We start from the raw sequence: 144179 nt of genomic DNA on the forward strand, positions 1-144179 counted from the left end.
GCGTCCCTTTATAGCTTCCGCATCTCCGTCACATGCGATGTCACGAGTGACGTCATGACGCAACACCAATCAAGATTGGACTAGTTCTATACAGACTTCAGACGCGTCACGCTGAAGGCGTTCCCCAATGTGTCGATTCTCGACGCAGCGTCTCGTTCCCTTCTCAGGGAACAAGGGTTACAGTCGTAATCCGAGACGTTTTTTCTGATGTTCAGCTCGTAAGGCCAGACGTGAATCGCATGAACTTCGGGTGAAAAACACGGCTCAACATCGGCAGGGCATTTGAATCATGGAGAAACCTTATCTACAAACCTAGAATGTACATTTCCTGAAGAAAATGTGAAGTGGTGCTTGCAGTGGCAAAATTCGGCACGGTTGATAGGGTTCCATACTTATCATGGTACGAGCATGTATTAGTTCAACGTCAAGCTGATAAAAGTAGCCTATTATTGTAACGTTGCAGTGGGAGTTTACCTTAGTTTCCAGCATGTTGTGTGATGCTTTCTCCGGTGTGTTGCGTCTCAGTCTGAAGGTACCCACAGTGCTCGCTCATAAATTCGAACACGCGCAAGAGCACGCGCTTGTAAACTTATTGGTTGCAATCTGAAACATCACCGCTAGAGGTCGCTGAAAACTACATACAGCACCTTTAAATAATTCATTTGCATTTTATTGCATGACATAAGTATTTGATACATCAGAAAAGCAGAACTTAATATTTGGTACAGAAACCTTTGTTTGCAATTACAGAGATCATACGTTTCTTGTAGTTCTTGACCAGGTTTGCACACACTGCAGCAGGGATTTTTGCCCACTCCTCCATACAGACCATCTCCAGATTTGTCTCATCAGCATGACAGGCTGACAGGTTTTAACTGTTGAAGCCAGTGTTTCCGAAGCACGCGCGCAGAGATACGCGAATCCAAAAAAAAACAAAGATTCTGAAGACTGTTCGCTTGGAGGACGCTTTTACTTGGAAAAAAAGATCCAACTGAACTTTCCGGAGAACTCTCAAGTTCAAAACCTTGCAAAAGAGAGAGCAAAATGCCGAAACCGTCAAGAACAGAGACTAAGCAGCAAGTAGATCTGGCGACGGAGGAGGAGTACGTTAGCCTTAGTCGAGTCATTGGGCTAATGGAGCAACAAAAGGATATGTTCAAGGAACTTCTCCAGCAACAACAGGAGAACTTTAAAGGTTTCATAAAAATCATTGTGGAAACTACAAACACTCGAATGGATGCATTAACAAGGGACATTCAAGAACTTAAAACAAGTCTACAGTTTACACAAGGTGAGGTGGACAATCTGAAGGAAGAGAAGGTAAAACTGATTGAACGCAGTAACACATTGCAAACTGACGTTTATAAAGTTTGTGAAAGTTTGCTCACCATCACTGATAAAACGGAGTACTTGGAGGGGCAGAGCCGCAGAAACAACTTGGTCTTTGAGGGAGTAATGGAATCCCCGGGGGAGACCTGGGACGACGCGGAGGAAAAAGTTAAACAACTGTTGACGGAAAAGCTCCAGCTGCAGCACATGGTGGAGGTGGAAAGGGTGCACCGCATTGGGAAACCCGACGGGGGGAGGGACCGGCCGAGACCCATCATTGTCAAGCTACGGCGCTGGAAGGATAGAGAAACCATTTTGCAGCGTGCAAAACGTCTTAAAGGAACTAATATTTTCATAAACGAGGACTATACGGACACAGTTAAAAGGAAAAGAAAAGAACTGATGCCAGAGTTGAGAGCTGCAAGAGAAAGGGGCGATATTGCATTCTTACGTTATGACAAGCTAATAGTTCATCAGCGCACCAGCACAACAAACCGAAGGTAAACATCAGGATAATCGGCATAATTCTGGTATGTTGAAGTACATCCTTTTATATGGCCTCTAACATGTCCAGTATAGGAAATTCTGAGTTTGAACCTTTTTCATTAATGAAAGATATTGAAACGAACGACCTGGATTTTGCATACTCACAATATGATTTACAGAACACTGAAATTGACATTGACCCTGAAAATAATTTCTTTACGAGAACTGTTAAAGACTGTCAATATTACACAGAGGACCATTACAATTGTAAATTCAAGGATGTTAATACATTCTCTGTAATCCATTTCAATAGTAGAAGCCTTTATGCAAATTTTGACCACATTAAGAGCTACTTAAAACAGTTTACAAAACCATTCAGTGTGATTCTAATAACAGAAACATGGATTCATAATGATAGAGAAATGGATTTTAGTATTGAAGGTTATGAGTTTATAAGTCAGAATAGAAGAAATAAGCATGGTGGGGGCGTAGCTATGTTTGTAGAATTAAATTATGGTTATAAAATGAATGAAAATATGACTATGGTGTTGGATGATATACTTGAATGTCTTACTATTGAAATTGTAAGGGCAAAAAAGAAAAATATTATTGTGAGTTGTATTTATAGAACACCGGGGTCTAATATAGATGTGTTTAATAATTGGATGGAGAAGCACTTTTCAAACTCAAATCAGAAACTCATGTTTGTTGGGGGTGATTTTAATATTGATCTGATAAACCCAAATAAACATAAAAAGACTGACGAATTTATGAATACTCTATTTAGTATAGGTTTGTTTCCTCTAATAACTAAACCAAGTAGAATTACAAATTATAGTGCTACTTTAATTGATAATATTTTTTCCAATGAAATAGAAAGTAATACAGTCAGCGGACTAATGATAAATGACATCAGTGATCATCTTCCAGTTTTTGCATTACATAAAAATGAACATAATAAAAATAAAGAGGAAGACAAGTATTGGTTTAGAAGGGTAAAAACAGAGAAAACTATTGAAGCATTTAAAAAGGAACTATTAATTCAAGATTGGAGTATTATATACAGAGAGAATGATATTAACAAGTCATATGATGAGTTTGTGCGAGTATTTCAAAAAGTATATGATAAAAATTGCCCAATAAGAAAATACTGTAAAAAAAGAAAGTGCAATGAAAATCCATGGATGTCTAAGGGGCTGCTGAATGCATGCAAGAAAAAAAATTTACTTTACAAAAAATTTATAAAGGATAGAACAAAAGAAGCGGAGGATAAGTATAAGACATATAAAAATAAATTGACAGGTATTATTAGAAAATATAAAAAGGAGTATTATAATAAATTGTTAGATAATAATAAGAATAATATCAAAGGCTTGTGGAATATTTTAAATAGTTTAATTAGAAACAAACCTAGAATGATCAGTTATCCACAATACTTCAAAGATGAGGATAAAACTATAAATAATATGAATGAGGTAGTAGAAACATTTAATAAATTCTTTATAGATGTTGGCCCGAACCTCGCGGCAAAAATTGCAAATGTTGATAGCTATAACTGTGAGCTAATAGTCACAAATCCTAAGACATTGTTTCTCAATCCTGTTGACGAAAAAGAGATACTGGATATTGTTAGAGAGTGTAAAAATAAAACCTCGACAGATTATTATGATATGGATATGAAGACCTTAAAAAGTGTTATTGAAAGTATCTGTAAGCCGTTAACATACATTTGTAACTTATCGTTGCATACTGGCCAATTTCCTGAAAGTATGAAAGTAGCAAAAGTGATTCCTCTGTTTAAGGCAGGAGATAAGCATTTCTTTACTAACTACAGGCCTGTTTCCCTTTTACCGCAATTTTCAAAAATCTTAGAGAAGGTTTTCAATTCTAGACTTGACAGCTTTATTGAAAGAAATAAATTACTCTCAGATAATCAGTTTGGTTTTAGGAAAAATTGTTCAACTTCGCATGCACTCTTTGATATAATTGAGGAAATAACTAATGCTGTAGACAATAAGAAATATGCAATAGGGTTATTTATTGACCTAAGTAAAGCATTTGATACAATAAATTATGACATATTAATTAATAAGCTTAAACAGTATGGAATTAGAGGGGTAGCACTACAGTGGGTTACCAGTTATTTAAAAAATAGAAAACAATGTGTGATAATAGGTGATTATCAGTCAAGTTGTCAAGAAATTGTGTGTGGCTTACCTCAAGGGTCCATTTTGGGCCCAAAGTTGTTTAACATGTACATAAACGACATTTGTAAAACATCTCAAATACTTAGATTCATCTTGTTTGCAGATGATACAAATATCTTTGCATCAGGAGACGATTTACATCAACTGTGTCAAATTGTTACTTTGGAACTTAAACGTGTTAATATGTGGTTCAAACAAAACAAATTATCACTAAATTTGAGTAAAAGTAAAATGATGATATTTGGCAACTGTAATTCTAATGCTCAGGAAGCCATTCAGATAGAGGGTGTGGTTATGGAGCGGGTGCATGAAATCAAATTCCTTGGAGTTATTATTGATGATAGAATTACTTGGAACTCTCATATTAAATATGTAATCACTAAAATATCAAGAAGCATTTCAGTAATTTCAAAAGTAAAGCACATTTTAAATATCAAAGCTCTGCATACGTTATATTGTTCTCTGATCTTGCCCTATTTACATTATTGTTCAGTGGTATGGGGTAGTACTTATAAAAGCACATTAAAACCAATAGTAATGCTGCAAAAAAGAGCTATTCGATTAATTCATAAGGTTGGGTTTTTGGACAACACAAACTCATTATTTTTAAAATCTAAAATCATGAAGTTTTGTGACATTGTTGAGTTTCAAATAGTACAGATGCTATACAAAGTAAGGCACAAATTGTTACCAAGCCAAATACAAAGAAGGTTCCAGGAACGTACTGGTTATTATGAATTACGTGAAGAATTAAACTTTAGGATTCAGAAACATAGTACAACTTTGAAAAGTTTTAGCCCAACAGTTAATGGGGTTCAATTGTGGAATAATTTAGAGATGGAGATGAAAAGATGTCCAAACATCAATCTTTTCAAATATAAATACAAACAAAAGATTTTTGAAAAGTACAGAGAAGAAGAAATGAGTTGCCATTAGGGGTATTTCTAGCATTATCAGATACTGAAAGTGTGTATAATCCGTTTTTTTTGTTGTTGTTGTTGTTGTTGTTGTTGTTGTTTTTGTTTGTTTCTCTCTCTTTTTTGTTGTGGTTTCCTTGTTGTTGTTTTGTTGCTTTTACACTATGATTCTTTGTACTATTGTGAAATGAGTTTTTTATTGTATTAATTTGGGGTGTGGGCGCTTATAAGCTCTTTTGCTTCGGCCCACTCCTTTTGAGCAGAATGTTTACTGCTCAAATAAACTAATAAACTAAACTAAACTAAACTTATGGAGTCATGCCTTAGTTGCCCTGGCTGTGTGTTTCGGGTCGTTGTCATGCTGGAAGACCCAACCACGACCCATCTTCAATGCTCTTACTGAGGGAAGGAGGTTGTTGGCCAAGATCTCGTGATACATGGCCCCATCCATCCTCCCCTCAATACGGTGCAGTCATCCTGTCCCCTTTGCGGAAAAGCATCCCCAAAGAATGATGTTTCCACCTCCATGCTTCACGGTTGGGATGGTGTTCTTGGGGTTGTACTAATCCTTCTTCTTCCTCCAAATACGGCGAGTGGAGTTTAGACCAAAAAGCTCTATTTTTGTCTCATCAGACCACATGACCTTCTCTCATTCCTCCTCTGGATCATCCAGATGATCATTGGCAAACTTCAGACGGGCCTGGACATGCGCTGGCTTGAGCAGGGGGACCTTGCGTGCGCTGCAGGATTTTAATCCATGGCGGCGTAGTGTGTTACTAATGGTTTTCTTTGAGACTGTGGTCCCAGCTCTCTTCAGGTCATTGACCAGGTCCTGCTGTGTAGTTCTGGGCTGATCCCTCACCTTCCTCATGATCATTGATGCCCCACGAGGTGAGATCTGGCATGGTACCCCAGACCGAGGGAGATTGACCGTCATCTTGAACTTCTTCCATTTTCTAATAATTGCACCAACAGTTGTTGCCTTCTCACCAAGCTGCTTGCCTATTGTCCTGTAGCCCATCCCAGCCTTGTGCAGGTCTACAATTTTATCCCTGATGTCCTTACACAGCTCTCTGGTCTTGGCCATTGTGGAGAGGCTGGAGTCTGCTTGATTGAGTGTGTGGACAGGTGTCTTTTATACAGGTAACGAGTTCAAACAGGTGCAGTTAATACAGGTAATGAGTGGAGAACAGGAGGGCTTCTTAAAGAAAAACTAACAGGTCTGTGAGAGCTGGAATTCTTACTGGTTGGTAGGTGATCAAATACTTATGTCATGCAATAAAATGCAAATTAATTATTTAAAAATCATACAATGAGATGATTTTCTGGATTTTGGTTTTAGATTCCGTCTCTCACAGTTGAAGTGTACCTATGATAAAAATGGCAGACCTCTACGTGCTTTGTAAGTAGGAAAACCTGCAAAATCGACAGTGTATCAAATACTTGCTCTCCCCACTGTATTATATCTCCCCACTTGCTCTCCCCACATATATTATAACATACATGTGTATATTCCTCACCTTCACTCAGTGTTTGTCTGATCTCGTTTTGCGATAGGCTTTATTCTGTATTACCTTTTGGATGTGTATTAAACTCTGCATTTGAACTTTAATCCTGATCGTCATCTGTCTGTCAGCACCTTTCTAACAATAGACCGGACCAATAATTTCACATGTGCTTCATGGCCTCGTTTACACTGTCATTGAGATGTTACCCAATTCCGATTTTTAACTCATGTGACACAGATCGGATGTGTTCTATGACCGTGTAAACAGAAAAAAGAAAAAAAAAACGCATGCATTCGAATATTTCGAGATCGGTTTCAGGCCTCATTCATAATAAGTAAGATATAAATCAGATATGTGCGAATGCAACTGTCATGTAAACAGGCAGATCGGATTTTCTGAGACATTAGGCTACGTCTCCGCGGTTTAATGACGAGAGCAACCCTGTCGCGCATCTGCAAAACATTGTGTCATAGTAGGAGAGGAATGTGGACAAACACTGACACAACATATCAAAGGTTGGCTTGCTCATCATACAATTTCAGACCCACTGCTCCTCGTTAAAGCCCGCCACAATGTGTTCCCACCAATCCTGAGATCTCTCTCGCACACAATAACTGAAGCATATGCGCAGGCTGCAATGATAGTCCTTTTCCTCCGCCTCAAAATCATGGTGATGTTTGGCGAACTTCACATATATATCGCAGAGCTAGCATAAAGCATATTTCTCATTCGTCCATCTGTGCAAGAACCCCCTTTTAAGCATACACGATGTTTCAGATAGTATGGCAAGTGTAAACACATAAATCGGATATGGGTCACAATTGAAAGAACGTGTAAACGGACAGTCAAAAAAATTGGATATAGGCAACAAATCAGAATTGGGCATCAAGACCAATATACTGTATATAAATATATATTGTATAATATAATAATCAGGATTATTTATATGTAAACATGGCCCATGACGCAATCACACTGAGCGTTCCCACAGTGTCAATCGATGCAGCGCGAGTTCCCTTGAAAGGGAACAGTCTTATACAATGTCTGCCTTCAGCCTCAACCTCAACATTTCTCTCCCATGCAAACACAATGCAGAAAGGGAAGAGAGAGGAACAGAGAAATAAATCAATAAAATAAAGATTTAACAACATGAATTACAAAAAACATACCTGATAAAGATTTAAAATGTGTTAATGTTTGACTTCGCCCTCAGCATTTCTGTAAAATAAATTTCAAGTGCAATGCAATTAGCACATGCTTCAAATTCACAGATGACAAAAAATTAGTCAAACTTAAAGCGAAAACATGAAAATAATCAAACATACATGGAAAGTATTGTCATAAATATGATTTAGAAGAATAATGTAAGTATAAATGTGATTTTTAAGGCAAAGATGAAATTACATGGATAAGAGCTTATTAGAACCATATAGACTTTATGTAGCCCCACCCCTTTTCAGTGCTGCTCTCGTTGTCTTTTGACTTCCGGTCTGTATTTTCACAGCGATCTTGCGTATTTATGAATGAACGGCTCGTTTTAAAATCTTCCCGGTCTACTGACATTTGTTAAGACATCTGCTTTAAACATTACAATCCTCATGATAACATTCGTTAACTTTACATTAAGTAAATCCACTTCAAAAGCTAATTACTCCTGGACAGCAATGCTATAGAAATATACAGAGCGACTGCAAAAACGGAAGTTCAAAGACAATATTCTAAAGATGGCGGTGCCCTCGTTTCTCTGGCACATAATGTCTATACCTCTCCCATGCAAACACAGTGCAGAAAGGGAAGACGGGGTGCAAAGACAGGAAATTAAGATTAACGTAACGCTGCAGTCAGAAAATTAAAGGAGAAGATGTACATATTTACAGACAGTCACTTCAGGTATTCAAAGATTAACACAATTCAATATATTTGTTTTTTTTGGTCTGTTAAACAACAAAAAACTTTCAAAACTCTAAAAGATATTCACTCTGAGGTTTTGAAATTAATTTTACAACCCAGTATATCTCCATTCGCAATATCACTCCTGCAATAGGATATCCTCCATCAGAGACCAATGCCACGGACTGCACATATTGGTGAGATAGAGTTGAATGATTCTTTGCCAGCAGAAATTGCAATACAATCTTTCTTACCCATCATATGTTCAAGTGTGTATCACGAAAAGACCACTTTTATTGTTGGTGGGGGCGGATATGAGGAAAATGACACTGAAATTGCTTTTTTCTTTATAGTTTCCACACTGTCCTATTGCTGGATCTATTCCCACTGTGTTTTGTGATATCTTACCAACCACTGGTTTGCGAGTCAGTTCTCATTTATGTGATTATGATCATACACTGCCAGAAACAGGGCTCTCTGCCTCTATAGCCCATGAAAAACATGTCAAATACTGTATCCAACTAGAGCGAGATGTATTGGACGCAGCTAATTAGGGAGCACTGAAATATCAAAGATCCTCTGTGCTGGAGGAAACCAGCCTTCATTCAGTCAAATCAAAGTATCACGTGATATTGATTGGTAAAAGATGTTTGAGGCTAATTGTTACCTAGCAGAGACTGAAATAACATTGTTCATGCCAAGTATTAATTATAATTCAAAAGCTTAATCGGTAACACTCTACACTAAGGTTCATTAGTTAACATTAGTTAATGTATTAATTGTAAAACCAGAGTGATGGGACAACAGTGGGAATCAGACGATGAGGACTTGATGAATGGTGATGGAGACTTAGCTGGTGACTGATGACTGAAGTGGATGACTGAAGTGGATTCTCTGTGCAGGTGAAGAGTGGAGAAGATTCCTAAGGATCTGGGTCAGGATGACGGACAGAAGACGAACAGAAGACAGGAGACTTGACACGACGATCACAGGTAAGTAGGCAGGTAGGAAGTCTGACTGCAAACAGTCGTATCAACAACGTTGCAGTAACGTTCGTAGTAAGGAGACCAGACCTTCATGTGAGGGTGATGCAGGTTGATATAGTTCAGGTATAGTTCAGAGGGCCCGCGACCTTAGCAGAGGGCTCTCGCGCAGCAGCCGCGGCCTTCTTGGCAGATTGTAATGTGAAATGGTTTTATTTAGTGAAAGCAGAGTGATGGGACATCAGCGGGAACCAGACGATGGTGACTTGATGAATGGTGATTGAGACTTAGCTTGCGATGACTGAAGTGGATTCTCTGTGCAGGTGAAGAGTGGAGAAGATGACTGGAGATCTGGGTTAGGATGACGGACGGAAGACAAACAGAAGACAGGAGACTTGACACAACGATCACAGGTAAGTAGGGAGTAGGGAGGGCTCTCGCGCGGCCTTCTTGGCCGAGGGCTCTCGCGCGGCCTTCTTGGCCGAGGGCTCTCGCGCGGCCTTCTTGGCCGAGGGCTCTCGCGCGGCCTTCTTGGCCGAGGGCTCTCGCGCGGCCTTCTTGGCCGAGGGCTCTCGCGCGGCCTTCTTGGCCGAGGGCTCTCGCGCGGCCTTCTTGGCCGAGGGCTCTCGCGCGGCCTTCTTGGCCGAGGGCTCTCGCGCGGCCTTCTTGGCCGAGGGCTCTCGCGCGGCCTTCTTGGCCGAGGGCTCTCGCGCGGCCTTCTTGGCCGAGGGCTCTCGCGCGGCCTTCTTGGCCGAGGGCTCTCGCGCGGCCTTCTTGGCCGAGGGCTCTCGCGCGGCCTTCTTGGCCGAGGGCTCTCGCGCGGCCTTCTTGGCCGAGGGCTCTCGCGCGGCCTTCTTGGCCGAGGGCTCTCGCACAGATTGTAATGTGAAATGCTTTTATTTAGTAAAAGCAGAGTGATGGGACAACAGCGGGAACCAGACGATGGTGACTTGATGAATGGTGATTGAGACTTAGCTTGCGATGACTGAAGTGGATTCTCTGTGCAGGTGAAGAGTGAAGAAGATGACTGGAGATCTGTGTTAGGATGACGGACGGAAGACGAACAGAAGACAGGAGACTTGACAGGACGATCACAGGTAAGTAGGCAGGTAGGGAGTCTGACTGCAAACAGTCGTATCAACAACGTTGCAGTAATGTTCATGGTTACAAGACCAGACCCTGATGTGAGGATGATGCAGGTTGATTAGTGTGTGGTGATGAGGGAGTACAGGTGCAGCGAGTCAGTAATCAGGTGATTGGTGTTTATCTGCAGCAGGTGTGGTGATGGATGGCTGACTGATTGCAGGTGGGGACCAGGAGGGATGCTGGGAAGTGTAGTGCTGACAGATTACTGAGCTGGTGACTGGTGACTGACAGCAATGCATTTTTTACAGTATTTATTAATCTTTGTTAATGTTAGTTAATGAAAATACATCTGTTCATTGTTTGTTCATGTTAGTTCATGTACATAGTGCATTAACTAATGCTAAATAATACAACCTTTGATTTCAATAACGTATTAGTAAATGTTGAAATTAATATTAACTAAGATTAATAAATGCTGAAGAAGTATTGTTCATTCTTAGTGTCATGATTCCTGTCTTCTTCATTCTTAGTGTCATGATCTTCCCTTGTCTTCTATGGACGTTTTGTTATATCCTGTCTTGTGCCATGTTTTGTAGTTATTTGTAGTTTTTCATGTTAATTAGTCTTCCCCAGGTGTGTTTTGTTAACTTATTAAGCTTGTTTGCCCCTGTGTATTTAAACCTCTGTGTTTCCTGTGTTCTTTGTCAGGTCTTGTACTACATGGATGTATGTTTGGTGTGTCTCATTCTGTTCCCTGGTTCCCTGGTTCCCTGGTCATGGTTTTGTTTGTTTATTTTCTGATTAAATTATTTTGCATTTGGATTCAGCTCACCCTTTGTTTCTTGTGTTCACCTTGCGTTACACTTAGTTCATGTTAACTAAGGTGGTTAACTAATGTTAACTAATGAACCTTATTGTAAAGTGTTACCGCTTAAGCCATCTCTGCCGTCGCCTAGATTTCCCAAGTGGCAAAGTACATAGAGGCAGCAGTCGTACCCTGTTAACAGAACATACTTTAGGCCTGGAGCACTGAAAATCACTGTCCTGTCAGTCACACTTTAAATATCAAGGACAGGAATGGATTAGAGTATATGTGTGTATTATTCATGTAAACAGTACTTAAATCTTCCCCATAACACCTTTCCTTTATTAACTGATATATTGCATTGTTAAACAAATGCTATAGTTCTATTTCAAATAAATAATATATCCTGGAAAAAATGTATCATGGTTTCAACTTTCCACAACAATATTAAGCAGCAAAAGAATTGCCAATATGAATAAAAATAAGAAATGTTTCTTGAGCACCAAATCAGTATATTAAAATGATTTCTGAAGGATAATCTGATGCTGAAGACTGGAGTAATAACTGCTGAAAATTCAGCTTTGCCATCACAGGAATAAATTTAAATATTTAAAAATTAGAAAACATTTTTTAAATTGTAGTAATATTTCACAATATTGCTGTTTTATTGTACAGGTATTTTTGATCAAATGTATGCAGCCTTGGTAAGCATAAGATACTTACAAAAATCTTGCCGACCCTAATATATATATACAGTGCTATGCATAAGTTTAGACACCCATGCAAAAGTTGACTAAAAAGAGGAATAAAAAATCATCTTTTGGAAATTGAACTTAATGCCTTAATTAAAAAAATTAGGAAAAATCCAACCTTTAAGGACACCAATTTTCTTTGTGAATGAATAATGTATCGTAAATAAATAAATGTTCTTCCTTAAAATACAGGGTGCATAAGTTTGGACACCCCTATGTTAAATTCCCATAGAGGCAGGCAGATTTTTATTTTTAAAGGCCAGTTACTTCATGGATCCAGGATACTATGCATCCTGATAAAGTTCCCTCGGCCTTTGGAATTAAAATAGCCCCACATCATCAAATAGCCTTCACCATACCTAGAGACTGCCATGGAGTACTTTCCATAAGATCATCTCTCAATGCAAATCAAACCAGCTATTAGGCTACAGTGCTATGCATAAGTTTAGACACCCATGCTAAAGTTGACTAAAAAGTGGAATAAAAAATCATCTTTTGGAAATTGAACTTAATGCCTTAATTAAAAAAATTAGGAAAAATCCAACCTTTAAGGACACCAATTTTCTTTGTGAATGAATAATGTATCGTAAATAAATAAATGTTCTTCCTTAAAATACAGGGTGCATAAGTTTGGACACCCCTATGTTAAATTCCCATAGAGGCAGGCAGATTTTTATTTTTAAGTATTTTTTTTTCTATTTTTTTTTCAGGATACTATGCATCCTGATAAAGTTCCCTTGGCCTTTGGAATTAAAATAGCCCCACATCATCACATAGCCTTCACCATACCTAGAGATTGGCATGGGGTACTTTCCATAAGATCATCTCTCAATGCAAATCAAACTAGCTATTAGGCTAACTGAAATAAAACTATGCCAATCTCTAGGTATGGTGAAGGCTATGTGATGATGTGGGGCTATTTAAATTCCAAAGGCCAAGGGAACTTTATCAGGATGCATAGTATCCTGGATCCATGAAGTAACTGGCCTTTAAAAATAAAAATCTGCCTGCCTCTATGGGAATTTAACATAGGGGTGTCCAAACTTATGCACCCTGTATTTTAAGGAAGATTTATTTATTTACGATACATTATTCATTCACAAAGAAAATTGGTGTCCTTAAAGGTTGGATTTTTCCAATTTTTTTTTAATTAAGGCATTAAGTTCAATTTCCAAAAGATGATTTTTTATTCCTCTTTTTAGTCAACTTTAGCATGGGTGTCTAAACTTATGCATAGCACTGTATATATGGAAATAAGCAAAACACGCCATTCAAATGAGCAATCTTGAGCAAAGGGAAGACACTCAGTGGTTCGAAGTGATTCATTGATTCTTGTTGGTTAAAGCCGGATGGAGGGTCCTCTTTGCTGTGTTTGACATAGACATCATTTTGTCTGGCAGTTTGCATCAATCAGCAGCCCTCACTTGCTCCATTGGGTTTGTGGCGTCAGCGTCACACACAAATTCAGCTACAGAGGTAATGCTGGATAAGGGTGGAGGGCAATGAATATAGATTGTTGCTATAAAAGGACCAGGGAGATTGCTTCTGTAAAAGGCCATTTGTTTCGCTTTTCTTTCTTTGCTTGTAGTTTTGTCTTACATTTTGGTTTCTATGGGAATGAAGAAGATGAAGCACTATGTATTGTTTTTTTTTTTTTGTGGGGGGGGGGGGGGGGGGATGGGTGTACCTTGAAGCTTGAACGTGTGTTTTTGTCGGTTCATTATACTTTTCTGTTATCATCTGTATGTGTCTCATCTGTACACTGACTTGCCATCACAAGAAAATGTTTTATTATTGATTGACTGAGTTTAACAAGAGATAAAATTATGACTCTCTTGAGATTTCAGTGCCTTAATTAGAAGCCAATATTCTAAAGCTCAGAAATACAAGGCTTTAGACTATAGGCATATGTTAGAAAACCTGTGTAACAGAGTGGATAAGCACAAGGAGGCGGTGACATGCCGGATTAGATAAATTGTCATTCACTGGACTGATGAACATAGATCTGAATTTCCACACCAAAATGCATTTCTAATTCAGGATATACAGGAGAAGGGAAGACTGTAAGTTCACTACCACGTTAGCCAGTATGATAATATCACACTTTTATATTATAATGAATATTGTCAGGATGGGGCCCTTTTTGAAAGTCAGTTTATTTTTAGGACATTAGTTATAAGCTGTCAAACATTTTCCCCCATTATTGCCTAAAAAGAAAAAGTTCATTACACATTAATTGACACATTCACAATTGCTGTACACTTATGTACAGCACAGTGTTGTGCATGTTCATAAAAAATGCAACCTTGAAAGTCTGTTATAGGCTTTTCAGCTAAATGTAGAGTGAAACAATCATGAAACAAAAAACAATTAATGAAACAGCAAAAAGGTAAAAGGTAATATACAAAATACCAAAGCATTGTTTTGTCCAAAAGAAATTAGAAATGAAGGAATTTTATTAACTTTATCCTGAGAACACAATTCAACTTTTCAGTTAAAATCCTTTATTATATAGTTGACTCTTTTGTAATGTATACTATTTTATTGTGTTCACGTTTCTCAATTATATAGCAAACATAAGATGATACTGTAATTTTAGATTAGAGGACAGAATTTACAGAAACATTTCTAATTCAAGAAATATATTTTTGAAACCAACATGGATTTCTGACTGAGATAGTTACTGAGATATAGACTTCATCACAACCATAATTTCCCTTGTAACAATTAGTCCTGGACATACTAGAAAAAAAAAGAAGCATTTTTTAGGGAGGCATTTGAACATTATTTGAGTAAAAATTATATACTTATGATATATACTATATGCTAATTGTCTGTAATCTTTAGCACCCTCATTCTCAATGCTCTTTCTGGCTGGTTTAAGATGTTGATTTTTGGAGCAGGAAAATATCTGGCTGTGTAAATTCAAAATCAATATAAGACAGCTATTATGCCACTATTCACACAGAAAAATCAATCTTGTTTCAGCAGCTATCCAATGTTATAATGCTTAGAGGAGAAATTGGAGGAAGGATGGAAGATATATTCTGTAGTTTGAGTGTATCAAATATTATACATGGCAAATGAAGATGGGTGTAATTGTGAGAGTGTTAGCTGAATGTTGTGATTGTGCTTACTATTAATTTACAATACAAGGTCACCCAGGTTGTGTGAGTGTGCTCATGATCCCCATTCTCATTCATTTTCTTTTTCTGAGCATTTCGACGCTTTTATAACTGTATCAAATTGAATGTCCTCAAACAGTTACAAAACATTTTGTGTGAATTTAAATGACCTTCCATCAAATGGATGTTTAATTCTTTAATTCAGTTAAAGGGAAAGTTCATCCAAAAATAATAATTCTGTCATCATTTGCTCACCCTTAAGTTGTTTCTACTGAAGTTGAATTTCTTTCTTCTGTTGAACACAAAATAAGATCTTTTAAAAAAAAAAAAATACTGTAACCAGACAGTTGATTGTAGCCATTGACTTCCATAGTATTTTTTTTTCCTACTAAGGAAGTCATTGGCTACCATCAACTTCTTGGTTACCAGTATTATTCAAAATATCTTCTTTTGTTTTCAGCAGAAGAAAGAAACTCACCCAGATTTGAAACAACTTGAGTGCGAGTAAATGATGACAAAACATTTGGATGAACTATCCCTTTAAGTTTAGTTCCCTTTCGAAAGGGAACTCGTGTTGCGTCCCCTAGAGGGTGCTATGGGGAATCCCTCCTGCATGACCGGTGTCTGAAGCATGAGTCTTAACACAGCAATGAACTTAGGCAGGCGTCAGCCTATGACGTAACTACTGGTGCGACCGTGAGTATAAAAGGGCACCTGTAAAATATGTCATCCTCTTTCTTGTCTTCGGGAGACCATTTATTGTACATAAGTGAGGGGCATGTGCGTTTAACTCCTGAGGGGGCTGAATGCAAGCATTGTGAGGATTTCTCATTTAAAAGCTCTGTTCACTCCATCTCTATTCTCGAGGGATATGGGATGCACATTTGGGTGGAATGATGTCTTCTCTTTGAGCAAGCTGGATGCGCTAGGTATGATGCATTAACGAGACTGACTACAAGAGACAGGTAAGGAGCTTTTTCCTATCTGCTCTCTCCTGAGGGATAGTAGTTAACGTTAGCACAAGCGTGCTCGGTACTCGAGGGAGATGCATTCGTGTCCGTTTTCATATGATTCTTTACAGAGTGATAGAATCTGATGTTTGAACTAGTGCACTTGAGGTTAAATGCATACTTTTGCGGATGTGGTCGCAGTAATTGGTTCCACCTGGGCTTGACTCTCTCTTAAGGGATGAGAGTTGAGCGCCTGCACTCCGCGGTTCGGTCCCATGGCCACCATTACAGTGAGGTGGGATTGAGCGTGGGGGTTTTAGGCACTGAGGAGTCAAACATGAAGTTTTTCTTTTTTTAGCTCCTCTTCTTGACTCAAATAACACTATTGCTCTATGTTATGTATCTAATTTCAAAGAATTACAAACAGAAAAAGTGTAGAATTGTTATTATAATTACAAATATTAGGAGTTGTGGAGAGGTATAGCCTGCGTCAATGAAAGATTTGCTCTGGTTTGGAGGATGAGACAGATTTTGTGGAAAACAATGTCTGTCTGGACATAACTACCCCGCTTCTGTGAGCCTCCTTGGTAAGCTGTTCTGAGCAGGCTAGGTGGTAGGATAAGGGGCCCTATTTTAACGATCTGAGCACATGGTCTAAAGCGTACTGCGCAAGTTCACTTTTGCTAGTTTAACGACGGGAAAAATGGTTGGCGCGTCAGGCGCATGGTCTAAAAGGGTTGTTCCTATTCTCATAATGAGTAATGGGTGTGTTTTGGGATTTACGTGCATTAAACCAATCAGAGTCTCATCTCCCATTCCCTTTAAATGCCAGTTGTGATCGCTCCATAGAATTAAGGATAGATCCAAGATGGCGCCGCGGATGGCTGCCTCGGTGTTGAGCTCTCCAGTTGTTACACTGTTTTTGTTAGTTTGTCCTGTTTTATGTTTGTCATACGCTATCAGTTATACCAGGGACGAACTGCTGAACATTCGGCAGCGCACACCAACTGATCACCAACCAGTTTTTGATTCTTCTGGCGTTTTGCGGAACATTGTCGTCGGTTGCGCCGCTGCACTGTGGAAACAGTATAAGACGCGCAGGCGTGGGAAGCGAGCCGGCGCACTCGTTAAGCTCAGGCAGCGCGAATTCAGAACGGCGCTGCCTAGCATCCATCTGGCGAATGTCCGCTCTCTCCCTAACAAAATGGACGAACTACTTCTGCTCTCACGCAAAAACAAGGACTTTACCAACTCTGCTGCTCTGTGTTTCACGGAAACCTGGCTGAACGAAGCCATTCCGGACAGCGCGTTACATCTACCGGACTTTCAGCTGTTCAGAGCGGATCGCGATATGGAGTCAACGGGGAAAACGCGCGGTGGTGGGACATGCTTTTACATCAACAGAAGGTGGTGTACTGATGTAACTGTGTTAAGGAAGATGTGCTGTCCTGATGTGGAAGTGCTTTTCATTAACTGTAAGCCGTTCTACTCGCCGCGGGAGTTTTCCTCGCTCGTTCTCATCAGTGTTTACATTCCACCGCATGCACACGTGAGTACGGCGCTGCAACAGCTGGCTGATCTGATCACAGAAACAGAACAACAACACCCGGACTCTGTTCTTATCATTCTCGGAGACTTTAATCAGGCAAAACTCACACGTGAGCTGCCTAAATTCAAACAGCACATTACATGCCCCACCAGAGACAATAATATTTTGGACCATTGCTACACCACAACAAAGGATGCATATCGCTCCGTCGCCAGAGCAGCTCTAGGACTTTCCGATCACTGCCTGGTTCATCTTCTACCAACTTACAGGCAAAAACTTAAAACTGCTAAGCCAGTAATAAGGACTGTAAAGAGATGGACCAACGACACAGAGCAGGTCTTACAAGCCTGTTTTGAATGCACTGACTGGAGTGTTTTTGAAGCTGCTGCCAGCGATCTGGACGAGCTCACAGAGACTGTAACATCATACATCAGTTTCTGTGAGGATTTATGCATCCCTACCAGGACTTACTTATCATTCAACAATGATAAACCATGGTTCACACCAAAACTCAGACAGCTTCGTCAGGTCAAAGAAGATGCCTACAGGAGTGGGGATAGGATCTTGTTTAATCAGGCCAGGAACACATTGACAAAGGAGATTGAAGTGGCTAAGAAGAGCTATGCCAAAAAGCTGGAAAACCAGTTTTCCTCCAACGACCCTGCATCAGTGTGGAAAGGCCTGAAAGACATTACCAACTACAAGACATCATCCCCCAGCACCGACAGCAACAAGCATCTTGCGAACGAGCTGAATGTCTTTTACTGTAGATTTGAGACCCCCGATCAGACACCCCACACCCGCCCTGACCATCTCTCTACACAGCCATCAACACCTCCAGCCATCCCCCTCCCCTCCCCCCCTGCACTTCAGATCAGTGAGGATAATGTGCGTCAGATCTTCAGGAAACAGAAGAGAAGGAAAGCACCAGGCCCAGACGGTGTTTCACCAGCCTGTCTGAAAACCTGCGCTGACCAGCTGGCCTCTATCTTCTCACTGATCTTCAACAGATCACTGGAGCAGTGCAAAGTCCCTTTCTGCTTTAAACGCTCCACCATCATCCCAATCCCGAAGAAACCAAAGATCACAGGACTCAATGACTACAGACCTGTTGCCTTAACATCTGTGGCCATGAAGTAATTCGAAAGACTGGTGTTAGCATATCTGAAGGACATCACTGGACCCTTGCTGGACCCCCTGCAGTTTGCCTACAGAGCAAACCGGTCTGTGGATGATGCGGTCAGTATGGGACTGCATTACACCCTGCAACATCTGGACAAACCAGGGACCTATGCAAGGATTCTGTTCGTGGACTTTAGTTCTGCCTTCAACACCATTGTCCCATCACTGCTCCAGACCAAACTGACCCAGCTCTCTGTCCCTAGCTCCGTCTGTCAATGGATCACCAGCTTTCTGACAGACAGACAACAGCTAGTCAGAATGGGCAAAATCACGTCCGACAGCCGCATCATCAGCACCGGTGCTCCACAGGGATGTGTTCTCTCACCACTGCTCTTCTCCCTGTACACAAATGACTGCACCTCTAAAGACCCCTCTGTCAAGCTCCTGAAGTTTGCGGACGACACTACTGTTATCGGACTCATCCGGAACGGTGACGAGTCTGCGTACAGACAGGAGGTGGAGCAGCTGGCTCTTTGGTGCAGTTATTACAACCTGGAGCTGAACACGCTCAAAACAGTGGAGATGATCGTGGACTTCAGGAGAAACCCCCCTGCACTCCCTTTACTCACCATCATGGACAGCACTGTGACTGCAGTAGAGTCATTCAGGTTCCTGGGCACCACCATCTCTCAGGATCTGAAGTGGGACACTCACATAGACTCTATTGTGAAGAAAGGCCAACAGAGACTGTACTTCCTGCGTCAGCTGAGGAAATTCAACCTGCCACAGGAGCTGCTCGTACAGTTCTACTCAGCTGTCATCCAGTCCATCCTCTGCACTTCCATCACCGTCTGGTTCGGCTCTGCTACCAAAACCGACCTCCGTAGACTACAGCGGATAGTTCGGACTGCTGAGCGAATCACTGGCACTACCCTTCCCACACTCAAAGAACTGTACTCATCCAGAGTGAGTAAAAGGGCTCGCAAAATCACTCTGGACCCGTCACACCCAGCACACTTTCTGTTTGAACTGTTACCGTCTGGTCGACGCTACAGAGCACCGAGCACAAAAACAACCAGACACAGGAAAAGTTTCTTTCCCCAGGCCATCTACCTCATGAACACTTAAATGTTCCCCTACTGTGGAACAAACATGTGCAATACTTCCCTCCGACATTTCATTATAGCACCTTATAACTTTACTTTATATATATTTATAATTTATAATCTTTTATTTTAATTTTTTTATTTATACCTATGTTACTTGTCACTTGTCTTGTCACTTTATATTGTATGTGTACTGGAAGCTACTGTCACCAAGACAAATTCCTTGTATGCGCAAGCATACTTGGCAATAAAGCTCTTTCTGATTCTGATTCTGATTCTCCATGGCAGATTCACTATTTACATGATGGAATTTGATTGTGGAAAGACCGAACGCGTCTCCAGAGCGCAAACGGAACTGCTCGTGCGCAAAGTAAAAGTGCGCAATCAGACCATCTACGGGACAATCTATGCGCGTTGTGGACCCGCCTATAGGCGCACATTACTAACGCGCTCATTAAATAACAAAAAAAATATTGCGCCATTGACTTTAGAACAGGTTTCAGTTGGTCAATGGTGCAGTCTATTTCTGTTGCCTCAAAATAGCAACGTGCCAACAATGCACCAGAACAAGTTGTTAGGCTCTCTGGGACCCTCTTTGGTTACTGACCTTAGTGTGGAGTGTTGCTAGGCCTCCTCTCATTATGAGTGTAGCTGCATTGAGTCTTGCAAAGCAAAGCTTCGTGGGCCAGTTAGACTGAGTTTTAGCTCTTTCTGAGCTTTCTCTGTACTGCCCTTTGGGTTAGTGTGTTGCTAGGCCTCTTGTTTGAGGCTCCACTCTTCAGGGCTGGATGCTGGCCTTAATATGAATGTAGTTAGGCTTTCTCTCTTTAGAGTCATCCTATTGAGACCTCCGTTCTTGAGAAGCTCCGGTCTATGATGATTAAATGGAGTGAAATTAAATGGACAGCAACTAGAGACTTTTGCTTCTCAGATATTTTTGCTCTTCTTAAAAACTAGAGGAGGCCTGCAACACCCAACGCTCAGGACATCTTGCAAGGAGGCTCACAGAGAACTACCAGTCACAATGCTATCCTAGCGGAGCTCTGAAGTGCGGAGGCCACAGTAAATAACTCTCTCAGCTCAACTCTCTCAACCAAGGAGGCTCACATAAAGCCTAACAACTTGGCATGCAATGGGAGAGCTCTGAGGACGGTCTAAAAGTGCCTACTATGTCCTACACCTAGGACAGCTACCAAGGAGGGTTCACAGAAAGCCTAACTACTTGATATCGCTATCCAGGTGGATCTCTGAGGAGTGAAGGCCTCTATAACTCAACTCTCTATTGCAAGTGTAAGCCTGACAATGCTCCATCTGAAAGCAGTAACCAAAGAGGCTCATAAAGAGCCTAACTACTCAGTACTACTGCCTGGTCGAGCTCTGAGGACGGAGGCCTCAGCATAACGACTCTCCGAAGTGAGAGGAGGGCTAACTACATCCTACCCCCAGGACAGCTAGGGAGCCCCAAGGAGGCTCACAGAGAGCCTAACTACTTGACATCGCTATCCAGGCGGAGCTCTGAGGAGCGGAGGCCTCTATAAAACAACTCTCTAAGCGAGAGGAGGCCTGGCGACGCTCCATAAAAGAGGCAGTAGCCAAGGGGGATCAGAGGGTGCCTAATGACTCAGCCCTGCTGCCTGATCAAGCTCTACTTGATATCTACTACTACTTGATATCACTATCCTGGTGGAGCTCTGAGGACCAGTGGAGCTCTGAGGACCGGAGGCCTCTATAACTTGACTCTCAATAGCGAGAGGAGGCCTGGCAACGCTCCACATCCTGTGAACGGTGGATGTGTGCAAAATATGTTTTTTTACAAGACCTCCGCATCTCACTGTGAAGATCTGGGAAAAAAGAAGACTCGTACGAGCTGGTGGATTATGCTCCGAGAGAAAATGGTCATCGAGGCGGCCGCGTGAGGGTGCGCTTATCGAGTTTCCATGGCAGATCTAACCTATCCGCGACATAGCGCGACATAACGTCCAACAACTCGTCATATGCGGGGCAGGCGGGGTGAGAGCGCTCAGAAACATTGTCGTCCTCATCAGCCTCACCCTGCACAGCTTGGCCTGGGGCGAGGAATGCACTCGCTGCTGAATCAGATGCCGCGAGAGAGAGTTGGTCAGCCACCAACGAGCGAGAGACACTCAAACCCCTCTCAAGAACATCGGCGAGCTCCATCTGAAAGCCCCACGACTTCAGTTTCCTGCTGGCCTCGGCTGCAGCAGGTCCTGAACCACAGGGCACAGATGGCTGTCCCGATTCCCACAAGAAAAGGGGTAAACAAGAGTGAAGTTTCCTCAGAGGAGAGCGCCCACAATGCATGCAAAGACTGAGCGTGTATGCTCCTCACCCATACACATAACGCACATATCGTGTGTGTTATCAGGTGTCAGAAAACGCTGACACGGATGAACACACATTCTAAAATTCTCAGAGTTCTGGTCATATTATAAACTTGTTTGTTCAGATTGCACGTTCAAACACACGGCCTCCTGAAGAAAATAAGAGGATGACGTATTGCACAGGTGCACTTTTATACTCTCGATCTCACCTGTAGTTTCGTCATAGGCTGCCACCTGCCAATGTCAAGTTCATTGTCATGTTTAGATTTCCACTTCAGACACCAGTGACGCCCAAGGCATTCCCCATAGCGACTCCAAGGGGACACAGCACAAGTTCCCTTTCGAAAGGGAACTGTGCTATAAACATTAGAGCCCTATACTGTATATTTTTTTTCCATTAATACTTATAACTTCATCACTTAATGTGGATACAAATGTATTAGTAAACTATTTGTATGTTGATTTTCAAGTAAAGTCAAGTCATCTTTATTTCTGAAGTGCTTTATACAACACACGGATGTTTCAGAGAAGCTTTACAGTAATAAACAGGAAATTATCAATGATTAAAACTTCATCAAATATGAAACAAATCAAATTCTGCATTAAAGCTGCTTTACAGAAGACAATAGTGTTATTATTCAGCTCAAGTCAGTTCAGTGTTGAATCAGTTCAGTTCAATTACTGTGTAAAGTTCAGCAATTATGAAATGAGTTCAATCCAGTTATAAGCAGCTTTTCAGAAGACAATAGAAAAGTTATTCATCTCAATTCAGTTCAATGTGGATTCAATTTAGTTCAGTAGCATTGTCAATGTTGCATGATTAGTTAATAATGAAACAAAGTTGAATTAGCTATAAATCAGATAATCATTCAAGTTTTGTTCTCATTCAACAGTGTCAGTGCAGTCAAATATATAACATTGTTGAATTTTAAGTGTCTTTTAAACCCCAACTAAACAAGCCGAAGGCGACAGTGGCAATGAACCCAAACTCCATCAGGTGACAGAAATGGAGAAAAAACCTTGGGGATAAACCAGGCTCAGTTGGTGGTTTTCCTCTGGTCAGTCCTCCTTTTGCCAGCTCAAGACAGCAACACTGGCTCAATCAATGGCTTGAGTTGGACTATCTGTTTTCAAACCAATGGAAGACTTGATGGTTGTTCAGGAAAGCAGTTTGAAAACAATCATAATTGTTGTTTCATTTGGTGAAGTGAAATTCTGGCCTAGAAATTACACACTTCTGCTTAAAATAAAACATAAATCAAAAACTCTACTGAGATATGATAAAGCAACCTCTGATCAATAACATGTTCCTTTGTGTTGACATAATGCTGTTTGGTTTAATTCCGTGTGGCTTCACTTACAGTGAATTATGTCTCTCAGTTTCAGGCATCTTCCCTGGCAGCAGCTCATGGATTTCCTCACGGAGTATCCCTACAATGACACTTATTTTGACAACGGAACTGGGGCCCTCAACAGCACAAGCTGTGAGGCCAAGCATCAGTATAACTACTATGCCATGCTCCTGACTCTCCTCATCTTTGTCATTGTCTTCGGCAATGTGTTGGTGTGTATGGCAGTCTCCCGAGAGAAAGCGCTGCAGACCACCACTAATTACCTCATTGTCAGCCTGGCGGTGGCAGATCTTCTCGTGGCCACATTAGTTATGCCCTGGGTGGTGTATCTTGAGGTAAGGAACATTATTATTTTTATTTTTTTTCATATAAAAATTACCTCAGTCTGTATACCAAAAATGAGCCTCAAAATTGAGGATACAAGGCATGATTCAAAGTGTCTTGCTATTGTTTAAAGATGTGCTGTTCAATTAATTTAATTGGGTAATCGCCTAACAACACCTTCGGGACATGTCCCAGTGGCTGCAGTGAGCTGGCACCTTACAGCTTTTGGTTTACAATGCACATGGCACCGCAGGCCTTTTGTGTCAGCTGTGTGATTTCCAACTCACAGAAAGCCAATTGATCTGTCCTTGAAACATAATGCACCTAAGATAATATGTTAAAGCCCCACAAATGTTTCACAGGAACTAGAGGACTAAATGAGTTGTAGCTATGCATCAAGTAGGGTCATTTCACTTTTTCTCCTTAGTCTTTAGGTGTTACTATAAAATTACATAAAAGCATAGGTGCTATCATGAAATTGTGATGAAGATTTTTTTTTTTTTTTTTTTTAGTACTGCACAGCTGAATTGATTCACTTTGCAAAAAAAAAAAAAAAAAAAAAGAGAGAAGTTAAAAAGGTAACATGAATTCTTTGAGTCTCAGTTGCTTTCTTGATATTTTGCCACATTGAGGTTTTCTATAAAAAGACATGCATAAATCTGATATTAAAATTCTGCCCAATAATTTCTTGCTTCATATTATGGCCGATAAACGATAAATGGCAGATATTATAATGGATGTGCATGGTAACCAACTGCTTACTATTGCTCTCGAAATACAAAGGGTTGTCTTGTGGACATTTTAATGTTTATAAGTCTAAAAAACGCTAATATTGCTGGCTAAACTAGCTGCTGAAATTTCTTGGCCTCCTCTGATAGATTACTTCTGCAGGTCATATGATAATGGTATATTAACCTCCACCCATAGATTATTGCACGAAAATAGAATTACAACAAATTAATCTAATATTAATCTAATCTTAAAAAGCAGTGCATTTTTAGTATTATTGAGATACAATTATAGTTTTATCAATAATTTGAATTTGATTTATTTTCATATTTTCCATTTTAATTTTAATTTAAATAAAAAAAAATCATAAATGTGTTTTTATCTAATCATTTTATTAATTATATTTCAGTATTCTGAACTACTTCTGTTTTTATTTCAGTTAACATTCATTTTAGTTTGGCTAACCAAAAGGTTTTTTTTTATTATTTTTTTTTTATGGCTTTTGATTTAGTTGTAGTTAATAACCATGGTTGGCAGAGACTGAGTGACTGAGAAACCTTTTGATGTATGTAGCTGTTGGATTTATTCAAATTCAGTTTGTGCTTAGGGCAATATTATCTCAAAAGCCTACAATCCCATTGCTAAAGCTCAACAGGCATTCTCTGTTGAACTCTTTGCTTGCACTATTAACAAGAAAAAAAATGAGTGCTGAGAATGTAGGGAATGTGTGCATTTTTGTAGCACAGACAGAAAATTGTAATGGACATCTTTGAGGCCATTCAGTATAATTGAGATATCAATGAAACAAGTCTAACAGGCATTAGAAAAGACCACAAAACAGTTATTAATGGAGCTAAAATGTTGAATCCATAAAAAATAAATTTCTCACAATGAATAATAATAATAATCCAAGTGCCATCAAACCTTACAAACTCTCTGCATAAATGTTCATGTGGCCTTAAAATATCATCCAGATCAAGTTTCATTCTAACCTCAGATGTGCAAAAAACCTCACTGGTAGCACAGTGTTATTAAAGATACAAGAGAAGCCTTATCATGGTTAAAATGAAAGCATGCTGACATTTTCCTTCAGTGGTAACTTTGAAATTCTCTGTCTCTGCACAATTGGCTTTTCATGTACGGCAGGTCAAGAGAAAAGGAGAGACCCACTTGGCATCATTGCCATGTTGCTTACCAATGTCCATCTCACTCCGCATCAGTCTGTGAAAATGGCCTTTGGCTGAACTTTGTTGGATCAGCTCAGCTGCTCTTTCACCCTCCATAAAAAATATTGTGGCCACCGTATTGCTTACGGTGAATGATTAAGGGTTTATTGTTTTCTGGAAATATTGTTACAATTAAGCCCTAAAGTAGCTCAAAATTCAAAACAGATATATGAATGGTTATCCTCCATTCTTGGACAGTGAAAGCTTAATTTACTTTTCTTTTTTTTTTTTTTTTTAATAAAAGCTATTTTTATTGGAAAACATGAAGAGGACTATCAAGGAGTGTGACATTCTACATGTATCTACATGTTCATAGTTGATGTCTCAGTTGTCTTAAGAGGGCCAATTTAATTATACAACCATTTGAAATGCCCAGAATTTTGGCCCAACAGAATTGATTGAATTAGCAAATACCTTTTGTTTGGTAGGAATAACGTTGTCTCTTGAAGTATGAATTTGGCTGCTGCAGAAAGAGTATTTTGTAATAATTAAAACAGATAGTAATTACACAGTAACAAAAGGCACCATGGTTTTTTTTTTTTTTTACATTTTTCAGACATAATATTTCATATTCCATGGTATTACTATCTGATGCCATCACTGTACCATGATGCTGCCACAAAATGTACAGGTGCTGGTCATAAAATTAGAATATCATCAAAAAGTTGATTTATTTCAAGAATTCAACTTAACAGGTGAAACTAATATATTATATAGACTCATTCCATGCAAAGTGAGATATTTCACGCCTTTATTTGTTATAATTTTGATGATTATGGCTTACAGCTTATGAAACCCACGAAATCAAAATCCCAGAAAATTAGAATATTACATGAAATCACACAGTAATTACACAGTGATACCATGGTCATTGAACCAGGTTTTGGTTCTTTTGGCAGCGTGGGCAGGTGCAAATCCTGCTGGAAAATGAAGTCAGCATCTCCATAAAACTTGTCTGCTGAAGGAAGCATGAAGTGCTCTGAAAATGTCCTGGTAGACGGCTGCGTTGAGTGGACCAACACCAGCCGATGACATGGCTCCCCAAACCAAAACAGACTGTGGAAACTTCACACTGGACTTCAAGCATCTTGGATTGTGTGCCTCTCCATTCTTCCTCCAGACTCTGGGACCTTGGTTTCCAAATGAGATGCAACATTTGCTCTCATCAGAAAAGAGGACTTTGGTCCACTGTGCTTTATTAAATCCAGAGTCAACGCAGCCGTCTACCAGGACATTTTCAGAGCACTTCATGCTTCCTTCATTTTCCAGCAGGATTTGCACCTGCCCACACTGTCAAAAGAACCAAAACCTGGTTCAATGACCATGGTGTTACTGTGTAATTACTGTGTGATTTCATGTAATATTCTAATTTTCTGGGATTTTGATTTTGTGGGTTTCATAAGCTGTAAGAATTAATAATCATCAAAATTATAACAAATAAAGGCTTGAAATATCTCACTTTTCATGTAATGAGTCTATATAATATATTAGTTTCACCTGTTAAGTTTAATTCTTGAAAAAAATCAACTTTTTGATGATATTCTAATTTTATGACCAGCACCTGTATTTGTAACCGTTTCAGAAGAAGTCAAGACTAAAACTCCTATAAATATTTCTATTACAAATGACAAATATATTACAAATATAATTCATTAAATATGATCAATAATAACATATATTTATAAAATTAATTATATTTTGTGTAGTATACATTATTTAAATATATATTTAAAAATATATAGTAATTTTAAATAGTATAGATTCTAATGCATTCAAATATGGTATAGTGTAAGGCGGCAGGTATAAATAATAAAGGTGAAATAAATGAATCATTGTACTGGCACTCCACTCCAAGGGCCAGATTTACTAACAGCCTGCACCAGCACAAACCCCTACTGTCCGGATTTACTAAAAATATGCAGTGTAAAATTACTTGCAATTACTTACAATCAGCTATACAGTAATGTGATAACATTGACTTAGTATAAAAGGGGTCATGTTAGTAAAAATACCAGCATACAGGATTAATAAAGAACATCTATACAGTACATCAAACTTTTTAAGACAAGATAAAACCTTTTATACAGCAAAGTGCAACAAGAAGATCACAGTATGCCATCTAAAACAGTGAGTTCTATACTATATTTCTTGAAAAGTAGAACCAAAAACTAAAAAAACAAATGTTTTAAAATTGTAGGTATTGCCTTCTAAATTACATTTAAATCACATTAAAGATTCAGCAAGTTACACATCCACTGTGCTGACAACCCAGGCAAAAGATAACATCTTGGTTACTCTTGTAATCTCCATTCCCTGATGGAGGGATCAAGACATTTTGTCAATGTACTGACACTAGGGGTCGCACTTGGGAGCCCCAGACACCTTGAGAAAAGGCCAATGAGAATTGCCGAGTGGAATTTGCATGTGCCATGAACGTACGGGTATAAAAAGAAGATAGCGTGTATCCTCTCATTCAGGTTTGTGTTGAGGAGCCAAGAGCATGTCCCAGCAATTCAGAGGGTAGTTCAACGTTGTAGCAGGATGGGCACAATGTCTTGTTCCCTCCATCAGGGAAAGGAGGTTACAATATTAACCAAGATGTTCCCTACCTGTCAATCACTTCGACATTGTGTCGATATACTGACACTAGGGGTCCCTTGAGATAGCGCCACAACCAGCTGAACTGTGTTACAAGGTCTTGGCGGTGCAGATTTCAGTAAGCTACTGCACTCGCAATGTTGAAAAGGTCCTTCCTCGCTATTGCGAGGAACATGAGATCCGAGAACCAAGTCCATGTGGGGCAATATGGTGTAACCAACGTCTGTGAAATCAGGCTCACTGGGGGGAATGAATATTTGCATAGGCCCAAGGCCCAGCTGTGTGCTATTGCATCTGTGCCGAGAGGGGCCTCGGTCAGGGAAGACAACAGCGGGCATTGAGAGTATTCCTGGGAAGTTAACAGGTCTACCTGTGCTTCTCCGAATTTACTCCAGATCAGGTTGACCACCTGGGGATGGAGTCTCCACTCTCCCTGGAGCATCACTCCACTGCACAATTGTGTCCACTGTACATTTGAGTTTGCCTGGGATGTGAGCGGCCTGCAGTGACATCATGCAATATGAGTGTAAACTGCCTTGGCAGGTTGTATATGCCGACTTTGCAGTGTTTTTTGTTTTGACCAAAATGTGCTTGCCCTGGATCAATGGCCGAAACCTACGCAGGGCCAGCAATACTGTAAAGAGAACCCCTGCCCATAGAAATGCAAGGTCTGTCCAAAGGCTAAATGTGCAGCAAAAGATCGGCATGATAGCCATGCAATATCTACCACTGCACCATGCCCATCTCTGGACTCGAGTCTGAAGCAAGTGCTGAAGCGGTCTCATATGCATCAACCCGCCACCACCAAGGACGACACGTGACCCAGGAGGCCTCTGAAATTGTTTCTGTCGGACCGCTGTTTTTCCCCTGAATGACTTCAGGCAGTTCAGCACCGACTGGGCAAGCTTTTTCGCTTGTTCCTTGATTCTGAGATGCTCTGCACTGGAGAGAGCTTGCTCTTTTCCCAGTTGACCTGAAGTCCCAATAGGCTGAGATGTCTGAGCACCAGGTACCTGTGTGCACACAATAAGTCTCAAGAGTGAGCTAGAATTAGCCAGTTGTTGAGATAATTGAGGATACGGATGCCCACTTCCCTTACTGGGGAGAGGGCGGCCTCTGCGACTTTCGTGAAGATGCGAGGTGACAGGGACAGCCTGAAAGGGAGGAAGTTGTATTGACATATGTGACCTTCGAAAGCAAGCTGAAGAAACTGTCTGTTTTAAGGCAGAATCAAAACATGAAAGTACCCATCTTTCAGGTATATTGCCTGATGACAAACGCATCAAAATGTGTTTCTGCATTAACATCTTGAACAGGAGCTTGTGCAGGGCCTGATTCAAAACTTGCAGATCTAAGATTGGTCATAACCCTTCATCTTTCTTTAGCACTATGAAGTAAAGGCTGTAAAACCCTTACTTCACAGTGGCTGGAGCAAGCGTGCAGCACAAGTTCTGAAAAGCGAAGCCAAAGCATCTCGATTGCCACCAGGTGGTTGGTCCCAGTCGTAAAGGTCGTAAACCCCACCCATGTAATGTAATGGTTGTGAACTAAACAATCAAATTACACTTCAAATATTATTAATTTTTTATAATTTTAGGTCGGTTTTATCACGCTGATGTAAGTTTAAGTGTTAATTTTTTTTTTTTATATATGTTTGGTCTTAGTTATTTGATGCTATAGAAACAGGAGTGTGACGTCATGATTGACAGCCGTGATTGACAGTTTTCTGAGCGAAGTAGTCACTGAGGCACCAACAGACTTTTGGGGGGATTTTCGGGAGGAGATTGGAGCTTCAACTTTAATTTCTAATCTATCTATAAGATGTCAGCGCCATATTGGGAGATTGGTGACTTCTCTTTTCTACAGTGGAAGAGATTGAATGTGCGTCATCCATCTTTTTTTACAGTCTATGGGCTGGAGGGATAGGTTCTATTGCATCCTTCGCCAAGAAGACTGCAATCTCTGCATGCAGGACACAAATGTCTTTGCCTTCCACCGAGGTAAAAGAGGACACTGGTTAACCTGGTTAAGCGCCCGACGAAATGAATCACATTGTCAAGTCTGACTGTCCTGATAAGCCAGCGCGATGGGTTGGGAAACACTAACCATGCTTCCAAGCTCTGAATGGCACCACCGGGACAATTTGTTTTTGGAGGTTTTTGGAGGTGCAGCACAGTGTAGCAAAGTGGAGTGTTGGCCACCATTTCGGGAAGAATCACGTCCCGACCATGTGGTTGCACTTCTGGGTACACCTACCTTGCTCCTTGTACCCCAACTAGAATCTGACCTAAGACGGGTGAACATCTAAGAATCTGCACATCCTTATGACACGTCACACTGACATGAGTGGGGATTTGTGTGTGTCGAGGCTGAACATGAGGAGGTGGGACACTCAGACACCCAACATCACTCAGCATCCCTGGGTCGCCCATCTCAGGGATGCGACAAAGCTTCTGGTTATTGGCCCTTGTCTGATGGGCCATCGGTTTTATGCAGGGGGCTTGACGCTGCAGGTGGGCTGTGGGCTCGTACTGCAGCGGAGCTGGCAGAGCCCTCGGCGACGAGCAGACAGAGCACCCAACCTGGTGGAGTCACGCCGAGGCAAGATGAGTTTGATGGCCTCTGTCTGCTTCTTGACGGTCAAGAACTACTGGGCAAAGTTCTCAACAGTGTTGCCAAAGAGGCCATCTTGAGAGATGGGGCGCCAAGAAAGCAAACCTTGAGGGTGTCCATCATCTCATTAAGGTTGAGCCAGAGATGGCATTCCGGCATTCCTGGACCCTTCATGGTAGACATCGTCTGGCCGTGAGCCCACGCCGTGATCTTCAACGATCGAAGTTGGTTGCCTAGATCAGTTCCTGCATCAATCCTGGCTCAGAACTAACCTTATACAGGTCTCTTAATGCTGTGGCCTGATGGACTTTCAGGATGGCTCTGGCATGCAGGGCGGAGGTGGCCTTTCCAGTGGCACTGTAAGCTTTCGCCATCAGAGACAAATTAAACTTACAGGCCCTGGACAGTTTAGTAGAAGATTCCCTACCTGGGAAACCTCCGTATACCCCCTGGCCCCTCCACTGTTGAGGAGAGTGAGGGTGGAAGAGCTCATGAAGTGAGCCCTGGCAATAAAAGGTGCCTTCCACCACTTTGTGAGCTCTTCATGCACTTCCGGGAAGAAAGGCACTCGGGCGGGGCACAGTTATGAGACATGCTCTGAGCCCAGATACCAATCATCCAGCCCCAAATGCTCAGGACAGGTTGGAGGGTTCCACTCCAGACTGATGTTTGCAGCAGCCCAGGCAAGCATGGCTGCCAACTCTGTCCTCCGCCTCAATAGGCAATAAGCCTGCCCTCCTATGCTGCAATCGACAATTCATCCCCATTTGGAGCCTCGTTTGAGAAATTGGGCTCTTCACAAGACGAGCCTCCTAACACATCAAGGAATTCGACAAGGCACAACGAGCATGATGAGGAATGGGAGGCCTGTGGGGACTGACCCGGCAGAAATGCTCCCATTGTTGTCCCCACACAACGCCCTCAGCGCTTGCCGTCACAGCCTTGTGCATAGCAGAAGGACCTGGACAGGGACCGACTGAAGTGACTCCTCCTTTAATTTCTCTAACGCAAAGTTGCCATGGTCATTTTATCACAATGAGAACATGAACCATTCGCAAACACTTTCTCATTGTGGGTATGACTCAAACATGTGAGACAGAGATTGTGGTCCATCCAAGGATGAGAGATATCGACCGCACTCATAAACACACAAAGGCATCCTTAAAAAAGACACTCTCTGTCTGTGCTTGCTCTTTTAGGGAAAATTGCTCTTTCGCTGAAGCACTCAGGGGAGCTCACTGCCCTTATCTGTGCATTGCAGAAGAGAGAGAACCAGCTGTAATAAGCTGTAAACACCAGTTTCGAATCAAGGTTCCCTTGTGTAGAAGTGAATGGATTGAGTGCTTGCATAAACAACCACTTGACTCAGAAGAACTAATCTAAATGAGTGAATGCACGTAAATTCCATTCGTCAATTTTTTTGGGCCTTTTCTTAAAGTATCAGAGGTGTTTGGGGCTCCCAAGTGCAAACCCTAGTCTCAGTACATTGACACAACGTCAGCAGGGCACAGAACAGATGATGTTGAGGTAAAGAGAGCAACTGAGCAACATTTATTTAAATGACATCAACAAGTAAAGTAAAAACAAAGACCGACACACAGTATGGGAACAAAATAATGTCAAAACACCCCTCAAAATATTGCAAGTAACCACACAATTTCCAAAGTAATACAAATCCACATACATGTCACTGTGTAATTAATATGGTACTATACGCATGTAATGTGTTTACTAACTTTATTATGCTGTCATGAAACATGGAGGTAAACGCAACAGTTCTTTATTAACCCTCTGGGGTCGGCAAACGCGCCGGCGCATTTTGCTGGATTTTCTTCACATAGTAGCACAATATACTTAAATTACTCCATCATTTATGGTCATACAGAAAAAAGAAATATGAAAAAAGAATCTGTGAGATGTCTACTTTTGTATGTGTCCACTTACAATCAAAACAAAACATTCTGCTTTTGTAAAATAAAGAAAATAAACAGGGTATGCTTTCTGCCTCTCCGTCTTGGTGAACTTTGAGCACATCTATAAACTGAAACAAAACTCAGCAAATACTTGTCACACATTTATGAGCCATATATCTTTATAAACATTTAAGTGTGTACTTTTAAATTATCTGATTCAAAACAAAAACAAATATTCTCTGTTTAAGTAATTTGTATAAAACCAACAAGATTTGCAGTTTCTCAAACCCTTGCTCATTAGTTTTAATGTGACCACGCGCGAAAAAAAGGGATTGACAGGCAAATCGTCCACATGAAATGCGAACGCGCTCATTACCTCAAACTTCAAACTTCATCAGTCCTCTGCTTTTCGTTGAGTTTGGGAGACACGATGTGAACTTACATTGGATTTACCTCAAAAGAAGAAGAATGCGATTTGAAGACAAGAAAGATGTAAGGTAAGGAATTATATTAGTTAGTGTTATTGTTGCATAAACTTCACATTGCAGTTGAACTTTTGCTAGACTACAATGTATGAAATCGACAGAAACATGTTTAAATATGAACTATAGACAGGCAGGCTACCTTTCAATGCAAAATTTATATTCATGTAAGACACGAGGATGTTTTTATGTTCGATAATAAAACAGCATGATATAAAAGTAGGCTAGTATGAGTGTTTCTAATATGGTGAATATTATAATGTTTAGACCCATGTTTACTGTTAAATACAGTGTTTGTGGATATCTGCTCAAACGTGGATATGTATAATACGGTAAAAATAATGTTTCATAGTTTGGAGCGGCTCGATCGCTTCAGTAAATGTTTGAGTCAGTTGCGCTGTGCATTTGAAAAGCGTGAAAAGTGCGTCTTTTTTTTTTTACAGGGACCAGATGCCCCAATGATGAGTCCTGCTGACTTCAACATTCACATGAGTCTCTGTACATGACCATGGTAAAGTGAAAAATCAAACACATTGGAAATGACATGTATGTACTATGTTTCAGGGATGGCACAAAGGTGTGTGACTGGTTAAAGGGATACTCCACCGTTTTTTCATATTAAACTATGTTATTCCCTTAACTAAGACGAGTTGATACATACCTCTCTCATCTCAGTGCGTGCACTTAATCGCTCTAGCGCGCGGTTACACAGTTACACAGGCGCAGTAAAAAGTCACGCCTGATCCTCTTCCTAGTGGGTTCCTAGTGGGAAGAAGATCAGGCGTGACTTTTTACTGCGCCGAGTCGAAGTACTTCCAAAAGTGCTATTCCGCCATACATTATAGTTATCCTTTTTAACCCGCTTAGAAAAGCGCCACGTTTTATTTTGTGTCACCATACTTGGTCGTATAACTACTCGTGTAACTGTTTTTAAATAGGGAAAACGTTGATGTGTTTGGTAACTTCTAAATTCATTGCTGCTAGATACCATTGAATATACTGGGGTAAGCTAAGTGCTTTCAAAGTGTCACCGCGCGCTAGAGCGATTAAGTGCACGCACTGAGATGAGAGAGGTATGTATCAACTCGTCTTAGTTAAGGGAATAACATAGTTTAATATGAAAAAACTGTGGAGTATCCCTTTAAGTCTCTGTCTTTAGTTCAGTGTGTTAAATAATGTTTGTTTTTTGTTTTTTGTCATTTGTTTTGTATCTTTGGATTATGTTGTGTTGTAAATAAATCCAAACAATCAAAAAGCCATTCTTTTTTAAATCTCCTCATTCTTTGTGCAAGGTTGCTGTAGCAAATTAGCTGTATGAAATATTAATAATCAATAATAATTTGTTATAATTGATTATGAATATTTGGATCAGTTAATATAATTAACTTAATGTCGTAAATTAATATTACAATCAATTAACCTGTTTGTCCCATGAACACTCAGGATTAATTGTTTATTAACTCTAAGAAATGTACATTTCCGGGGCATGGGAAATGTCTTTCTTAATTTACAGTACTACTTAGAGCAGTAGCCAAAATCTATATGATTAGTGACTCCAGTTTTGAGCTTGAGACACGGACAACTTTACGTGTGACATGAACAAGATTTTATTAACTAGTCTAAACACTTAAACTACTCTAACATACACACACATACATGCATACAGTTTACCAAGGGAAAGAGAGCTGAAGCAGAATACAGGAAAGCAAGAAGTTATAGCATTGTTTGAAATTCAGCAGATCAACAGCCTTGAGCAAACCATCAGTTTAGTTCTAACACGCCCTTCCTTAAAAGGGGTAAGGATATTTAATGTATCAAATAATGAGACTAAGTTTGATACTTGCATGTCTCGCCCATTTGAATTAAACTGTCCTGATGCAATTTGTTGAGGCTCCAGTTGATCTTTGCTGATGTGGTCTTGATGAGAGAGAACCAGTGGTAGTCAGGGTGTCTTTGGTGAATGGAAAGACAAAGCCACAGCCTGGCACAAGCTTGGTGGTCCTTAGAAACTTCTGGTTCAGCATCATCTTCACGTCAGGATTCCAGAAAAGAGTAAGAGAGCTCAGAGAGAGCTAAGAGAGCTAAGAGAGCGCTGATCTTGTGATCCGTGATCTTTAAAGCGTGAAGATGCCACACCCTCTGGAGGTGTAAGAGCCAATGAGAGGATTTTCCTTTGGAGGGAAATTTGTACGACCTATTGTTCAAGCAGGCCTTTGAACATGTAGTTTGATTGGATGTTTAACACAAGAATCTTTAAGATGCTTATAATACTAATGCATCACAAAGTTAGCAAAATGTAATGTAAATTAACAAATGTGAACATATGATTTAGTTGACCATAGTATGCAAAGTCTGAAACATTAACCCAGTAGAGTTTACAAGAATACAAAAGCCAAACCACATAAAAGGAAAATCATGAGGTGGGAAAATTAGATACATGTTTACAAATTTCTCAAGTGGTTATATATAGAATATATAGGATTAACAGGGTTTATTTCTCCTTCTCAGCGAGAATTAAGTTAGAGTCATAGCTCTCTGGAAATTCCTTTGGGTCGTAAAACTCTTATCAGTCTCAGTGTGTCCTGTAACATGAAACTGGGTTCTGCCAGTGTGTTAGCTTCATTTGGGATGTTAGTTTTTGGGGGAAGTTTCACAGGCCTTTGTTGGGAGAGTGAGTTTGCTGGATTATTCATTAAATAAATGAATGATTTGTGTGTGTCTGATTGGTCCAGACACTACATTGCTGAGAAAGATAGGGCCTGCTAGCACCTGATAGAGCCATTGGGAGGGTCTTTGTCTTTCTCAGGTGTGAAAGGCATTAATATTCATGATGTGCTCACGCCTCCTTGCATAAAGCTTTCTTACACAAAACATGTCTTACACATTTTAAATCAATGTATTGTCTTATCTGAAAGAGTAGTCAGGATGATGTTCACATAGTTTTGGAGCAAATATTCTAGGCTACGTGATACAATTTTCAAAAGTCTTGTGAAGAAATAATCAGTATGGGTTTCTTTATTTCAGTGACAATTTTTTTTTTCACAAACCACGCATAAATGTCATTATCTCAAAACTACAAACTTTTACATACATGCTGCTGACATATTATTGTAGCAGGGTTTGTGCTGAATACAATGTAATCAGACTTTAGCCATGAAAATGTTACAAGTAACAGAAATAAGCACAAATGTCTGAGCATGTCAGAAAACTTCCAGGGCCCAGAAACACCTCAGACCCCAGAGGGTTAAAGGGTTGGTGGTGATCTGGAAGATCTTCAGACAGGTGAGTGATCAACCTGACAGTTGATTCAATTCAAAGGACAGTCACGACAAGCATGATGATAAAAACTGGTCGGTGTAAACGAGTCTCTGGAAGAGGACAATGAAGGTAGGCATTAAAAGGTGAGTTTTCAGGGAAGTTTCTCTCATGTAGAGACTGATGAGACCAGCCACTAGCTGTGTCCCAATTCAGGGGCTGCATCCTTTGAAGGCCACATCCTCTGAACTGCGCGGCTGACGCGGTCATCGAAGGACGCACTTGTTTAACCTTCTGGGTGACAAACGCGTCAGTGTGTTTTGCTGGATTTTCTTCACATAGCCGCACAATAGACTTAAAATATTCCACCATTTATGGTCATACAAACAAAAGAAATATGAAAAAATAAACTGTAAAAGGTCTACTTTTGTATATGTCCACTTACAATCAAAACAAAACATTGTGCTTTTGTAAAATAAAGAAAATAAAAACAGGGTGTGCTTTCTGCCTCTCTGTCTCCATGAACTTTTTTTCTGGAGCACATCTCTAAACTGAAACAATGACAAAACCGCAAATGATCTGAGGCGACCCATGCAAACATGTCAACGCCCACATCAACTTGATAAAACACATCAAGTTTAATCAGATTCATGGACTTTATGTCGTCTTGTGACGCATAACGTAATGATAATCCTGGAAAACTTCACCTCAGAAGAAGAGCTGGTTTCAGTTCCGTTTCGAGGAGCAACGGATCCAGCTGAGGATTGTGAATAGTAAGTTCTACCAGAAAGACTCGGAAGATAAAGTGATGTAACAAGTAACAAGTACTCTTGAAGCATATTTTTATTGGCAGCCCAGCAAGCATTGTAAAGTTCTTTGGCGTAGGCCCCGTCCATAGTTCGTAATCCGAGGGTAGCGGATCTGCATCTCCTGCCTGAAGACGAAGGCAGGGGCGCAGCCGACCCCCTAGAAGGTATAGACAGGACCATCCTGGTGGTGGTGGGGAGGGTGGAGGTTGATGTCGCGTCGGCATCTGCGAACTCAAACATGAGTAAGTACCATCTTTTATACAGAAAGTATAAAGACGTGATTGGATAGAGATGAAGGTAGTAATGACGTAGTGATTGAGTCTTCCTGGCAGAACTTAGCTAAAGCTTCCATTTATTTTTTCTTAAGTTCTTTATTAATTTATTTGATTTATACACGTGTTATGCGTGGCACAGATGCACACTTTTGTTTACTACCCACATTTACATTAGTAAGCATGCTATTTTTACATGAACACATCGACTAGTTTGGCTTTTCCTAAACTATATTGCTATACTGAGATGAGTGAAATCGACTGAAATATGTTGAAATAAAATGTCTTTGTATAAGCAACATATCAAAGTGCAAATTAACATGTATATGCCCTATATTAATATATCATAAAAACGATATTTTACAGATGTAATATCAGTGTTTAGACGATATTTTGTTGACCAGTTTTGGATAGATTATAAAGTGTTTACTATAAAATAGACTACTGCCACACCAATGAAGCTTTTGTTAGCCAATTTCTGCTCATATGTTAAATATATAATATGGGATGTTTTGTCAAAAATAAAGTAGGTATATTGAATTATCAACTAAGAGGTTATTATAGTGTTTGTTCCAATGTATATTCAAACTAATGAATCCCTAACTTTGAAATCATTATAATAAACGTTATGCCTTTAAGAAAGAAAGATTACTCTTGAAATATTGTTAAAATTGTAATTGTTGTTGATTTCCCTATGAAAACTTTTAATAAAATAGCAAACAATATATGTATAAGATAGATGTAAACAATATCTTATTGGGTCAATATAAGCCTTCTCTTTAAATTATGTATTATTGTGTTTCATTAGTGACAAATTTGGGGAGAGGAAAAATATTCCAAAAGTTTCTGAAAATACAGTATGAGAATTAACTGCACAATTACTAGAAATGTGTACCTTGGATTTTATGCAATATGAATGCATACACAATTTGTGGAAAAACATATATTTTTTCAAGATGTTTCATACTCTAACTTTGAACCAATTCAAAACGGCCCATATAGCCTATATTTCAGAAGACAGACCTGCACGTCATCTGGCTCGACCTTGCTAATGCATATGGATCAGTCCCACACCAACTGTTAATCTACGCCATGGAGTTCTTCCATATGCCCTGCTTCATAAAGAACATGGTTGCATCCTACTTCAGTGACCTGCAGATGTGCTTTGCCCTCCAAGATTTTTAGGAATCACCATGGGTTGTGCCATCTCTCCCATAATGTTCGTGTCAGCCTTTGAGGTAATCCTCGTCGGAGCAAGACAGATGGTTGGGGGGATCAAGCTACCATCTGGGCAGAGACTACCCCCACTGAGGACTGGCAAAGATCAATCAAAGCCAACTCCCAGGGAAGTACAAGGTCTGGTGCTACCAGTTTATGCTCTACAGGAGGGTGATGTTGTCACTGAAAATTAGTGAGATCCCCTCATCCACCGCAAGCAAGATGGATGGAAAAGCCAACGCATTCATCCGAAAGTGGTTGGGGTTGCCACGGTGCCTCTCTGAAACGGGCCACTTCGGAAGGAACACCCTGCAGCTGCCGCTTCAATCTATCAGTTTGGGCTACAAGCAGGAAAATACCAGGCTTGTTCTAGAGTTGAGAGAGTCCGCTGACCAGGCTGTAAGGAACGCAAACCCTAAGGTTCTGACAGGCCGAAAGAAGAACGCCCAAACTGAGGTCGACCAAGCCGTCAGTCGTCTGCAACATCAAGAGATTGTCGGCAGAGTCCAGGCAGGAAAAGCAGGGCTAGAGTGGGGAGAAGCGCCACGGTTCTGGTCCAAGGCCAACCACAAAGAGAGGAAGGAGATTGTGGTGGCGGAGGTGACAAGAAGATGGGGTGAGAAGAAACCTCTGGCCAAGAGAAACATCTAGGCCATTTTCCCCTGACCAGGAGAGGAACATGAGAGTCGATCTCAACAGGCAACTCCGTGTCCCGGTCGAGATTACTGCTACATCTCTCCGCCCCGACATAGGGGTGTGGTCTACCAAGGCAAAATCCGTGCTCCTCATTGAGCTCACAATACCAGCGGGGGAGAGGATGGAGGCCGCCTACGAACGCAAGAAGGCCAAGTACTCAGAGCTGGCTGCTGAGTGCCTGGAGGCACCTATCCATCTATCCAGTGGAGGTTGGATGCCGAGGCTACGTGGGGATGTCAACCACACGCCTTCTGAGGGAAGTAGTAGTGACCGGAGGGAACCTAAAGAAGGCAACCAAAGAGCTAGCGGAAGAGGCCAAGAAGGGGAGCTTTAGGCTCTGGCTGAGAAAGAAAGACAAGAGCTGGGGAAAGAACAACTAACCCCGACAACAGCCGCAGAGGGTAATACATATCAGCTGCAGGGGGTGACACGGAGACGTTCCACCACCAGGAGACGTTACAGGATTAAAGAAGTGAAACGTTGGTGAATGGTGGTTCCTGGCTGATGTCCCTGCAGCTGACCTGTGGGCACCGGAGGAGGTGTGACCGGCAGCAATGCCTAGCGGCTGTTCCACCTACCTGTGCATTTCACTTATATTGAACAGGATTTGTTTCCAGGTATGACTGTGTACTCAAAATGTGCTTTTGACTTTCAGTTATATTTGGATTGTATTGTTAACTATATTCTAAATAAACTACAAGCATTATATATATATATATATATATATATATATATATTTACATCTTTAGTTATATATATTTAGTATATCTAACACATTCTTTAGTTCCATCTCAGTGACATACCTGACTGAAAGGCTCATTATGCGGCTCATTATATGGGTCATTGTCTTCTTAGGTGTGAATCACAGCATTATTCATGATCATTCACGCCCCCACACATATTGCCTTTCTAAACAAAAAGTGTCTTACAAAATTTAAATCAATGTAATGTTTTATGTGAATGAGTAGGCAGGATGATTTTCACATAATTTTGAAGTATTTTGAAACTCTAGGCTACGACATCAAGTAGTCAAAAGTCTTGTGGACAAAAATTTAGTATGTGTTTGTTATAACTAACTATATAAAGGTTATAAATTGATTTGCATTTCAGTGAGTGAAATAAGTATTTGATCCCCAAGCAAAACATGCCTTAGTACTTGTGGAGAAACCTTTGTTGGCAAGCACAGAGGTGAGACATCTCTTGTAGTTTGTCACCAAGTTTGCACACATCTCAGGAGGGATTTTGGTCCACTCATCTTTACAGATGCTCTCTAAATGCTTAAGTTTTCTTGGCTGTCACTGTGTAACGTGGAGTTGGAGGGAAGCTAACGTTAAGCCACGAGGCTATTAGCATAGCTCTGGCATGAAATAAAGTAGCAAGGCAGGAGACGAAGTGGAGGGATTTCCACACTGCATATTTATTTCTCAGATACAGACCATACAAGCCAGGTCTCACAGCATATAAACTATTACCTTCAGCAAAAATAATAACCGGACAGAAATGTTCGTGACCTATAGCCTTCACCAGCGTCCACATTACTCGAGTCAAGGAAGTCGACGAGGAGTTAAAGGTGATACCCAGTGACAAAACAAAAAGGAGGCACCACCGTGTGGCGTCAACTGGTAATGCTCCGCTACACTCCGGCTGTTACATATTCCCCCCTGGTAATAACAAGGCTGTCCTCAGCCGTACACAAATGAAGAAGCAGCCAAGCTACGCTTAACACCTCATTATACATGAACTTGATGAAAAGTTAGCCGTTACACACAGAGAAAGACACAATGACTAGCTTACTGATATACATATCAATGAACAGAGTATACAATTAAAACAGAGAAATACCTAGTAAACATATCAGGTGAATGAGTACAGTGTAATATCCCAATTTTATAGTTTTTAGCAAAATCTTTTTTTTTTTTTTTTTAATGGTGGCCTATAAAAACCTGAACCACACAGCAAAAATGAGGAGATAAAGACTTCAGAAACACTCTGCAAGGAAATTTGAACTTTAGCAAAACCTATACCACCAAAGTAGGATACACAATGTAAACACAAGGTATGCAAAAAAAAAAAAAATAGTACCATAACTCTGAACTGTGAAAGGTGCATTGCATTTCAATCTTTAACACATGCATTGCATAACAAACCCTTGCTTATTACAGGTCAAGTCTGTCAGTATGGTAAGCGTTTGTCCATCTGCTGGCCGACCAACCAGACGTGATTCTGGGGCGACGTCTCGGTCTGAGGTCATAACGGTGAGTGTTACCAGGGTTTGAGTCAGACACACTCATAGCTGAACGGTAGCTGAACGGTCCACAGAGTCAAAGTCCATGACTGGCACTGGGCCAGAGTCAGTGTTACCATACGAGTCAAAACACATGTCTGCAGCAGGGAGGTGAGTCTGGCTGTCAATCTGGGTGATGGGCTCATCGTCATCCAGAGCCCAAGTTTCAGTTTGAAAAACTGAAAAATTAAAAAATACTTTAGGTGACTTACACTGGTAAGACCGCTTCCGGTTTGAGCGAACGCTGGCGTGTTTGGCTGCCGCTGCTCTCCGGTTTTATTATTTTATTATTTTAAAATTTTAGCCTAATTTTGAGGACATTTTATGCCCTTTGATCGAGGAGATCTCACGTGATTATTGTTGGGTATTCTTTCATCGCTTGCTATTGAATGAGTCGGAGGATCTGAATGCGTGGATCTATTGAGACTCGTTTGGTGAACTTGAACGTGGAGGAGTGAATCCAGATTGAAATGTGGTGTTATATCATTTGCACACTGGTGTGCTGGAGTTCTACTGTTTGTTCTTCAAAGTGGGGTCTGGTTTTCGTTCCCGGTGTGGATAATTCTCCAGATATGGTGCTTAAATACTCTTCGGTGGATTTACAGAGACTAAATTCGTTCTGCCGTCTCTCCGGCGGAACTTACAACCGTTGCACCGCATTGGGAATTACACGCCGCCACAGGTACATCCATTGTGGAGCTCGCCGTGACCCCTTGTGAGGACTTCGACTGTGTCTCAGGATAATTATCCCATCCCGGTCATCTGGTCGCCACATCGCCGCTCTTCCATCAGATCAAATGGTAAGAGTCAGAGTGTCAATCTTGGAAACATTAGTCTGCTCAAACACGTGCCTCTCAGCTCTCGGCAGTCTGTTTACCCTGCTACTGTAAAGATGGCCTTAGTGAATGCAAGGTCAATATTGAACAAATCTTTTATTTTAAATGACTTGTTTACATCTCACTTCTTAGACTTTTTATTTGTGACTGAGACCTGGCTAAAACAGGGTGACTTGATGCCTCTTGCCGAGATTGCTCCTCCTGACTGTGCTTTTTTCAGTTCTCCACGGGCCTCTGGACATGGTGGTGGAGTTGCAACAATTTTTAAAAACTGTTTCAAATGTAAGTCTGTGCCTACGGACACCTTTTCCAGTTTTGAAGTCCAGTTATTGAAGGTTGATTTAAATGGTCCTATGCTATGTGCTCTGATTTACAGACCCCCTAAATGCAATAAGGATTTTATTCAACAATTTTCTGATTTTCTCTCTGATCTGGTGACTCGGGCTGATAGACTATTGATTCTTGGGGATTTTAACATTCATCTCTGCTGCCCTTCTAAAACGTTGGTCAAAGAATTTGTAACTATTTTAGAGTCTTTGAACTTTGTACAATCTGTATGTGGTCCAACTCACAATCTTGGTCACACACTAGATTTGGTACTGTCTCGTGGTTTTTCGATTTCAAATCTGGAGGTTATTGATGCATGTGTGTCTGACCATTATCCTATTTTGTTTGAATCTGAGTGCTTTCTCCCGTCTTCTATTTGCCCTCAGCCTTCATGTCTCTCTCGAGCTATTCACTCAAACACTGCAAATTTGTTTTCTGAACATTTTTCTGAACATTTTTCTGAACATTTTAGTAATCATTTTCTGAACGAAACAGATACTGAATGCTTGACTGAGATATTTTATAAAGCATCCTCTATATCTATGGACGCTGTTGCTCCGCTTAAGCGTAAAAAGATGAAGGTTGCTGGCCAGCCGTGGTTAAATGATGTCACCCGCGCTCTCAGACAAGAGTGTCGAAAAGCAGAGCGAAAGTGGAAAAAAGATAGGCTACAGGTTTCATTTGAAATTTTAAAATCAAGTCTGTTCAACTATCAAACGGCAGTAAAAAAGGCAAAATCGAATTTCTTTTCTCAACTAATTTCTGACAACGCTAAGCGACCAAAAGTCCTGTTTGATACGATTGATTCTATTCTAAACCCGACTACAAATATTTTATCTGAGGCCTCTATTGAGCTTTGTGAAGATTTTTAAAAACATTTCACTCAAAAAATTGATGATATTAGAAACTCCATTGTTCCCTCTGAACCATGTCACCCTGTCCTATGAGTTGTCTGTCTAACTTTAAACCTGTCTCTTCAACTCAGCTAGCTGATATTATCTCTACTATGAAGTGTTCTGGTTCTAAGTTAGATATTATTCCGGCTCGTCTTTTCAAGGATGTTTTTTCTACCATTAGTCATATGGTAACCACTATCATAAACAGCTCTTTAGCCAAAGGTGTCGTTCCAGCTAGTTTTAAACATGCAATTGTGCAACCTATGTTGAAAAAACCTCAGCTTGATCCAGAAATGTGCAGTAACTATCGACCGATCTCTAAACTGCCTTTTATCTCTAAGCTTTTAGAGAAAGTAGTTTTCTCACAGCTCCAGTTTTATTTGAATTCTTTTGATATTTTGGACATGTTCCAATCTGGTTTTAGATCATTACATAGCACTGAGCTCTGTTGAGGGTTACAAATGATATCTTGCTAGCTCTAGATTCAGGCTCTTGTGTTGTGCTGGTTTTGTTAGACCTGAGCGCTGCATTTGATACCATTGACCACAGCATTCTTCTTGAACGGCTAGAATGTATGGTAGGTGTCAAGGGCACTGTATTAAAGTGGTTTGCTTCCTACCTCGGAAAGAGGACTTTTTCTGTAAATTTAGGAAATTGTTCCTCGTCATCTGCACCTGTTTTGTTTGGTGTGCCTCAGGGATCTATTTTGGGACCTTTATTGTTTTCCCTTTATATGCTCCCCTTGGCCCTCATTTTTCAGAAGTACAACATTTCATATCACTGTTATGCAGATGATTCTCAGCTTTACTTTCCAGTAAGGCTTGACACCACTGCTCCATTTGATGTGTTATTGGAATGTGTAGATGATATCAAGAGGTGGATGACAAATAATTTTCTGCAGCTAAATGAGGATAAAACAGAGGTTTTAATTTTAGGTTGTTCGGCAGATTCCTCTCCTGCTCTGAAAGCCCAGTTAGGTCCTCTCTCAACAAATGTATGCAAACAAATCAAAAACCTTGGAGTGATCTTTGACTCTTCACTATTTTTTGATAAACAAATTAGTGCTGTTATTAGAGGAAGCTTTTTCCATTTAAGATCTATTGCAAAGTTGAAGAACATTCTTTCAAGCAAAGATTTAGAAGTTGCAATTCATGCATTTGTAACATCACGATTAGACTATTGCAACTCTCTTTATTGTGGTCTTCCTCAATCTTCACTATCTCGTTTACAAATTGTTCAAAATGCAGCTGCAAGAATTTTGACTGGGTCTAGGAAGAGGGATCATATTTCTCCTGTTTTGGCATCCCTTCACTGGCTTCCTATTAAGTTTCGAGTTGATTTTAAGATACTTATGTTTGTTTATAAGGCATTGTCTGGCTCTGCACCAAGATATATTTGTGATCTTATTGTGCCATACTGTCCTGCTAGGGCACTTAGATCTTCAAATCACTTGCTTTTAAATGTGTCACGAAGTCGCTACAAATTAAAGGGTGATCGGGCCTTTTCTGTGGCTGGGCCCAAGCTTTGGAATGCTCTCCCTTTTCATGTGAGGTCTGCTCCTTCATTGGACATTTTTAAATCTACTCTGAAATCACATTTTTATTCTTTAGCTTTTGGAAACTTGTAATTGTTGTTATTTATAGTGTAGTCCTGTTATGCACTATGTACAGCACTTTGGATCAATTTGTATTGTGTTAAAAGTGCTTTATAAATAAAGGTTGTTGTTGTTGTTGTTGTTTGCTCTTCAGCCGCAGTACGCCTGCCGGGGGAAACAGAGTCCCAAGTGTGGAAAGGTTGCAGGTTAACTACATGAAAGACCCCGGCATCCACACCGGTGTCCAGCTTAGTCAGTCTGTAGTTGACATCTCCCAGTTTCTGACTAACACGGAGTGGGCCTGTGAACAGGGGTGCCAGTTTAGCAGTAAAGTTGGACTGTGAGTCAGATCTGGGATGTGTCTTAACCTGTTAAGCTGCAACGCCACTTTTGAAAAATCCCCAGAAATGACATACCCAAACTGAAACAGATACAGTTCATGAACCCTTTGTACTAAAAGCACAAGTATGATCTCGTTTGAAAGCTGACACCTGGCAGTTTATTGTAAATGTAGAATTAATTATTGTCGTAATGACAAAAATTGTTATAAATAGCTTCAAAGTTTTGTAAAGTTATTAGAAATTATTTTTTATGAAACATCCTCATGAAAATAAAATTGAAGTTGGCACTGGAGCAATCTAGAAATGCACTACAGCTAAAGCCACATGTCTAAACATTTTATGTTTAAAATCTGAAGATAATAAGCCCAAAACTCTGTATTTAGTTAAATGTTTTTCAAGACCATGTCATGTGACTAACAGTTAGGGCTAGCTAGCATGTTAGCTTAGCACACCATCAATACACGACAATATATGAGATTAAAACCATGTTTATGCTCAAAACGTACTTTATAACTCAAGCCGAATGTTTTAAATAATCTTCTGTGATCTAATTTAGCTTCAGATAAAAAAATCAGACAGAAAATATATTATTTGATAGTATTATGCACAATGATGAAGTCTATATAGATTAGCATTACATTATAAATATAATCTTTTATTATGAAAATACCTGGCATGGCTTGAAGAACACAGGCAAATCAGATATCATTGCAATCATGTTTATTGTCTTCAAAACATCTGTATCTGCATTTTACAGCGCGAACTCTGTAGCTTTGTGTGTGTTCGAGGCTTCCTGGAATGTCACATGATCATGGCTCTTCTTCATGTTTCATATATGGACTTCATATTACTGTGCATATAGCGCCCTCAGGCTATTGGTATGAATTGAAAACACTGTGAATTAGAATACCAAACGCTCATAAAGATTACATTGACGCATTTGGGTATAAATTCAATAAATATTATTCCTGTCTATAGAAATATGATGTAAATCTAAAAGAATCTATCAATATTTCTCCAAATCTGCACATTTTTGAGCTAAAGCCCTGAGGGACGTTGTTTTGTGTATCGCTGTCATGATGACAGCACGGGAGTTTTTTATGAATGGGAGCGGCTGACGCGCATAATTCATATTAAAGGTATCGACTCATTTTTTCATTTCATAACTCCTGACACAAATTAAGACATAACTGTCACTATGAGTTTCTCAGAATACAATAGTGGTCAAATACTGAAACTTGAGTCTTATATCTTTTTAATGATGTATAGTTTGTCAAGGTATAACATTAAATCTGATAGTAATTTTGAATTAAATAAATAAAAAACGCTTCAGTGCGCCGACGCACTGGTGAAGCTTAACAGGTTAACCCTAACAAGGTCACCAACAGCATAGGAGGCCTGACGGCGTCTCAAGTCATAATAGTGTTTTTGTCTTTTGTGACTGTGGTCAAGAGCCACTCTTGCGTGGTCATGAGCTTCCTGCAGAGAGGCCCTGAGTGTCTCTGGGTACGGCACACCAGGATCATCCACACCGTCACTGGATGGGTTTGTTATGAGGTCAAGTGGGGTGTCCAGCTCCCGACCATAAAGCATCATGGAGGGGCTGAGGCTTGTGCTGTCATGCGGGGCTGTACGCAGAGCAAAGCAGATTTGTGACAGGTATTTATCCCACGCAGTGTGCTTGTCCCCAACATAGGCACGTATGGCAGTTTTGAGAGTCCTGTTAACGCGTTCAGTCGCATTCGTTTGAGGGTGGTAGGCAGTGGTGAGCCTGTGCACAGATCCCAGAGTGGAAACAACATGTTCAAACAACTCACTGACAAAGGGTGAACCTCTGTCGGAGATCAGGTAGGTTGGGGCACCATGTCTTGCAAACACCTCACTGACAAATTTTCCTGCTGCCACCTGCGCTGTTGCTTCCTTAACTGCACACACTTCAATCCACTTAGAGAAATAGTCAACAAAAACCAGCAAGTGGGAGTTACCGGATGCCGTCCGGGGCAATGGGCCGACGAAATCCACACCTGTGTACTGCCAGGGCTTTTGGGGAGAGATGGGAACCATGAGACCAGCCGGTCTCCTCTGGCTTGGTTTAGTGAGCTGACACACTGAGCAGGACATGACATATCGCTTGACATCTGCTGCTATCTTGGGCCAAAAAAACTTAACCGCAGCCTTGCTAATGTCTTTGAAAAACCGAGATGACCTGCAGTGGGGTGGTCATGATAATAGGACAGCAAGGTGCCACGGATTGATGTAGGCGCGTAAAGCTTCAGTTCTTTCAGAGGATGCAAACCACATCTGGCTTTCGGGTCAGAGTAGAAAAGCAGACTATCATGAACAACAAACTGTGGGGGGCTGTTTATGTCTGAGTCAGTGTGCGGATTCACCTCTAGATTTCTGAGAAGCTGGCCAATGTCCGGGTCATCATTCTGTAGCTGTTTCAAATGCGAGCGATCTGCCAAGAGCACTGGGGGTAGAGCGCGGATGTCCAAACTGCCGATAACAGCGTAGTCAGGCAACAGGTCTATGGGAGCGTCGTCAGTCAGGGGCAGGGGGTTGCGTGATAGCGCATCTGGCACAGTGTTGCGAGTGCTGGGCTTGTGCACTATTGAGAAATCAAAGTCTTGGAGTCGCAGTGACCAGCGAGCCAGCCGGCCCGATGGGTTTGGGCGGGACATGAGCCACCTGAGGCTGTTGTGGTCGGTGAAAATGTTTACATGGAGACCTTCCACGTAAGGTCTGAAATGTTCAAGAGCCCAAATCACAGCCAAACACTCTTTTTCTGGGGTGGAGTATGGCCTTTCTGCTTTGTAAAGAGAGCGACTTGCATAAGCCACAGCAACCTCTCGACCGTCTGAGTCTTTCTGCATCAGTGCAGCTCCAAGCCCAAGGTCACAAGCGTCAGTGTGAATGAAAAAATATCTTGTGAAGTCGGGGAATCTTAGGACGGGTGCAGATGTGATGAACTTTTTCAAAGTTTCCATGGATTTTTGACATTTGTCATCCCAGCGGAAGACAGCATCTTTCCTCGTGAGTACATGGAGGGGCTCTGCATGGCGAGCGTAGTTCGGGACAAACCGCCGGTAGTATCCGGTCAGTCCGAGGAACTGTCTGACATTTTTCACGGTGGATGGGGCCTGGAACTTTGTCACAGCTTGTATTTTGTCCTCATCAGGTTTTATGCCAGAGGGTGTGATGCGGTAGCCGAGGAATGTGAGTTCACTCAGACAGAACTGACATTTCTTTAGCTTCAATGAGAGACCGGCGGTTTTGAGTCTTTCAAGTACCTCTTTCAGGTCCTTCAGGTGCTGCTCGAAGGTGGGGGAAGCAACGACAATATCATCTAGATACACAGCACATGTTTTGTAAGTGAGACCAGCCAGTACAGTGTTCATTAGCCTCTGAAACGTAGCTGGGGCGTTGCAGAGACCAAAAGGGAGTACACGAAATTAAAAGAGACCACAGTGTGAAATAAAGGCTGTCTTTGATCGTGACTCTTCTGCAACTGCCACCTGCCAGTATCCTCGTGCTAAGTCCAGTGTTGTGATGAACTGCCCCCTCGCCAGAAAGTCAAGCGAGTCGTCAATACGTGGTAAGGGGTATGAGTCTTTTTGTGTGACTTGGTTGACGCCTCTATAGTCCACACAGAATCTTGGGTCAGAGCCAGGCCTGTTAACAATAACGACAGGTGCAGCCCACGGGCCAGTGGAAGGCTCAATAATGCCGTCTTGTAACATCTGCTCAACCTGTTCCTCAATGATTCTTTTCTTTGTTGGAGAGGTGCGATAAGGAGGGAGGTTTATGGGCTTCGCGTCCCCAGTGTCAATTTGGTGTTCAGCCATTGAAGTGCGCCCCAGATGACCATCGAACATGTCGCCGAACTGGGTGAGGAGATTGAGCATCGCTGTTTTCTGTCCATCCTCAAGGCTTGCCTCAGCGACTTTGGACCCGAGACTGGTTTGCAAGGCGTCCAGTGACATGATGGCTCCCCCTGCAGTGAATGATTCATCGATACAGTCCTCATCCTCGTCCACCACAGGGCAAGGGATGTCATCCATTAAGACGGTTCTGGATGGGACGTGGATGGTCAGGGAGGCTCGACTCATGAAATCCATGCCTAGGATGAAAGGGGATGACAGGTTAGGGATTATGGCAAAACGTTGGTAGAAGCGTTTCCCCATGAAGCCAATAGAGAGCCAAGTCACACCGTCAGGTGTACATGAATCATTATTGGCAAGGCTCACTGTTGGACCTATCCATTGATGCGTTTTCCTTGGATAAGAGTCATTAACACAGATGAGATCTGCGCGCACCGCAGATAGTGAAGCGCCTGTGTCTAAGGTTGCTTCCACAGGCACAGCATTAAAGTTCACTTTAGTTCTCAGTGGTGTATTCCAGGGAGCCTTGGAGTCAGTGTCCTCAACGTGACATAGGACGTGCTGTTCTTGTGGGATTGAGGCAAGTGGATGAGGCTCAGTCAGCGTCTGGAGGGAGGATTGCCTCTGCGAAATGTCCTCCCTCCTCTGAAGTTTCCCGACTGCCTGTATGGAGGTGGTGTGTCAAAAGACAAGCTGTCTGTCTCGACGCGTTGCACACCGACATCTGTAGACACAGGTGCTGGGGTTGAGGAATTTGGTACAGGCTGTGACTTAGGAAGTGATGGCACCTGAGATACAGTGTTGCAGGTTGGGCAGGTGCGAGACGTGAACCCAGGGCGAGAGCATTTATAGCAATGGGGCTCAGTATTCTGGTTTCTCCTCACATGTGGGGGAGGAGACTGGTGTCCACTTGGCCCCAGGACCTCATGGAGTTCATGTGCACGCAGTAACAAGTCCATCACTGAGGGGATAGGGGCTCCATACAGTGCAACTCTATATTTTTCCAAAGAATGTTTACTTATCAGTTCAATCTGCTCTTGTTCAGGTGGTGGGCTCCTTAATTTATTAAACTCCCCCAGCATGTGAGCTACGAATGTTGGGAGGGGCTCATGTGGTGCTTGGACACGGTTGAGAATGCCTCTCAGGACACGTTCTTGGCGGTCAGATGGCAGAAAAACAGTTTTAAACAGCTGGCAGAATTTGGCCCATGTGGTGACATGTGAACTGAGAGCTTTAAACCATTTACCTGGCTCTTTTGCAAGGAAACGTGGCAGCTCGTATAGTATCTGCATGTCTGTCAAGTTTAGTGAAGCTCTGTAGGTGTTGACAGCCTGCAACCAGTCTTCAGGGGGCACTTTACCATCACCAGCAAACACAAGGGGCTCGAGCTTTGCATGATGTAATGCAGCAGCGATCACTCTAGATGTATTGCTCAGCTCGAGTGAAGGGGGCTGCAGAAAATAGCCTGAGTGATTACCTTGAGCACCAGAATCTGATGTGGGGCCCGATTTGGTAACAGCAGGTGTGAATGGGGTTGAAGTGGCCATGGGGGTTGGTTTCAGTTGCTGAGTGCCAGGACTGACAGAGTGGATTTCATCCCACCGTTTAAGTAAGCCTTGCTGTAGTTCCAGCGAGTCGTTCAGACACTCACGTAGCTTTTCAACCTCCGACTGCAGATCCTGAACTTGGTTTTCTAGGTCCGCAGTAGTGCGGTGGGGGACAGTGTACCCAGTCAAACATATAAGGTCCATGTCTGGGTCAAAGTCAGAATCACCAGCTTGTGTTTTTGGGCGAGTTGCCATTATCTGCACTTTTAAGTCAAATACCCACAATGAAATCAGCTTTAACGCTGTCAAGGAGCAAGAGTAATATAACTGCCCAACCTTAAACTTAATAACAAAAGCTCTACTAGAATACACTTAGCACTGCATATGAACAACACGTGCACCAAACGCATTAAATACCAAAAAGTATGGCAATATGAAAAAAAAATCACTGAAAATGTGATACTACAGTGGCACAATACAGGCAACTCAAAACTTCAGATACATTTAACTCAATTTCTATTATTTTTCTTTTTTTTTTTTTTTTTTTTTGATAGTCACACGGTTCTCCGAAATACTCCCCGTCCAACTCCCCGAGAGAAAATTATGTTCGCGAGTGTTTACCAGGTCGTCAGCAGACACATATCCAATGCACTCGGCAGGCAGGGAGGCAACGTGAAGTTCACACAGTTATCAGTTCTCACGGCTGCAATCACGGTAGCTTTAGCTCTAGCAGAAGGGGACACGTGCGTCGAAGAGGACGGCAAAATACACACTCACGCGGACACCCACGGTGGAGAAAAGTACAAAGCAGTCCGGTCCGGTCTAGTCCTTCTTCGCGTGCCCACGCGAGGTCCAGATAATAATGTTCGGGCGCCAGTTGTAACGTGGAGTTGGAGGGAAGCTAACGTTAAGCCACGAGGCTATTAGCATAGCTCCGGCATGAAATAAAGTAGCAAGGCAGGAGACGAAGTGGAGGGATTTCCACACTGCATATTTATTTCTCAGATACAGACCATACAAGCCAGGTCTCACGGCATATAAACTATTACCTTCAGCAAAAATAATAACCGGACAGAAATGTTCGTGACCTATAGCCTTCACCAGCGTCCACATTACTCGAGTCAAGGAAGTCGACGAGGAGTTAAAGGTGATACCCAGTGACAAAACAAAAAGGAGGCACCACCGTGTGGCGTCAACTGGTAATGCTCCGCTACACTCCGGCTGTTACAACTGGGCAACTCAAAGTTTCGGCTCCCTCCACAGATTTTCAATAGGATTAAAGGTCCCGTTCTTCGTGATCCCATGTTTCAAACTTTAGTTAGTGTGTAATGTTGTTGCTAGAGTATAAATAATATCTGTAAAATTATAAAGCTCAAAGTTCAATGCCGAGCGAGATATTTTATTTAACAGAAGACGCCTACAGCGAACGGCCGATTTGGACTACATCCCTCTACTTCCTTCTTTAATGACGTCACTAGAACAGTTTTTTGACTAACCTCCGCCCACAGAATACACAAAAAGGGGGGCGTGGTCTTGTTGCACTCCCACAGAGAAGAGGAAGAAGTGCGTTTGTAGAGTGTGTTTGTCGCCATGTCGTCGAGACGCTGTTATTTTCATCCCGAGTCAAATCACTTTTGTTTGGCCTTCCCTGAGCGCATGCATCTCCACGTTATGGTAAGAGGCGTGACCTTTCCGGGGACCTTTTCACAACACAGGAACCGCTGGCACAATCAGAACTCGTTACGTATTTTTGAAGGAGGGACTTCATAGAACAAGGAAGTCATCAGCCCGTTCAAAGGACAGTGAAAACAGCGGTATACAGATAAGTAAATTGTGTGAAAAATACTGTGTTTTTTTTACACGCGAAACATGAACACGTGTTATATTGCACACTGTAAACACAATCAAAGCTTCAAAAACACACGAAAAAAGGGACCTTTAAGGTCTGGAGACTGGCTAGGCCACTCTAAGACCTTAATGTGCTTCTTCTTGAGTCAGTCCTTTATAGACCCTTCATTTCTTTGTAAGTGGGTGAATTTACAAAATCAGCAGGGGATCAAATAATTATTTTTCTTCCACTGTATATAACTTATATAAAGTTTTATATATAAAGTCCAGTACAAATATTACTCCCGCTCGTCACAATGGCTGTCACAGTTGCTAGGTGACAAAACCAGACTGTCCCAATGAACAACTCCCGGGACACAGCTTGCAACAATTTGTTAATGTGACAATACATTTTGTTAGATTAATTTTCCAAATAACCAGTGGTGAAATGTAACAACATACATTTACTCTGGATTAAAGTATAAATTTGAAATACTTTAGATTGTTATTCAACTCATCTCAGACAGAAAGGGCTTTGGGGGCTTGAGCCCCTGCCCTTTTTGCAAAATTAATCAAAAGTGCCCCTCTCAAACAAATATCAATGATAATATTGTGGTCAATAAAACAAAATGCATTTGATTCTAATTAACATGACAATGTGTAAAAAACTAAAGTAGCCTAAATTCACGTTTATTTTTACATCAGTCTGAGGTGTCGTTGCCATAACGCGTTGCTATGGGTTGCGTGTGTCTTGCTTCGTACTTAACTGAAGGGGTCAGTCTCCGTTTTCGAGGGTCTAAAACTCTAGATAAGTTTGGACGGCAGACGTAACCGTAGCCAAAGTTATGCATTTCAAAACGTATACTAGTGTAAACGTAGGTATTCCACAGTCTGCTCGGGAACCGATGCTCTCGAGCCAAATATGGTTCTTTCAGTGAGTATATGGCTCAACGGCAGGAAAAAAATAAACCGAACAATTTTTTTTTTACTTTTTTCAATAATCAAATGTAGTGTGTCGATTCAATAAAAAAATCCACATATTACATATTTTTAAATATTACATAATTCATTGATGCCCATTTGTAAATTGTTTGAAAATTACATAGACAAATTTACATTTATGAAGCGATCTGAATCTGCGTCGTTGAAACAATGGATGTGAATTGACTACAAAGCACTGCAGAAAACCAGCACCAAAAGTAGCATTAATGGTAAGTAGTATTCAAGTCACTTGTATAGTCTATGTATATTGATACACCTTTTACCATTTGATCAAACTATCATAGTTGGTTAAATGAAGCCCAGGCGCCACCTACAGGCCTATTATGAGAAGTGTAGGCTGACAACAACACTCGAAATGGTGACGTAAAAGGACTTTATTATTTTAACATTTTTGATAATTATGCAGCAATAGTATATATATATATATATATATATATATATATATATATATATATATATATACATATATATTTATGCAGCAATAGTATATATATAATAGTATGTAGCCTACAGTAGCGGTCAAAAATTTGAACACAACAATTTTTTATGTTTTTTTTATTTTTTTTAAAGAAGTCTCTTATGCACATCAAGCCTGCATTTATTTTATAAAAAATACAGAAAAAAAAAATATTACAATTTAAAATAATGGTTTTCTATTTTAATATACTTTAAAATATAATTTATTTATGTGATGCAAAGTTGAATTTTCAGCATCAGTCTTCAGTGTCACATGATCCTACAGAAATCATTATAATATGCTGATTTATTATTAATGCTGGAAACATTTATTTATTTTTTTTTTTAAAAGAAAGAAAATTTCTGACCCCAAATTTTTGAACGGTAGTGTATATTGGTACAAAGTTTTTTTTAAACTCAGAATCCTGAAAAAGTATCAAAGGTTAAAATTGTATTAAAATAGAAAACCATTATTTTAAATTGTAGTAATATTTCACAATATTACTGTTTTTTTTTTTTTTTTTTTCTGTATGTTTGATCAAATAAATGCAACCTTGATGACCATATATATATTCCCCTTTTTTTACATTTGAGCCCCTGTCCCTGAGGAACTCTCTGCACGTCCCTGTTCTTCCCTCTTTCTGAGAACATCTCAGTAACTGGCAGCCCACGACTGAGTCAGCCCTGCAAACATGTTAGTGGACAGTGGAAGTATGCACTCATCCCAGATGATGTCCCGCCAGCAGAGGCCTTGCAGGGTCTCTATTGTGCAGCCCCTCCATGATCTCCTCCTCAGCTCAATACAATTCTACAGAAAAATGTTTTATGTATCTTTTAATTAAAATTAACTATAAAACATAACATATCTTGCATAATAACAAGTTATTAAACATAACTTATCTTGTAAATAGTTGTAAAAAGTACTGTTAGTAAAAATGTTAGAACAATTTATTTAGTATCATTTACAAATTAATTGACAAGACAAACATAAATGTACAGAATCATTTCTTTATTACATTTACAAGTTATTACTTGCATTACAAAAATAAACCCAGAAATTATTTTTTGTTTCATTTACAAATTATAACTTACATAAAAATAATGTATATGATCGTTTAATTTACAAATTTTAATTCACATAACCAAAAGTTTATTTCTCTACCAATCTGACAAGAAGTGAAAACAATCTGTCCATTTTCTCCCTGCTCTCCTGTGATCTCCTCTCCTCTGTCTCTGAAACTTCATGTCCTCCCCAAATATCTTGATCAGCTTATCCCCTCTGTCTGGTTTTCTCTTGGCTGGTGCTGCCTCTTCGTTCTATCCTTCGCGGCCCAGGAAAAAAAAAAAGACGGTAGGCAGGGTTGCCAGGTCTGTGCAACTAAAGTTGCCCAAAAAGCCCATCGTCTTTTCTCCATCGGGCAGCCAAATTCTCCACTGGATTTGTGCGTCTGAGGGATGTTTTGGGGCTGTCAAAATCGTACCTACGGAGGTGGAAATCAACCCGAGGAAAATATATTTACCCGCGGCAACAACTTCAAAGTAGCCCAATTCCGCAGGAAAACCTCGGACTTGGCAACACTGACAGTAGGCCATATTCGAAGGATCCTTTGAATTGGGACAGCCTTCGTAGCGCCGCTGTCACGCAACCAGCCTTCAAATGCGGCCTTCGGAGGATGCAGCCCCTGAATTAGGACACAGCTAATGAGTGTGAGTGTGCTGGGTGCTTATAGATGTTGCTTGATGAGGATGGGACAGGTGTGTCATGGATTCAAAACGGTAAGCTTGTAATAATGTTTTTAACCCTCTGGGATCTGAGGTGTTTTCTGTTGTGCCAACAGTGCAATTTTATTCACGCTGCTAGGCAGCCTGGACACCATGGACCAGATTTTCCCCTCAAAAAGGGAACCAATCACAGAACGGGGAGGGAGCAGCAAGACGATGACGACGTTTATGCGACACACCAAAGCAGTTTGTTTATATCTATGGGTCCAACATGGCATCAGACGTGAAGTTACCTTTCGATGCAGCCTTAGATAGTGTTCTAAGTAGTTTAGAACTCAAGTTTATTTCGTCTTCTTCCTTGTTGAATTTCTGTCGCTCTACATAAGTCATCTGGTATAATTGAAACGATTGGCTATGTGCTACGTACAGGCGCATTTGATAGACATTCGTAGCGCCCAATAAACGGCTCTGGGCATTCGTGAACCACGCCTCAAATACGAGAAAATGAACATGTGGTTCCCAGACCACGTCTCAATGAGAAGAGGTCTGACGTTAGCCAGGCTAGTAAATAGTGTCAAATTAATCTAAATTAATTCTAATTTTAAATTTTAGATACACTTTCTAATTTTAATAAACTTTTAGAAACAAATAAACTTTACATAAAATAAACATAAAATTACTTAAAAAGCATTGGACTACCTGAGAAAAAAAAAAAAAAAAAAAAAAAAAAAAATCTCAGAGTTTGAAATTCAGTTTAGCTGTGGAATCAAACCTGATATTGAGAATTTTTTGACACCATGATATTGACACCATGATATTGTTACTGTGAAGTAAAATTGAGATTTTGGTCATATCGCCCATCCATATTCTTTGCTAGATAGCAGAAAAGGTTCCCACAGTTTTACATACAGTATGAATTTTTTAATAGTGTTCACCACAAGTAATATACTACATTGTAACCAGAAATAAGTATATAAATGGCTGCTATTTTGCATACGTTTATTTGTAATTGCCAGAAAGAAAGAAAGAAAGAAAGAAAGAAAGAGATGTGGTTAGGAATGAAAAGTCAGTAGGCCTATGTAGTTTCTTCATTCACTGTGACCTATACCTGCACTGGATGGCCAATTTCACATGTATTTTGTGTATTTTCAAAATACTGTATTTGTATTTAAATAAATTTTTGTTCACACAGTATTTTGTATTTGTATTTAAATTAGAGGTGGGCATAGATTAATTTTTTTAATCTAGATTAATCTAGATTAATTTTGAAATTAATCTAGATTAATCTAGATTAAAATGGCTCATTTGAATTCTGACGAAGGCATTCAGAATATGTGTGCTACCCAAATAATGACTATAAAAGTAAGTCTTTGAGAACGGGTTTCTCAAGCCAGGTGGCGCATTAGACCAGGTGCTCATCTCCTGTTTCCAAAATGCATCACAAACTGCTTGAGAAAGCTGTTCTACTCATAGACTTTAAAAGGTTACTACTGTACTGTTACCGTCCGTAGGCAACATTAGGTAGGCCTATGTTATTATCAACTACTATAGGCTATCAATTAGGGATGGGCGATATGGCCTAAAATCCATATTGTGATATACATTGCAGCCTCTTGCGATAACGATATACAGGTGCTGGTCATAAAATTAGAATATCATCAAAAAGTTGATTTATTTCAAGAATTCAACTTAACAGGTGAAACTAATATATTATATAGACTCATTACATGCAAAGTGAGATATTTCAAGCCTTTATTTGTTGTAATTTTGATGATTATGGCTTACAGCTTATGAAACCCACAAAATCAAAATCCCAGAAAATTAGAATATTACATGAAATCACACAGTAATTACACAGTAATACCATGGTCATTGAACCAGGTTTTGGTTCTTTTGGCAGTGTGGGCAGATGCAAATCCTGCTGGAAAATGAAGTCAGCATCTCCATAAAGCTTGTCTGCTGAAGGAAGCATGAAGTGCTCTGGAAATGTCCTGGTAGACGGCTGCGTTGAGTGGACAGCACAGTGGACCAACACCAGCCGATGACATGGCTCCCCAAACCAACACAGACTGTGGAAACTTCACACTGGACTTCAAGCATCTTGGATTGTGTGCCTATCCATTCTTCCTCCAGACTCTGGGACCTTGGTTTCCAAATGAGATGCAAAATTTGCTCTCATCAGAAAAGAGGACTTTGGTCCACTGTGCTTTATTAAATCCAGAGTCAACGCAGCCGTCTACCAGGACATGTTCAGAGCACTTCATGCTTCCTTCATTCTCCAGCAGGATTTGCACCTGCCCACACTGCCAAAAGAACCAAAACCTGGTTCAATGACCATGGTATCACTGTGTAATTACTGTGTGATTTCATGTAATATTCTAATTTTTTGGGATTTTGATTTTGTGGGTTTCATAAGCTGTAAGCCATAATCATCAAAATTATAACAAATAAAGGCTTGAAATATCTCACTTTGCATGTAATGAGTCTATATAATATATTAGTTTCACCTGTTAAGTTGAATTCTTGAAATAAATCAACTTTTTGATGATATTCTAATTTTATGACCAGCACCTGTATATTATAATAAAACCATTTCAGAACAGGTTACACAGACCCTGCTAAACAACTGCTAAATGTTTTTTTGTTTTTTTTAAAGGGTGTATGTAGTTTTGAGAACATATATTGTGCAAAACTGTAAGTATACAACATAATTTTGCAGATAAATAAAATGTAAGTACACTAGCTGCAGAGACTTAAGTAGGTCTAATGTTTATTATGGCTTGGAGCTTATGAAACCCCAAATTTAAAATTAGAATATTGTCTAACTGATGTCTTTTCAGTTAAAAAGAAACACAACAACGATTCTTAAAATCGGGCGCAGACAGAGATAATGTGCTACACCACTAAGATATATTGGGAATAATACGCGCGCGCTGGTATTCAGTGATATCATGTTTCGTTTTGAATTTGAGGTGGTAGAACGGATTAGTCGTGTGTTAACTTACCGAACTGTGACCCCACACACTCTGTCTATAGTTTGATGCTGCTCGTCGGACGGCTTAAATCCGAACCAAGTCCAAATAATGGATGTTGCACGGATCTTTTTCACCAGCTTTCACTTTCAGCCGTGTTTACTTAAGATGACGATGAATATGATGCATTGCAGCCAGGTGTACCTCACGGCCGCGGGTAGATTGCGTCATCATTGCTTGTGTAGTATAGAGTAGTTCCCAACCCAACTTTGAGAATAGATTAACGGCGATATTTTTTTTATTGCACGATAAGAGTCTCGCATTAACGCAGCACGTTAACGCCGATAACGGCCCACCACTAATTTAAATAATTTTTTTTCACACAGTATTTTGTATTTGTATTTTAAATACATTTCCATGTATTTATGCCCATCTCTGTCCATCTGGATGCCATGTTGATCGATGACATATCCCAGGAAGTGGATGGAGGTGGTATGGAACTCACACTTCTCCAGCTTAAAGATGAACTGAACTGGAATTTTGAGTAAAGGTGATATAACAGATGTATTTTATTTATTCTCATTGGTACAATTTTTAAAGTGGCAGAATTTGTTAAAAAGGATAAAATGGTATGTTGAAAATGTTGTTGTTGTTACACGGGAGCCGCCATGTTGGATTTCAACATTCGGCAACGTCACTGGAATGGTAAGCTACTCCGTTGCTAACCAACACTAGCAGAGCAGCCATTGCATGCAGCCCCTGGATTTCGAGTCCGTAGTGATCATTTTTTAGCGACAGACTATTTAGAGAGTTGTACTTTCAATACAACCGGTTTACTGGTGAGGGTTAGGCTAAACCTGAGGCCATTCCGTCAATGTTAAACTTTTCAGGCTGTAATAGCCTACAGGGCAGACCGATAGAACAATGGCAAGTATTAACACCACCGATGCTATCTATGTTACCGCAGAGACAGGGTGCTGAAACGCGCACGTCAAGGCAGAGGACAGAGAAGTATGTTAACTGTTATGATAGCAAGTTATAGCAAGCTAAGCAAAGGGCTGGATGTAATGTTGTCACATACACAAAACATGTACATATTCACTTCTTACACGCACATATAACGTGTAACGTTAGGCTTTATAGCGTTCTACAAAACTGAGACACTCATTAATTGAAATTGAGTAACAAAATCAAGCTAGATACCAAACGATCCAACCTAGGAAAAGAGCTAGCAGCTAACTAAACACGTTGGAAGCACTTTTGTCAAACTCCACAAGCTAGCCACCACTCCGACCATATAAACTGTATAAATCATGACTCGTCTCGATAATAATGCGTTTACTAGCTGCTAATTAAACCACAGCAGGTCTGTAAACAGATTCCAATGTCCTACCCACCCTGACGCTAGCTGATGTCATCGTCTCAGGGCACATTGTTGATACAGAGGGAGTTCAATTTTTTTTTTTTTTACGTTTCTTCATTCGGATCCATTTGCGATCCATTCCATTCTGAATAAACAAACAACGCAGTTTACATGCTTCATCCTTGCTGCATTATGTAGCAGATATGTTTTATGCACAAACAAATGCCTTTCAACGTGCACAATTCAGAAGTAAATGAATGTGCAGCAATTTGTACAAATAGAGAGTCTGTAAGCCTACTATACGTGTTGTAGCCATTAAATAAGCTCATTCAGTTTCATTAAAATATTATTATTTTGTATTATTATTTTCATTTATGTTGAATATAAAAAAGTTAACAGCATGAGTAAGATAGGATGCGCAATATATCGAGAGATATGGAGCGGGTCAGACATGATTTTGACCACTTAATTAAGATTTGCATTGTAGAAAGCCTTTCTTTAAAGTGAATTTCGTTTTGTATAAATTGTATCTTAATTTTAATATTTTTTTCATCAACCAATTGCCTGTATTTAATAAGAAAATATAGCAGACATTATAATCATGGAGGCGTCCGCGCGGTCGCTTGCATTGCACGTGAACTGGAGCGCATCTCATCCTAACTTAACCGAAACTCAAGTGTATGCCTTACAGACATGAGAAATATAGAAAGCTTGAAATGTCTTTAAACGAAACAATTCAAAACGAAAAGAAATAGGCTACTCTCTGATTATGTAATGATGTGCATTTCTCTCTATAGGCGCGTTCACTACGGAGATGGCGATCGTCAACTTAATCTTTGCAGCTGACACTGTTTATTAATAAAAATCAATGCATGCGCGTCACCGGATTTACAAATGCACATCTTGCTTGTTGCACGCACACATATTATGTCGGCTACATATTACGAAATAACGAGATATTATGTTGAAATAATTAGGCTAATTATTAATTATCATTATTAACAATAAATCTATAAGAATATTTGATTGAATGCTGAATGTTGCTTGTTGCTTGTTCAATTGAATAAAATTAATACTTTAATTGTGATAATTAAAATAATTGATTATTAAATATATAAGTGGCCTATATGTTTGCTCATTTATTAATACTATTTGTATATAATATATCTAGCACCCCCTCAGCACCTGCGTTAAAAAATTCTCTGGCGCCGCCCCTGGTTATAACGGCCGACGTATTAAAAAAATGGTAAGGTTTAAATCGGGCTTGGGTTCATAATTACAGTTAATGTATCGGGCCGGGCGTGTGGTGGTAGTCAGATACCCATGCCATTAAAATGACAAATTTTCGTCTGTGTATAGGACCTGCAGCTGCAGCTGCCTATATAGCTTCGCAGGTTCTACCATGCCGGTGACATCATCGGAATTGCCAGCGTTCTTATACTAACAAACGCAATTTTTGTGTTGCTTAAAAAAAAAGAGCTATATTGATATTTTTAATTCAAATTTTTTGTGTAATTTACTTTTAATTGTCATAAACAACATGTTATCAACGTTGATTATTTCAGTTCAGTTCATCTTTAAGGTAGAGATGGTGATGGCGGAGTTTCTCGAGGACCTGCGTCAAGTGAAGACAATGTTCGGCCAGGTTCCGGGAATAAATGAGGATGCCCTCTATATAGACCACGACGAAACGTTGGAGGAATTCCCGGAACACCTCATTCATATAGCCCTGGAAGACAGCAGGTGAGTTGGACAGGCCATATGGCATGACCCGATATTCGTAGTGTCCTGAAGGGGTAACGAAGGCAGTCTTCCACTTTTCACCTCGGCGTATACAAATGAGGTTGTATGCGCTCCGCAAGTCCAGCTTGGAGAAGATGCAAGCTCCCCGTAACTTTTCCAGAGCTGACGGGACCAGAGGAAGTGGATAGCTGTACTTTACTGTCTGGGAGTTGAGGTGACAGTAGTCGATGCACGGCCTCAAGCCTCCGTCATTTTTAGCAACGAAGAAGAAGCTTGAAGCGGCAGGGAATGAAGATGGTCTGATGAATAGTTGTTGAAGTGCTTCCTGGATATACTCCTCTATGGCCTTCTGTTCCGGGATGGACAGTGGATATAATCTAGCCCCAGGTAGTAGGTCGATTGCACAGTCCCATGGCCAATGTGGTGGAAGTTGGGTTGCTTACTGAAGACATCCTGGAACGTCCGGTACTCTGGAGGAATCTCCACCTTGTGATCAACCTCCGGGCTCTCAACGGTGGTAGAACTGAGTGAGAGTGCTGGTTGTTCCGGAGTGGTGAATGAGAGAGACTGAGACTTTGAAGATCTTTGGACAGAGGAGAGACAGGATTGAAAACAGGTATCACTCCATTGCAATACTTCCCCGGTGACATCTACGGGCGTCCCAGGATGAGGTCTGCGGTGGATCCTTCCAACACCATGAACGTGATCTCCTCAGTATGCAGGCATCCGATGTGGAGCATCAGTGCGGGAGAGAAGTACCGGATACGACCACAACCCGGCGGCTTCCCTTGGATGGTGTGAATCCTCAAATCCTAAGAGCAGCGTTTCTTGTGACACATTTCGTTTTTGGAGAAGTTGGGTGGAGATGAAGTTCCCCGCGGAACCCGAGTCGATGAGAGCTTGTGCTGAGACACAAATGTGGGAGGTTAGGACATGTACAGTTGTATATATATGCGCAATGGGCATGTTAGTTTGTGCCCAATCGGATCTGTTGGATTTACAACACGTGAAATCATCCACTTCCCCTGAAATACATGAAAGTGGGCGGTAAACTTTATAGTGAACTTTATAGTGTACTTACACTATGTGTATCTGATATGAATAAAATTATTTGGAAAGGATTATTATTGCCACTTCCATATACATCAATGTGTACAAACTCTAAATGTATTGTTTTTTTTAGTACTTATGTGAATTTGTCACATAAGAATGTGGAAGTAAAATTTTAGCTTCTTAACATTAGCTTTGGTTGAAGTTAACTTAATGTTATATTCTTTCTGTTGCATACTTTCATTCTTTTCAAAATAGTTTGAGATCAAACCATAATCAGTGGACCCACTGTAGTACCACCATAGACCCCATGCTGAAGAACCTGGATAAGGCCCAACAAACAGTGAAAGGCAGCTATTTTAAGACTTCAACATTGATGGGTAGATAGATCATATATGTATACATATATCTTCAATCACTCTATAGTTTCCTGACAGTGTTGCAGACACACTGTATTGAGCTTTCGACGGGGATAGAGAATCTGGCCATATAAAATAAGTGTAGTTTTGTCACCATTTACCTGTAAAAAATGAATGGTTTTATAAAGATGTGCTTCGGCAGACATGGTCTCACTGTGATTTCTGCATCTAATGATGGAGAGGACTGGGAAAGGGAAGGCTGGTAAATTATGTCAGCATTGATTTATAAAACTAAGTCAAGCTAATGGGATCCATGTTGAGAAAAAACAAAGATATAGTGACAAGAGCAAAAGAACATTGAGATAATTAATACTGAGTTATGTTGACAGTTCCAGCTGACAGGATTTGATTTATTAGGATTTGAAAATAGAGTGATGATTTTGCACAAAGTGTTAATTGTTGGATGCAGGTTTTCATACAAGGGATTTGTAAGTGGCTAGGCTGAAGCAGTGAGATAACACCAAATCAATGACTACTCCCAAGTGTAAACCTTCTTTACTTCCTTGCAGAAGGGACATCCATAACAGAAGAATATTAAATGCAATGTCAGAAAAAACAGGCCAAATTTTACATCAGCTACAGTATTGGAAGATAATACTTGGACCAATACTTGGCCACTCATGGGCAAAAGTGAGTGGGGATGTTCATGTATGGACCTTAACTAGCCTATATATCCTTATTTCCATAAGCAAACTAACAGAATAAAATCAAACTAATATTCAGTCTATTTCATTGTTCTGTTCTTTGCCTTGCTTATTGAAACAGAACACAAGCACATTACAGCAAAAACTGTTAATGGACATGCTTTTTCCCTAGGGAGTACAAAGTTAAAATCCCTTAAAGGCCATGCATTATTACTTTTGTGTTTATTTGCCCTCATAATCTTTAATCAAAATAGCTTTCCCTTGCAGCAACATCTCTTCTCTTCTCTGATGATGTGTTTTCTGGTGCAAAGGCGGGACAACTTGTCATTCACATGAGATCACAATAGCAAACCACAATGATCTAACCATCCAATCAATTCCCCACGAACAAAATTAAGTCCTGCCCTACATTTCTTCTTGTTTCACTCAGATATAGATCAAAATAGGAACAATTGCAACTTCCATCTCATGCTGACATTAAATCAAGCATTAAAGCAACACAGGCAGTGTGCACAAATATACAGTACAATCAGTGGGTGCATTCTTAGTGAATTAAAAGGGTTTTGTATGAGTGATATTCATGAGTGGCATGAGTGGCGTGGTGTGGCGCAATGGATAAGACACATGCCTTTGGTGTGAGAGACCCGGGTTCGAATCCACTGTGAGACACCAATGTGTCCCTGAGCAAGACACTTAACCCCTAGTTGCTCCAGAGGCGTGCGACCTCTGACATATATAGCAATTGTAAGTCGCTTTGGATAAAAGCGTCAGCTAAATGAATAAATGTAAATGTAAATGTATATTCTTTTGATTTATTTGCATGTCTCTAATAGTACAAAAGATTGCAGACTGCGTGGACATGATGACTACAATTAAGTCAACTTTTTGGACTGTCAGTTTCAAAGATTCCTTTCATTTCTGCAATCTGCTGTTGTTGGAAATGATGGGCAGATCAGATATGACAGGTTGCATTGATAAAAGGAGGAGAATTATTCTTTATTTCTCCAGAGATAAAGAAGAAAGCAGACTGACTCTGATTGTAACTATATAGCGTTGTTTTGGAAAATCTTTCTCTTTCTATTTGTTCACTCAGTCTTCCACCCTCCTCCGTTCCCCTGGTACCAGCTACTGCTGTCTAATGTGGTGCAACATGAGTACTAATAAGCGCTCAGTTTTAAAGGGCATGCAACTCTATTAAGAAAACACTTTTTGAGGAGGATCTTTATTTAACATAAGAAAAATGGCATTTTCAGAAAAAAAACTACACAGTTGTGTTTGTTTAACCAGATTTTTGGGTGGATACAAATGTTTTATGAGGTGATACAATGGAGGCCAATGCTCCTGTCATTTACAACATTAGGCATTTGAAATGTAGCACCAGTTAATACATTTTATATTTGTAATGAATGACAACACCTAAAATGACCGATTGAACCAGACATGAGCAGAGCCGGCGCCAGCGGAACACTAAAGAGGGGAGTCTGACAAAAGGGGGAGATGATGTAATGCAAAGTATCCCTAGCTAGAAAAACATGGACCATTCATCTATGTTACGTCCCTAAGGTGGCTGAGGGTATGAGGGAATAAAACATAAAATAAATAAGTAAATTCCTGGATCTTTTAACCCTGGTTGACATTAATCAATGTGATGGTACAAAATGAACACAAGAACAGAGGGAGTGTCAGGATAATAACCAGGAGATCAGAGGTAAGTGATACAAATGAAGCTTTATTCATAGATGATCAGAGTGCAAGGTGAGTATTAATTCAAATCAAGTGCAGATTTCGTGATGAGTCGAAGTGAGGCAGATAGCAGGTAAGCTAGTTCACTTTAGATAAGCTGATGTCAAGTAGTCACTTGTTCAATAACTTTGTCTCTTCTCTTCTCTTTCAGATGCAGATAGCAGTCAGCAGATTCGGAGGACATACACTGGATTCTTGAAGGAGCATAGGATCTCTGACAGCATGGAGTCGGGCAAGGATTCTGAAGACGGAACAACAGGATACAGAGGTTAGTATGTCAGGTAAGTATACATTACATCTTGGAGTCTGGAAGTATCAGCGGCAGCAGAGACAACGGCATGTGAACTGTTCCTGTTGGAGACTTGACAAAGACTGATACCATTGTGAGGGTTTTATGGGTTGGTTGATGAGGTAATTGATGATGAACAGGTGTGTGGGATTAATATTCTGGAGAGAGTGATCTTTGAGTGGTGGACTGAAACGAGCTTGATTGATTTCTGACATTAACCCCCCCCCCCCCCCCCTCCAGCGTCCGCGCCAGCGGACCTAGGATCTCGACGTCGTGGGGGTCTACCTCGAGGTCTTGGAGCAGGTCTTTCAGGATGTTGTAAATGGAATTCAGTGAGTAGCATGGGGTCGAGGATGTCTCTACGAGGTATCCAACACCTCTCCTCTGGTCCATAGTCCTCCCAGTCGACCAGGTACTCAAACTGACCACCTCGACGTCGGGAATCCAAGATCTCCCTTACAGTGTAGATGGGTTCTTCTTCAATGGGGGGTACTGGAACATTATCATCCTGAACTAGATCTGTAGACGGAACAAGAACAGATGGATGATGGGATTTCAGAAGAGAGACGTGAAATGTAGGGTGGATGCGATACTGGGCCGGTAGACGGAGCTGGTAGGTAACTGGGTTAATTTGTCTTACGATGGGAAATGGACCAATGTACCTTGGACTCAACTTGCGACAGGGTAGTCTCAAACGAATGTCTTTGGTTGAAAGCCAAACCAGTTGTCCAGGTTGATATCCAGGAGAGTTACGACGATGAATGTTTGCATAGCGTTGTTGACGGTTCAGGGCTTGTTGGAGATGTTGATGAGCTTGATTCCATACCTGCTCACTTTCTTGGAACCAGGCGTTAACTGCAGGGACTTCTGATAGTTCACCGGACCATGGGAACAATGGCGGTTGGTAACCTAGGATACATTGGAATGGTGTTAGATTAGTGGAGGTTTGTCGAAGAGAATTTTGTGCGTATTCTGCCCACACAAGATATCGGCTCCAGAGATGTTGATTGGCATGGCAGAAGGTACGAAGGAATCGACTGACATCCTGGATCTTCCGTTCTGCTTGACCGTTTGACTGCGGGTGATACCCTGAAGTTAAGCTCACAGTTACATTCATTAAAGCAAAGAAGGCTCGCCACACCTTGGAGATAAACTGCGGTCCCCTGTCCGACACAATATCTTCCGGGATGCCGAAGTTCCGGAAGACGTGCTCCATCATAAGTTCCGCAGTTTCAAATGCAGTAGGTAAGGCTTTCAGGGGAATTAACTTGCAAGCCTTAGAAAAGCGATCGATGGCCACCAGGATACACGTATTCCCATCTGAGGGAGGAAGGTCAGTTACGAAGTCGACTCCAATGTGCGACCAGGGACGTTGGGGAACAGGTAAAGGCATCAGTTTTCCAGCTGGCAAGTGTCGGGGATTCTTGTTCATGGCACAGAGAATGCATCCTTGAATAAAGGTCTTGATATCCTGTATCATACTGGGCCACCAGTAACGATTCTGGAGAGTACAACAGGTCTTGTTAACTCCAGGATGACCGGTGCCAACAGATGAATGTGCTGAGGAAATCAGAGAGGTGCGGAACCTTTCGGGTACATAAATCTTACCAGCTGGACACTCTGGAGGATTGGGTTGATGCTGAGACCATTCAACTAGCTGTTCATTTAGATCCCACTGAATGGGGTTGACAAACATCTTTTCAGGTAAGATATTCTCAGGTTCTTCATGGGAAATTTCAGGGGCATGGAGACGAGACAAGGCATCAGCACGGACATTCTTCGAACCAGGGCGATAGGAGATCTGGAAATGGAAGCGAGCAAAAAAGAGTGCCCATCTGGCCTGGCGCGGATTAAGTCTCTTAGCTTCCTTCAAATATTGAAGATTCTTGTGATCTGTGAGAACCAAAAATGGATGTTTAGCTCCCTCTAACCAATGCCTCCACTCTTCTAAAGCAAGCTTCACCGCCAAGAGTTCCCGATTGCCAATATCGTAGTTGATCTCTGCAGGGGATAACTTGCGGGAGAAGAATGCACAAGGCATAGGTTTGGATGACGAAGCCGAATATTGTGAAAGAACAGCTCCTACTCCCGTAGTAGAAGCATCAACTTCGACAATAAACCTTTCTTCAGGATTTGGGTGTTGGAGTAATGGAGCTGTAGTGAAAGCTGTCTTTAGTGACTGAAAAGCATGCTCGGCTTCAGAGGTCCAGAGTAGCATCTTGGGTTTTCCTTTGAGGAGAGAGGTCAGAGGAGCAGTTAGCATGCTGTACTGGTGAATAAATCTCCGATAGAAATTGGCAAATCCTAGAAATCGTTGTAATTCCTTTACAGACTGTGGAGTGTTCCAGGAAGTAATGGCTCTGGTTTTACGATCATCCATTTCTACTCCTCTTTCACTGAGATGGTAACCGAGGAACTCAACTGAAGTTTGATGGAATGAACATTTCTCTGCTTTCAGGAACAAGGAGAATTCACGTAGTCGTTGGAGTACTTGAGAGACATGTCGTTGATGTTCCACTGGGTTTCTGGAGAAGATTAGGATATCGTCAATGTAGATTATTACAAAATGATTCAGGTAGTCTCGGAACACTTCATCCATGAAACTTTGGAAGACTGAAGGGGCGTTTACCAGGCCATAAGGCATAACGAGGTACTCATAGTGTCCCGCTGGTGTGATGAATGCGGTCTTCCACTCGTCGCCCTCTCGGATTCTGATGAGATTATATGCACTTCTTAAATCTAGCTTGGTGAATATCTTGGCTTCTCGGAGTTGCTCAAGAGAAGAGGGAACCAATGGGAGTGGATAACTGAACTTCACAGTTATTTTGTTCAAGGCTCTATAGTCTATACATGGCCGTAAACCACCATCCTTTTTAGGGACAAAGAAAAAGCTGGCAGCGGCAGGTGACGTGGAGGACCGTATGTAACCCTGTTTCAAAGCCTCTTCAACGTACTGCTGCATAGCTTCTTGTTCCGGAATTGACAGAGAGTAGATTCGACCCTTGGGGATGGATTCTCCGGGAACCAGATTGATGGCACAATCCCAAGGTCGATGAGGTGGTAACTTGGAAGCTTCGACAGGGTTAAATACATCGGAGTATTCAGAATAGCAGGAAGGAATGGACACAGACAGGTTTTCTATGGGACTTTCAATGGAAGTTGAATTCACTGGACAGGAGTCTGGTAAGTCAACAGCAGTCGGGTCTGATAATTCGACGTCCGTGGAAGCACACCGGCAACCCCATTTCAATACCTTGCCAGACTTCCAGTCGATGTTAGGTTGATGTCGTATAAGCCATGGACGTCCAAGGATAATATCAGTCTGGCTATTCTCAAGTATGAAAGGTTCAAACAGCTCATGGTGTGTTTCTTCTACACAGAGTAGGATAGGTTTAATCTGAGAAGTAACGTACCCCTTATTGATGGTTTCACCAGTTACTGCATGGATGGAGTAAGGCTTGATGGTGGTACATTTCTGGAGTTGGAGCTTCTGACAGAGCTGTCCGGAGATGAAATCTCCTGCCGACCCGGAATCCACAATGGCTGTGGCAGAGATATGGAAGTTAGTGGATTTTAGAATCACTGATATCGTTAACGGAGCTGATACAGAAACGGACATAAGAACTGGACTCACAAGTATCCTAGGAGGTCGTGTAGGGCATGAACGAAGGAAATGTCTTCCCATTCCACAGTACAGACATAATCTTAACTCTCTACGTCGAGAACGTTCAGTTTGAGACAGTCGATAGGTATCTACCTGCATCTTCTCTACAGTTGGGCTGGAGGAACCTTCAGTGGAATTTTGAGGAGGTGCAAAAATGGGTTGTTGAACTTCGCGATAGCAGCCTTGAGATCTTTGATGCACACGGAGGGCTTGTTGTATGAATTTCTCAAGTCCCATGTTGTCATCATAAATCGCGAGTTGGAGGCGAAGAGCAGGATTCAAACCACGTCGATAGACAGAGATGAGAGCCTTTTCGTTCCACCCATTTGCAGCCGCCAAAGTGCGAAATTCCAGTGAATAATCAGAGACTGACTTCTTGCCCTGATACAATTGTAACAGCTTATCACTGACGGATGAATCTTCCACTGGGCGTCCGAAAACTTCCTTGAAATGATTTACGAATTCTTGTACCGAAGAAGTAACAGTAGATTCTTGCAGCCATAACGTTTCAGCCCATCGTAATGAAGCTCCTGATAATTGTTGAATAATAAAAGCAACCTTCGATTTTTCAGTGGAATACAATTGGGCTTGTTGTTCCAGAGCCAGTGAACACTGCAATAGGAACCCGTCGCAATCCTCCGCCCGGCCGGAGAACGGCGCTGGACGAGAAGTGGAACTTGCGATGCAAACCAGAGAGGAAGCGGAGTTTGCGGAAGCATCGGGTACTGGCTGACTGGGATTCACAGCGGCGGCGATGGGTTGTGCAGGATTGTCAATATCGATGTCAAACTCCATCGCACTGTTACTTCTCTTTTGTTGGTCAAGTCTTCTGTCAGGATAATAACCAGGAGATCAGAGGTAAGTGATACAAATGAAGCTTTATTCATAGATATCAGAGTGCAAGGTGAGTATTAATTCAAATCAAGTGCAGATTTCGTGATGATTTGAAGTGAGGCAGATAGCAGGTAAGCTAGTTCACTTTAGATAAGCTGATGTCAAGTAGTCACTTGTTCAATAACTTTGTCTCTTCTCTTCTCTTTCAGATGCAGATAGCAGTCAGCAGATTCGGAGGACATACACTGGATTCTTGAAGGAGCATAGGATCTCTGACAGCATGGAGTCGGGCAAGGATTCTGAAGACGGAACAACAGGATACAGAGGTTAGTATGTCAGGTAAGTATACATTACATCTTGGAGTCTGGAAGTATCAGCGGCAGCAGAGACAACGGCATGTGAACTGTTCCTGTTGGAGACTTGACAAAGACTGATACCATTGTGAGGGTTTTATGGGTTGGTTGATGAGGTAATTGATGATGAACAGGTGTGTGGGATTAATATTCTGGAGAGAGTGATCTTTGAGTGGTGGACTGAAACGAGCTTGATTGATTTCTGACAGGGAGTTTCAATTGAGAAAAGGGAGACATTTATTCACAATAAAGCAAATGGTTACACTCAATTAAGAGGACGAAAAAAGAACAATTGCCAATCACAGGGAGTAAAAACCTGAGCGGGGCTAAATCAAAGAAAAAAAAAAAAAACAGAAAAAAAAAAAAAAAAAAAGCCTTCAACATTCAACACCCTACATAATCTACACTAACTGAAACCCCAAAACATACAATGATGGAACCCACTCCTTACCAAATGTGTTAACAACACACTTCTCTATGTGTTGCGAGATGGAAGTCAAATGACATGCTTTCCTGTTTACTACCTCCTGGTTGGTTGTAATACATTGAAAGAATAACAAAAAAATGAATAAAATTTTGAAGTAACATAAGAAAAACAAACCATAGAGGGAGAAAAAAAAAAAAAAACGAATTAGCTCAAGACAAAAATAATCAATAATAAAATAAAGACACGCCAACAACAAAGCATGACAGGAGAAAAATACATTTCCGGGTTTGCGTTGACCTTTTATCACAAAGACGCCCATTCAGGTATCAACCCAGTAATGATGACTGACAGCATTACCAGCCAATAGCACCGTCGTGAGAGATGATAGCGGAGCAAGTGAACGTTTTAAAAAAGAAACAGCACACCATATCCTCTGAACACAAAACAACCTACTTGTTGGACCGTAAACAAACATGTTGCCAATACAACTATGAAACTAAAAGCTACTGAGCAAATATAGGTGGCAGAGCATTGAATAATATTACTTTATAAAACATGAGAATTGCCTAGGCCATAGCAATGTGAAGCAATGTGCTCTTAGCAATGTGAACAGGGCCTCTGCCACAAGACCTACAGATATAAGAACAGACTCTCCTGCATTAATTTATCGATGAACTGATTAACATGAAATCAACATGCATCCCGGAACATTTTGTGAATGATTTACTGTCTTGTGTTGTGTATTTTAATACTATTATCTTTTGATACTATTATCTCTTTGATACTATATATTTTATAGAATCAACAGTCAAGGTAACCTCACCCATACCATGTTTGGTCTCTATAGATTGGTACTTTGAAGATCAAAATGATTGTGTACATGATATGCTGATAGCTGCACAACATATTAGAATTACAAGAATCTTTCTTAGTTTTGTCATCAGAAACCAATCCAGCTGCCATTGCAAATGAGCACGCTTAGAACAAAGATTCATAAATCAACCACAGAGGAATCTTCCCGCTTGGAAATTCCACCCTTCTCATTGGTCAAGCAAACCCAGAAAGGTGGGGCCTTTCTCAGGCTTTATTAGAGACAAATCCACAGTGACCCTCCTCTCACTTCTCTTCTGGACTCAACTGCTGATTCTTCAGGATGATTTGCTTTTCTTAGAATAAATGAATAATCAAGAGTTTGTTGGAACTGATTAATTGATTGTAATATTAATTTAGCTACCTCAAGTTAATCCAATTAACTGACCCAAATATTAATAATTAATCATGATTGATAATTATGAGTTATTATTAATATTTCTCCTTTGAGCTAACTTGTTACACTGCTTTACTATAAAACACACACTCATTGTGACCGCTTCACTAAAATGTAACACACTCATTACAACCTGTTTAACAAATGCAAATGCAACAAATTTTATGGTAAGTTAGAGCAGCCTGAGCGGTAACACTTTATTTTGGTGGTCCCTTTTAAACATTCTGTTGACTATAAGTAACTTTGCAACTACATGTAAACTAACTCTCATTACAGTATAAGTAGACTGTCTGCTTAATATCTGCTTACTGTTTATTGTGATGGTCCCCCAACAGACATTCTACTGACTGTAAGTAACTTTGCAAGTACTTGTCAACTTATTCTAACCCTAACCCCATGAGCCTACTAATACTCTACTAACACTCTAATGAGAGAAATGTAGGTGCAATGTTACTTATAGTCAACAGAATGTGTTAAATGGACCATCATAATAAAACAAAACTGCCTGAACTGCAACTGGCGACAAACAATAACAACACAGTGAAATAATCAATTACAACCATTATCTATCCCTCTAAACATAAAAAAAGCTGCATTCTTTGTGTCAAATGTGTCAATCATAATGTAACTTTGCAAAACAGTCCCTGGCTAAAATGTTGCTAGAGTAGTCTAAAATGAATCATAGAAAGCCTATGTCAAGCCAATTCAAGTCATCTTCATTTATATATCGCTTTTAACAATGTAGATTGTTCCAAAGCGGCTTTACAATGATAATAGGAAATTAAAGTAACAGAGATTGTTTTGGCTTTAGCAGCTCTAGAATAAAGTTATTGTCCAGCTAAAGTTAGTTTTGATTGATTCACATCCATTGCAACGATCATTAGTTATTAACTTAGGGGCCACGAACACGACACTGTTTTAACAGAAAACTCTTAAGTTCTTTCTGTGCAAACTTAAAAAACGCGAACCTGTGAGAACGCTGATGGCGTGAACATGCATATTACGAGTTCAGTCAATAGGTATGCGCGTTTGAATATATGTGTGCAGGCATGAAGTCCTTCCCTTCAAACCAACACTCAACAAACTATTTGTCTGGCCTTAAAATTTATAATACAGAATTGTATCGCTGCCGTGTAGCCACGCAAACCGGAATTATCCCGACAACGCTTTACCTGTAGAGAGGTAAAGGGAGGGGAGGGAGGCCTTCACAGGGGAGAGACTAGTTGACACTTCAGGACTGCGTTGTCGTCGCGTCCAGGCGCAGGTCCTTCATCAGATCTGGATACAGCCTGGATCCTGCGGACTGCGGTAAACCTCGGGATAAACAGAGAGACTAATATTAGCGTAGAAGCCATTCTTTTTTATGATGGAACGAGTACATCAGGATTTATGGGAAGTGTTCCCGGTTCCGGCTGACCTAATCTATGCAGCCTAACATTGAATTTTAGAAGTCTATAATGTGTTATGTGTATGCTAAGTCAAAGAGATGTGTTTTTAGTCTAGCTTTGAACTGACAGAGTGTGTCTGCTTCCCGGACAATGTTAGGAAGTCTGTTCCAAAGTTTTGGTGCTAAATAGGAAAAGGATTTACCGCCAGCAGTCGATTTTGATATTCTAGGTATTATCAACTGGCCGGAATTTTGAGATCGCAATAGACATGGACTATAATGTGTTAAGAGCTAGCTCAAGTACTGCAGACCTAAACCATTTAGTGGTTTGTAAGTAATCAGCAATATTTTCAAATTTATATGATGTTTAATAGGGAGCCAATGCAGTGTTGACAGAGCAGTGCTAATATGGTCATACTTCCTCGTTCTGGTAATAACTCGAGCTGCTGCGTTTTGGACCAGCTGTAATTTGTTTATTAAGCGTGCAGGGCAACCACCCATAAGAGCATTACAATAATCTAGCCTTGTTGTCATGAACGCATGAACTAATTGTTCCGCATTTGTCAATGAGAGCATATGATGTAATTTAGATATATTTTTAAGATGGAAAAATTTGGTTTTACAGATACTAGACACATGACTTTCAAATGCAAGATTGCTAACAAAGAGCACACCCAGGTTCCTAACCGACGACGAAGACTTGACAGAGCAGCCATCAAGTGTTAGATAGTATTCTAGGTTATTACGTGAGGACGTTTTTTGTCCAATAATTGGAATCTCTGTTTTTTCAGAATTAAGTAGTAGGAAATTACTAGTCATCCAAATTTTTTTTTTATTTCAACTATGCATTCCGTTAATTTTGTGAATTGATAAGTTTCGTAAGGGCTTGAAGAAATATAGAGCTGAGTATCATCAGCATAACAGTGAAAACTAATTCCATGCTTCCTAATGATATCTCCCAAGGGTAGCATGTACAAAGTGAAAAGCAACGGTCCTAGTACTGAGCCTTGTGGTCCGCCATACTGAACTTGTGTTCGATGAGACATTTCTTCATTTACTGCTACAAACTGATAACGGTCAGATAAGTATGATTTAAACCATGCTAATGCAATTCCACTAATGCCAACATCATTTTCGAGTCTATTTAAAAGAATGTTGTGGTCAGTAGTATCAAATGCAGCACTAAGAACCAGTAACACTAATAGCGAGATACAACCACGATCGGATGATAAGAGCAAATCATTTGTGACTCTGATGAGAGCTGTCTCAGTACTATGGTACGGTCTAAATCCTGACTGAAAATCCTTGCAGATATCATTTCTTTCTAAAAAGGAACATAGTTGTGAGGATACTGCCTTTTCTAGTATCTTTGACAGAAAAGGTAGATTCGAGATCGGCCTGTAATTGACTAATTCTGTACGTTCAAGTTGCGTTTTTTTAACAAGCGGTTTAATCATTGCCAGCTTAAAAGTTTTTGGTACGTATCCTAATGACAAAGATGAATTAATGATATTAAGAAGAGGATCTATGAAGCATCTCTTTCAGTAGCTTAGTCGGTATAGGGTCTAACATACATGTTGTCGATTTAGATGATTTAACAAGTTTAGAGAATTCTTCCTCTCCTATAGCAATGAATGAATCAAATTTTTCCTTAGGGAGACTACAATGCACTCCCTGATGCGATACTGTAGTAGACGGTTGCATAGTTATAATTTTCTCCCTGATAATATCAATCTTATAAGTGAAGAAGTTCATAAAGTCATTACTGCTGTGCTGCTTGGAAACTTCTGGGCTTGAAGCTTTATTTTTCGTTAGTTTAGCCACTGTTTCAAATAAATACCTAGGGTTTTGTGTATTTTCTTCTAATAGGGTTGAAAAATAATGCAGCTCTCCTTCCATGAAATGCGAAATACCTCTAGTCTTGTTTTCTTCCAGTTGTGCTCCATTTTTCTGGCTGCTCTCTTAAGGGCCTGAGTGTGCTCGTTGTACCATGGCGTTGGACTATTTTCTTTAATCTTCTTTAAGCGCAATGGAGCAACTGTGTCTAAAGTGCTGGAAAAGAGAGAGTTAAAAGTTTCTGTCGCAATATCGAGTTCTTCTAAGCTATCTAGGATGCGGAGATGATGAAACTGATCAGGAAGATTATTAATAAAGCAATCTTTAGTGGCAGAAGTGATAGTTCTAACATATTTGTAACACAAAGTCGGCTTTGCAACCTTGGCTTAATGAAGTTTACACAAGACTAGATAATGATCTGAGATGTCATCGATCTGCTGCAGAATTTCAACGGCATCAACATTTATTCCATGTGATAATATTAGATCTAGAGCATGATTACGACAATGAGTAGGTCCTGACACATGTTGTTTAACTCCAATAGAGTTAAGAATGTCTTTAAAATGCCAATCCCAATGCATCTTTTTCGTTATCTACATGTATATTAAAATCACCGACAATTAGGACTTTATCTGCAGCCAGTACTAACTCTGATAGAAAGTCAGCAAATTATTTGATAAAGTCTTTATGGTGCCCTGTATACAGTAGCCAGCACAAATCTCAAACGTGATTTATCATTTACACTATATATTGTTACATTAAGCACCAACACTTCAAAAGAATTATATTTGAAACTAGACTTCTTAGTCATTTTTAAAATATTACTATAAATTACAGCAACACCTCCCCCTTTGCCTTTCAGACAAGGTTCATGTTTATAACTGTAATCTTGTGGGGTGGACTCACTTAAAGTAATTAAATGTAATCGTTTGGTTTTAGCCAGGTTTCTGTCAAACACAGCACATCTATTTTATAGTCTGTAATCATATCATTAACAATAAGTGCTTCTGAAGTAAGGGATCGAATATTCAGCAACCCAAGCTTTATCATTTGCTCATTTGTATTATATCTGTTTTTTATTTGTTGAACATCAATGAAATTTTTACCTAGATGGGTTTGGAAGTTTTTTTTTTTTTTATGTCCTAATTTGGGGAACAGGCACAGTCTCTATATGATTATATCTAGGTGAAAGAGGCTCTATGTGATGGGATTTGTCTGACCTTGGTGACATGAGACAGCTGGTAGATGGTCGGTTTAGCCAGTCTGTCTGCTTCCTGACCTGAGCCCCAATTCATGTTTGAGACTATGTGCCATATTACTAGAGAGAAGAGCAACACCATCCCAGGAGGGATGAATACCATCTCTTTTCAACAGGTCAGGTCTGCCCCAAAAACTTTTCCAATTGTCTATGAATTCTATATTATTTTGCGGACACCACTTAGACAGCCAGGCCATTGAGTGAGGATGATCTACTAAGTATCTCATCACTCTTGCGAACAGGAAGGGGGCCAGAACAAATTACAGTGCCTGACATCGTACTTGCAAGTTCACACACCTCTTTAACGTTAATTTTGGTGATCTCCGACTGGCGGAGTCGAACATCATTAGTGCCGACGTGAATAATAATCTTAGAAAATGTACGATTAGCATTAGCCAGCACTTTTAAATTTGCTTTGATGTCAGGCGCTTTGGCTCCCGGCAAACATGTGACTATGGTGGCTGGTGTCTCTATTTTCACGTTCCGTGTAATAGCATCACCAATAACTCGGGCACATTCAACAGGATTCTCAGTGGGTGTTTCACTGAGTGGGGAGAACCTGTTTAATGTTGTTATCGTAACGGAAGAGCGGTGTTTTGTCCCGCGACTACAGTGCCTCACCGTCACCCAATTCCCCTGTTGCACGGGCTCTACTACAGCCGGAAACCAAACAATGTACAGAGTTCACTAAGCTAGTCGCATCCAATGCAGTATCTAAAGCCCTTGAACTCTTACAATTAACCTCAATTAAAGATTGGATGCGTGTCTCTAGTTCTGAAATCTTCGCCGCCAGAGAGAAGGCTATGCTATACATGTTACATGAAGTGCAAGTGACAATAAGAGGTGAAGATGACATGACTCACCGTGTTTGTTGACTGATCCTACTCACCCTAAGGTTTGATGAACTCGTAAAAGGCGCGAGCGCATGAGAGAAAAAATAAATAAAGAGCGCACAGATGGCACGCTAACAGGCTAGCAAATTACTAGCATGTTGTGCTAGCAATAACAATTTAGATTGAAGCTAGTGATGTCAGGTTAATGTGTGATGTTGAGTAAGCTATATTTAGCAGTATGAACAACAAGGAATGATAGCAAATAATGATTCAAAACAGAAAGATATACAAAGCTTACAGACACAAGCCAACTCAGCAGCAGCAGCAACAAGGCAGAGAGGAACTATGCCCAATAATTTTTTTTTGTTTTAAATAAGTCTACTCCAGGGGCCGGCAACCTTTTTGTCATGAAGTACTATTTTTGAGTTTCAAGTTAATCACTCAAAAAAAAACAAAAAAAAAATCAAACAAACAAACCAAATATGTGTGCTTTCACGAGATTTGCATGAAACAAGGTCAGAAAATTAGTATAGAAATATGTAATACACAATAGGATAGAAAAAAAATAAAAAATAAAAATAAAAATCACATAATTAGTGTATTATACTATGCTTAGCGTTTTAAATATGAATACTTCAAATACAGTTAAGTACCTCTTTACTAATTCATACTAAGAGCTTAAGAGCTCTACTAAGAGCTTGTTGAATGTACTTGAATTGAAAGGTAGACTTTAAAGCATGCATTAGGAAATAAATTGTAAAACCAAAGCTAAATAACCACAGAATGTTTTTCTCTTATTTATGAACAATTCAAAAAGAGATCAGATTATACTGTGTAAGAAACTGAATGCAATCCATTTCATAATACATTATATAAAATGTAGTACAATTGCAGGAAGTAAATTAAGCATATGCTAATGCCTTAAAATCCTGCATAATACATTAATTTGTTCAAACCAATGGGCTTATGGTTGAGAAAATAGCCTTTCATTTAACATTATTAAGGCATGAATAGATCTCCCACCTCTCAAGAGCTGTTAGCTCTGTTACATTTCTTTGAGCTATTATTTAATCTTCTGCTTTGTAAAACTGCTAACTTGAATATTTTATAGAGATGGTGGCATTTGTCGTCACACTGATTTGTGTGTGTCAATGCCTTCACAAGAGTATTGCTAAAGCGGGGTGTTAAATTCTCTCCATACACAAGGAGGCTTTAAATGAGAGGTTTTGTGGAAAAACAACTTGACATTCCTTACATAATATATATAAAAACAATATTTTTTTTATTCATGAGTAATTTTATTTGAAAAGATTTTTAGGTTCATGCACCACTATAAATCCAAAACGTCTCAGGTTACGACTGCAACCATGGTTCCCTGAGAAGAGAAACTGCATCATGAGTTGATGCAATGGGAATGCTCATCATGAGCCAGTGTCTGAGGCACGTGTGCTATACAATTGATTGGCAACTGTGGTCAGGTGACGTCACTGGCATGACTGCAGGGTATGTAAGGGCACTTAGAGAGAACATCATCGACTTCAATTTTCTGAAGGAAGACGTCCATGCATGGCAACACAACGCAGTGTCTCGTTTCCATTCTCAGGGAACCATGGTTAAAGTCTTAACCTTAGACATTCCCTTTCGAACTCTACACTGCGTCATGAATCGAAACTATGGGAACGAAATCCCCACTATGCCATACTGACAAAATGCCTTCTCACTGTGCTTGTGAATTATCTAGTGAGTTAAGCTGTAGTCAAAAGCATTGTCGTACATCACAGAGATGGCTAAAAAAAACTAACTACACAATATTTATCACAACTTAACTGTTATAGAGGTAGCAGATCGCTACCACCTCGAAACTGCTGGCACTCAGACATAATAGACAGAAAGAAGTGCGGGACACGAGCAGCTCAATTGCTCATCATTTCCTTCTTCTGCCCATAACCAAGGACTACACAAATTGCACCAAATACTGTAATAAGTCAAACAAAGAAAACAAAGAGTAAAATTTACAGACACTGTGGTGTGGCGGATAGCACTCAGGCCCCCAGACAACACCACATACAGCAAGGCGGATAAACAGTGCCTGAGTGGCACCAGAGTAATGGGACAATGGATGCAGTAAAAGTCATAAACACTTTACAATAAAATGACAAACAATGATAGAGCAACACGTGTGACAAACCAAACCTGAAAGTAGAGGTTCAAGGTGAGAAAATGCACTACTGGAACAAAACAGCCTGCCACACTACATGTGGTTGCAAAAAGAAAATAAATTGGTAATAAGCTGCAATAAATCAAAACCAAATTAATAAAAATAGAAGCACAATTTGACTAGCACTGTTAGCAAAAGAAAAAGAAAAGATGCAGCGCAAAGCACAAACAAAAAGAAAAACAAAACTATACTTGGGAGCAAATCAACAAACTAATACCAAACGTACCTGAGAGCAAACTCCGCCAGAATCTTATCACAATGCCAATGTCACCAGCTCCGTTCTAATTAAACTAAAATAGAGCATATTAGCCTCGAACTGTTCACATCATTACACCGTCAGCAGAGTCTCAACCATAGACTGTAAAAAAAGATGGACGACGCCCCTTCGCTCTCTTCCATTGATGAGAACTGAAGCCGCCAGTGTCCCGATATGGCGCTGACATATTGGAACTTGAGTTTGCGCAGTTGCGATCTCGGGACCAGACCTGCGCAGTAGTGAGCAGGAAGTAAAGCCGCGAAATCAACGCTCCACCCTCACTCTCGCAGAATGCACTCAGGGAGAGTGCATTCTGCACACTTTTTAAAAATTGATTGCAGTACGACAAGAGGCTTGTTAAAATAAGTAAATACAATCTCCTCAGTCCTCCGAAGATCCCGCAAAAAATGTCCGTTGGTGCTTCAGTGACTACTTCGCTCAGAGAACCTGTCAATCACAGCTGTCCATCATGACGTTACACCACCGCATCACGTAACTAACTAAAAACCAACTTATTTTTGAAACAGACACTTGACCTTACATCAGCGTGATAAAAACGACAGCAAATGAAAGAAACCACCTTTGGAAAAAAGATATTTGAAGTGTAATTTAATTGTTTAGTTGGTCTCACTTTGCATAACACGGGGAGACGGGGCTTAGAACCAGTCACCGGGGGGCGATCGAGACGTTTTGGCTTCACTTTTCAGGGCTTGTGCGGCACACTTGGTCTCAACATACATACCTGAATAGGAATGGGAACAGAACGGGAATGAAACGCAGAATCACCCAGGACACGTACACACTTGCCAAAATAAAGGTCCTTAAATAGTATGGCCGCTTCCACCTTTTTTTCTTTTTCTTTTTTTTTTTACTTTTTACTTTTTTTTTTTTACTTTTTTTTTTATTAATTAATTTATTTATTTTTTATTAAACATTTACTTACACAATACAAAAGTGAAAAATCATAAACCAGAGAAGAAAGCCAGAGGTTCAGGGACTGATAAATACTACATCACATTTGAATTCAGAAAAAGAAAGAAAGAAAAACTAAATAAATAAATACAAGAAAATAAATCAAATTAAATTACAAAATGAGGAAGTATCAATTAAAAATTAAATAAATAAATAAATAAATATTCTCCCCACAAAACATAAAATAATAATAATAATAAAAATTATAAAATATTTATACAAAAACGCCAAAAAATGAGCATACATTCAAAGTTTTAGTTGCCTTTTTGTTACAAGAGGTAGATAAGGATTTGATATAAATCTTAAAATCTTCTTGAAAGTGAGGAAAATTTGGGGTTACTTTCATAGTTTTACACTTGTGGATAAAAAAAGTTTGCAAGCAAAATAATTAAGTTGCAAAGAAAAAATATATTCTCATATTGCTTCTCAAAAATGAAAAACCCAAATAAAACATCCTTGAAATAAAGCTCAAAGTCTTTATATATATAGTTTACAATGAACTGGCAGATGTCTTGATAAAGTTTTCTTGTATGATCACAATGCCAAAAAAGATGTAATATAGTCTCTGGTTGTGAATCACAAAAAGTACAATTTGCATCTATACTTAATTTAAATTTTGACACCATGAACGTTTTGACAGTATAATATCGATGAATACTGAGAACTGATTTTTGAGTATTTGACAGTATAATATCGATGAATACTGAACCTCCTAACTGAGAAAAGACATATTCTGATATAATATTTCTCAAGTAATTCCTCAACCAGTTGATTTTAAAAGTATTATTTAACGTTGCAAAATCAACAAAATTGAGACCACCGTTACTGAAGCTGTTTTTTTTTTATATATATAATGCATCTTATTTTTCCATACAAAATTACATAGTAGTTGATCAATCTTTTTACATATTACTCTATTAAAGTCTAATGAGATGGCTGCATATGTCAGACGTGAGATCTCTGCCTTGGAGAGAAGAATCCTTCCTTTATCCTTCAGATAAATCCAGAAAAGGGTGGGGCTTTCCCAGGAAGTTTGTGAAATTTCATGAGAAGCCCGTTTTTTCCAATAGTATCCAGCTGCAGACCCGCAGCACCACCACTTTCAGAACCCCAGCGGAAGAACCCAAGCCACAGAACCGGAAGTGAGGGGCGGAGCTTACATTCTAAACCGAGTAGCGCCACCTTAGGTTTTGGAGCGTAATTTGCTTTTATTACACATGAAACGTCATACTTTATATGTATGTTATAATGATATATTAAGGTACAGTACAATAAGCATTTTAAAACATTGATCTTGTATAATATAATTGTATATAGTTATCCGTTTCATTGTATTATGAGAGTTACTTCCTGATCATGATGTTGAAAAATAATGCTTGAAACTTATGGGCATTTTATATGATATATACTTTATTCACAAGACTCAAAATAAAGCCAAGAACATGTGCAGCATGCATTATTCTATATGTAAACTAAAACATTTCAATAAAAATCTAAAAAAGAGAGAGAAAAAAAAAATTCATTTTAAAAGAAACAATAAAAATGTATGTACAACAAATAATTAAATTGAAATGTATCAATTGAACAATTCACTCCTAGGCCCAGTTTGTCATGACATTGCTGCATAAATTCAAATTTACAAAATTAACAATTCACTCCTAGGCCCCCATTTTATCATGACAATCCTGCATAAATTAAACTTAAAATGTATCAAATGAGGAATTCACTCTTAGGCCCATTTTGTCCTTACATTCCTGTAAAAATAATTCCATGTCATCCCTGAACACAAAATGAAATACGAAGGGCTCTCTTGAAGCTTCTGATTGTTCCAGGAGATTGTTGAGGGCCTTTTCCTTGTCTTCTTCATCCATTCTAATGAAACAAGGCTCTTCCACTGGACCCCTGAGCAGATGACTGTTGGAATGGAGCCATCTCACAGCTTTTTTCATGTATCGGATTATTGGGAGCTCCTTCATTACAGAATATTAAAGGAAAATGTGACTTTAATATTTCTTATAAATGTATTATATGTTAAGATATATAATATATATATTCAGATATGCATGTGTTTTTATTTGAGACATGCCTCACTGTTGCACTGGAATATACATATCTTGGTTAATTTAAAATTGATCAGAAGAGGGTGCAAATGTAATGGTGGGCTGGAGTAAATGTCCAGTATCTACCTTTCAGAGAAAACCCCAAAGTTCTCCAGAAGAATAAGAGCCCACCATATCTCCGTATGTTTGGAAAGTTGCACTGGAAGACAAAAATAGAAAAATCTTGATATATCCACTGCTACAACATCATAAAGGTCAATTACTTGAACTGGTAATTACCTACAGATGTAAAATCAAAGGGTAATCCCAAGACAAGATGTAGAGCATACTGGAAAACAGGAGAAGCATGAGGTTATAAAGGGTTTGACACTTTAGCAGTCCCAACTTTAGCAGACTTCTTTATAACCAACCTTGTTTTTCAGTAGCACCCATGAGCCAGGTGCAATTTTGGCTGTCATCTCACTGCAACAAAAATACACAAATAATAAAAACTGATTTGTTAATATGCAAAGTTACATTGTGCGGTACATACAGTTTGAAGCTCTGAATCCATGCAAAAACACAGCAGTCAACAGCTATTTGGGTCTTTCTTGTAAAAACTGTCACAACATGCAAAATCAGAACATCATGCAAGTAACCATTAAGCAAGTTTATTAAACTCTTGAACGACAAACTCACCGTTCTCTCCGCCATGCTTGTCTCGTTGTCAATAACTCCGCCCCTCACTTCCGGTTCTGTGGTTGGGGTTCTGGCGCTGGGGTTCTGAAACTGGTGGTGCTGTGGGTCTGCAGCTGGAAATGTCTTGTTTTTTCCCCTTCATATTTAATAAATATGCCAGGTAAAAACTCTAATATTAAATTATAAAATGTACTGAAATATCTTCTAATTAAACCAAGTAATACTAAATGTTAAAAAAAAATAAAGGATCCTTTATTTTTATATATATACAATGACAATCATATGGAAGCTTGTTTCCGCCACAAAATAAAAAAATAAAAAGATAATTGCGACTTTTTATCTCACAATTGCGAGTTTACATCTCGCAATTCTGACTTTATTTCTCAGAATTGCGAGATATAAAGTCAGAATTCTGAGATATAAAGTCAGAATTGTGTGAAATAAAGTCAGAATTCTGAGATATAAAGTCAGAATTGCGAGATATAAAGTCGCAATTGCGTGTTATAAAGTCAGAATTCTGACTTTTTTTCTCGCAATTGCGACTTTATATCACGCAATTCTGACTTTATATCACGCAATTCTGACTTTATATCTCAGAATTCTGACTTTATATCTCAGAATTCTGACTTTATATCACGCAATTGCGAGATATAAAGTCAGAATTGCATGATATAAAGTCGCAATTGCGTGTTATAAAGTCAGAATTCTGACTTTTTTTCTCGCAATTGCGACTTTATATCACGCAATTCTTACTTTATATCTCAGAATTCTGACTTTATATCTCAGAATTCTGACTTTATATCACGCAATTGCGAGATATAAAGTCAGAATTGCATGATATAAAGTCGCAATTGCGTGTTATAAAGTCAGAATTGTGAGATATAAACTATTCTAAGGTAAAAAAAAAAAAAAAGTCTGTCTTTTTTTTTCCTTAGAATTGGACTTTATATCTCACAATTCTGAGAAAAGATGTCAGAATTGCGAGATATAAAGTCAGAATTCTGAGATATAAAGTCAGAATTCTGAGATATAAAGTCAGAATTCTGAGATATAAAGTCAGAATTCTGAGATATAAAGTCAGAATTGCGTGATATAAAGTCGCAATTGCGAGAAAAAAAGTCAGAATTCTGACTTTATAACACGCAATTGCGACTTTATATCTCGCAATTCTGACTTTATATCTCAGAATTCTGACTTTATTTCACGCAATTCTGACTTTATATCTCAGAATTCTGACTTTATATCTCGCAATTCTGAGAAATAAAGTCAAGTCAAGTCAAGTCAAGTTTATTTATATAGCGCTTTTCACAACATAGGTTGTATCAAAGCAGCTTCACAGTAATAAATTAAAACAATACATCAATGTTTGTTTCTAATGGAACGTCCATGTTTGGTAATGCTGATCAATAGTATCGTTGATTGATTAGTTAAATTAAATATCCAAATATCCCCAACTGAGCAAGCCAAAGGCAACAGTGGCAAGGAACCGAAAAACTCCATCAGGTGACCTAATGGAGAAAAAAAAAAACCTTGGGAGAACCCGGGCTCAGTCGGGGGCCAGTTCTCCTCTGGCGTTTATGAACTAGAGGCCGGATTTAACTGTAAGATTAAAAGTATTATATGAATGCCTGGCTGAAGAGATGCGTCTTTAATCTAGTTTTAAACTGGGAGAGCGAGTCTGAGCAACAAACAGTATCCGGAAGACTATTCCAGAGTTTTGGAGCTAAATGTGAAAATGCTCTCCCTCCTTTGGTGGATCTGGATATCCTAGGTATGACCAAAAGCCTCGAATTTAGTGATCTTAAAGAGCGCGATGGATTATAGGGCGATAGAAGATCCGTTAAATAGACTGGAGCTAAGCCGTTTAGGGCTTTATAAGTCAGTAGCAATACCTTGTAATTAATACGGGACTTTATAGGTAACCAATGTAGTGATGATAAAATTGGTGTTATATGATCATATTTTCTTGATCTAGTTAGAACTCTAGCGGCGGCATTTTGGACTAACTGTAGCTTGTTTATTGAGGATGCAGGACAACCAGCTAATAAAGCATTACAGTAATCTAGTCTCGAGGTCATGAATGCATGAACTAACTTTTCTGCGTCAGAAACTGATAGCATATTACGTAGCTTAGCAATGTTTCTAAGGTGGAAAAAGGCTGTTTTTGTAACATATGAAATATGATTTTCAAAAGACAGGTTGCAGTCAAGTATAACACCCAGGTCTTTTACTGTAGAGGATGAAGTAACAGGACATCCTACTATGTTAAAGTTGTATTGTGAGAGGTTTTGTGGGTGGTTTTTTGAACCGATAAGTATTACCTCTGTCTTATCTGGATTTAATAAAAGAAAATTGCGCGTCATCCAATCTTTTATATCTTTAACACACTCTGTCAATTTGGATAATTTAGCGTTTTCATCTGGCCGTGATGAAATATAGATTTGAGTGTCATCAGCATAACAATGGAAACTAATTCCATGTTTCCTTATAATATTTCCAAGTGGCAGCATATATATTGAGAATAATAGAGGGCCTAACACAGATCCTTGCGGCACTCCATAGTTTACTGGAGTTATGATCGATTTTTCTCCATTTAAATAGACAAAATGGTATCGGTCAGATAAATACGATCTAAACCAGCTTAATGCTTGTCCTTGAACACCAGTATAATTTTGTAGTCGATCTAAGAGTATTGTATGATCTATAGTATCGAACGCAGCACTAAGATCAAGTAAAACTAGTATTGAGATATAGCCTTGGTCAGAAGCTAAAAGTAAATCATTTGTGATTTTAACGAGCGCAGTTTCAGTGCTATGATGCGGCCTGAACCCAGACTGAAACTTTTCATAGGTGTCATTTTCTTGCAAGAAGGAGCCCAGTTGAGCGGACACAACTTTTTCTAGTATTTTAGACATAAAAGGTAGATTTGAAATGGGTCTATAATTTGCTAGATCATGTGGATCTAATTGTGGTTTCTTAATGAGAGGTTTTATAACTGCCAGTTTAAATGTTCTTGGAACATAACCTAAAGATAAAGACGAGTTAATAATATTGAGGAGAGACTCTTCCACTACAGGTAACACTTCTTTCAATAGTTTAGTTGGTATAGGATCTAGTAAACATGTTGTTGTTTTAGAGGAAGTGATAAGTTTATTTAACTCTTTTTGTTCTATAGTTGTAAAGCACTGTAATTGTTCTTGCGGGGTGATAATCGAGGCTGAATTATAAGGCGCGATTGAGGATTGAACGTTTACAATTGTGGTTCTGATGTTTTCTATTTTCTCAGTGAAGAACTTCATGAAATCATTACTACTAAACTCTAACGGAATATTTTGTTCAGGAGACATCTGTTTATTTGTTAGTCTAGCCACGGTGTTAAATAAGAACCTAGGATTGTTATGGTTGTTTTCTATTAGTTTGCGGAGATGCTCAGCTCTGGCCTCTTTTAGGGCCTTTTTATAACGTGACATACTGTCTTTCCACGCGATTCTAAAGACCTCTAAGTTAGTTTTTTTCCATTTACGCTCTAAATTACGGGTTTCTCTCTTTAGAACATGCGTAGTATTGTTGTACCATGGTGCTTTACTTTTCTCTCTGACCTTTTTTAGTCTAATGGGTGCAACAATATCCAATTTTCCAGAGAGAATGGTGCTCATAATGCTAGTTAATTCCTCAAGTTCATCTGTTTGTTTGGGTTCAGGCAGCAGCTGAGACAGATCCGATAAGCTATTTGAAAAATTATCTATGGTGGATGGAAGGATTGTTCTACCTAATCGATAACGCGGCGCAGCATGATATATTACAGGGGTACGTAATATGCAAGTTACCATGTAATGGTCAGTGACATCGTCACTTTGTGGAATGATATCTATATCGGTTGGATCGGTTCCATGTGATATAATTAAATCGAGTGTATGATTAAAACGATGAGTTGGTCCGGTAACGTTTTGCTTGACCCCAAAGGAGTTTAATAAATCTGTAAACGCAGCCCCTAGCGCATCATTTGAATTATCTATGTGGATATTAAAATCTCCAACAATTAATGCTTTATCGAAATTAACTAATAGGTTTGAGAGAAAATCTGCAAACTCTTTTAGGAAATCAGCGTAAGGCCCAGGCGGTCTATATACGGTAGCCAAGGCTAGAGATAATAGGGATGTTTTTCTAACATCTAAGAGCGTAACATTTAGTACAAGTACTTCAAACGAAATAAACTTATAGCCCGTTTTCTGAGTAACATTGAGAATATCTCTATAGATTGTTGCAACACCGCCGCCACGACCAATCAGACGGGGCTCGTGCTTATAGGAGTATCCTGATGGAGTAGACTCATTTAGACCGAAATAATCATTTGGTTTAAGCCAGGTTTCAGTAAGGCAAAGTACATCGAAGCTATTATCTGTGACTATTTCATTTACAATAACTGCCTTAGGTGTGAGTGATCTAATGTTTAGAAGACCTAGCTTTAGAAATTGTTTTTGATTACTAATAGCAACATTCTCTGGTTTAATAACAATTAGATTTTTTCTAGATCCTGCAGTAGATTTATTATTTGATCTCACTAAACGAGGAATAGACACAGTTTCTATGCAATGTTCAACACTATTTATATCAGTTAAATTGGTGCAGCAGAGACTATGATTTGGACTTTTGGTTACTAGTCAAAAGGTATTTAACATTTTGGAGATGTTATCTGACAGAAGATCCGATCCGAATCTGCTTGGGTGTAAGCCATCAGCACGGTAAAGCCTAGGACGCTCCCAAAACAGATTCCAATTATTTACAAAGAGCAGTTTCTGCTCACTGCACCATGACATTAACCATTCATTTAGCGCGAATAATCTACTAAACTTTTCATGACCTAGTCGGTACGTGGGAAGCGGTCCTGACACAATGATCGTTATATCAGGCGATGTGCTGCGTACCGTATCGATCAGATTCCTGAAGTCTTTCTTCAGAACCTCCGTCTGGCGCAGCCTGATGTCGTTCACTCCTGCGTGCAAGACAACAGTTCCGACGCGCTCGTTCAGGATCTCGGGAACGCGAGCGGCGATTTCAGAAACACGAGCACCAGGAAAGCAGTGACTATGCACCTTATTTTTATTTAACGTAGCGTGTACGTGTCGAACGATGGAATCGCCGATGATCACAGCATCGCGTTCTGTTTCGCGAAGAGGGGAGAAGCGGTTTTGTGTGGATATCTCGAAAACCGGGAGGGTCGGAGACAGTTTTCTTGGTCTAGACCTGACTCGCGTCTTCCGCTGCGGAAATATCCAGGCTTCGTGGTGGCATGTTGGAGCCGGAGTGAACGAGACCATGGCTGATCGCGACCTCGGCGCGCGGGACCGATGCTGAGTAACGCACGGAGTAGACGAGGTCGGAGTCAGCGGGTTAGTAACGTTAATCACTGATTTGTGTGCATCGGCGCGTGACGTTTCAAGAGCCAAACGCCGGTCTATCAGCTCGGCTTGTCTCACTAAAAGGTCGTGGATCTGTTTCTCAACAGCTTCCAGCTCGGACTGCACCGCGTGCAGCTCAAATGTGTCTTCACCTGCACCAAAAGGTAGACTACTTACATCTGATATATTCGCCATTTTAACAGATGGACAGTACGTTAAGTTAGCAACGACGCTACCAGTGATGCTATCAATATTAATACTAATTTATGGCTTAAGTCTTGGATATAATCCGTCTTTTTAGTGGTACGGGTGTAGAGTAGACGCACGATAGGCGAAAAAATGTTTGTTTGTAAATGAATGCGGAGAAGACGCGTTCAGCCGTGATCCACGGACGTAACCTATAAGAGTATCCAGCGTTGGATCACTAGGCTTGAGACGCGTCTGCTCAACAGTCCGCGTTGTAACTATGAGGTGAGGAAAAGTAGAAAATGTTCGTTGTAAGTGAGTTTAAAGAGAAATCAAGAATTATAAATCAATCGATGGAGCTCCAAAGACAACAACGTGTTCAGACGCGACGCATGCGCATTCGAAACAGGAACAGTGTCAGGATTGTCAGAATTGCGAGATGTAAACTCGCAATTGTGAGATAAAAAGTCGCAATTATCTTTTTATTTTTTTATTTTGTGGCGGAAACAAGCTTCCATACAATCATCCACAGCGTCATGAGGACTCTATAAAAAATAGCTGATTAGCGACCATGGAAGTTTTCAGTGGTTAAACATTTCTAAAACAACTTTTACTATGCATACAAATGCAAATCTAAACAATTTTGAAAGAATAGGCCTATATAAATTCTTGCTGTCTCAGAGAGAGTGCAAACAGCAAAGCCGTTTCATTTCCGATAGCGCTGCATCCTTATTTCATTCATAAAGTTTACACTCATTCGTGTATCATATCGTATAAGATTTAAGACATTTAAATAGACATATATCAAATAGTAGAAAATATGTATGATGTAGTAGTTTAGTAGATATTACTCTTGTCCAAGCTCTGATTTCTGAGATATACACTGAGATGACAACAGTGAGACAGCAAATAAGCTATTTGATTTGCAATCAAGCGTTGCTCATTTCATTCATAAAGTTTACACTCTTTCATATGTTTATGCATAATATCATGTTATGCTATCCCCTAGCTCACCTGTTATTCAGTAGAAGCCATTATTCTCTTACGAATAAGGTATTCGGATATGGGCACATCCCTAATAATATTTCACAATAGTATTGTTGACTGTATTTTTTAACAAATAAATGCAGCCTTTTTTAACTTTTCATCAGTGTACCATGCAGCATGTGTACCGCTAGGCCTATACTTTTTTTTTAGAACAACATTTGTATTCAGGTTCTCCCAGTGAATTCTATATTCTTCATTATTCATTTATTTATCTGACATCTGATTATTGTTGTTGTTGTCCTCAGTAAATATTGAACTTGTCTTTTCAAAACGTATTGTCTGTATGCGCATGTGTCTGTGTTGCAGGTGGTGGGGGAGTGGCGTTTCAGTAAGATCCATTGTGACATTTTCGTCACATTGGACGTCATGATGTGCACAGCGAGCATTCTTAATCTTTGTGCTATTAGTATTGACAGGTAGGTTCTTCTATCAGTTCAGGAAAAGTATAATGATTCTTTTAAATGACAAGAATACCATAGATCAATCACATATCTTCCAGTGGGCAGTGGGATGGGGGGTTGTTGGGGTTGTTGTATGGAATTGACATGAATTGAGTAATTCATCAAATGATGACAATTTGATAAAAATGACATTATAAACAGGCACTTTTTCAATGTTGGAGCAATTATGCAAATTAAAGTATGTCAGATTACAGTAGTTTGCGGCAAAGATTAGGGAATTCTGCCATGCAAATTACACTGAGTGCTAAATTCGGAGCTAAAACAATGCAGACAGAGCTATTAAACAACATTTTCAGGGAGCATAATGCATGCTTGGTAACATTTTGTGAGAGTGGGAAGACCCCTGAAGCTTTGGAAATGATGATGAGGTTTAGGTTTATTACAGTCACAAAAGGAAGAGAGATGATGGCACAATAATGGCAGCTGGTAGCAGAGGCAGCTTGTCAGGTGTGACCAACATTGTTATTTACTCTGTTTGTCTGCTTAAATTCGAAATCACCCAATCCCACCCCCTTTTCATTTCCTTCCCTCTGGGCTTCTCGTGCAGGTACACGGCTGTTGCCATGCCGATGTTGTACAACACACGCTACAGCTCCAAGAGACGTGTCACTGTAATGATCTCGGTGGTTTGGGTGCTTTCTTTCGCTATTTCTTGCCCCCTGCTGTTTGGATTAAATAACACAGGTAAACGACAGGTTTGTATGTAATGACCAGTGCCTAATTTGTAAATTAATAATTGCCGGATCAACAACAGCAATGAAATGGCACTGTGAACTTACAATGTGGAACATACAATGACGTCACTAAACGGTGACACTTCATAGGTTTCTGCATTTCTGCTTTACTGTGCTCAAAAATATATATGCTGAGGGCCAATAGCAAAACATAACCTCCAAATACATCTGCATAAACATGCGCTCGCTTTGTCTCTCACATACACATGCAGCATTAACTTCTTTTAATGAATCTGTTTGAGATCGAATTAATGCTAGATGTTTTGCTATAAATTACAGACATGGCATCTGAGGACTATTTCTAATTTTTCTCAGTTATTTTGCTTTATGTCCAGATTCAATCATAGGCTTGTTCTTACATAGTAGAGCACGTTCGCACATGCGCACTCTTCAAAAACAGTGCTTTAAATCTCTTGGCAAACTAAAAGACATAAATTACATTTGTATGTATTCTAAATAAAATACACAGGTTGTACTGAATGTCAGCTTGCTTATTTTGCTCAAGATGAGGATTTATTAAGTCCACATGTCATGCAAACTAGAAACTATGCTTCTAAACAAAGGTCGAGAGCTATCGTTCCAAGTACACAACTTTGCAATGCTGTTTGCGAATGTTCGTTAGAACGATGGTTTCGGGAAACACTGACTCGTTGAACTATGCTGATAATGACGGAACTTGCGGACATAGTTGGCAAACAATGCTTTTGGGAAACGCACCCCAGCATGCTCAGAGCCCAAGTCCCACCCTCAAAAGTTCATAAACAAAGTTTCTAGTTCCTAGGGAAAGTCCCTGCAGTGGAAACATTAAACATTAAAAACTGTTAACATGTTGCTTAATATTTTTGAAGAAACTGTGAAACATTTTTTTTCAGGATTATTTGATTAAAAGAAAGCATTGATTTGAAATAAGAATCTTTTGTAAAATTAGAAAGTTATTTACTGTCACTTTTTAATGCATCCTATGTGTGTATACTTACATATACTAGATTCATATACTTTTGAGCTCACTCAACACTGTTGTCATATTGTTATACATTTCCCAGTATGTTTCTAATCTAATTATAATCTGGAGCTAATTTGCACTTGTTATGGGACATTTTCTCATACAGGCATTTGCCAGTGCCTCACTGAACTAATTAGTTTTGCAACCATAATTAATTGTGTAACCATATTTTACTCACTCTCTCTCTCTTAGCTACACGGGATGGTGCCATTTGTGAAATCGCCAACCCCGCTTTTGTTGTCTACTCCTCCATTATGTCATTCTACGTGCCCTTCATCATCACCCTCCTCGTCTACGTGCAAATCTACGTGGTTCTTCGCAAGCGCCGGAAACGGGTCAACACTAAACGGAGCTGCCAGAAGACAGATGCTGATGCTCAGCCCTCTCTCAAGGTGATGTGCACTATGTGAGACAGTAGCCTCAGGGAAAATACCCAGCACTCCCCACAGGACAAGACATGGTGTCAGTGTCATTTTACAAAAGGACTTGGCCTTTTTCTAGAAAATATGGGGAGCATCTGTCAGTGTTAATTAGAATCTCTGGGGTAATAACAGGACCTGCAGGACACTACTGGAGATACAGTAACCCCAAAACCTTTACTCGCTCCTGGAATCAGTGTTATGTTACAGTATTCTGTTCAGTTTTAGGTTTAATTTAATGCTTGATTTTGACTAATGGCAGATATATATATATCTTAATAGGGATGCAAATGAAAATTAACAGTTTTATCTTTAGGCTACATCTACATAAATCCGGATACATTCGGAAATGGTGTTTTTTATTTCAAAATGAAAATTTCAATTCAAAATCTCTGTCCACACTTGCATTTTCAAGCATTTGCCATACGTTTCTCATCCACACTGAAATGTCAGAAACTTTAAATCATTGTGTATGCGTAAAACTTTATAAAAACTGACTGAGATGATACAAATTTCTCACGCTATTCTTTCTGGAACAATCATTTTATTAGCTAAATATCCCACCACTTACTGGTACGTCCAGGGCACACTCAATTGCCATTCCATGTGTGGTCTAAAACACAATTACCATCATATTTGTTGTAGGACAGCAATTGTCTGTAATCTTTCCAGGAATGTAATATGAAAGTTCGGTAACACTTTATAATAACGTTCAGTTGTAAGTCATTTATAAGTGGTTAGTTAATGATGAACTAATCATTTACAAAACATTCATAAATGATTAGCATGTGATATACTAACATTTTATGTATGTTTTGTAAATTCCATTACAAATCATCTACAAGTGATTAGTAAATGATTAACTAATTATTTACGAAACCTCACTATGCGTTCATAAATGATTAATAAGTGATATGTTCATTATTTTATGTATGTTTTGTAGATTCAGTTACAAGTCATTTACAATTGATTAGTTAATGATTAACTAATAATTTACAAAACATGAATATGAGTTTCATAAATGTTTAATAAATTATGTTATTTTTGTTGTATGTATGTAGCAATTAGAGGGTGCAGAAAGTGTTGTAAATGCCTTGTATACACATACAGATCATTTGTAACAGGTAAGTAACAGTTTTCAACACGATGATGTGTAAACGCATGAATAAATCATTTACAACACTTTCTGCATCCCCTAATCTAAAGTGTAAACTATTCATCACTTGTAAATGTGTTACACATCATTCGTAGATAACATTCGTAGATCTTATGCCTTATTGATTCTTGAAGTGGTAATCTACAAATGATGTGTAACACATTTACAAGTGATGAATAGTTTACACTTTAGATTAGGGGATGCAGAAAGTGTTGTAAATGATTTATTAATGCGTTTACATGTACACATCTATAACAGGTGTTGAACACTGTAGTGTGTACTGCAGTGTAAGTGCTGACTGGTGAGGGTATAGACAGCTGTCTTCTCTGAAACACATGGAGTCTTTAACCACTGTGCACCTGATGTGAGCAAAACATACAAAAAAAAATTTATTTATTAAACATTTATGAAACGCATAGTCATGTTTTGTAAATGATTAGTTAATCATTAACAAATCAATTGCAAATGACTTATAACTAAATCTACAAAACATTGTAACGAGTTACAGTTTAAAATATATATTTGTAATTAATTTTAAACGGATTATAATTAATTATGAATATTTTAGTTATTTTAAAATTGACTGTAGCAGAATTAATAGTACAATTATTTAATCAGCTCATCCAATGAACAGAAAGCATAATCAATTATTAATTCTAGGAAATATATTATCTTCCTGGCCAAGAAAGAATAACCATTTCCAACTAAAGTAAATACAATTCTAGCATGGTAATAGCATAGGTATCGCTAGATAAATATGTTTAAGTGACTTCGATATGTGGCAAACACAGAGACAATAAAGCGTCGATATAAGGGTTTAATAAATGAAACTAGGGTAGGCTACACACACAACTAAACTAAGCAAAGATTGTATACAAAATCAAGAAAGTAAAGAAAAATGAAGAAAGAGAGAGAGAAGGAAAGAGAATGGCAAGATTACAATCAGTTAACCACAACCTACGAGGAACATCAGTATTGTGACACCTTAAAGCGGCACTATGACTTAGAAACGCAGCTAAATGCTGCAAACAGGTACTTGCATTGACTTTGGTTGCTGAACAAGTCCAGATGCAGGAGATTCTTGATGATTTTGCCAGGAGTCCGCTGAAGCGTTCGTTTGGGTTCTTAGGGTGGTCCACGTTGAATCCAAAGAAGTTAACTTGATGAAATTGCCGGAAGAAGACAGGAGGATGTTGTCTCAAAGAAATTGAGCAAAGATCTGACCTAATCAGATACTCTTAAAGGTCCTATAAGTTCACACCCATTTGTTGAGGTCACCAATCTAAGATGACCTGGAGAAAGTCTTTGTTCCATCTTATCTCCATTTGCATGTTCATGCTGGCATCGAGAATTTGTGCAGTCTTTACACAAAAGTATGGTACAAATATTTATGATGCAATTTATCAAAACATGTTGTACACCATTGATTATAAAATCAAAAGGGGATTATTTTGATACTAAGAAAGAGGGGATTTGAAGACATTAAAGCAGTGATACATCATCTTTGGATATCAACATTGGAAGTTAATCTAACATAACTAAAGAATCATAACTAGGCTAATAAAACATAGGAACATGCATAACACACAGGAGAAGTACTTTGGGAAAGTTTGTGGATATGAATGGAGTAAATGTCCTTTGTGTATTGGAATTTGTCTCTATAGTCTTTAGCCAAATGGCTAGTGTCTCCTGTGCTGTCTTTGAGGCTTGTAGACACAGTCTCTTGCTGAGATCGTTCAGTGGAGCCGAAGTGATAACAGCCTTTGAAGAGAATTGGTTTTAGGGCCGATGACAACAGGGGAGAGGGGGAAGGTTTTATGATGTTTAGGTCATTTTGATTAAGGCCATTTGTTACAACATACATAAAAATAATGAACATATTACTTATTAATCATTTATGAATTCATAGTCATGTTTCATAAATGATTAGTTAATAATTTACTAATCACTTGTAAATGATTTGTAACGGAATTTACAAAACATACATAAAGTGTTAGCATATCACTTGCTAATCATTTATGAATGTTTTGTAAATGATTAGTTCATCATTAACTAACCACTTATAAATGACTTACAACTGAACGTTATTATAAAGTGTTACCCATAAGGGTATAAACAGATATCAATTGGTATAATATGGGCCACATGACTAAATCTGTCATCATTTTCGAATTCCTCCATTTTCAGACTACAAAGTGAAAATGCGTTTACAAATGTATGTGTCTTCAAAAAGCTCAGTTTTCACAGGACAAAAACGGAAGGCCAAAACGTAGAGAAAATACTGCTTAATCAAATGTGTCCATATAAGTCCAGATAAGATCCAGTCCAGATAGACTCATTTCAGTATCTCCACTGTGTATTTAGTTATGGGGGCATTGCCTTAGCCTGATGTTGAATATGCATTACCCACTGGACGCTGTGAGAGTAAAGCCATTAAAGCAAATGAAACCATCACCATGCCAACAATTAGAAGACATTTGTTCCTGAGCTGTAAGGTTTTTAAACAATTCCCCATGCAATCTGTGTCAGAGCAGATTGCGTATATTATAGGCTATACTGGCTTCATTCATATTTTATTTTTATCACAATACTGAATTATTTCAATTATTTCTTTCTTCTGACCTTTGGGCTCTTTCATCATCGATTTCCTGCACCTTCTGTTTTTTTATTGGCCACTTTGGATCAATGGGTTCAAGCCATCTAGTTTAAAAGAGTCCCAATGACTTTCTTTGGTACTTACAAATTACTGAAGCAATCACTTTTTCATTCCACTTTTAGCGCAAGAAAGGCTCTTTTGTGTTCAGTGGATATATTTGCATTGTGTGTCATCAAGAGGCACCAAATATATCTGTGAATGATTTTCAAGGCTCCATGCTGTCTTTGAAATTTAATGTCGACCACATGCTGAATTAAATTCTTATTACCTCTGCCACAGGAAAAGTGCACTCATCCTGAAGATGTGAAACTGTGCACAGTTATCATTAAGACCAACGGGGGTTTACCTGCCAAAAACAAGAAAGCAGTAAGTGTATTTTACTTATAAATCAACTCAAAATGTTATGTAAAATATTTGTAGATTAATGTATGCAGCTGCCTATACATTAACACAATTACATGCAAGTGCTATTTGCCCCATTATGGGAAAGAGTGCAGTTATAAAAAAAAAATCTGTACTGAAAAATTAGCTGGTTTTGGAAGTCTAAGTACTACATAGTTTTGTAGTTTTGGTGGTATTAATTAAAATATTTAGGTTGATTCAGCTATATTGCATAATATTTTTTACTTGAATAAAATCAGTTAATTGAGATGTTACCATTTTTAGGTTACCATTTTTTTTCCAGTGTGAAATGTCAAATACCTGGGTCTACTAACCACCCGCAATGCAGCGCGTGCAGTGCATTTTCAGTGTCTTCAATATTTAAATTAGTATTGTCATTCTTTTTCTCGTAAACACTTCTAATTACACTGAAAACAAACTGGTGTAGGGTTTTCTTGGTAAATGTAATAATTTAATTTAATTGCTAGTAAATTTGACTAATAATTACAAGAAAATTGTAACACACTGAATTACACATGAAATTTTTAAGTAGAAAGACTGAAAAGGTATTTTATTATAAAACATACTCTTATAATCTTTGTGTCTGGACACACCTCTTAATTGTTGAATTCAAGCGTAACTATAGACCCGATATAGTCCAGCTATATAATCTTGAATTTGGTTACAAGTAATTTTTGCTTAAATAACTTATGAGATTCCATCATGTAGGCAAAGTCAACAATGATTACAAAGGTGTTTGGTTTCATTTCTTTGACATGTTCTATGCATAGCCTGTGCGTTTATTCTTGAGCTATGTTTAGACGTCTATTAAATTTTCACTGAAAGCCCAAATTTTGCCTTGTTTTAACCTAGACGTCAGGGCTGTTTTTGGATGGCTTTTAGATGGTTATTAGACGTCTTTTAAATGCTAAGTTGCTTGCTGGGATCAAGCACCTAGCCAGCAGCTTGCATTTACAAATGTGTGTAAAAATGGGTCGTTCTGAAAAGCTCTGTGATTCAAGAGTGGTACTGTGATAGGATGCCACCTTTGCAATAAGTCAGTTCATGAAATTTCATCCATGGTAGGTATTCCACGGTCAACTGTAAGTGGTATTATTGGAAAATTGATGTACCTCTTGATGGAAATAAATGTTGTGATGTTATTTCCATCAAGAGGTGCATACATTTTTGGTCATGATATTGCATTGACAATGCAAGAGTCAAGCACTCTGTAAAGTCTTTCCCAGCACATCCCAAAGACTTTCAATGAATTTAAGGTCTGGACTGGAGGTGCCAATTCATGTGTGAAAATGATTATTCATGCTCCCTCCCAACCATTATTTCATAATTTGAGCCTGATGAATCTTGACATTGTCATCCTGGAATATGGACATGATGTGTCTTTCTACATGATTGTTTAAGAAATGAAAAAGCTCACCCCATCAATTAGGGTTAGAAGAACTGTTGCCAAACTGTTACATGCGATTTTTAAAAATTGGAAATATTGTGACAGACAGCAAACACATGCATACAAATTAGTAAATGAGTGAAACACACACCACAATATAAACAATGTACTTATTTTACACTTGCTAATGATTTATTAGTTTCAGTCTTACAAAAGGTGCAAATTATTTGCTTTTGTTAGTCTCCTCTGTATTTCATTACATTAAAATGCACTTTATTTCTTCCTCATTTTTTCAGAAACGAGTTTTCGGAAGTATTTGATAAATTGTACATTAATAAATGTATATTGTGTAATGCGAGACCGTCAAACCGCCAAATCATTTCATTGCGTTTTACATCAGGAGCAGTTGTGCAGTACATTGAGATTTGAAGCACGCAGAGACAATAGGCAGAGAAATGTTACTGAAGGTTTTATTCCATCTGCACGCACTGAAACACAAGCAGTTCTGCACGTTCACGTATTCCACCAACGAACAGAACTGTCCGTGTTTTAGTGCATGCAAAAGAATAAAACTAATGTTATGCCGGTTTATGCAATTGCTTCCTGCAGCGTTAATGACAGATCATGTCAGGTAAAAGGGAAGCAAAACATTCTGCAGATGTCTGCTGGCTTTATTTCTTCAACAGCTTCAAGTTTAACGCACTTTCATGTTCTATCCAGTTTTGCGTTTATTTTCATGCACCGCTAACTGTAGGGCTGCCCCTTAATAGTCGACTAATCGTTAGTCCACTAGAAGAGGCTTAGTCAACCAAACATTTTATTAGCGGTTAGTCGAAGAAGAAAAAAACTTGTGCCGAAGTCACGCAGTCCGTGAGGGACAGATCGCTAATGGCGGATCCTTGTGGTAATTATGGTATGTGCAGGAAAACATCTACCTCAATAAGGCTTATCATTTGAAACATGTAAGTATTAGCAACCTACATGGCTTCTGGCTTTAATGTTAACCTATATAAATGTGAGCTATTATTAGGCATATATTCAAGTGTTTGTGCGGAGTGTGGATAGCACGCTTACTGCATAGCATGACATAGGCACAGGTGCAATCACTTGCATTTAACTTAAAATACTCCGTCATTTTTGGTCTTAAATCAAAAGTAGCCTAATACGTCATTCAAAACTGACAAATTTTAGTTGTGTGCACTCACAATAACTAAAAGTTGTGTTTTTGTAAAATAAAGAAAACAATCAGGAAGCGCTTTCTACCGCTTCGGTCTCTGTGAACTTGAGCACGTCAAAAAATAAACTGGAACTCAGCGTGAACTTTCCTCACAGACATGAGAAATTCATCTATTGAAAGCTTGAAATTTTTAAATGAACTGATTCAAATGGAGAACAAATATTCTCAGATTATGTTATGAAACATGCAAATAGGTGCATGCACTACAGCAGAGATGATGAGTCAGTATCATCAACTTCATCACTGCAGCCGAAAACACTAGTTTATCTATAAATTATTAAAATGTTCAGGCAGTCTCCTTGCTGTTTTTTCACGACACATTCATAATCATTACATTTGCCGGTGCACTGTGGCAAGCTTTATACGTGCGCTTCTGATTAGCCTATGTATAGGCAATTAAAGCTCATTATTATGATTTGGCTCAATAATATACACGTGTGATTAGTCGACTAATCACTTAAATGAACGACTAATAGTTGACTAGAATGATTTTTGGTCGAGGGCAGCCCTAGCTTACTGCGCCTATTTTAAGGCTTTTCTCTGCGATTCGCAGTCTTTAAATCCATATAATCTGTGCTGTCATTGATGGAAAAATCTGTTTGCTTATAGTAGTACTTGTAACAGTATAGAAAGAACTCAAAGTAACCCCAGGTTTGCGTGGTGCATATCTGTGTGGTGACGTAACTGGTAAACCGAGTGCACTTGTGTGGCAGCGACCCGGGCTCAAATCCAGTCTGTAGTGGTTCCTACATTCAATGTACATACTGTTCTCAATGTCTCACTGATGTTCTCCAGATAAGCGAGTTAATGATATACTGGGCACCCCCAGTATAATGTCAGTAAAAGGTAAATTCTTAAGCTGTGCCATTATTTATAAATATTATTTTATTGTAGCCTATTTGAAGCACATGATAATGATGCCATTAGCACACTTCAAGTTTACTTGAAATGTCATTGCAATGTGTTTTAAAATCACTAAAAGTTTAGTTTAGTTTAGTTAGTTTGGTAAGTTTTGCGTGTGATCTACTGCTGACGCGCAAATTAAAGAACACAGACGCAGTCAAATCATTTACATAATGACCAACGCAATCTACCAAAATCAGCGCAAATCTGCATTGGGTCGCAAATTAGCAGAGCTGATGCTCACCAGGTGGCGCAACATGTTACATGTAATCTAACGTCTTCCTCTGGCATTCCAAAGAAATTAATACAAGTGGAAAATATTTTCTCCCTTCTACCACGCGCTGTCTGTTCTCTGCGGTGTCTCCTCCTAGCAGCAACAATTGCAGCCATGTCAGAAAATGTGTTAAGACATGCTTTTTTGGGGCGTTAAATAATGGTGCAAATACCAGTAAATTGACTAGTGCAAACATTAGTAAATCGTGTTGTATTATTCATTTAAATACTCTCCTCCCATCAATTTTCCGTCTGAAAGGGAAACTTAAATGCATATGCAATAAGGTCAGCCACAAAAACAACTCAGTCTGTGCCTTTTCAGCCTAATTTTGCACTGCGTCCTAATCCCGACAGTAGTTTTTTTAACGCCAAAAGAGGGTTTGCGCTGGCGCAAGCTGTTAGTATCTGGCTCTAACAGTGTAACTGAATTGCAATTGTAATGTCACCAAAATACATTTGAAGTTTATGCTGAGTGAATTCTGCATTTCAAAACTTAAATGCAAGAGTATATTTAAAGTGTACTTAATAGTATACTTGGAATAGTTTCACTTTAGCACAAACAAGTATATTTAATACAACTTTAGTTGCACTTCAGCACTGCTTTTGGACAACTAAAATGCATTTAATACAAAATTAGTTCTTCCAATTTAACATACTTTAAGCATACCAATTTATTGTGTGCCACAAATACATTTAGATATACTAAAGTACATGAATAAATTGTGCTTAAGTATACTATTTCTTCACTAGGGAGGTAAACTCCATCTGTAAATTGTTCTCTTTCATGAAATGTTTGTTACATTTGGGTTACTGTGAGTCATACATCACATCAGATGGATTATACTTGGATTACTGTGAGTCATACATCCATGTTGACAACCTGCCTGTGTTAAATAAGCATTGATTTAAATGTGAATAGTTAATGAGAGGCCATAAGGTCACCAATTACCACTGTCAGAAACTGTCAGGTTAGGGCAAATAAGCTTGAATGTCCTTTTTATTTTCACACGTAACATCATTTTCAGTTATTTATCTTGTTTACTTGTTTCCTACGTTTGTCTACTAGTACATGACATACTGTACAGATTCAAAGTGTCATTATACAATTAATGATAAACCTATCTTCAACAGAAACTGATAAAGGAGGTCCTGCACCAGGGTTGTGATGTGGGGGTGGATATTGTGGCCGGCACCAGCCCTCTAGAGAAAAAGAAACAGGCATCCACTCTGGTCGTTGACCTATTGGCCAACCCAAGCCCCATCCATGCCTCTCCCTCCCACGATGAATGTCAGTCAAATGGAGATGAGAAAAATGGCCATGCCAAGGAGGTACAGACCCCTAAAGAAGCCAAACCTGTTGAAACTCAGGCACTGCCCAATGGCAAAACGCGAACTACAGTGACCAAAACCATGAGCAAGAGGAAGATTTCTCAGCATAAAGAGAAGAAGGCTACTCAGATGCTGGCCATTGTTCTAGGTGAGATCACAATGCTGTCATTTTATAGAAGTATTGCTTAGCCATAAGTCCTAGATTGAGGTCTTGTCCTCAGAATACCACAGCTTATTTTCTCTGTTGCAGGTGTTTTCATTATTTGCTGGCTGCCCTTTTTTATTACTCACATTTTGAAAACTCACTGCACGAGCTGCGTGGTGCCACTGGAAATGTACAATGCCTTCACTTGGCTGGGATATGTGAACAGTGCCGTCAACCCCATCATATATACCACTTTCAATGTGGAGTTCAGAAAGGCTTTCATAAAGATATTGCACTGCTGAGGACATTATTCATTGCACACGAAGAGGAGGAGAGATGTAAGATTTCACAAGAGGTTAGTGCCATCTTTCACTGCCATGTGAAATGACGGATTTACAAAGCCATGCTTTTAAGGCAGAATGGAAAAACTCATTACAGAAAATGGAGGTTCAAATGAATGTAAAAGTAGAGTTTTATTTGTGTCTCCATTATTTATGGCAGTAGACTGAATGTGCAAACACATGTTTATTCTCTTTGGAGTTGGAGTGTGAATGTGATTAAATATCGAGAAGAAAAAAAAAGCGAATTTGAGATTGGAAATTGGATCTTGCCACAGAGACTTTTATGCAAGCAGGGACCTGAATGTCAAAATCACCATATTATATCAATTTTGAGGTGAGCAACTGGTTACAAAATGCTTACAGCTCTGTATATTCAAGTATTTATTTAGTCAATAATATTTATTTGTTTTGAGAAATTGTTAATAAAGGGATAGCTATTGTAAAGTATAAATAAGGTGGAAATACCACCAGTGGCTTTATAAAGCCAGAACACAAAGATATTAAAGGTGCTCTCTGTAATGTTTTGTTTATGTTGCACTGGTCATCTTGGACATATACTGACACCTAGGGGCCTGGAGAATAGAATTATACAATTTAAGCTAAAGGCTTCAGTTGTAGAAATGTGCTGTTCGCAGTCAGATGTAATTTATTTATTTCTTGAACGAAAGTGTCTGATAACAGCCAAGATAAAGTAGTATCTGTCTCGTCATATGATCTCAACATGTCTGCCCAACATGTCCATGAGGCAACCCACACTATGTAAAATAAAACAGCTTTTAGCAGAGCATCAATACTTTTTCAATAATTACTTCATGTGTAAAACTTTAAGAAATTATATAACCTTTTTTATTATTATTACTGAGTGTACCTTTAAGCAAACAGAAATTAATGCCTTTGACTTACCGACTATGAAGGACAATGTAAATAAGAATTAAATTGTTTTATTGAAGCCCATGACAAAAACAATGCATGTTACATTGGTACTTCACATTAAATTGCAGCCAATGTATGTCCCTTGTATTTTTGTGTACATCACAAGTACACAAAAATGTATCTGAGCTATATGAAGTTGTGTCTTTTTTTCTGTCTGATACTAGTATGTTCACTGAAATAGGTGTTTGATTTGATGTGACTTTTTTTTTTTTTTTTTGTGGTTGGAAAAAAATTAAGCACAAATCATTTACGAAAAAAGGACATCTCCAATGATAAAAGCTTTGTTCCATTTTAAACATGTCCAGAAAATATCCACTGCTGGATCTACACATTATCTAAAATGTTAATGTTTTGAGGGAGCCTTCATGAAAACACGTCTCAGGTTACGCATGTAACCATGATTTCCTGAGAAGGGGAACGAGACACTGCGTCCTCTAGACGACACTATGGGAAATGCTTCCAGCATGACTGGTGTCTGGCCAGAGACAGCCAAGTCATTACTGGTGTGACCATGAGTATAAAAAGGGCACCTGAGGAACACATCACCCACTTCTTTGTCTGAAGGAGACGTTGCGGGCATCAAAGAAGCATGGCAACGAGACACTGTGTCTCGTTTCCCTTCTCAGGGAACCATGATTACATGCGTAACCTGAGACATTCCCTTTCAAATGGGACCTCGTACTGTGTCCACTAAAGGACACTATTGGGAACAAATAACCTCTCCACTATGCTGAGGGGAGTGTATGCCTTGTAACATAAGCCTCAACATTGGCCAACCTGTGGGAAAATTCCACAACTTAAACTACATACTCTAAATGAGGAAGATACAGTACCTTGCTCTATTCCTCGAAGGGTCAAATAAGTTTGGCCTAAGGGTAAAGTTGAAAAGGTTTGGAATCATACTTAAAATGAGATTCCTTAAAGGGAATCTGGCCAGGGCAAAAGTACATTAACCCCAGCCTGTCACCTCAAGGGGACAACAATGTCACCGCTAAAACCACCAGGGAGGCTGGTTCCACTGTCTTAGCAGAAAAAGCCTATGACTCTAGATTAGCACTCTCACAGAGGCCCCCAATGAGAAGGGATTGCATTCCTAAAGATAATACCACGAGGGGAGTACTAGCCAGACTCTACCTTGAGAACAGCTCATCAAGGAGGCTTACAAAGCTGATCAACTTGATATGACCATCAATCAGAGCTCTAGAGATCGAAGTACTCTGCTTAACAACCCTCAAGAGCGAGGGGAGTACTACTGCACTCAATCATATGCAGTAAACAGAGCCCAAAGAGTGGAAGCCTTAGCAAAATGACTCTCTAACCGAGAGGAGCCCTAACTACACTATAACTCAGAAGTTTATCAAAGAGGTTCATCTTTATTTACATTACTACTTGTGCAAAGCCCTGGGGTGGAGGCCTCAGCAGGATGACTCAAAAATTAAAGGAGGCCTAATAACCCACACCCTAAGGCAGTAACTGAGGAGGCTTCACAAATTCTACATCTCTATTGTTACTGTCTGCGCAAAGCTCTAGGAGCGGGGGCCTCAGCAAAATGACTCTATAAATGAGAGGAGGCCTCACAACACTCTGCACTTGAGACAGTCTCAAAAAAAGCCAACATAATGACACTGTTTTCTCTGCAGAGCGAAGGCCTCAGCAGAACGACTTTCTGTAATAAGAGGAGGCCTAACGATACTCAACCTTAAAGACAGTATCCTAGGAGGCTACAAAAGGGCCTACAATTTCTAGTACAACAGCCTGTATGGTTTTCTGAATATGGCTCTGAGAATGCAGGCCTCAGTATAATGACTCTCTACAGCGAGTGGAGGCCTTACTACGTTCTACGAGACAGTTTCCAAGGAGGTACAAGCCTAACAACTTGGAATAGTTTTTAGGCAGAGCACTGGGGAGCGGAGGCCTCAAAAGGATCGCTCTCTATAGCGAGAGGAGGCCTAGCAATGCTTTAAATCAAAACGGTAGCATCATTGAATGTTCACAGAGAGCCTAACAACTTAGCACTACTGCTTAGTAGAGCTCTAAGGACAGAAGCCTCAACATAACTACTATCTAAAGCGAGAGGAGGCCTAACTATGCCCTGTGCAAAGAATAACTATCAAGGAGGCACACATATTGTCTAACAACTTGCTACTGCTGCCCACGTGGAGTTCCGAGGAGCGGAGGCCTCAACAAGATAACTCTCTAAAATGAGAGGAGGCCTAACTACCTCTATGCCGGGGACAGTCTCATCAAAGAGGCTCCCAAAGAGCCATATTTGTTGAAAAGACTGTCTGTACGGAGCTCTGGAGAGCAGAGGCCTCAACAGAACGACTCTCTGAGTGAAAGGAGGCCTTACTACACTCAACCCTAAAGACAGTAACTGAAGAGGGTCCCAAAGAGCCTAACACTCCAATACCACTGCTTATACAAAGCTCTTAGAGCGGAGGCCTCAGCACAAAGACGTCTAAATGAGAGGAGGCCTGACTACACTCTGAGCCAGAAACAGTCCCATCAAAGGGGCCCAAAGAACCACTCAATTGATAATACTGCCTGTGCGGAGCTCTATCGAGCGGAGGCCTCAGCAGAATGGCTTTCTGAACAAGAGAGGGCCTAATAACTCTCAGCTTACTGTCTATACGGAGCTCTGAGAGTGGAGGCCTAAACAAGACGACTCTCCAAACAAAAACCTAACTCCACCCTATGCCAACAATAATCTCATCAAAAAGGCCCCAAAGAGCTAAATGATAATATTGTCTGTGTGGATACTATTGTCTCAGCAGAACGATTCTCTAAATGAGAGAAGGCAAAACGACACTTGGCCCTAATAGACAGTTACAGCTTCAGTACTACTGTTTATACAGAGCTTTAAGAGTGGAGGCTTCAACAAAACTACTCTCTAAACAAGAGAAAGCCTAACCACACCCATAACCAGAACAGTACATGAATAGATCCAAAAAGGCCATTACATAAATAAGACTGTCTGCTGAGCTCTGGCGAGCGGAGACCTCAAAGAACAACTCTCTATTATGAGAGTAGACCCTAACAACTCTCAACCTAAAAAACAGTATTCTGACCTAAGAGGCTCTAAGAGCCTATATTAAAACACTACTCTCACAGAACTCTAAGACCAGCAGCCTAACTCTCTCTATCAAGACAATTTCACAAAGAAGGCACCCAGAGCCATATTTACTGATAATACTGTTTGTGTGGGGCTCTGGCAAGTGGAGGCCTCGGCAAGAGGGAGGGCAAAAGTTTATAACCATCAAACAGGGAAGGAGGGTAGATGTTATTTACCTATTCAAGCTCCGGAGCACTGACCACTGGATCACTTCCCTGAGGTCTTACTTTTTCTTCCTCAACTCACTCGGAGGAGGAGGAGCATGGGAGTCACATTTGCTTTCTGGCCTTGGCCCTGTCAGAAAACTGAGACAGGCCAGGTCCCCCCACTGGTTTGGGTGTGGACTCGGACCGGCTCGGAATGAAAGTCTTGTAAGTCGCTGAGCACATCTTCACCTCCTTGAATTTGCCGAACAACTCCAGAGGCGAAACCTATGCATCGAGGAGAAAGCCCTTCTCTTTTTCCCTGATGTCAGCCAGGTTCACCCACAGATGTCTCTCTCCATGGCCACCATCGATCTACTGACTGTGGCAGCAGTTTGTTTTGTGACCCGGAGAGCGAGATCTGTGGTTCGGCACAACTCAGCTACCACCTCAGGAGACAGACCTTGACCCAGGTCCAATTCCTTCAACAAGTCAGCATGGTACTCTTGAAGCACCGCCATTGTGTACAAAGTGGCTCCAGCCTGATCTGCTGCCGCATATGCCCTACCAATCATGCGTGATACTGTATTAATGGGCTTGGATTGCAGGGCTGGAGCCTTCAGTGTCGATGGCTCCCCTGCCATGAGATAGCTCGCAAACGTCTCTTCAAGAGGGGGCATCGACACGTATCCATGCTCACGCATCCCTTCGATGTTAGCATAGTTGTAAAGCGCTTCTCACTAGACATTTTCTTTTATGTTATTATCTAGTTCTTTCGTCGCTTACTGTGTCACAACAAACGGTCCATGAAAACAAAGAAGAGGATGACGTGTTCCTCAGGTGCCCTTTTATATTCACTGTTGCACCGGTAATGGCGTCATAGGCTGTCACTGGCCAATGCAATTGTCATGTTTAGATACGTGCTGGAAGTATTTCCCATAGAGTCCTCTAGAGGACACAGTGCGAGTTCCCATTCAAAAGTTGTTGTTTTTTTTGCATTCATATTTCACAAGTGTTAGTACATAGTGTTGTAATATTCAGGATAATGAAGTGCAGGTAAAAGGGTTATTATTGCACTATAGTTAAGTTTCCTTTTTTTTCTTTCTGCTGAGAAAGATAAGCCATTACTGGTGTCATTTATAATATTTTATCCAGTGTAACCCCATTTGAGAAGTAGTCAGCAGAAAGAAAAGGATTCTATAGTTTAAAAAAATACCCATAGATGTAAATCATTTTAATGATGAAGTGTGTAATTTTTTTTCGATGGCAAAATTACAATATTTTTACAATATCCTATCACAGCTTATTATGCAGAGACAACAATAAGCAATCTATATTTATAAATGCTGTGGTGCTATCAAAAAATCAACAACCAGCTGGGCACAGCAACACTGGCTATACCAATAGCATGAGTTTAGCGTAATATGCTTGTTTGACCACAGGAAGATGGGGGAAGTATCTGAGGAAACAATCGTTTTCTTGCAATTCCATTTTGTGACTCACATGGCACAAAAATTACACACTTCAGCTCTATGCCCTCATTTGCTTATTATTGCAATGTGAATATCTGTAAACATGCAGATCCTGTAGATGACTAAGACATTTCAATTAGTGCCTGCAGTTAGGTGTTTTATGTAACTAATGTCTGACTCTGAAATAGATGCAATTTGGCACTTTTCTTTGAGTGCTAAAGCTATTCAATTCATTTACTTCATGCATGGGTTGGCAACTCTTGTCATGAAGTGCCATTTTTATTTTTTCTATTTAACCCCCCCAAAAAATTATTATATCATTATAAATATATGTTTTTAAAAGTTTATTTATATTTAATGGACAAATTAACACATTTTATATTTGAAGCCTGATGATACATGTTGCCCATCATAACATGATTAATCACAAACTTATTTGATGAGTATCATATAAATAGTGCAGAATCTTAAATATTTCTGAAGCAATTTTTTCATAAAAATGGGTTTTAAAGTTTTTTGTGTTTGTTTTTTTATGGAATGCAATGGATTCTGTATACTGAGTGTAGATGTGCACAAAACAGAGTAGTCGTTTGATAACTTTTATGATGAACTCACTTTAATGTCATCCTCCATGAAGACTCTCAACAACTAACTAAACTCCGCCCCCTGACCCTGTCATCATAATATCCTGCTCCCGTACATCTATGAATAGGTGTGACACCCACATATTCTATACTGAGTTTAAGTACTTTATTCAATCTACAATAGGTGACAAAAAGCACGGAAGAAGCTTTTAGCCAAAATGTCTGTGACCTTTTATTAACACTGTTTTTAAATTGAATAAAGTAACTTGAGAGTGCAGAACATATATATATTTTTTAATCTTGGCATTGACATCATACAGCTGGGAGAATGTGGTGATTATTTGAATTTTGAAAGAAAATGATACATCTTGTTTGTGTGCAGAGGTATGCGAATGGTGTTGTCAGAGCTGTGCACTTTTGTTGAATAGCACAGGTTAAAATCTTACACTTTAATAGCATTTATAGCTCCTAACTTGGTTGCTGACCCCTGATTTACGCCATAGGTTGCTGACTCCTGATTAAATAATTTGCTGTTGATAAAGTGACCAACAATCCCCATTTCTTTCATGATGTGCAATTCCTACCCAATAATGCTATTTTAAGGCTAGAAAAAAGAATGACCCCCTGTTTTCGATCAGGAATTAATCAATACTTTTATCAGTGTGTGCTCATGCAAATATAATGTAATGTAAATGCTGTACAGTTTTTTATCCCAATATCTTCTGTTGTATGTGTTTTTCCTTGTACTCAGACTTGTACAAGTCTTAGCGGGGGTTGTGGGGTTGTGGGGTTGGGGGGGGGGGGGGGGGGGGGGCTGGGATTGGGGTTGGGGGTGTACGTTTATGGTATGTCAGATATTTTGTAATAGGTATGTAAATATTGAATGAATAAAAATACATGTCAGGTATTGCCAGAAGTGATCTTTTTGTATAAAAAGGCCTGCTACACATTTGCTACTTTGATATTTAAGTCAAAGAAAATAAGTGTTGGGTAGGTATTAATAGGCTTCTAATAATGCTTAAAGGGGCAATCTGCCATACATTGATCATATCTGCTGGCATGTAAATGGTGTGACATTGCTTTAAAATAAGGCTAATGCAAGAAAAGGTCAATGTTTGACAGAGAGTGGAGATGAAAAGCAACTGGCATTATGGGTAATCTGAACACACAGTGGCAGAAAGCATTTTATTAACCCAGCACATTCGGTGCATATTTGGGAAATACAGATTTGATCATGTAGGCTACTTGAAGCATCTTATTCTCAGTAACCAGGTTGTTTTTAATGACAGTTTCGCAATTTTCAACAATAATTACAATCAGAACCTTATTGATTAAAAGCGTTTTTAAGGATTAGGGGTTATAAGTATAAATTAATGTGCTGTATAAATGTGAGTGGTCAGAGAGTCTAGTAGGAGGCTTAGCTATGATTAGATTGTGAGATTCAGCAAGTCACAGAGACAGCTTGTAATTATGGCCCACCATCTAAAAGTACACACCCACTTCAGTGATGGATTGAAGCTAATTATAGTGGAGGCCTTGAAACTAAAATTGCTTTCAGTCACTAATTATTCTCACTGATTATTGACAGCTTTAGGACATTGGGATCAACAATGTGTATTTGAAAATCTTTGATAAATGCAGTAATTGAAAGTCAAAGCTATGACAGAAGGGTATCAATTTTCTAATCAATAATTTTTTGAAGTTCTTTATAAGGAGGAAGGGTCTCTTTTTATTATATTTTGTTGTTTATTAGTAGTGTTTGCTAAGGTAAGTATCACATTATTAATATTATTATTATCATTATTATTGGGAACTAAACCCACTAATCTTACATATTAAAGGAATTGTTAGGAAAAAATATTTTTTGGAAGAGTATTTCAGTGTTTTTTGTCCATACATTAGACAAAGTCAGTGGGGTCCAAAAAGTGTTTTTGTGGGGTCAAATGGGGTCCAATTCTCCTGAAGCCATATGACCAGACCTACATTTACACACTGAAAAAGTGAAACGACTTAAAGTCCATTTAATATTGGTTTAAACAAAATTCATGATTTGTTTTTTTAACAGAAAATGATGCATATTTTTAAAAAATCCATCACAATAAACATTTGCAAAGGTAACATTTTTCATTTTAAGTTGAAGTTTAAGTACTGAAATAACTAATAAACTAAAACTAAATAAAAACGTACTCGGTTACTAACGTAACCTCGGTTCTCTCTAGTAGAGGGAACGAGTACTGCGTAAGATATCTTACGCTCGGGGGAAAATCCTTTTTCCGCGAGATATTGAAGCCAAAAATTATCCTTAATTTAGAGATTAGAGAGATTCCTTTATTTGTCATTTTCATGGTGTACATAAAAACGAAATTGTGTTTCACACATCCACTACTCAGTAATTCAGTGCAATAGTAACTAATCAATAGAGCATATAAATATAAATATACTAAAATACACTAAAAAGAATAAAAGAATAAAATAAAATAAATAGTTCAAATCACGATCTCTGGTTAAGCAGTCTAATAGCTGTGGGGAAAAAGCTGTTTAGCAGCCTACTAGTTCTTGTCCTGATACTTCTGTATCTTTTACCAGACTGAAGGAGTATGAACATGTCACGTGAAAAATGAGTAAAGTCCTTAATAATGCTATTTGCTCTATGCACACAGCGCTCTGTGTAGATGTCCTGAATACGTGGCAGTGAGGCACCAATGATTTTTTCAGCAGTTCTCACAATCCTGTTCAGTTTATGTCTCTCCTCTGCCGTACTGTTTCCAAACCAGCAAGAGATGCAATATGTGAGAATGCTCTCAATGGTGCCTCTATAGAACATGGTCAATGCTGGAATAGGGAGATCCACCTTCTTCAGTCTACGAAGAGAATGAAGACGCTGTTGGGCCCTCTTGATTATAGCTGTTGTGTTGTCACTTGAGGTTAGCTCATTGGTCAGATGGACCCCCAGAAACTTGACACTGTGTACTATATCCACCTCAGATAATAATTTTTCAATAATGCAAAACGCGTTGCGGCAGCATACAGACATAGGCGAGGCAGCTCGCGCGCCTATTGGCTGCTCTGCGGCAACTGCAGCAAGCCTATCGAGCGAGGCCTGGCGTGACGTCAGACCCAATGAGGGCGCTTCGCGCACGCTGTGTCACATCCCGCCGAAATGGGCGTGGCCTAGGCCTATAAATACCGCTCGCAGGCAGCTATTATCTAGTTTTTCATCATCGAAGCAACCAGAGCGTGTGCATGCACGGCAAGATACACAGTACTCGTTCCCTCTACTAGAGAGAACCGAGGTTACGTTAGTAACCGAGTACGTTCTCTTACGAGAGGTCTCTCGTACTGCGTAAGATATCTTACGCTAGGGGACCCAATGCAAGACGCCGTGCATGCAGGGATCTGACCCAAGGGCGAAAGCCCGGGGTTCATATAGTGCACAATCACCCTGGGAACTCACAGGGAGTCCGGGAAGAGGGAGGGGCGAAGCCGCACTCTTCCTCATATATCAGCGTCACTTAGACGCGAATTACATCATACAGACAGGGCGGGGCACGGCCTGAACTGATGGGGAAATGTGGGTCTTATACAGTTTGCCCAAAAACACATCTTTGTGCTGTTGTTTTACACTGTCGATCATTGAGCTGTGCTCAGTAGACGCAGCATTCTGAGCTGATAGCATCAGGACAGACAATACTGGTTATCTAGACCAACAGCAGCCTGGCCTGCAGGGCGGGAACCTCTAGGTTGTAAAACCTTATAAATGTAGACGGGGAGGCCCAGCCCGCCGCCGTACATATATCTTGCAAGGCAATCCCACTCGACCAGGCCCACGATGAAGCCATGCTTCTCGTGGAGTGCGCTCTGACACCCAACGGGCATTGCATGCCCTTGGAGGCGTATGCTAGCGCAATAGCATCAACTATCCATCTGGATAGGCTCTGTTTCGGCGCGGCTAGTCCCTTAGAGCGCCCGCTGAACGAAACAAAGAGCTGCTCTGTCTGTCTGAAAACAGACGAGCGAGACACATAAGCTCGTAATGCCCTGACTGGGCAAAGGAGGCTCGCGTCTCCTTCCTCATCAGGGACCGGTAGGGCTGACAGGGAAATGACCTGCGCCCTAAACGATGTGTTGAGAGATTTTGGAACATAACCGTGCTTAGGTTTGAGTATAACCCTTGAGTCATTAGGCCCAAATTCCATGCACGTCGCACTCACTGAGAGCGCGTGTAGGTCCCCTATGCGCTTCACTGAAGCGAGAGCCAGCAGAAACACAGTCTTGAAAGACAGGTGTTTCAGATCAATCGCCTGTAAAGGCTCGAATGGGCCACCTTTCATAGCTTCCAGCACCGTAGAAAGGTCCCATACGGGGACTGAGGGAGGTCTGGGAGGATTCAGTCTCTTAGCCCCTCTAAGGAAGCGGATGACTAAATCGTTCCTTCCTATTGACTGACCAAGCGTTGTTCTCGAGAACGCTGCTATAGCCGCCACATAAACTTTGAGCGTGGAAGGGGTCCTGCCCTTATCCAACAGCTCTTGTAGGAAGGAAAGCACCTCCGTCACTCCACAGTCTGTGGGTGACACGCCACGGGCTGTGCACCAGCCCGAAAACACTGACCATTTCGAGGAGTAGAGACGTCTCGTAGACGGGGCTCTAGCCTGCGTGATCCTGTTTAACACTCCTTTTGGGAGTTCAGCATGTACCCGTTGATGGCCCAGACATGAAGGGACCACAATTCTGGGTGAGGATGCCAAATCGAGCCGTGGGCCTGAGAGAGGTCTCTCCTCACTGGCACTGGAATTTCTTCCACAGCAGTTGGACTGTCTGTGGGTGTAGAGACCATTCGCCTGCCGGAACATTGTTCCTGGACAGTCTGTCTGGTCCTATGTTTAGGAGCCCTGGCACGTGCGCTGCTCTCAGTGAGCGCAGGTTGCGCTGAGCCCATACCAGGAGGCGTTCTGCTAGCCTGTGCAGGTTCCAGGACCTGAGGCCGCCCTGGCGATTTATGTAGGACACCACAGACATGAGCTCTGAGCAGACGGTTTCGCACGGCCTGCTGCAGAGCTGGAGCGCTTCGGGAGGAAGTGCTTCATGGCCTGCGACGCTTTCTGCACCTCGGCGAATCTCTCCGCAAAATCCTTCACGGAGGATCCGAAGAGGCCAGCGGGAGAAAGCGGAGCGTCGAGGAACACGGTGCGCTCGGACTCGGCCATCTCTGAGAGCGTTAGCCACAGGTGCCTCTCGGTTACAGTGAGAGAGGCCATACTCCGTCCAATGGCCTGTGCTGCAGACTTAGTCGCACGGAGAGTGAGATCCGTGGCGCTTCTTAAGTCCGGCACGCAGATCGCGTCAGGTCCTTTCTCATCCAGCTTTCGGAGGAGATCGGCCTGGAAGATCTGCAGCGTGGCCATGGTGTGCAGCGCTGATGCAGCTTGCCCGGCGGAGGAGAAAGCGCGGTGGAGCAGGCTTGACGTCGTGCGGCAAGCTTTTGAGGGTAGGGCCAGCTTAGCGCGCCGTCCAGCATAAGTGGGCCGCGATCGCCTCTTCGACCGGCGGCAGCGAATGGTATCCCCTGTTCTTGGCATCGTCAACTGCAGAGAATGCCAAAGAAACAGATGGACGCACTCTAGCTGAATAGGGGGCGTTCCAGGACTTAGCGACTTCTTCATGTAGCTCAGGAAGAAAAGGCGCTGGTTTAGACGCAGGCGAAGCGCGCTCCCCGGGCAGAAAAAAGCCATCCAGCCGGTTGTGAGCGGGCTGCTCGGGCGAAGACCACTCGAAGCCGAGGCTCGTCGCAGCCTGTGCGAGTACTCGCATGAGCTCCGTCTCGATGGACGCTCTCTTGCCTGATGATGTGCGGGCAGGGGGCGCGAGATCCTCAGAGCTCGCCCAATCCTCACTGCCTGACGCCAGGATAGAGCAGGAATCATCCTCTCCCGGCAGGGCTTCCTCGTCAGCGATGTCGACGGAAGTGGCGGCAGACAGCGGCCGCTGTCCGTCAGGAAGAGAAGCTGACGAAGCCGGTGAAGCAGGCGGGCGAACCGGCGAGCTTTGGCGGCTGGGAGAAGGTTCCGGGACCCGCTGGGCACAGCACTTTTTACGGCGCGATACCGCGGCGGGCGGGGGAGCAGTCTCGGCGAAAAAAGCCAGGCGAGTCCTCAGAGTCGCCATGGGCAATAGCTCGCAATGAGGGCAGCCGCCGTCAGCGAGCGCAAGAACTGCATGCTCCTCACCCAGGCAGGAAACACAGATCACGTGGCGGTCCCCGTCGCTGAGTGTGGCTCTGCACGAGCCGCAGGAAGGCATCTTAAAAAAGACGCTTACTCTTTTAGGAGTCGCGGCGGCGACACACACACACAATAACAGAGAGTGAAAGGATATGAGCGCCGGATAGCGCAGCAGGAAGGCAAGGAAGGCGCCGCGGCCAGCGACTTCAGTGACTCGTCCCGCTGAAGGTGCTTTTTCAGACGGCGCGGCTTCTCTCCGGATCCAGCGATGCGTGTGCTTCGCTTGAAGGATGAAAAATCAGATAATAGCTGCCTGCGAGCGGTATTTATAGGCCTAGGCCACGCCCGTTTCGGCGGGATGTGACGCAGCTCATTGTGACTCATTGGGTCTGACGTCACGCCAGGCCTCGCTCGATAGGCTGCTGCAGTTGCCGCAGAACAGCCAATAGGCGCGCGAGCTGCCTCGCCTATGTCTGTATGCTGCCGCAACGCGTTTTGCATTATTGAAAAATTAAGGATAATTTTTGGCTTCAATATCTCGCGGAAAAAGAATTTTCCCCCGAGTGTAAGATATCTTACGCAGTACGAGAGACCTCTCGTAAGAGAACTATATTTACATATATAGAAAATATAACAAAATATTAACGAAAACTATAACAGTATATCAATGATAATAAAATAACACTGTTAAGTATGTCCGAAGTCCAATATTATGGCAAAACCAAATTATCGTTGACTGTCCGAAATGGAGCCTACCCACACAGAATGAAGCTGTAAATACAGTGAGACATAAAAATGATTATAGTGTGCAAGTCCACATATCAAGTTCACAGTCACTGCACAGAAGATTTCATTTCATTCTCCAGAGGTGGAGAATGGAGGCTTGACTGGAAGATAGTACATTTCTGTACATTAAAGGGAGATGTCAAGTTCAACCAATTTTCCCCAGTCAATATCTCCAGGGACTGACCCTTGGAGGCCACATGCTCTGATCTAATCATTTAGTAATTCAACCAAACCTTCTCAAACAACCCCCAGTTTTTCAAATTATGTGTCAACAGCAGACCTTAATCCTTATAAGCTTTGTGGCAAAGAGAGACCTGAGAATCTCTAGCTCCAGGTAACAACCTGCACAGCATAGTAAGACAGTTTTACACATCTTTGTGAGATTAGTTCTACTTTACCACTAGTGGCTTTACTTAGGAAAGAAAAATCACAGATGCAATTTTTTTTTTTTCCCCTTGGTTGTGTCTCCAAGTCAGCATTGAGATCAAATGGGCAAATGGCATGGCACCCATTTTTTTCATTTATTTAGTAGAATTACAGTTTTTCTCGATTGATTAAACACTATAACCAGGCTTTTGAACTAAAATTTCAAAACCATAATGCCATTTATCAAAAAGAACACCCATTTCACTAAACTATAAACACTATTCCCTGTTTTGACACATGAGTCAGATTTGTTGAACTGTCACTGCAAAACTCTACACACAAATCCCTTCATTTCTCATTGCTTAGACCATGTTGTCATTTAGAAAGCACTAGCATTCAAAATTGTTCACTCAAGTCAGCACAGCTTCAGCTCAGTTAGCACACAATTACCCAAGTGGAAACACTAAGAGTCAAAATTTAACACACATCAATCAGAACCTTCAATAGATATATAAAAGGGCCCAAATCAGTTTATTGCGTTTTGGAACAATGGATCCAGAAAGACATGAAGGAAGATGGATAAGAATGAGGAGGAGGAAGGGCAAGGACAAGAAGACAAGCAGTCTCAGATGAAATTCAAGCCACTCTAGTTGCCCATGTCTTTATCAATGGTATGACTATGAGGGAGGCTGGGCTACGAGTAAGGCCAAATTTGAGTCGCTTTACCGTCGCCTCGAGAACCTTCAGGGAGGTGTGGTGGCAAACAAAATTCTATCACTGAATAAGAGACAAACATTTCCAATAGTCTTTGATGAGGTTTATTTTCTTGCAAGAAAAGGTCAGCAGTCATACAGTCAGACAGAGTGGCTGCAGAGTGTGACAGTGAAGGGAGGGCATCCTTTCTCCTTATAGTCTTGACTCCCAGAATGTTCTTTCTAGGTATTTCAACCGAATGTGGAACATTCTTAGACGTGTCCATCATATTGTATCCTTGAGTGGAGGCCCTCCTGTTACGTCCCAACACTCTTTACCATTCCAATACAATTCGAATTCCATATTAGAATATGGTGTGTGTGCTCTTTTACTGTCATATGTTGGTCACACACATCTTACTGTAAGTAAATATAAAAAAAAAAAAATTAGAGGAGAGAGTAAAAAAAAGAGAGTAAAACAGGAAAAAAAAAATGTTTTTGTGTGTGTGTGTTTTCTGTGTATGAATAAAAATGTGCCAATGTATCCACTGGTTGTGTCTTTTGTGTTCATCATGTGAAAAGGTTTGTGAGGGGGGGAACCACAAGCAACATAACTTACCAGTTTTGGAAATGTTGTTTTGAATTTATTGCACCAGTGTCTTAGACTATGTTGTAGTGTGTGTGATTTTGAGGGCTTGTGTGTCCTGGTTTTTCAGCAAGAGTGAATGGTTTTGAGTGTAGAGCTTCATTTTGACCTGAAAATAGGATGTTTGGAGAATTGGGTGAGACGTTATGGATTTGTGTTTATAGTTTTTAGAATACGAGGCATAGTTTCAAGAAATGTGTTTAAGCAATCGAGAAAAACTGTAACATGTGCTTTTATATAAAATGACTTGAATAGACATTCTATAAGCATGATTTCTAAGGGGGAACAATTAGGGGACACAAAGTCAAAATGGGAACAATTTCAACTGCCCTGATATCATGAAGATAAAACTTCATTAAATGAGTGACATTTTTGAGGATGAAAACAATTTAAGTAGTTTGGCATATTTGTATTATTATTATTTCCTAGAGAGAGAAAAAAAACTGCCTCACTCCTCAATGATATTTGATAAACATTTGTCTACCAAATCAAAGTAATGAGATGCAACCAATATTCAGGAGAAAAAAAAAGTCTCTTAAGAAATCAGGGGCTGTATTCACAAAATATCTTAAGGCTAAAAGTAGCTCCTAACTTGCTGATTTAGGAGAAGCACTTAAAAAAATAATGGGCATGTCAGTTCTAATTTTATTTCACAAAGCATTTGGCGCTAAAACCAGCTTTGTGAAAAGTTAGGGGTAGTCAAGAGGACTCTTAAGTCACTAAAACAAAATCACAAACAATCCTAAAATGGCTGCTGCTGGCAATCCACCCAAAGACACTGTACACCATTGAGGCAATAGGCGATAGAGCCTTGGGTCCTGAGCTTTTCCCCTTATAAATGCAATAAATATTTTGATTTATAGATTTTAATCTGCGATGATATAACATAAAGGTACATTTATGAACAGGCAATATGCATTGAATGATGGAGAATAAAACATAATCGCAGTCAAGTTGAAAATAATCATCAGCGCTGATAGCCTTGTGGGCAGCTCGGGTGACCCGAGTTTGAGGTTTGAGTTCCGGCTTGTGGACCTCCTGTCCCCCCTTTCTCTCTCCCACTTTGCTTCCTGTCTACTCACTGTTCTATCATAATAAAAAGGCAAAAATGACAAAAATAAATTTTAATAAATAAATAAATAATCCCCTATTACCTGTGGAAGTTGTTTCACGAGTTCACACTTCACTCTAAAAAATGCTGGGTTGTTTTTTTAACCCAGAATGCTGGGTCGAGTCTGTTGGGTAATTTTGTTGGGTTATTTTATAACATTTTAAACACCTTTGGGTAGTTTTAATTCTCCAGTTGTTGGGTTAAACCTGCTGGGTCACAACGCTGGGTTGTTTCTGCCCAGCTGGGTTGTTTCACGAGCTTCGCGCCTTGGAGATGTTTAAATTTGCTCCCAAACTGTCATTTTGAGAGGACAAAGGGGCAAAGCAGCTGGGTGCAACTGTTTTAAGGTAAGTTTATGTAATGTTTTTTTTTATTATTATTAATAATTAGTTTGAATTAGCATAATTATAACTTTTTTTCTCAGCAATAATTCTTAAACTTATACAGACTAAAATTGGTGATGCAACTTGTACGACAAACAATTGTTAGGCCTACCTCAGAATCAGATTTGACTCGTAGGCTATAGTCATTTTAAGGTATGTGAGATGACAGATTAATACAGTTAATGATTCTGTATCACACAGAACCATGAAATATGTTAATATCTGTGAAAACGGAAAGAGTGGTTTCTGTCACTGACAAGCGAATTGAACAAAGTGAGTCGAGTCACTCAAAACAAAACAATTGAGTAATGACTCACTGCTCTTATGTAAAACGCCTGCACTTGTCCATACAGACATATAAAAAGGCATTAAAAAGTAGCCTACGTAAAATGACGTGGAACCGCAGGTCTAAAAAAGAAACTACCATCCAGTAAAAAAAAAAAAAACGGTTCACCAATTCTGAAACAAAATGATTCCCGGAAATTAATCGACTTATCAGCACCACGAAAACTTTCAAAGTGCGTGCATCAGTGCCGTGGGTTGGACCAGTGACCATTTGATGCATGTGTGGTACAAAAAGTATTTTTTACATACATAAATTCGTTTTTGGTAAGTGATGTAATTTAAAAATTCGTTCTTTTTTTCTAGTTAGTAAACCATATGGATACATTTGGGAAAAACTCTTTGAGTGGCAGAACCCAGTCTTATCGGCAAATTTAACGGTAAGTTCATGTTTATTATACACTTTTGCAGCTTTTACATATATAATTGACTGCCTGTGATAATCAACTCAACCTCACGTAACTTAACGCATATAAATTTGATCTGTGCTATAGTTAAATATAGGTAGCTCACAAGGCTGCCAACTTGTTTAGCATAAGCTTGTGGTTCGATTCCGATCTTGATTCAATGTCGATTAATTTGGATAAATATCAGACGCAGTAGCTACATGTACATTTTTTTAAAGGAAAAAAATCACTTAAAGGGGCCCTATTATGCTTTTTAATTTTTTGTTATGTTGCTGTTTGAGCATAAAAAAGATCTATAAGGTTACAAAGCTCAGTCACTCCAAAGGCCTATTTTATGTAATAGAATTTTAAGGATTGCAATTAAGGAAGAAAAGTTGAATCAGTCTTTGGAAAACATTCCACAAGGTGATGTTTGTTGTTTTAAATCTTTGATACAACATAAAAGGCAACCTTAGGTATTTAGTATTATTGCATATTTATTTTTATGTATGTAGCTTATTGCACTAACTTTAGTATATATTTGTTGTAGCTGGTCCTGTTTCTGAGATGTTATGTCTCTTTTCTGCAGAGAATAGAGGTGATGTTGCTCTTTTGGTCCTTCCCTTTCTTCTTCCTGCCACGGTGTACATAATTGGTCAGAAGGTTTTTCGTCCATCTATTGACGAACATAGAAAGGCTTTCATTGATCTTCAACTAGATAGTATAAAACCGCATAACTGCTATGAAAATTACATTGTAACCTGTCTGGAACTGCCTGTGCATTAAGCAAGGGATACTGACTGTACATCCAGCCAGTTGATATTGCAGAATAAAGTGGAGTGATCTCTTATCACCCTGGATGAGTGATGAAAAATGACTGGATGTACATTATCTGACTTAATTTTATTACCTCAAAACAATTCCTATTAAGCAACTTTGATCCTAGACAAAAAAAAAAAAACAAGATCAAACAAGACATAATGTAAAGCATTCCACTTATTATACGGCTTTTCGCCAAATAAAAATATTGATTGTTGAAATCATGATGAACTCCATTTCATGATGAACTTTACACAGTTATTGAACTGTATTGAATAAACACTGAACTGACTTCAACTGAATAATGAAACCATAGCCATTGAAACAATCTATTGTATTTATTTTCTTTTATAGGTTGGAACAAACATGGTGGAATTTCTTAACCGGGCAGAGTCTACAAAACCCGCCCTTCTTCTTCAGTCTAAAAAAATGTGAATTTCACTGTGTACATACTGTAAAATACAATTTTGCACATCTGTGAATTTCACTTTAATTTCCTAAGAATTAAATGGTATAAATTACATTGTTCAGAACTAATTTTCTTTCTTTCTTAACTGTATTTGACTTTATTTAACTATACTTATGTCAATTTTAGCATATTTTAAAAATGATTTTGCATTCGCTGACTTTAAAATTAATTGTCTGTCGATTTCACTGCTTATTTAAACAGTTAAACATTTAATAGTTAAACGTATAAATGTCATTGTTCAGAACTAATCTTCTTTCTTTCTTTAATTGTATTTGACTATTTAATACTTAATGTATTTTTAAATGATTTTGCATTCGCTGAATTTAAAATATAATTGTCAATGTCACTGTATTTAAACTGTTAAACATGTAATAGTTTTAGAACTATCTTCTTTATTTATTTATTAAAGCAATATTTTACTACTTGATGTCAGCACTAATGATTTTTGCATTTAAATTTAATGTGCAGTTTCACTCTAAAATTGGCTGGGTTAAAAACAACCCAATTGGCAACCCAGTGCTGGGTAAATATTGGACAGAACACATGCTGGGTTAAATTAACCCAGTGACATTTTAACCCAGCAGGCTGGGTTGTCTAGAAACCCAAGATGTAGTAATTTTTTTACCATTAATGGATTTGCTATTCTGGGTTATTTTTGCTGGGTTATTTTTATTTTTCTTATAATTTCGCCTGTGCTTTACTGTAAAACTTTGAATTAAGAAACAATGAAGAACATGTTTAGACTGTTAAAATAATTTGTAATGCTTGTCAACTGACATTCACAAATGTGTTCAAATTGGCAACAATGACAACAAACTGCACATTAAATTTAAATGCAAAAATCATTTAGTGCTGACATCAAAGTAGTTCAATATTGTCAGTTTTAATAAATAAATAAAGATTAGTTCTAAAACTATTACATGTTTAACGGTTTAAATATAGTGACATTGACAATTATATTTTAAATTCAGCAAATGCAAAATCATTTAAAAATACATCAAGTATTAAATAGTCAAATACAATTAAAGAAAGAAAGAAGATTAGTTCTGAACAATGACATTTATACATTTAACTATTACATGTGTAACGGTCTAAATATGCAGTGAAATCAACTGACAATTCATTTTAAAGCCAGCAAATGCAAAATCATTTTTAAAATATGCAAAAATGTACACAAGTATAGTTAAATAAAGTCAAATACAGTTAAGAAAGAAAGAAAATTAGTTTTGAACAATGTAATTTATATCATTTAATTCTTAGGAAATTAAAGTGAAATTCACAGATGTGCAAAATTGTAGGCCTATTTTACAGTATGTACACAGTGAAATTTACATTTTTTTTGACTCCGAAGAAGAAGACGACTCTTAGACGCGGGTTATGTAGACTCTGCCCGGTTTAGAAAATCCACCATGTGCGTTCCGACCTATAAAAGAAAATAAACACAACAATACAGATTGTTTAAATGGCAACGGTTTCATTATTCAGTTGAAGTCAGTTCAGTGTTGATTCAATTCAGTTCAATAACTGTGTGAAGTTTATCATAAAATGGAGTTTATCATGATTTCAACAATCAATATTTTTATTTGGCGAAAAGCCATATAATAGTGGTATGCTTTACATTATGTCTTGTTTGATCTTGTTTTTTTGTCTAGGATCAAAGTTGCTTAACAGGAATTGTTTTGAGGTAATGTACATCCAGTCAGTTTTCATCACAAAATAAACTCCTTCAGGGTGATACGAGATCCCTCCACTTTGTGTTGATTACCCTGTTGAAGTTTATTCTGCAATATCAACTGGCTGGATGTACCCCTTGCATAATGCACAGGCAGTTCCAGACAGGTTACAATGCAATTTAAATAGCAGTTATGCGGTTTTATACTTACTAGATGAAGATCAATGAAAGCCTTTCTAGCTTCGTCAATAGATGGCCGATTTACCTTCTGACCAATACACTGTGGCAGGAAGAAGAAGGGGAAGGACCAAAAGAGCAAAATCACCTCTATTCTCTGCAGAAAAGAGACATAACATCTCAGAAAAAGGACCAGCTACAACAAATATACTATATACTAAAATTTGTGCAATAAGCTACAGACATAAATAAATATGCAATAATGATACTAAATACCTTGCCTTTTATGTTGTATTGAAAATTTAAAACAACAAACATCACCTTGTGGAATATTTTCCAAAGACTGATTAAATTTTTCTAAATTAATTGCAATCCTTAAAATTCTGTTACATAAAATAGGCTATCTCCCTTTGGAGTGACTGATTTTTGTAACCTTACAGATCTTTTTTATGCAAACAGCAACACAACACACTAACTAAAGTTGAAAAAATTAAAAAGAATTGTAGGGCCCCTTTAAGTAATTTTTTACTTTAAAAAATGAACATGTAGCTACTGATATCCAAATGAATCGACATTGAATCAAGATCGGAATCGAACCACAAGCTTAATTCAGAAGTTGGCAGCCTTGTGAGCTACCTATATTTAAGCACCGATCAAATTTATAGGTTATGCGTTAAGTTCCGCGAGGTTGAGTTGATTATCACAGGCAGTCAATTATAGATGTAAAAGCAGCAAAGTGTATAATAAACATGAACTTACCGTTAAACTTGTCGATAAGACTGGGTAACTGCCACTCGAAGAGAAGAGTTCATATCCATATGGTTTTCTAACTAGAAAAAAAAACGAAATTTTAAATTACATCACTTACCAAAAACGAATTTATGTAGCCTATGTAAAAAATACTTTTTGTACCACACCAAATCACCTCACTGGTCCAACCCACGGCACTGATGTAAGCACGCACGCACTTTGAAAGTGTTCGCGGTGCTGATAAGTCGATTCATTTCCGGGAATCATTTTGTTTCAAACTTGCAAGTGTGAACCGGTTTGTTTGAACCGGATGGTAGTTTCTTTTATACCTGCGGTCCCACGACATTTACGTAGGCTACTTTTTATGCCTTTTACATGTCGGTAAGGACAATTGCAGGCGTTTTACCTAAGAGCAGCGAGTCACTCAATTAATTGTTTTGTTTTGAGTGACTCGACTCACTTTGTTCAATTCGCTTGTCAGTGACAGAAACGACTCTTTCCTCTGTTTTCACAGATATTCACATATTTCATAGTTCCGTGTGATACGGAATCATTAACTGTATTAATCTGTCGTCTCACATTAAAATGACTATGCGAGTCAATATCTGATTCTGAGGTAATAACTGTTTGTCGTACAAGTTGCGTCACCAATTTTAGTCTGACTATATAAGTTTAAGAATTATTGGTGCGAAAAAAGTTATAATTGTGCTAATTCAAACTAATTATTAATAAAAAATAAAATAAAACATTATATAAACTTACCTTAAAACAGTTGCACCCAGCTGCTTTGCCCCTTTGTCCTCTCAAAATGACAGCTTGGGAGCGAATTTAAACATCTCCAAGGCGGGAAGCTCGTGAAACAACCCAGTGTTGCGACCCAGCAGGTTTAACCCAAAAACTGGAAAATTAAAACTACCCAAAGGTGTTTAAAATGTGATAAAATAACCCAACAAAATTACCCAACAGACTTGACCCAGCATTCTGGGTTAAAAAACAACCCAGCATTTTTTAGAGTGTTGTTGTCATTGCTGCCAATTTTAACACGTGTGAATATGAGTTGACAAGCATTAAAAATTATTATTTTAACAGTCTAAACATGTTCTTCATTATTTCTTAATTCGTAGTTTTACAGTAAAGCACAGGTGAAATTATAAGAATAACCCATCAAAAATAACCCAGTATAGCAAATCCATTAATGGTAAAAAAATGACTACATCTTGGGTTTTCTCAACAACCCAGCCTGCTGGGTTAAAATGTCACTGGGTTAATTTAACCCAGCATGTGTTCTGTCCCATATTTACCCAGCACTGGGTTGCCAATTGGGTTGTTTTTAACCCAGCCATTTTTAGAGTATTATTTATTCATAAAGCAGACAATTTTATCTAAATGAGAACAATAGAAGCAGTTAAACTAACAATAGGATAACAATATGCAAGTGCTATGACCCTTCCCACTTTAATCAAACGAAGAACCTGTTTTTTTTTTTTCTTGTTTTTTTTTTTCAAGAAACGGCTGAAGACGCATCTTTTTCGGCAACACTTGATCTATACATGATACGTTAATTACGTAATCTAATTAATCACATTTATTTTCTGGGAACATGAAGAAAAGATCATTTAAAAGACATTACATTGTTATAGGAGAAGCGTAAAGTACATGGATATGCATTATAAACAGTGGCTTTAGAATTTAATATTATTTGTTAAGAATTGCTACGATATTCTGTTGCATTTTACAGCTGCTTTTCTCCATTTTGACTTGCATTGCATTAAAAGTATACATTTTTTACAGTTCATGCATTCCCTGGTACTCAAAACCATAAATTTGCCACTGGTAAATGCTCTACAGTTTGAGCTACATGAATTGTGATATGAAATCAAAATGGCTAGAAAGTACAAGAAATAGTTGTAATTGCAGGTTTATTTTGTAAAATCTTTATCTCACAATTGCAATTTAAATTAAAAGTTGTGATTTATATCTTGGAATTTTCTATTTTTTTGTATCTTGCAACTGAGACTTTACTTTTAGCAATTGCTACTTTATATTGTATCTCAGTATTGTGACTTCATTTCTAAATCTCACAATAACTTTTTATTTTTTATCTTCCACAATTTTAACTTTAAATCTTACCATGTGACTTTATTTCTTATTGTAAACTCGATCTCACAATTAGGCTACCTCTTTTATTGTTGATTCTGAGGTGCATGGAATGAGGCTTGCATGTAACAACATCTTAAATTAATAAGCTAAACGAACAGTCTTTTTCCTGTTGTCTTCATGGCATTTTGTGGAACGAGCTGATACTCCTTTCTGCATGCCTCATACATCAGCAGGATCTCGTTTGTTCCTTACATGCTTCATTGTGGGGATGCCAGGACACTCAGTAAAACAAAGCATCCTTACAGCACTTTCTTCAGAAATGATTAAACTGCTCTCCTGGCTAAAAATACCAGTGTGCATTCTCCTGCTTGGCTGAGAAGCCATTCTTTCAGTCCTGTCATAATTATCTGCCTTAAAGTAATGTGGAGCATACTGTGCTTGTTACAGACACTAGCAAGACATGCCATGCACTGTTTAATGAAGAACATTAATCATTTATTACTTGTGTTTAATTATTTACAGACCACTGTAAACAATTACTTGAATTATCCTCTGTTTTTGGTTCTTTATTATTAAGTATTCATTGCCAATGACATAAAGGTGTTTGGTCGTGTACTGTAATCCCACTGGAGCATATTAACATCAACATCATGTCAAGAGGGCAATGTTAATTATCTGAATATGTATACCATTTTTGATCCTTCAGTGATGTCCAGAAAGGTTTCAAGTTGCATCCCACAGGCACATGCACTTCCAGTAACAATGGGTAACAACATGGGTAACAACATGACCCAGTGTACCTTGGTATTCCTGTGTTAAGTAGGAGTCCTTCGTCCGTACCAGTATCACAACAGGGAGCTCAGACTTACGCAGGGCACTGGAAGACATCCGAGGTGGTGTGATTAGACTGGGGACCCCATTCGTTGTCACAACGTAACTCGTAGTGACCACGATAGGGAACGTCTCGGTTACGTATGTAACCCTCATTCCCTGAGTAGGGAACGGAGATGTTACGTCTCCATGCCACTTCCGCTGGAACGCTGGAACGCTGGAACGCCGGAGTTCAGTCTCGGGTCCTTAGCGAGAAAACATAATTGCATGTTGCCAGTGTACTTCCTTATATACCCACGAGGTGGGGCGGAGTTACGCTATGCAAATTCCGCAGACCCATGGCATTTTCTTGCCATTGGCTCGTTTTGTATTCTCGAAGGTGAGAGGCTTTCTAAGCGAAACCCCATTCGTCGTCAGGACGTAACGTCTCCGTTCCCTACTCAGGGAACGAGGGTTACATACGTAACCGAGACATTCTTCTTTCAACAAGTAGAAGTGTAGCATGTCAAAACAGTGCCCCATTAGAAATCACTTCTACTTGTTGAAAGAAGAATGTCTCGGTTACGTATGTAACCCTCGTTCCCTGAGTAGGGAACGGAGACGTTACGTCCTGACGACGAATGGGGTTTCGCTTAGAAAGCCTCTCACCTTCGAGAATATGTTATTTACCTGGTTATTTTAAATCCAGTTAAAAAAATCAACAGCAGATTCATTATGTGAAAAATTATAATATTCCATATGCATAATATTACAATATAAAGAAAAAATATTTTATTATATTTAGTTAATTAGTTAGTTAGTTAGTTAGTTAGTTATTATCATATGTATTTATATGCTGCTGTCCATCACTGATTTTTTGTTTCTATTTATGGTGTTTTCAAGTTTGTTTGTTTTTGGTGCTATTTTGTGTAAATATTATTTTAAATGTTGTCACTCTGATTGCGATTTGAGTTTATTTATTTATTGATATTATATTCAAATATTTTTACTATTGTCCATTAAAAGAACAAGCTTTATGCTTTAAGCTAAAGCATTTAGCATTCCTATAATCTCTACCAATTATTTCAACATGAGAATGTAGTTCTAAAGTATGTCCATTTAAAGCAAATCAATGTCTAATGTTACAATGTACTAAGGACAATGTTATTTAGCAAAATCCATGTCATCAATTCAGTTTCTATTACCATAGTGTCAGACGTTTGTCGATTAGGATGTAAATCATGCCATTTCTTCCTCTGTGCACTCCAGTGGAGTGGCCCTCTTCAAGCGGAATAATAGTTAAATATCATGCATGCAGAAGTCTGATTGCTTTCCTCGCGTACATCTTGTTTAAAATGTCAGCCCCTGATTTCACTAAACTAATCAGGGCTTAGAGGAAAACAAATGCAATAAAGCTACAGCATTTAGCTTCAATTAGCATCCATGCTCTTTGAAAATGGCAATAGAAAATGGCATTTTAATTGGATAATGAATGATTAAAGCATCTCTCAATGCAAGTGGTTATTTGTATTGAGCGATATGTCAATAGTTTGTGCCTTGGAGATATAAAAATTAGCTTTGTTGGAGGACCAGTAATGCGACTGAAGGAAGCAGGACACCCAGATTAAGAGAGTGATGACCTTTAAAACCTGCAGTGCAGTTTGCTACATTTCTTTTTTTAACCAAAGGTTTTGGGCGGCGACAAAAATGGACATTTACATGTGGCAATTGGACAAAGGACAAATAACAGTCTTGCTGTGCAATAATTCTGATATCTGTTTGTCTGTTTGTGGTTAAAGGGTAAATAGAGCATGAAGTCAAATGTCTGTCTGACTAATGTTTTTATATATTGCACGGATAACAAGTTGTTGACATAAATAAAGTTACAAAGCATTAAGCATTATTATATATATAATGGCTAATGGTGAGCATTGTCATTTCCAGCATATCATGCAAGTCATGCATTGACGCCCATGATTGATTTACATAGGACCCTGTGCCACCTTATTTAGTTTTACAACGTTTTAAATTTAATTTATGGGGGGAATAATTCATTACCTGAAATAATGTTAATATTCCAAATGACTAAAATCTGTTTTTTACCTTTATAATAATCTGACAACCTCCTTCTTAACAAGACGCATAAAGAGAAAGCCAATGAAAGTTAATCACAAGTAGATTTTCCACAATCTGAGGTAAATATTGTATATTTACATTTACATCTATGTATTTAGCAGAGGCTTTAATCCAAAGTGACTTACAAAAGAGGAACAAAGCATTCAACAAAGAGCCAACAATCGTTGTAGTACATAATACCAGGTTATTAATACCAATGTAGATGGAACAGCACACAACTACAAAACACCATCATGGTAACACACAACACAACAATAATGGGTTACACTTTATTTCGATGGTTCACTTTAGACACTCTATTAACCATAAGTAACTTTGCAACTAAGCCAATTAACACTCATTAGTATTTGTAGACTGTTAGGTTAGGGTTAGGTGTTAGAGTCAGGGTTAATAAGTTGACATGAAGTTGCAAAGTTACTTATAATCAGTAGAATTTCTGTTGGGGGACCATCAAAACAAAGTGTTAGCAGACAGTCTACTAATACTCTAATGAGAGTTGATTGATATGTAGTTGCAAAGATACATATTGTTAGTAGAATATCTAAAGTGGGCCATTGAAATAAAGTGTAACCAAATAGTGCAATAAACATTCCTTTCTGTCAGGACCACTATCGTCAAATACGATTGACAATTAGTATACAGTTTGGATTGGCGGTATGGTTCCGTTCTGGGTGAGAACTCCCTGCGCATCCATGCAGCCGAGCATGGATAACAGCAATACCCCCCCAAAACAAAACCATATGCCAATATCCCCAAACCCAACTGACAGCGCAATTCTGGATGCTTTTGCAGTTACCTGAGTGAGCCAAGGCAACACGCATGTTGCCAATACCTGAAAAGCTTGAGCAATAGCATGTCACCAACAATACCGGAAAGCCTTAAGCAACAAGTATGTTATCCTTACCTGGATGACCTAAACAAGTATGTTGCCAATACCTACATGAGCCATAGCAACAAGCATGTTGTCAATACCCAAAATGCGTAAGCAGTAAACATGCATATTGCCATGAATGACATGCCGTCTGAAATGAAGAAGTGAAAACTGAGATATCAAAATGAATCAGCTGCTTGCTTGTGGTTGTATATCCGCAGTCCAGATCCAGTTTCTTTTGAGTGACAACTGTAAGCTAGAGATGAGAAATGGAGATTTTCTTTTCAATTATCCTTTTCATTGGAAATACGTCACAATACTGAGTAATGTTGGTGGACACTTCCAGTTCACGTACACTGTATTCCCGAACAGTATAACCTACTTATAAAAAATAAGTGAACTATACTTAAAACTGTGAAACAGTTCATTCAACTTAAAACTTTTAAGTTTGTTCAACGATTTGGGCGTTTTAACTTCCAGGAACTTAAATAAAATAAGTAAAACATGACATCATCTTATTACCATAGCCTTATTTTTGCCTCTTGGTGGCGGTAATGAGCTTTATTGCGTTCCAATCTGCCAATTCAACAAAGAAGAGTCTCTACACTCAAAAACATTTTAAAGCCTTTTTAATAGATATACAAATTTCAATAGTAAAATTCTATCAAATTGAATGTAATGATCCTTTACATATTTTAATTGATTAATTGATTAGGGATTGTTCAGTTATTCAATTAAAATATGGGTTATTTAATTCAATTTTATGGAATTTTACTATTAATTGAAATGCATAAATCTAAATTGTAGTGTACTCAGTGCACTTTATTTGCTATTTTTAAAACATAGTTGCTAAAACTCTCCAAAACAGACTAGTCAACATGACCATCATGATATGTCCGTTTATTTCATGTTTACATACGGACATATCATACATGATATGTCCGTTTATTTCATGACTGTAAAAATAACAACGAAGTAAAACGAATTACCAAAGCCTCATTTTTGCCTCTTGGTGGCAGTAATGAGCTTTATCGCGTTCCAATCTGCCAACGAAAAAGAAGAGTCTACTCGGTGCACTTTATTTGCATGTTTTTAAAAACATAACATACCAGGTAAAACTATACAAAACGCAACAAAGAGTCAACATATCATTCCATGTCCGTTTATTTCATGTTTTACTCAAATGACTGTAAAAAATAACAACGGAGTAAAAATAATTCCCATTTGAAATTGAGCGCTCGGATTTGAACTTGGAAGCCCGCCATGTCATGCAGGAGTCGTTGCCTCAACGTGGGTCTGTGGAATTAGTATCGTTCATCATCGTCATCGTTTCTGTGTTTGCTGCGGTTTGTTTAGCGGCTATAATCTGGTAAGTACTTCTTAAAACTTTTTAAAAAGTTATTCTAGTAATCTGCATCAGAATGTGACAATATAGTCATCAAACTGAAACTATTGTTGCGTTTAGCTAATAGACGACCTAAAATGATCAGGCACACTTTAGGCCTGATGTTATTTGTGGAGTGATTGATCTAAATTTTAACCATTTAGGGATATAGTTGATGTATGCTCGCAATCGCATTGCACGGATATTAATTTGTGGTACTGCTGGTTATCGCAGTTGCTTGTATTGAAGCTTTTCGGTTACAGAACCTAAATTAAAAAAAAAAAAAAAAAAAAAAAAAAAAAGATTAAAACCACTTTCATTCAGTCTTACTTGTTTTTTATCCAATGCTTAAAAGTAAATTAGCTGCAATGGAAGCCAAATGTTCTAAATTCTGAAATTGTTGTATGACTTTGACATGTCTCTGCCTCACTATTAATTTGTGTTTTTATTTTCTCTACAGGTTAAAACTTGTGAGACCAGAGCATATGTGAGTAAAATTACAATTTGGAATTTGGGGGTGAAAATACATATGTAAAGACTAAAAGTATGCAGCATTTTAAAACTGATAACAACTGATTTTAGAGGTTGGCATAGCTCAGGGTTGGCTCATGTCTTGTCATTGTCATGATTTTTCATGATGGATTGGAAATGCAGGTTATGTGATTCCTCCTCACTTACCCGAGCACAGTTACTTGGGCATTATGGTTTGCAACATAGCCATTTTTCAAAGGTTAGCCCTTTACCGTGTCTCTATGACTCGTGCATTTGCACATTTGTTTCATTCAATGCACTAAAAATTCATGTATCACGATTTCACAATGAGAAGGATAAGAGGCACGCATGTCAAGAAATCCAGGTGGTGTACACATGTCCTTTATGTGGGTTCAAGCAACCTTTTTCAGAAAAAAATCTTTTTGGTCATTTAAGGGGGCATTTGAGAAGTCATGAAATGGTAACATGTCCATATAAAAACTGTAGGTATACCACAAATGTTTACTCCTCATTTAATTCTCACAAAACCAGGGCCCATGGAGTAGATGTTAGTTCAGCTTGCTTGGACCTTTTTGAAGATGTAGTTGCTGAAGATGATGGCTGTTCTGCAGCTGCGGAGCCTCCATTTGAGGATCCTACTCAGTCTGAGAATGCAGACATTTTGGATATTGTTGATATACAGTGTGACACAAGCCAATTAAAAGCGCAACTACAACGCAATTTAGCCTCTCTGTTTTTGAAGATGCAGGCTATACTTCATGTGTCAGATATAGCTGCACAGGAAATAGTAGAACATTTGTGTCAGCTGTTTTCTTTGTCAAGGCCGCTGCTGAGAGAAGCAGTTAATGACGTATTACAGAGACATTGCTATACTGTGAGTGAAGCTGCTCTTGATGAAATTGTTAGTGTTGTTATAGACAGTAATGTTTTTGTCAGTGCAACTGCTAAAGGAGCAGAATTGTCCTCAAATAAGCGACGAAAAACCTTTATTGAGAGAAATTACCCAATGGTTATGCCGTTTCAGTATGTTGTAGCACCTGGGCGCACAGCTGTTTATGTCCCTATACTGCCTATGATTCAGTTGTTGTTTAAACATACTGATGTACTTGACAGAATTAAAGAATCACATTCTTCACAATCCGGTCAATACACAAATCATCGAGATGGTTTGTATTTTCAAGAAAATGAGCTGTTATCAGCATCAGAGGAGTTTAAATTGCCACTGCTGATTTACATCGATGAGATAGAAGTTGCAAATCCATTAGGTACTTCGAGGAAAATACACAAACTCTGTTCGGTGTACTGGGTACTTGCTGATCTACCTAGCAAATACCGATCAGCTCTGCATGTGATACAGCTAGCCTTGCTGTGTAAAGTTCCTGATGTCCAGAAATGTGGCTATGAGAGTGTGCTTGGCCCTTTAATGCAAGACATATGTACATTAGAACAAGATGGTGTGTTCATTGAGTCTCTTGGTCAATCTGTTAAAGGCACTGTTCTTTTTGTTGCAGCAGATAATCTTGCAGCTCACGGATTGGCAGGCTTTGTACAGTCATTCCGTTCAGAGTATGTGTGCAGATTCTGTCTGGCAACTCAAGACCAGTTTCAATCGCATGATGTGGCTGAGGGTGAATTCAGTCTGAGAACTAAGGTAACTCATGATCTGCATGTCCAGAATGTCTCCAGTAGAAATGGGGAAAGTAACTGTGGTGTGAAAGGGGACTGTGTCTTAAAACAAAAGCTGCAGTATTTTCATCCAATCACTGGTTTCCCCCCTGATATTCTCCATGACCTCCTTGAAGGTATTGTGCCAGTAGAGTTGGCTTTATGCATTCAAAAAATGATTCGTCTGAAACACTTCACACTTGATTATTTGAACAGTAAAATTGAATCATTCCCATATCAGCATACAGATAAGGTTGATAGACCCAAGCCAATTTCCAAAACTTATACCACAAAAATGACAATAGGTGGTAATGGTCATGAAAATGCTGCATTACTTCGGCTACTTCCATTCATGGTTGGCAATGTTGTACCAGAGGGAGATAGTGCATGGGCAGTGTTAATGGAATTGAAAGACATTGTGGAGTTAGTGCTGTCTCCAACATTTACTGAAGAGATGATTCAGTATTTACAGAGTAAAATTAGGGACCACAGGCAAATTCTTCTTGAAGTATTTCCAGATTTTAAGCTTAGGCCAAAGCATCACTACGTCGAACATTATCCAGAGCTGATCAGATGTTTTGGACCTCTTGTACATTTATGGACCATGCGTTTTGAAGGCAAACACCGCTTCTTCAAACGGGTTGTGCATGATACACAGAACTTTAAAAATGTGCTGAAGACACTGGCAAGCAGACACCAGCATATGATGGCTTACCATCTAAGTTCGCCAGCGTTCTTCAAACCACATTTGCAGGCATCAACTGTGACATCTGTTTTAGTTTCAACACTACCTGAAGTGGCAATACAGTATATTAAACAGAAGACTGATAGTAACACTATATACTGTGCATCTCAAATCACCATTGATGGGACAAATATTTCTACTGGGGAATATTTTCCTGCTGGTTTTGAAGCAGGGTTACCTCAGTTTTGTAAAACTGAGTCAATCCTCCTTGTGAACGATCATGTGGCCTTCCTATGCAGGGAGCACAAGTCCCATTATATTGAACACCTAAGAGCCTTTAATCTGTGTTTAGGTGATATATCTGTTAAAACAATAACAGATTTGAGTGACACATCCCCCCTTTCTGCCTACAGCATAGAGGGCAAGTTGCTGTTGACGCCAAAGCGATTTCTACCTTTACAATAAGGTAAGATTTCTACATTATTTGGAAATCCATGTCCAGTCCATCTTGTTCGAAACTATATTTTTAACTTGTCTTTTACCTTGTTGTTTTTGTCTCCTAGATGGCAGAATCCCAGAAACTTTTACTGAGAGTTTACATTGCTCCTGACATCGCCCACAAGATGACCCTTTCTACACGCCCAAGTACAGTAGAAGAGTTGACTACAGTGATTAAAGAGAAATTCAGACCTCGTCTTGATTTTGATTTCAACCTCCAATATGAAGACCCAGACTTTGGGGGGCAACTCTGCTTTCTAACAGACATTTCAGAACTGCCAGAGAAGGCTGTATTGAAAGTACACAGATCTGAGACTGATGCCGGGTCAACTGCAACTTCACACACAGAAATACTCCCTTATGCCCCAGGACGCTTGCAGAGTTGGCCTGATGTCTTCCCAGTTCCTCAATTTTCTTATGATGTCGAGCACAGCCTAAATGGTGGAAATATGGCCTATCAAAACAGTGGAAAGTTCTTAAAATTAACTAAAGGCCAAAAACACGACATTCTAGAAAATATGGCCAAGGCAATGCACAGCTTTAAGCCTTACCCCAGTGACAAAGAAGTTGCTAAAGCAGCTGAGGCTCTTATTTCGAAGCACCCCTGCCTCACAGAACCAGGAAGTCAATGTGGATGGTATGGCTGGAAGACAAGTTTAAAGTTTAAAATGGGCAACTTCCGCACAAAACTCAGCAGATCTGGCTGTGAAGAGGTGGCTGTTAACTCGGGGAAGAGAAGCCAAAATAATCCAGAGAGTGAGTCTCCCCACTCCAACATCAAAAGAGCTCGTCGAGCTGAGGTAAACTACCTACCAAATTTTCCAAAAGGAGAGAGTGCTGAAAGCTTGGAACAACAAAGATTGCAAATAGTTGAGGAAGTTTCTAAGACAGAAAGAAGTCTTGGGCTGATAGAGAGACTCATGCAAAGTACATTTGCTCTGCGTCGCAAACAGATCGTTGTAGATAACCCATCACAACCAGTGAAGGACTTTTTGGAAAAGTGGCCTGCACTTCGTTTGGAATCTCAGGTAATTTTCTCAGTTGCTATCTGTTAGATTCCATTTTTGTGTGTTTATGTGTGTCTGTTACTTTTGTTTTCTTATTTAACATTTTTTTATGTTATTTGTTTGAATGCTTGCTTTCAGATTGCTGCAGAATTCCACAGAATTACTAATATCAGCTTGAAAAACAAGTTCTATGCAGAGCTGGACAACCATACTCCTCGACTGATTGCTGTTTACAGGCAGAAGGCTGCCCGTACAGGCAAGGCAGCAGAAGCACTGAGAAGCATCTGTAGTGCCTATGATCTTACGGTGAATTTTGTTAATTACATTTATAGTACAAGTTAATTGGTTAATGTGCACAAGTATTTTACTGCTATCTGGTAATTGTTTAAACCTGGCTTTGAACTTTTTTTGCTTTAAATTTCTTCCCTTCTTTCATCTGTACTTTTATCTCTATTTTATTCTTTTCTCTTGCATCACTAAGACAGTTCTGTCTTTTTTCAGGATCACTGCGATATTAACAACAGACGTACAGCTGCACTTCGAGCCCTCCCTGTCTACTTGCGCGAAGATGACTCTGTGTTTTTCAAGATGTGGAATGTAGGTTTTTATACCTCTCATTTGAATTTTAATGTTATTTATCTGATTATGCTTATGAAGTTCTCTAATACTTTTCAGACTGAAGAGGTTGATGAGCCAGACATTGCAGATTCAGCTGTAGCTCTTGTCAGCATGGTGAATGGAGACTCGAGTTCCACTGTTCAGTTTGACCCTGCTGGGATTGCTATTGTGCTGGAAGGTGACATTGTTCTAAGGGACATTTCCAGGTTGGCTGATGCTTTTCTTTTGATGTTTGGTTTGATATATGCATTACATCTCAACTACCCCAAAGAGCTGACCCACACCTTTAACTTCATCCAAAAAGTCTTACTGGGTTTGGATGACTCAAAGCCACTAACACCCAGATTGCTGAGTCTAAAAAATGAGCTACTGATTAAGGAGTAAGAGTAATGGATGTACGAGCGCGATACAATTTATTTTCTGTTCTTTTCAGTTGTTGTGACTACTGTATTTGCCCTATTAAACACTGAGCTCAAGATTTTAAATTTCCCAGTGAAGTGGAGAATTGCATTTTCATTTAAGTATTTACTGGGATTGCGTTACTGAATGCCACTAGCACCCAGATTGCTGTCTAAATTTTCTGGATGCTCAAGAGACTGTTTATTGTCTTTTATTTCACTTGTTGTGACTTATATTGTTACAGTCTGTTGTAATACTTATCTCAAATTTAGAAATTTTGCAGAACACAGATTTTGTGTTCACTTAGTAAATACTGGGATTGCGTTACTGAATGCCACTAGCACCCAGATTGCCGTTTAAATTTTCTGGATGCACAAGAGACTGTTAATTTTCTTTTATTTCACTTGTTGTGACTTTAATATTGTTACAGTCTGTTGTAATACTTATCTCAAATTTAGAAATTTTGCAGAACACAGATTTTGTGTTCACTTAGTAAATACTGGGATTGCGTTACTGAATGCCACTAGCACCCAGATTGCAGTTTATAAAAATAATTTACTTGTTAGAGAGTTTTTCCTAATGCACTAGATGCACTAGTTTTCTACACCTCTGTCCTTTACATTTGTTGTGTCTCATACAGTTACATTCTAATGTATACAGAGGTCTGTTATAATGCTGCAAAAAATGCCTTTTGCAAAATAAAACGTTCATATGGAGTTTGAAATTGTCTTCCTTTCTAATGTTTAAGGAATAATATTTTGCTAATGTTAATTTTGAGGTCAAATTTCTTTGAAAATGGCAAATTAAGTATTTTATTTATTTATTTTTAAATGTATAACAAAAATTTAGTATTTTTAATTTGTGATCAATAAAAATTGAGTTTTAAAATACATAGAAGAAAAGTTTATTCAAATCAATAATTTTGAGTTAATCTGTTTTGTGGATTTAAGTGTAACTGACTTAAACAATACATTTTATCAACTTAAAAGTTTTGAGTTATAAAATACATACAAAAAGTGTATTCAAATAAATAATTTTGAGTTAATCTGTTCTATGAATTTAAGTGTAACTGACTTAAAACAATTCATTTTATCAACTTAAAAGTTTTGAGGTAATAAGTTTCCTCAAATTTTTTGAGTTATCTTAACTTATCGGGGTTTACAGTGTAGAATTAAGCTACATGTCATTAATACTGCTGGATGGTTTAATGCAACATCTGTCAGTGATGTCATAACTTTGTTATACTTGCTTGTAGTTTACTTCTGTAGAAACCAAGAAAATGTGTTTTTTTTCTTTTTCTTTTTTTTACACACTACCCCGAACATGACTGAGGCTGATAGAATGGTTAATACATCCTGATGTTAGAGGCATATGTTGAGCACTATACTGCCGTGCAAAGGCAAAAGACCGTAACTTCGTTTTTGGTCGAAAATGAGTTATTTATATTTTTGGCACATTCAAGACCTTCTTTATCATGTGGATAAGTATCTTGAATCAATTCCGGTTTTTTTTCGAGAAAATAATGATTTGTCTTAACAGTAACTTCCAAAAGCCCATGAGAAACCAAGGCAGAACACCGTAACATCAGTTACCGCTCTTTGGCTTTGTTTTGGAACGCTCAAATTACGAGTTACGGTGCTCTGCCTTTGTTTAGCCGCGCGTCAATATGAAGTTACTGTGCCGGTGTTCAATCAAATAATGCTACCTACCAGATTGTACGGTTATCTGCCTTTGTTTTAATGTCCATTAAAATTTAAATTACGGTGTAGCCTGTGTACTTTGTACAGCTGCCATCAGTCGCTCTAACTTCTGATGTTCTCAGAGCGGTCAGAACATTTAGTATGGTCTGCTCCATCGACAAACGTGCGATATCGATCGCGAAGGATTATGCAGAGTTGACAGAAAAACGTTACACATTGCCGTATCAAATGAATACAACCAAGAATTAAAGCTTGGCAAACTAGCTGGCAGAGTGCCAAAACTTCACCTTCAGCCCCGCCCTAAACGCGGTCGATCGAGTCAACGCTGGACTAATAGGTATTTTGTCATGTCAAATGTATTAATAATGCCATCAGAATGCAACCAAAGCACAGGATAGCAATAAGTAGATGGCTATAAATAATTGTAAATCATACAAAATAAATGCCATGATCACTAGATTTTATACAGGTGTTACTATAATGATTTTGTTAATGGTGATCAGCAACTAAATATTGATAATGTGGAAGTTACTGCCTTTTGCCTTGGCATGACTTCTCACTTTTTGCTGACAATACAAAGGCAGAGTACAGTAACTTTAAAATAGTGGTCAAAAGTCAAGTTTGAGCTCAAGATTTTTTTATGTATATAATTTCCATTACTAAAACATCTATTTGCCAGATTTCCAGTGTCCTACCTATAATTAATTTGGCGGGACAACTAAAAATCTTTAAAGTCATTTTTCTCAGTTCCACACTCTAGCGACTTAAGGTCTTTTGCCTTTGTAGGGCAGTATAGATCCAATCTTATGGGGGAAGCATCACCCCAGCTGGAGCAAGCATGTTGCTGTAGCCAATTTAACAATTATGGGATCTATTGGGGGAAGCTTACACCCCTAGCGGCAGCAAAATCTGATACAACAAGCATGTTGTATAATCACAGAACTGTTGCTAAAACTAGTGTCGTTTGTCAGGGGAAGCATACACCCTACAGTATTAGCTCTGACTAGCAGCAAAAACTGATACAACAAGCATGTTGTATAATCACAGAACCATTGCTAAAACGGGAGCATGTCTATGTTCCCACAGCCCTATGTTCCCACAAATGGCCTACCCTTGACCCCACCCCTAAACCTACCCGTAACTGGGGTTTAGACAAATCGTAAAATAAAATAAAAATTCTTAGAAATGTGGGAACATAGGGCTGTGGGAACATAGGGCTGACCCCGCTAAAACTAGTGTAGTTTGGCAGGGGAAGCATACACCCTACAGCACTAGCTCAGACAAGCGGCAACAAAATCTGATACAACCAGCATGTCTGTATAACCATAGGACTATTATTAAAACTAGTGTAGTTTGGCAGGGGAAGCATAAACCCTGTAGCTCTCAGTAATATGCAGTGCGCAGCTAAGCTATGAATACAGTGTGCTTCCTCATTCATGAACATGATTTCTGCTCCCTTCGTACTGATTCCATCGGCTGTGGAGGTGAAGATGACGACTCCCATGATTCCACACTCCTTCACAGGACCATCAAGCTACAATGTTGTTAGTGTTGAATGACAGACCTCTGCGGTGAATGTACCTGTGTATTTTGCATAAGTATGTTACCGATAATCTAGATAGCTTTAGCCACAAGCATGTGCTAACTTTAACACAGCATGTTGCAATAATCAGATAGAATAAACAGGGTGGCCGCGGGTCCTTAAAAAGTCTTAAATTGTCTTAAAGTTTTCCTAATAAAAGGCCTTAAAAAGTATTAAAATGTCTTAAATTCAGATTCGATAGGTCTTAAATATTTCTGGTCACAATTACCGCTAAAATTTCTCCAGTCTGACGGACCTAATGTCCGTCAAATAACCAGTGAAGCATCGAATCGCGAGAATGATTCAGATTTTAATATTGCATAAACAGCTATTGATAATGATAATATAGGCTTTTTCTGGTAACGCTGTTGAGGCTCGCGCTGCTTGTCTCTGTGATCGATTTTATAGTAAGAAATCAAAACAAATGAGCATAACAGCACACATAAAAAAACTCACAGAAGAAACATACTGAGGTAAAAATTCAAAATGTTGTTTTTTTTATTTATAACATGTGATATAGTTAAGTAACATAACATGACGGGAGCTATTTTGCTGAATATTCTCACGATTGCAAATGTTACATTGATTTTAGTTCAATAAACAAGTAGTTAATATTAAATTATTTCAATTACTTAGGTTAAATATTACATATACGTATGCAATATAATGTGTATTTCCATCACAGGTTTGGTCTTAAATTTCATTCAAAGTGGCATTAAAAAGGTCTTAAATTTAACTTGTTTATATCTGTAGACACCCTGATAAAGAACGAGCATTTTTCTAATGCAACCAGATCAGAAGTACGCTGGCAACCAGAAGCCTAAAACAACGTTTTATTACCACAGCATGTTGCTTTGGACAGTATGCGCTATAATACTAGAATCCTAAGTAACAAGCATATATTCGATAACATTTGCGCTAGCAACCACCGTACAGTATTGATAGCAATGTTTCTGAATGACAGCATATTGCAAACACAGCTATGTTCCAAATAACGGCTAGGCTAAATAACCTTAAAAGTTAAAAAAACATGTTCCCAATAGCAACTAACAGCTTTTAGAGCAAGCAGTTTTCAATAGCCACTAGATAGCTTTTAGAACAAGCAGTGTTTGGTTAGATAGCCTTTAAAACAATCACGTATACAATACACTATAGCTTTAAGAACACTGTATTTCCAAGAACTAGATAGACCAACCGTGTCCAATACCTGACAAGATCAACGCTGAACTGAGTCAACTGAATAGTGACTGTTTACTATGTATTTTTAGAGCTGTGCCACAGCAGAAATGATTCCGTTTGCACCATGAATTGTTATTTCCTAACTATCACCACAAGCTGCTTGAATCTGTGCTGTATAGTGCTAGTGCTAAAAGCATGGCATGAGCAACGCGAGCAGTTGCCAATGACAACAAATAAGTAAGCCCAAGCACACTGATAGCATTAGCAACAAGCATGTTGCCAATACCATGATAGCTTTTAGCAATGAGCATTAAAAAGGAACTTAGCTTAGCTTCGGCAAGACTTTCAGAGATGAATGGTGAGTGAATCACATTGAGTCCTGTGTCAATAAGCAGCGATGCAAACAGCAATGCAGACTGAGATCACTTCCAAATCAGGCAGCTAATGATCAATGCGGCGAATCTCGTGTTCAAGTTCACAAACTTAAATCTGAGGTGAAATCCTTGTGTGGAACGAATTCCTCTCGCTAAATTCCCGACTGCACGATTCCTTGTGAGATGATGCGGTTTGCCTGTCGAATTTCGCCATTTAATTAGCTATTAATACTGAAGCTTATGGTAACACTTTATATTACGACCCGCAAACAACTGCGTAAGTAAACCGAAATTACGGTGTACGTTTCTGTAATTATAGTGTACTTCCGTGTAGGTATAAGGGAACAATATGTTAAGTTTTGGGTAATAAAGGGGTAACAAGCAGATATACAACCTGCAAAGAACTTCGTAAGTAAACCGAAATTACGGTGTACGTTTCTGTAATTATAGTGTACCTCCGTGTAGGTATAAGGGAACAATATGTTAAGTTTTGGGTAATAAAGGGGTACAACCAGATATACAAGCAAATTATTTATAATGTAATTATTTTAAAACTAACACGTACCTATTCTGTTAATATATTCCAGGCAAAAATTGTACGTCTGTTGTATATAAAAGTTTTTATCACATTTCTGGCAAAATATGTCTTTGTGCAATGTAGTTACAGGGTAATTTTGACATCTGTGGGTTGTAAATTAAACTTTTTGGCAATGCTATTTATTGGCTTTTCTTACTAAACTACTTAACGTTAAGCCAAAAAAAATTGTTTTTGCTATGATTTTAATTTAAAACGTACCATGTAGTACTTAGTACTTACCTTATCACATTGTATTGCAATAACACTTAAATGTCAGGGCAAATATACTGTGTAATTAAAAGTTTTTTGTTTAGTTTTTTTTAATAAGAGTACCTTTCTCTGTAATTACTGTGCAAATAGTGTTGTTTCGTATTGTTACATAGTAAGTAGTGTTTGTTACCCGTTTCAACTGTGTAGTTACAGGGTAAGTGTAACTCCTGCGGGCTGTAAATTAAAGTGGCGCTTGTTACCCCCTTGTTCTGTGTATTTACAGGGTAAGTGTAACTCCTGCGGGCTGTAAATTAAAGTGGCGCTTGTTGCCCCCTTGTTCTGTGTAGTTACAGGGTAAGTGTAACTCCTGCGGGCTGTAAATTAAAGTGGCGCTTGTTACCCCCTTGTTCTGTGTATTTACAGGGTAAGTGTAACTCCTGCGGGCTGTAAATTAAAGTGGCGCTTGTTACCCCCTTGTTCTGTGTAGTTACAGGGTAAGTGCAGTAAATATACAATAAAGGATCCAATTTAATTTCTGACTTTTATTTTACAAAAAAATGTCAAAACATTTTTTCATCTTAATAAAACATTGTCTTTTCTACAGTATACTCAAACAACAAAGTAACACATTATACCCCCCCCCCCCCCTTTATTTGCGTCCCTTGCTTTTCTTCTTCTTTCTTTTCTTGCTCTTCTTTTTCTTAACTTCCACAGGGGACTCTGAAGTTGAGGAGTTGATGGAGTCCCATTGGTCTTGCTGCACTGCAAAAATATGAATATACAGCATATACATGCTCTTAGCAAGCTACACCTTCAATTTTACGTTGTCGAACAATCCTCCACTCTAAACATTTTGTGCCACCTGATATTACTGTAGTAACTGTAATTTTGAAGAAAACACATTTTGGTGAAGTTTGAGTCAGATCATGGGGGGGTTGTGATATTTTATAGTGATAATGACTGTAGTGCAGCAGAAAATGTTTTTTAAAAAGGCATAGTTGTTCTGACAGCAACAAAAAAACAAAAAAGCATGAAACACAAACCTGAGGGCTGTGGCAATAGTTCAATAGTTCGGATTGAGCTGATCAACAAACGGAAAGGAACTACGTCATCACGTTGAAAGGTCA

General features: G+C 39.3%; 1 protein-coding gene across 1 annotated transcript; it reads left to right on the forward strand.

Annotated features, from left to right (window-relative positions):
* Positions 1-23532: 23532 nt before the first annotated feature.
* drd2b (dopamine receptor D2b) lies at positions 23533-103924 on the forward strand. Its single transcript, XM_079872765.1, has 7 exons — positions 23533-23844; positions 91562-91671; positions 92264-92400; positions 93646-93845; positions 97964-98050; positions 103018-103363; positions 103466-103924. Exons 1-7 carry the CDS (start codon positions 23566-23568, stop codon positions 103660-103662), a joined length of 1356 nt encoding a protein of 451 aa, XP_079728891.1. The 5' UTR covers positions 23533-23565; the 3' UTR covers positions 103663-103924.
* Positions 103925-144179: the final 40255 nt, after the last annotated feature.

This window comes from Squalius cephalus (genome assembly GCF_949319135.1).
Source record: "Squalius cephalus genome assembly, chromosome: 5".
Classification (NCBI taxonomy): domain Eukaryota; kingdom Metazoa; phylum Chordata; class Actinopteri; order Cypriniformes; family Leuciscidae; genus Squalius; species Squalius cephalus.

Bases quoted from the DNA above. Each gene is read 5' to 3' on its own strand.
- drd2b (XM_079872765.1), top strand. From the start codon at position 23,566: ATGGATTTCCTCACGGAGTATCCCTACAATGACACTTATTTTGACAAC. The intron at 91,672-92,263 runs GTAGGTTCTTCT...CTTCTCGTGCAG, and splicing joins TGTGCTATTAGTATTGACAG to GTACACGGCTGTTGCCATGC. The intron at 92,401-93,645 runs GTAAACGACAGG...TCTCTCTCTTAG, and splicing joins GTTTGGATTAAATAACACAG to CTACACGGGATGGTGCCATT.